Source organism: Polypterus senegalus, chromosome 2 (genome assembly GCF_016835505.1).
Source record: "Polypterus senegalus isolate Bchr_013 chromosome 2, ASM1683550v1, whole genome shotgun sequence".
Taxonomy (NCBI): Eukaryota; Metazoa; Chordata; class Cladistia; order Polypteriformes; family Polypteridae; genus Polypterus; species Polypterus senegalus.
Window position 1 is genome coordinate 250,828,681 of NC_053155.1, and position 144,179 is coordinate 250,972,859.

The window sequence follows — 144,179 nt, forward strand, 5'->3', positions numbered from 1 at the left end:
GGCCAGGGGGGACAGAAAAAACAAAAAAAACTCCAGACAGCCGGAGAAAAAAAATAAAATCTGCAGGGATTCCAGGCCATGAGACCGCCCAGTCCCCTCTAGGCAATCTACCTAACATAAATGAAACAGTCCTCTTTGTATTTATGGTTTTCACGGAAGGATTTGATGATGATGATGATGATGATGATCACGTGGACTTCTAGCTTTTAGTCCATCAATGCTGGGGCATCATGATGCTTTGAGTAGGTTGGTGGTGGAAAAGGCCGCCACCACAGAGTAACCGGAAAAAGAAACAGAAGAGAGAGTAGGGGTCAGTACAGATTTTGGAGCCACCATGAATAGTTATTATGATGAATTGAACATACAGAGTATCAGTATTAAGATAAAGTGAAGTTATAAAAAGGCCATGTTAAAGTAATGTGTTTTCAGCAGTGTTTTAAAGTGCTCTACTGTATTTGCCTGGCGAATTCCTATCGGCAGGCTATTCCAGATTTTAGGTGCATAACAGCAGAAGGCCGCCTCATCACTTCTTTTAAGTTTAGCTTTTGGAATTCTAAGGAGACACTCATTTGATGATCTAAGATTACGATTTGGAATATAGGGTGTCAGACATTCCGATATATAAGATGGAGCGAGATTATTTAAGGCTTTGTAAACTATAAGCAGAATTTTAAAGTCAATTCTGAAAGACACAGGTAACCAGTGTAGCAACATCAAAACAGGAGAAATGTGTTCGGATTTTCTTTTCCTAGTTAGGATTCTAGCAGCTGCATTCTGCACCCGTTGCAAATGATTTATGTCTTTTTTGGGTAGTCCTGAGAGCAGTGCGTTACAGTAATCTAATCGACTAAAAACAAAAGCGTGAATTAATTTCTCAGCATCTTTCAATGATATAAGAGGTCTAACTTTTGCTATATTTCTTAAGTGAAAAAATGCTGTCCTAGTGGTCTGATAAATATGTGATTTAAAATTCAGGTTACAGTCAACGGTTACCCCTAAGTTTTTTACTTCCGTCTTAACTTCTAATCCTAATGCATCAAGTTTATTTCTGATAACCTCACTGAATCCGTTTTTGCCAATCAATACAATTTCAGTTTTCTCTTTATTTAACTTGAGAAAATTACTATTCATCCATTCAGAAATGCCAGTAAGAAATTGTGTTAGTGAATCGAGAGAGTCTGTGTCATCAGGTGCTATTGATAAGTACAGCTGTGTGTCATCAGCATAGCTGTGGTAGCTCACGTTGTAACTTGAGATAATCTGACCTAACGGGAGCATATAGATTGAGAAAAGAAGCGAACCCAGGATAGAGCCTTGTGGAACACCATATAGAATATCATGCGTCTTTGAGTTGTGTTTACTCCCTGCTAGGTAAGATTCAAACCAATTTAAGACATTTCCAGAGAGGCCCACTCATTGACTAAGGCGATTTCTAAGAATATTGTGATCAATGCTATCAAACGCGGCACTCAGATCGAGGAGGAGATAAATGGCCTCTGTCTGCATTTAATCGCAAGTCATTTACTACTTTAACGAGTGCAGTTTCTGTACTGTGATTAGTTCTAAAACCTGACTAAAATTTATCTAGAATAGCATGTTTATTTAAGTGGTCGTTTAACTGCATAATTACTGCCTTCTCTAGAATTTTACTTAAGAAGGGCAGGTTAGATATGGGTCTAAAATTTTCAAAAGCAGAGGGGTCAAGATTATTTATTATATTATATTATATTATTATTATACCCCCATCCACCCACTCCCAGTCCACCAGCGCACTTGAAACTCCAAGGGGGACCGCCCCCCTCAGTCTCCAATGTTATACAGTATATGTACAATATTACATTCTAAAGGGGGGCCACCGCAATTTACTGACATATACACATAATGTTGTGCTCAAAACTCCAAGGGAAACTAATTAATTTAAAATTGTTTATTATGGGCTAACATCTAGTGTCAATAGGAGTGTCTTGAGCTTTCATTGGGCTGGGAGGTTTTGCAAGACTTAGCAACCTTGCTCAAAGCACACTTTCACTGGTTTCATTTTTGAAGTTATGAGGTACCTCTCAGTTCACAAAAGGTGTTTTACTTTACTTTTTTCTCTTCATGGAATAGTTAGTTAATCTCCAACCCACTCACACAGGGTTTCCACTGGAGCCAGTCCAAGCCCCAGGCAGGGCACACACACGGGACAATTTAGGATCACCAATGCATCTATCCTGCATGTCTTTGAATCGTGGGAGGAAACCAGAGCCCAAGGGGAGAACATGCAAACTCCACACAGGGAGGACTCGGGAAGTGAATCCAGGTTCCCTTACTGTGAGGCAGCAGCACTACCCACTGCACCACCGTGCCTCCCCTTCATGGAGCAGTATGTGTCAAATCCTAATGTGTTCCTGGACTTTGTGTTACTGAACTGAAGAAAAGCAGAAGACAAGGAATGATTGGTTTTCATTGTCTAAAACTTGGAGTCTGGTTTAAGAAAGTCTCACTCGCCCTTCGGGGTGGGGCATACATCTGGGGCCCTGCCTCGGCTGGGGCTCCTATATAGTGGAAGGACTGTGGGAGAGAGCATATTCAGGGCATTACCTCCCCCAGAACATTAGACGGCGGCTCCCCTGGCTTGCAGTGGTGTCTCAGTGTCTCACAGGGCTCCTTGAGAGTTGGAGTTTGGAGCAGCTCTGCTGGGTTCCATGGGCACCGCCAGAGGACATTGCAGGAATGGCTCAGCCCTTTGATGCAACACTTTCACCACACCCAGAAGTGCTGCCGGAAAAAGATCACTGGACACCTGGAGCACTTTTGGGTGCCATGTAAAAGGAGCAAGCTGCCACTACTACGGGAACCAGAGCCTAGAGGAAGGGAGACAAAGATTGCCAGGAGGAGGGGAGGCAAACAGAAAGGAAGAGAAAAAGAAATGAGAGAGGAGTGTTTTGTGCGGTCTACTGTGCTCTGAACTGTGCCATGTAGGTGGGAAATGGGGAAGACGTTTTAGACAAGAAAAAGAAAAAAAAACAACAAATGTGTGTGCTGAACTTGTGTACTGCAGCTGTCTGTGTTGGGTTTGGAAGGGAGGAACGCCCACTGCAGACCTCCGGGGATTTAAAACACTGATGGAAACTATCAGTCATCCTAATAAGCAGTTTGCTTAGCTGGAAACTTGCATGTCATCATTAAGCATTAAGGTCATGAAACTGAAAGACAGAAATGGCAGAGCCAATGTTTGAAACCAAAGAGTTAACACGTTAACTGCTAAATAAAAGTTAACTCCCGCTGTCGATCTATAGATGGATGCACCTACAAATTATTTCTTAAACCACCTTCAGGGCTATAGCACTAAAAATGAGCAGATTTGTGTATAACAGATATAAACAGAGAAAAGTGGTCATCTGGAATAAGAATTAAAAATCAACATGGTGTCACAGAATGGAATATTTCACTTTCAGTATCTTTTTGTTAATAAGCCTTATTTTGGTTAATTTTTTCACTAAAATAATTTACATAGTAGAACCATAAACATTTTAATATTTCTCAGCGATTAGCAATTAGGATCTCACCACTAAAAAATTAAAATGGAAACTGTGGCATTTGATTGCAACAAATTGTAAAAGATCTCACTTGGTAGACCCAACCGAGTTATGGTGTACACACAGCCAAGTTATCTCACAGTTAATGTGAACAAAGAATTTTCTGTTTCATGTACCAACTAAGAGGTAACTCTAATCGATTTTTTTAGAGAAAGTTAATTTTTATTGTGAGCTTATTTCAATAACAAAATGCATTTAATTAGTATATGAAAAATAACGGCCAATTTTTCAGTTCCTTCTCTCATGTTGTAAAAATGATGCAGTACAACAAAATCCAGCTATAGATGAGATGTATATTTTTCAAAGAACACACTATATTCACTCACAGCATGTTTATTTTTAACCTTGTTACTAAACTACTACACTCAATTGATCACAAAAGCGTATGTAAACTTCACTGTGTCCCTGGAATTATTATCCATAATTAGACGTATCGACAGGGCGGCATGGTGGCACAGAGGGTAGTGCTGCTGCCTCGCAGTTAGGTGACCCGGGTTCGCTTCCCAGGTCCTCCCTGCGTGGAGTTTCCATGTTCTTCCTGTGTCTGCGTGGGTTTCCTTCAGGTACTCCAGTTTCCTCCCTCAGTCCAAAGACATGCAGGTTAGGTGCATTGGCAATTTTAAATTGCCCCTAGTGTGTGCTTGGTGTGTGTGTTTGCCCTGTGGTGGGCTGGTCCCCTGCCTGGGGTTTGTTTCCTACCTTGTGCCCTTTGTTGGCTGGGGTTGGCTCCAGCAGACCATCATGACCCTGTAGTTAGGATATAATGGATGGATGGATATGTATCGACATTCCATTTGTTTATGATGTGCTACTGGATTATAATTAATATGATATTCATGTTCCAGCAACAAAATGTCACTTGGCAGAAAACTTTTGGACTAAGGACAAATCAAGTAACTGAAAATCAGTGCTGTTATTTTCATTGTCATGATTATTTATGCTAGTAGCTGAAGAACCTGATGTTCACTATGCATCTTGTCTAGTCACAAACCAACTGTTCATCATGCGCCTCAAGCACAAAGAAAAGATAAAGAGAGAGAGAGAGAGAGAGGCCTTTAGTTTACATATTTCACAAATTTTCAAAATGTCAGCAGGAAGCTGCTCTAATTAAATGAAGTGCTCACTCTGATGTCTCCAGTAATTGCATTCAAATTGTTTGACTTTGTGTGCCTTTTCACAGGCCCCTGAGCCAATTTCCAATTGGTTAGACAAGTCTCATGTTAGTCTCCTGTTGGTGGCTTAGTACACCTGTGGAGCTTAACAGCCAATTTATGACCTTTAGCACCTCCATGATGTTAAGCTTTTATGAGTGATCACACTTTTCTTCAAGCTCCCTCCTTGTTCCACTTTTGAAGTTCTCCTTTGTATCTGTAGTGTTTGCTTGCCTGATGAACATTTTTCAGCCATTGGAGAGCACTTCTGAAGTGGGGTGAGGAGGCTAAATGGAGCATGGTGATATCATTTTTGCAACAGAAAATAACAAGGCAGGATTTTTGTGACAATATGTTCAAGCCTTTGTTGATGCGCTGTTTGATGTTATGGTGTATTATATAAAGCTCTTATTGATTATAAAAAAAGAACATTCAGCACTTTAACAAACAAAATACATTTTCCCCTTTTTTTACATATGCTGTGAACTTTCTACTGTAAAAAAAATTGTGCTAGGCACCTTCATAGTTCAAAAGGTAAGACTTGCCCTACTTTCTCAGTACGATATACAGGGATTTACATATAATACAATTTAGGAGCATATGCTTGCTTTTTTCAGTTGTCATTATATCCCCTGAGAATACCTTTGAGGGTTCTTGCAGGTGTTTTTCTCACTTTCTTAAACCTGTTACTTGCACTTGAGACCTAAAATTGTGCTTATTTTTGGCATTTGTCAAAGATTTTGGCTTAATTAGGGACTCCTGTAAAATAGACACTGTATGATTTAGACAAAGGTTTTCTTTATTTTGCTTTATGTTGCTTTTAATATAATGCATGTTGATTTCCATATCAGATCTGCAGCTTAAGTTCAAACCAATCCAGTTTTAATGGAGCAAGTCCACACAAAGCTCTCCACATAAGTTAACACTTGCTTAGTGATATTCAACCTGTTCAGCATGTTGCAAGAGCAAAAAGAGAAAACAAAAGCATTAGGAGATCATGCAAGCACTAGACACATTGATCAAACCAATATTGGAACCCTAGTCTTTAGAGCTGTCAGAATTTGAGGTCTAACATGATAATTAATGTTAAACAATGTACAGTATACAGAAGATGTGTCGAACAAGAGCGCTTGCCCCCTGGAAATGTGTTTTCTTTTAGAAAAGCAGAACAAACTTGAATCTGTACATACACCCTTTCAGTAACCATAGTAGAAATAATCAGACAGGAGAAATATGGTACAAAAGGAGATAAAAATGTGCATCACAATCACAATCAGATATTTGGGTGGTTACCTATCAGATAATGCTTGTGGTTGGTCGGCCAGCCTGCAAAAATCCACCACATTCTCGCAGTTGCGAGAAGCAGATCATCAACATGTTATATAGTAGCTGCCAAATAATACAAAGAGTACATGACATGTGTTTCACCCTATTTGAAGCTTATCAGGTATACACATTTTTGCTTCCCCTTGTGGGGATCGAACCTCAGATGTCAGTCCCTGAGGTGAAACCTCAGACGATAAGCCACGGTGGCTTGGTTCACTAATTTGACAGGGTGTGGACTGGATTATTACATGCATAGGTCTTATCACAATCTGATATTTGGATGTGCGAAACATGTGCTGTGTACTCTATATTATTTGTCAGGTACTATATAGCATGTCTATGACCTGCTTCTCGCAGTTAAGAGGCAGTGGTGGAACCTATCACTTGGTTGAACAGTACTTGAAGCTTTATCCAATATCAGAGACTTTATTCAAACACTCAGTAAAGAAGACAACCCCCCTAGTTGTCTCCATAACTTAGCTCCACTTCTTGGGTTTAAAAGAACTTGTAGGTGTCTTCTGCGATTTGGCTATAGAGCGAGGGATACACAGCAGGGATTGGGGCAGGGTCAGATGCAGTATGCACAGGATAGAGAAAGAACAGAACAGCTGGGGCCTCATGCATAACGCTGTGCGTAGAATTCACACTATAACATGGCATACAGACAAAGGGGGAAATGTGCTTACACACAAAAAAATTTGGATGCATAAATCTGTGTGAACGCCAACTTCCACGTTCTTGGGCTACATAAATCCCGGTCAGCGTGAAAAGTAACGTACATGCACGCGCCTGCTGCCCTTCCCCAAGTCCTCCCAGAATTGCGCCTCTTTAAATATGCAAATCAATATAAATAGCCCTTAAGCTCAGCGTTCTGTAAAAAGGCAATGGCAAAAGCACTGGGGGAAAATAGAAGAATTTCAGTGAATACCAAGTGGAGGAAAGGAAAAACGTACTATTTGTTGGTTTAAACAGTGGTATAAACAACAAAAGGAAGTTGATCGTATGACATAGAGTGTGGGAGAAACTCGAAAGCTCAAGTTCACAAAGTCACACAGTGCACGAAATAAAAAAGAAGTTGTCAGATATCAAAGTCGCCATGAAAAGGCGAGTCTTAGCGCACCATCTGAGTGTCATATGAAAGCTTATTAGGATACAGAGAAAAAAATATGCACACAGTGGGGAAAAAAGCACGAAATGTCAACTTTAATTTTGAAATTTCCATTTTAATCACATAGTTTATTTTTTCATTAAAGTAGAACATCATAAACTTCATCATTAAATTGTTTAATTTACTAGTTTCTCAAATCCCATCGTAACTAAAGTAGCATGTTAAATGCTTTGTTTAGTATTTGATCTTCTATGTGCTCTATGTGTGTGAATCAGTACATGCTTCTTAAACAGGCTTTCTCTTCCTCCGACAGGACACAGAATCCATTACATTCATGATATTACAGCTCTCTGAATAACTAAAATACTGAGATGTATACGTGATATCATATTCATGATGATAGGAATTAAAGCATATTATTAAAGATGGAAACACGGTGATGCACTGATTGTGCATGTCTCACACAAGATACTTGCTGCGCCTTGCGCGACCGATGAAATAATTTACTGCAGCAATACTGTTTCTTTCAAGCGTTATAACCTCCAATTCCTGTCCTTACTTTTCTTTCTCCAAATATCCAATCACCACACAATCAGCTCTGTAATTGACGTTAAGCCACCTGCAAGCTTAGAAAGCCGATTCTTCAAAACTTTTAAGGAACATTGAAATATCTTTGCAGTACATGTTTAATTATTCCATGCATCTATCCTTCCAGTGTCGCGCCAGCCCCAGCAAGAATATAGCGCGAGGCAGGAACAATTTGTGAACGGAGCGCCAGCTCCTCGCTAGCGATACGGCACTGTGTCCTCACATGTTTAATTATTAAAAATATAGATTATTTAAATGAAGTTAAAGTTTTATCTATATAATATAATAAACATATTTTGCTGCATTTCATCTTAAAAATGATATTGTCATCATATGTAAATACAAGCTTTATAAAGTGACTCAGGTTGTGCAAAATTATAACTGTATCGCAAGTTTACAGTGAGGTAATTGTACTTAAAAGTACAAACCATTCTATTAGGAGCACTTGATTGACTGATTGAGTGTGTTTATAGTTCTTGGGATGAAACTGTTTCTGAACTGCAAGGAAATGCTCTGAAGCATTTGCCATATGAGAGCAGTTCAACAGAGAGCATGGCTGAGGCAGCGTGTGCTTGATGCTGTATACCGATAATTCTCTTTCCAGTCAGCTGCTGTAGAGCTGTGATTCCCTACTCAAATACAGTGATATAAATACTCGGAGTGGTGCAGTGAGAGTAATATGGAAAAGATGATCGGCTGTGGCAACCCTAATGGGAACAGCTGAAAGAAGAAGAAGAAGGTGCATTGAGAGTAACAACGCTAAAGCAGCTATGGTTTTGGAATAGTTTGACCATTCTGTGGACCATTATATTGTTAAAGGTTAATTACAATCAGATGCATTAAACTAATAAACAATATGCGGTTAATTTCAGTGAATTTATAAAGCCGTGTCAGGGATGTGGATCTAAAAAAGAAAGGGAAACCAGACTGGAGCAGTAGCACTGCTTTGACACTGGGTTCTGCCTGTTTTCAAAACCGAGCGGAGAACTTGCATACTCCAGGGTTGGAGCTACCGTGAAACTGTGTGTGGCTTTATGCCAAGTTTATGTTTTATACATTGCAATCTGAGCATGGAAACATTCGTACACATCGTTTTTGTGCGTATGCATCGTGCAAGGTTCAGCATATATATATATATATATATATATATATATATATATATATATATATATATATATATATATATATATATATGCAAATATATAAATATACTGCTCAAAAGAATTAAAGGAACACTTTTTAATCAGAGTATGGCATAAAGTCAATGAAACTTATGGGATATTAATCTGGTCAGTTAAGTAGCAGAGGGGGTTGTTAATCAGTTTCAGCTGCTGTGGTGTTAATGAAATTAACAACAGATGCACTAGAGGGGCAACAATGAGATGACCCCCTAAAACAGGAATGGTTTAAGAGGTGGAGGCCACTGACATTTTTCCCTCCTCATCTTTTCTGACTGTTTCTTCACTAGTTTTGCATTTGGCTACAGTCAGTGTCACTACTGGTAGCATGAGGTGATACCTGGACCCTACAGAGGTTGCACAGGTAGTCCAACTTCTCCAGGATGGCACATCAATACTTGTCATTGCCAGAAGGTTTGCTGTGTCTCCCTGCACAGTCTCAAGGGCATGGAGGAGATTCTAGGAGACAAGCAGTTACTCTAGGAGAGCTGGAGAGGGCCATAGAAGGTCCATAACTCATCAGCAGGACCAGTATCTGCTCCTTTGGGCAAGGAGGAACAGGATGAGCACTCCCAGAGCCCTACAAAATGACCTCCAGCTGGCCACTGGTGTGAATGTCTCTGACCAAACAACCAGAAAGACTTCATGAGGGTGACCCAAGGGCCCCATGTCCTCTAATGGGCCCTGAGCTCACTGCCCAGCAGCATGCAGCTCGATTGGCATTCGCCATAGAATACCAGAATTGGCAGATGCACCACTGGTGCCCTGTGCTTTTTAAAAATGAGAGCAGGTTCACCCTGAGCACGTGACAGAAGTGAAAGGGTCTGGAGAAGCCATGGAGAACATTTTGCTGCCTGTAACATCATTCAGCATGAGCAGTTTGGTGGTGGGTTAATGATTGTCTGGGGAGGCATATCCATGGAGGGTCACACAGACCGCTACAGGCTTGACAAAGGCACCTTGGCTGCCATTAGGTATCAGGATGAAATCCTTGGACCCATTGTCAGACCCTATGCTGGTACAGTGGCTCCTGGTGCACGACAATTCCTGGCCTCATGTGGTGAGAGTATGCAGGCAGTTCCTGGAGGATGAAGGAATTGATACCATTGACTGGCCACCACACTTTCCTGACCTAAATCCAATAGAACACCTCTGGGACATTATGTTTTGGTCCATCCAATGCCACCAGGTTGCACCTCAGACTGTCCAGGAGCTCAGTGATGCCCTGGTCCAGATCTGGGAGGAGATCCCCCACAACACCATCTGTCATCTCATTAGAAGCATGCACCAATGTTGTCAGGCATGTATACAAGAACACAGGGGCCATACAAAGTGCTGCGTACAATTTTGAGTTGCTGCAATTAAATGTTGGCAAAATGGACTAGCCTGCCACATAATTTTTCACTCTGATTTTTGGGGCGTCTTTGAATTCAGGGCTCTGTAGGTTGATCATTTTCATTTCCATCAAACGATGTGGCATCACATTACCCAGTCTATATCAGTATAGATATCCAGGAGGATTTCTTTTTCCCATTGAGATCTGATGTGTTTTCAAAGTGTTCCTTTAATTTTTTTGAGCAGTTTATATTATATATATATATATATATATATATATATATATATATATATATATATATATATATATATATATATATATATAATGCTTCTTAACGCAATGGATCAGGGAGTGCCGTCGCTCTCAACCCAGGGTGGTGTTACTTGCCTGAGCAGAGCCTTGAGCATGCTTCCTATTTGCATGTGCGTGCATGCGTGCCTGACATGCTAGCCATGGTGTTTGTCACAGACACGTAAAAGAATAATTTAAAAATATTTGCTATCTCTTACCCTACATGTACCATATACTTCAGCGCCTTTCTTCTTTATTTGTGTGTGTGTGAACACATCCTCACCTCACTCTCTTGAGTGTGTTCCTGTAAAGACTGCATCTCATTCTCTTTCATTATTTGTGAGGTAGCTTTCTCACCTCCTGTCTGGTTTTGCACTTACCATCTTTGAAGGCAACTCTTACTGTGTGGCACATATGCCGTTAGTCCTCCATGCGTTCTCACACTCACAGTTCCTCTTTTGTTGCATCAGAGACTGGGCAAACAGACCTTAGCATATTATTATATAGTAAATATAATGGCATTATCTGCTGAAATATTTTCCATGTAGCTGCAGGGGACAACCCCATAAAGAAAAAAGGCTATTTTAGGGAATGGAAAAAAGAACAGGCTCAATTCCATGCAGATCTTGAGTCATATGGACGATGGGAGGGTAGTGATGCCATTAAGAATGCAGATATAAAAGATAATACTACATAATTTTATGGTATGTTTTACTATGGGACTTAACTTTAGGCTAAATAAAGTTCTTGTTCATAAAAAACTGCCTAAATGATTTTTTGGTATTTTATCTTGTTTGTTGATTTGGTTTGTAAAGATTTTTTTTTGACATGGCATATAGAAAAACACCAACTGACACAAATATCTCACTAATCATGGTCACTTTCTGTATACTCATAATTTATGAACCTTGGATGGATACATTTAAGTTCTTTGCAGAAGGGACGTATTTTTAAAATAACTTAGCTGATTGGTGCATACACCTCAAAATATCCTTTTTAAAATTTCAAAATACTAGCAAAAGACATTTGATTATTTATTCTGACATGATGTGTTGAAGTCAAATTCCAAAGTGCTCTCATGGCAGCTGCCCAGATAGCAAGTATGTGTTACCTCTATGATAGCTTGAAGCAGCCTGAAGAGAACAGGAGAGGAATGTCAGGGTATGTTAAACAAATTATATGACGATTACAGTTTACCTTCATTTTCTTGTTCATTAATGTTGGCTGCTGTCTTAATGTCTTCTTGGCTAAAAAAAGCTATCACTGCTTATGTAGTCTTTGCTGATTCACATCATATTGAGTTACAGACAACTGATTAGCTCTCATCACCATTTTAATATAATTTTACTGACTATTCAAGGTTCTCAGCCCACATCCTATATGATAAGAAGATCATTCTAATAAGCAAAAGTGTTAACAGTGCTTCATCATGGGTACAAGAGCTTTCAGGTTACACTGTGCTTTTCTTTTTTCTTTTCTATATTTCATAATCTCATACCTTGAAATATTTTTGTGAAAGCTGCCTTCGATGAACTATAGTCTATCTTTCTGATACACTGCCATGCACATCCTGATTTTATCTATGTCTTAAGGGAATCTGAGTTTTATATTTGATGGAACTCTTGCATGTTCCCATGATGTTTTGATTCCTTTGAGCACTGAGCAAAAAATGATATATAGACTAAATTGAATATCTTGTCATAGTCAATAAATCTAAGGCATAGAGAAAGGTACATTCTCTTGTTTTTCACGAGTTCTGCAGAAGCTGAGTGATCCATTGTGGTTACAGTTTGCATGAGTAATGCATTTTTGTTTACAGGCAAATATATGCTATGGCCTGTAGTGTTAATATGAAAGTGAATAGACTGAACATTAATAAAAACAGGTTGATAAGCCTTTGTTTCCGAGTCATCTCGTTTAAGTTATTTCTACCCTGTTTAGCAAAACTAACTTCAAATTCTTAGTTATATTCTTCTTCTCAGTTGTTTCACAAAAAAGGTAGAAACAAATATTTCAATTTTGAAATGCTTATCAATGTTGTTCCCTAAGCTGCTACCATATATTCAAGGAGGTAGATCTGTGAAAGAATTTGACAAAATTAATGGGATTTTATTTTACAGATATTTCAGCCTGGAATAACCTATCTGTATTGTTTGGTTTATGGAAAATAGTGTTTTTAGCACTTTATCCTCATGGCTCAAGGGAAATGCTCTTACTTTCTGACTCAGTTACTGTCTGAGTGATGTTTTCATATACGCCACTGATACTCTTATTTAAAGTATGGTACTAGCAAGACAAAAGAGACGGAAACCGTACCAACCCTAAATACACTTTATCCTGTATGTCTGTATCAGTCACCTACTGTATGTTTTGTGCTATCTTCTTGTAAAAAAATTTCTCTGTGGGATAATAAATGCCTGTCTAACTTAACCTAAACCATCGATAGTCTGCTTAAATGATTCTGTAATTGCAAGTCATGTAGATACTATTCAACACAAATTAAGCATAGTCACACAGCATAACAGTATAAATTTCACAACTGCAAAGGAGAGAAAATATAAAAAAAAAAAAGGGCATGTCAATGTCTCACCCTAACGCAAGTTCTTTTTCAGCAGTTATATTCTTGGATAAAAGCGCACTTGTTTTGTTATACTTGTAGCTTTTGTGAAAGTGTTTATTTGATATTTGGACTTCAGGCTTCACACATATTACACTTCATATCTATATTTTGTCAATTATTACTAAAACATGAAAAACATTTTTGTTTTAACGATGTGTTTACATAGATTGTTGTAGACACGGAACATACATGAAATGCATGTATTCCAAATAACAATACATCATTTACCCTATACAACTCCAGGCAACTCACATGCAGGTAAATAGACTTCAGCTTGGAGAACTTTCTGCCCTTTCTGCATTGGTGGGGGGATGGGATAGCAGGCTGCTTGCTGCGTGTGTTGATCGACACATTTACAACACAAAAGACGCTGATGGAGACGTGCAAAGGGATTTAAGGTGCGCCAGGATTACACGTTTTTTCGTAGGCTTTGGTAATTCTAGTGTTAATGCCATGAACATGTGAACACCCCCTTAGAGTCTTCAGCTAACCTAACATCACATCTGTGGGCTATTGTAGAAAATGAGAGTAGACAAGACACAGGGTAATGTGTAAACAGTATAAAATGTAAAGATTTTAAGTAGATGGTTCTTATATAGTGAAAAATTCACCATGTTCACTTTCATTCATTACATTCTACATAGGGTGAAAGGAAAACCAGAGTACCCAGACAAAAAACCATGCAGACCATCAGAAACTGTGACATTAAAATTAGAACCCACACCACTATGCCAACCCCATTTTCCTAATATTAGGTAATACTGAGATTTCCTTTTAGGTATATTTTTATGGTTATGATGTATTCATGTGTATTTAAATTGAGGTGGGTGGGGGCTCCGGGTTATGACATCATTATTGTGTCATTTATTAAAACCACTGCACAGCGATCCATTCACTGCCAGTGTGTTGATTTATTTAAAAGCTGGTGAAATGATTTCTGCTGCCACCATGAATATGATTAAATTGGTTTCAGAATGTTGTATTACTGTTATGTTGTTATTTATTAAATATGGATTCTTATAGAACTCCTTATTCTTTTTGAATGCATTTTTAAAATAGATATTTTTTACATTAAAATATTATGTTACTTGTCAAGATGCAATAAATAATTTACAGCAAATTGTCAGATTGCAAATGTAAGTGTATTTACATTTTCTGAAATCTGATGATTTTACAGTTTAAACTTGAATATTCAGTAACATTTATCTGAATAGTGCATAGCTGCATAAGCATGCTAAATGCTGAATATTTTTTTTTTTTTGCTTTAGGCTCAAAATAATAATAGTCAGAGACCAACTACAATGTAAACTGTAAAAAATGATTTGGACTGTTTTCAGTAGTACTCATTACACACCTCACCTGAAACTCAGTCTGTTGTTACAGTTGAGCCAATATGGTAAATCAAATCTTTCCGCTCTGAGCACATCCTAGTTGAACACTCTCCTTTCCTTGTTTTGTAGTAGCGATCACTGGGTGATTACTGTCAAAAATTAATTTCTACAGAAAACTGTCTTCTGGTTCTGGCTGGTATTCTAAAAATGCATTCTAATGGGACACAGAACTCAGCAAAAGGTTATTCCAAGATACAAGATTATTATACAAGATTAAAGTATGAAGGACTCTTAATTAAAACTGCAATCCAATGAAACAGAAATTCATATCAATTATGATTCAGATTTCTGTATTAGCCTGGTAATATTAATCTGTGTAATAAGTGCTCTTAAAACACAATCAAAGCAGTCACAGCAGGATTATATGTGACCACAATTTTTTTGATGTAAGTTTTATTTACTCACATATACAGATAGATAACAGTGCTTACAGTCAAAAATTAATTTGTGGTAGGCTCAGGCGGGGCATGTTAATAAAAGAACACATTGGAAATAAAGGAAAAGCGAGAATTACATTTTTAAAGGTGGAAGATATGCAAAAGGTCTGTTTAAAGATATTTGCAGCATTATAATTGACCAATTTTTAGTCTGAATGATAAACTATAGACGAGGCCAGAGTTTCAGAAGTGCATGGAAAATGTTCAGACTAGACAGATAATGAAAACCCAGCGGTCTAGAGCTGTGGGAAGGCAGTAGTAACTATTGTGGCATAAATAAATCCATAAGCCACTTATGATTACGTGTTGAATTCAGCATTCAGTTCCATTCAGTATTTGGAGATGATACCCCACAATGTAAGTGCAATTAAATGTATTTGTTGTGGAGGAATGTGTTTATAGTGGGCAAAAATTTCAGGAAAGAATATATAGGTGTTGCCATTGTTACATGTGTGTGCTTGGGGAACAACTTAAGGGCTTAGATAAGAGTGATACTGCCCTGGGCCAGCTGAGGGTGTTAAGCAGTAACTTATCTCTCCTTCTTTCCCCTCTGCAGAAGAAATGAATGACATGCCGACTCCTGTGACATCACTTCTGGAACCTGTTTCACCTGTGCCTGTCTCTTCCTCCCAGAATTCAATTTAACTGGAAGTACCACCATCTTGAGGCAGACTGTCCAATTTCAGCGGAACTAGTCTCCATGAGCCTAACACGTATTTTATTTGTGCCTTGTGTGCCGATCTTTAATATACAGGGTTTTCCTACGGGTGCCCCAGACCCTTTATATGTGTTCTTGTCTCTCTTTTTTTGCACCTTGAATCACTACAGCAATGTAACATAGTCAGTTAAAAATATAAAATGAAAAATAATGACAAAAAGCCACAAACCTGCATAAAATATACACAGGGGGGCTATGAAACCAAACATAAGGTTATGTATTTTATTTGGTCATTAAATATGTAATTAGTGGATTATAGTGCTTCCTCACAAATCTAGAGTCGCAGGTTCTAACATACAACCTGGATTCTGTCTGTGGGCACATTTTATACATTCTCTCTGTATCCGCGTCAACTTCTCTAGGCAATTTGGATTATTCATGCAGTTAATGGAGGGTTCTTATATTACACTCAATGCTGACAGCATACAGTAGGCCGCAGCTCTGGATTGGAAAGTGAATGAAATGCACTGATGCTAAAATGCTGAAAGTACAAATGTTTATGACAAGTATTAATGCCTCACCACTTCAGTAGGAATTTTGTAGATGCACACCAGTACGTAATATTTTAAAATCTATGTTTAGTAAGGAGGAAATAGCAGAATTGATGTCAGAATATAAATTATTGTTTTGAAAATTAAAAATGCACAACCATAAAACAACTGTATTTAAAATGGGCAACGTCTCACCATTTTCTTTTTTAGCTTTGTACATTTATTAAGAAAACATGAAGCTAGTAACATCAATATAAAACAATTCAGAAGCTGTTTGAACTCCATATTTTAGGTGTACACTCTTCTGGTTTGAAAAAAAATAGTTCTTTTAACATGACTTTCTCAAGTTAACACTGATTTGAGTGGGTAAAGCAAAATAAAATACAAGTCTTTAAAACCTAAGAAATTAATTTTTGAAGCCCCAAAGTAGTTTTACTGGTAGAATCCTAATTGATATATTTTTTTCTCTTCTAGAAACAGATGGTGTAATATTCAAGCAGATGTTGAATAATTTCCTTAAGTATAATAAATGTGCTCTCCTATTTAATGAAATTACCCTAAGCAGTAATAAGCTCAGTGAAGTATTCCCGTATCACACAATGCTGCTCAATAAGTAGTACAGCCTTAACATTTAAATTAATCTAAACAAATCTGAACATAAGCTACATCTTGCTTACGCATAATAAAACAAAGTTAAGTGAGTTTGATATTTCATTTGTATCTATTAATTCCATTACTGTGTGACAGTAATGGATGTCTTTCATTAATGAGTCCAGAATTTAGTGCACACTTGCTTTTATATTGTAAATTGTGGATCGATGGAATAATGTTAATTTATAATTGGGAGATTTAAGAATATCTCTAATTATGTTCTGCACTGAAAATTGTATTTGAAATAAATGCATACTATCAAAAAAAGAAAGCAAAAGATAATGTTGGTCATTAGTTAGTCATTCTTGACTAGATGTTTTGCAAAATCGGAGCAGTGCTAACATAAACATATACTGTAGAAAATGTACCCCAAGAGTTCAAGAAACATTTATAAATTTATTTAAATAAAAACCTTCAGATAGCGTAATTGCAAGGTACTGTAATTAAGAGAGCTGAAGACGATAATCCTGTGCAATGCATCCACAGATGTTCACTACACCTGTCAAGATTTAATTGATTGACAATGTCATGCTAAAAGTATGAAACTCAGATGTAACACAGTGACTAGACAGAATATAATTAGAGCCAGAAACACAGAGACAAATATTTTACATTATAGACAGAGGCATAAAAAATAAAATGAATACATTTTGAAAAATTCTCTCCAGGCTGATTCAAATAGTATTGTCCATGCTAGGTTCACAAGTGTTAATCTATCTGAAAAAAACTGGTAGACAAAATCAGGCTTCACCTATTCTTAAAGATCACCTCTCCTCCATGTTAGACATGAACCACAAATAAAGCCTGTCCATTTAAAGGACTTTTATTAACAACTGCTTGTGTGAAGCAGGTCTGTCTTTACCCTAAGCTTGCTTTTTCTTTTGCAGCTTTCAATTTATGACTGGAACAGATCACGTTTACAGTATGCCAGTCAGGAATTTAAACACTATGGGGTTACTATTCAGTTTCTGAAGGTTCGTCTTATAAAAGCACACATTTTATGTATTGTTTCAAATTACTACAGTATTGAAATAGTCTTTTTTATGTATTAAGTGCAAGCATATTCATTTTATCAAGTTTGTTAAATGGATGGATAAAGTGAAAGAAGATCTGAAAGAAAAAGGCTTGGCTGAGGAGGAGGTGAAGGACTGAGCTGAATGGAGAAAGTAAGTCAGCACATTGACCCCACAAAGTAGTGGGAAATATAAAGAGGAAGAAGAAGTTTATATATTTAGTTTATTAAATTATATGTTGTGATATTAATTTTATGTGCAGTCACACAACCCAAATAAAATGGCACAAAGAGATTAAAGTATTAAAGGTAGTGTAGTTGTTAATCAAAAAATGTGTCAATAATAATAATAATAATAATAATAATAAAAAAGTCTGATGGGTCCATTTGACCTTATGTATTATTATTTATTTATTTGATCTTATTTAGGATTTACTCTTGACTGTCAAGTGCCCAAAAATAATGTCCCCTTCATCTACTGCAGCTACTTTCTCTCTCTCTCTGTTAGGCTGGCATCTAACTCTTTTGTTTCCATTGCATTTTTTTTGTTTTGTTTTCTTGTAATATTCTGCTTTAGTTTAATTTTGGTTAATTTAGCTTGTTTAGTATCTTATTTTATTTCAATATATTCTTCACCATCTGTCAATTTTTAATGAGTGCTGTAAGCTGCAGACCCTGCGTATGAAGGAATATTTAGGATACCATTAAATTAATTACCGAATATATTCGTGTATAAGTCGGGTCTTGAAACCTGAAAAACTGATCATAAAATCAGACCCCAACTTACATGCCCATTCAAAAATGCGACAATTTTTGCTTCCTCCAATCTCACACCAGTTTCTGAGACACATTGAATTTTGTTGCAGCAGCGCAGTTACCAGTTTCTTTTGTCACTTAAATGACTTTTAATTTAAAACCAGCTTCCTATTTTCTTCTGATCGATCCCTCTAACGTAGATAAGGGATGCTCTTACGATAAAGGTGTATGAGGGTGTGAGATACAAAAAGCACAAAACAGTGCAAACAGCTCTTTGGAATAGTTTGGATATTATCGTGTGGTCACATAGGCACAATACATAGAAGAAAAGACAGTGTGCTCCATGGTTACTCTCTCAGGTGGGCATTAGCATATCATAATCTCTTGGACCAATACCGTGAGTCTTCCACATTTAATTTATATAACCAATATTATAAAATACTGTAAATTATATGGTTATATGGTAAAATCAAGCCCCAACCTATCTGCAGGAGAACTTAAATGCAAGTATATAGGGTAATTAAATAAACAAATTATTGAAGAAATAAACAGCTTTAAATAAATACATAAACAATTTTAACATGACTAAGCGAGCATTGAAAATAACTATCTGAAATATATGTATTTTGTTGCTTATTTTGTTTTTATCTAAATAATTATTTCTTCATTTATTTATTTCATTGGCATAGCACAGAATATAACATATGCCTTGAAATGAAAACTGTCATTTTCACCTGTCAAAGGTGAGAGGGTGGGCTCTAACTAGTACTGTTTTTTGATTGGTGAATCATTGGTAGTGTGGATGTTCTTCAGTCATCAAGTGATACATTTAGAGTGATGCAGATGCAGACTCCTGAGAGGATGATGAATTCACAAATTCTTGATTTAAAGTAGATGGTTTGCACAGTGTTTCTGGGCAACTTTTTTCTTCTCTTTCCCAGTATCTAAACCCTTGAATACTGATGGGAGAAAGTGCCAGTTTTAATTGTGGTTAATGTTTATAACACGCCGTCTTTTAGAATGACGGAGACATCCCAACCAGACACAGACACTTATCCTTTGATTAATAAAGCTGATTTCAAAACTTAAACTTTCTTTCTGCTGAAGATATTATACAAAGTAATGATATAGGTGTTATTCTGATCTGATTTAGTTAAAGTTATGTGTGTAGTCTGTCAATTCCTTGCATAAACAGCAACTGTCCTAAATAAGATATTTAACAGTTGACTGAAGACTGATTCAGCTCCATCCAGTAAAGTAGAAATATTCATACAAAAATGTATTTTAATGCATACACATACTTAGTAGCTTCCAAATTCTTTTTTGTGACCTATGTAACATACTTATCAGGGTATTTCTGTCACATTGATCTCAGTGGGAATTGTAGTTTTTGACTTGTAGCATCATGCAAGGATACTTTCAACTTGGAAGCTCACTCATCTTGCTTGCATTTCAATGACAGCTTTATAAGTCTTGGTTATGCACAAGCACAAAGCATATTTGTTTTCATACAACTTTCTTTAACTTTCAGTCTCTAACTGTACACCTCTCTCAGACCAGGCTTTGAAATTTTGACATTATGTGAAGCAGCAGATAATCAATAAACAAGCTATTACTGGGTAGGAGTTCTGACAAAAGAATAAGGGCGAGGTGGGTCTTCAGGTCAAATGTTTGATCTTGCATGATTATGCTTTACTTTTATACATAAGAGAATTTTCTGGAGATGCATTATTTAGTAGTATTGAAAAAAACACATTTTTGGTGTTTTGACCAAATTACACTTGGATTATCTGACCTAGGTAATTTTGACATTGTTTAGTGTTGTTGTACACATTCAAGACACTACATCTGCAATTTTATTATCTTTGTGTTCCATAACAGCATGACATTATTTTTTTTTATCAGAAAACACTGTAAACAACTCAGGTTGATGAGACAGCTTACAGAGAAAAGGTCTATCTGCTGACTCACTGGTGCCAGAACAATAATCTCACTCTTTATGTCAGGAAAACCAAGGAGCTGCTCATGGAATTCAGGAAGTAGAAGGTAAACCACATTCCTTTCTCTATCATACAGCACGCTGTTGAGAAGGTGATCACTTTTAAATTCCCTGGAGTGACAATCATTGATTTAGTGAAGTGCACACAACATATTTTGGGTCTTGTCAAAAAGGTTCTCCCAGTGCCTCTATTTCCACAAATATTTGAGGACAGCTCAAATTTCTATATATGTTCTCATCAAATTCTATGGGGGCACAATGAAGTCCATTCTCACTTGGTTGTTTTTCTGCTATCTATGAACCTGTGATTTTTTTTTATTAATGCTTATCTGTGAAGCTAGAGGTAGCTTCTGTAGTTTTTTTTGGATTGTTTGACCATAAGATTTGTGGATTCTCACAGAGAGTGACCCAATCCTACCTTCCCTTTATTCTTCTACAGATTTGGAAATTCCCACTTCTTGCTATGCAATGTGATCTAATTTGCACTCAAATGTTGTTCTCACCTGCAATTGCTTATGATTTTTTTTCTTTTTTGCCTGTGTATTGATAGGGAAAAATAAAATTCTGATCCACTATTTCAGCACTCATAAAAAATTCTTCAGACTTCAACAATATACAGTATAAGAAATTTATTTAACAGAGTCTTTCCAAGCATCCCATGCATCTCACATTGAAATCAGAAATGCGCTGCCAGCCATTTGTTAGACGAAGGCTTTGTAGTGTATGAATACAAGAGAATATTAAGAATATAGCTGCTGTTAATCTATATATACAGTGGTGTGAAAAACTATTTGCCCCCTCCCTGATTTCTTATTCTTTTGCATGTTTGTCACACAAAATGTTTCTGATCATCAAACACATTTAACCATTAGTCAAATATGACACAAGTAAACACAAAATGCAGTTTTTAAATGATGGTTTTTATTATTTAGGGAGAAAAAAAATCCAAACCTACATGGCCCTGTGTGGAAAAGTAATTGCCCCCTTGTTAAAAAATAACCTAACTGTGGTGTATCACACCTGAGTTCAATTTCCGTAGCCACCCCCAGGCCTGATTACTGCCACACCTGTTTCAATCAAGAAATCACTTAAATAGGAGCTGCCTGACACAGAGAAGTAGACCAAAAGCACCTCAAAAGCTAGACATCATGCCAAGATCCAAAGAAATTCAGGAACAAATGAGAACTGAAGTAATTAAGATCTATTAGTCTGGTAAAGGTTATAAAGCCATTTCTAAAGCTTTGGGACTCCAGCGAACCACAGTGAGAGCCATTATCCACAAATGGCAAAAACATGGAACAGTGGTGAACCTTCCCAGGAGTGGCCGGCCGACCAAAATTACCCCAAGAGCGCAGAGACGACTCATCCGAGAGGTCACAAAAGACCCCAGGACAACGTCTAAAGAACTGCAGGCCTCACTTGCCTCAATTAAAGTCAGTGTTCACAACTCCACCATAAGAAAGAGACTGGGCAAAAACGGCCTGCATAGCAGATTTCCAAGGCGCAAACCACTGTTAAGCAAAAAGAACATTAGGGCTCATTTCAATTTTGCTAAGAAACATCTCAATGATGGCCAAGACTTTTGGGAAAATACCTTGTGGACTGATGAGACAAAAGTTGAACTTTTTGGAAGGCAAATGTCCCGTTACATCTGGCGTAAAAGGAACACAGCATTTCAGAAAAAGAACATCATACCAACAGTAAAATATGGTGGTGGTAGTGTGATGGTCTGGGGTTGTTTTGCTGCTTCAGGACCTGGAAGGCTTGCTGTGATAGATGGAACCATGAATTCTACTGTCTACCAAAAATCCTGAAGGAGAATGTCCGGCCATTTGTGCGTCAACTCAAGCTGAAGCGATCTTGGGTGCTGCAACAGGACAATGACCCAAAACACACCAGCAAATCCACCTCTGAATGGCTGAAGAAAAACAAAATGAAGACTTTGGAGTGGCCTAGTCAAGTCCTGACCTGAATCCAATTGAGATGCTATGGCATGACCTTAAAAAGGCGGTTCATGCTAGAAAACCCTCAAATAAAGCTGAATTACAACAATTCTGCAAAGATGAGTGGGCCAAAATTCCTCCAGAGCGCTGTAAAAGACTCATTGCAAGTTATCGCAAACGCTTGATTGCAGTTATTGCTGCTAAGGGTGGCCCAACCAGTTATTAGGTTCAGGGGGCAATTACTTTTTCACACAGGGCCATGTAGGTTTGGATTTTTTCTCCCTAAATAATAAAAACCATCATTTAAAAACTGCATTTTGTGTTTACTTGTGTTATATTTGACTAATGGTTAAATGTGTTTGATGATCAGAAACATTTTGTGTGACAAACATGCAAAAGAATAAGAAATCAGGAAGGGGGCAAATAGTTTTTCACACCACTGTAGGATATTAGATCATCCTGTATTAGGTTACATGGAGTGATACCTGATCCATCATTCCAAGTCAGAAGCGACCTTGAGTGGCTGCATAATAGAATAAACATATCCTTGCATTGGTGATCCTAAATTGTCCCAAGTGTGTGCTTGGTGAGTGTGTGTGTGTGCGCGCCCTGCAGTGGGATGGCGCCCTGCCCAGGGTTTGTTTCCTGCCTTGCGCCCTGTGTTGGCTGGGATTGACTCCAGCAGACCCCCATGACCCTGTAGTTAGGATATAGCGGGTTGGATAATGGATGGATGGATGCTTAGAGCAGTGTAAGATAAACACAAGACAAGTGAAGTGTTTTGAGGCACCTTGCAGCCAACCCTGTATAATTAAATGTCAAAAAAATGAAAATAAGCACGTGGTAAATGCAAAAACAAGTTGTTCTGACGGTTGAATCAGGTAGACTGTTTCTGTTTACAAGGAATTCTAGGAGGAAAAGGCAGGTCCTGATGGTCGGATCCCAGAAGTGACATCACAGATGGAATTGTGTCACACTTCCTTTCTGCAGAGGGAGGAGAAGAGAGATCATTATTAGACAGCGTCACCTCATGTTTCTGTGGAAGATTATACCTGTACTCATTCAAACCCTTAAGCTATTCCTAATGCACACACGTGTGACAAGCAGTCAGACAAAATTTAACATAACTGAAAGGCTTAATAGACTAATAATGTATTTCCACTACAGTATTTAGCATTATGCCTACCTTGTCTATGTACCATTTAAAATAGGTAAATTTTGTTTTTTTCAATTGAATTTTAAATTTATTAAGGTGATAAGTTTGGGAATTACTAGTTATTTATTGTTATTTGCCATTGTCTGTATGTTTTCTATTACAATGTAATTTTCCCATTTCAGTTAGTTTGTTCCATCTTTAATACATACATTTCTGTATAAACATACCTTAGTGTGATTTATTTGCTTTAAAAAACAGCAGTTGTGCTAGAGATTGTGGATCTGTGTTACAAAAGATTAACTGAAAATTGGTTTAAACACAACGCTCAAGTGGCCATAAATACTATGGCAATATTTGTAATTATCTGAAAAGCAAGATGCATGCACTCTATGTAATAAATATTGTACAGTTAGGTAGTATTTGGATTCAAAAAGATATGAATATAACATAACAAATAATACACTCAGATCTGAGAATGACAAAAAATATTTTTAAGGATATTTAAAAATGAAATATTAATTTTGAATCATTTTTCAAGTTGGTCAATTGTAATTATTTTTATGCTATAAGCATACAGAGACATTTACATAAATTGCACTACAAAAAAGAATCCCTTGAAAATCAAATGAAAAATTAAAGAAATTTACAGATTTAAACAGTAAGTCTTAAGTTGCTATTCAGTACAGTGTCACAGTGGTAGTGATGCTCCCTCACAGTAAAGAGAGCAGGGTTTGAAATCCCGGGTCCTCCCTGAATAGAGTTTACATGTTCTCCCTGTGTCTGTGTGGGTTTCCTCCAGGTGTTTCCAGTTTCCTCCCACTGCCTAAAGACATGCAGGTTTGGAGAGAGTAGCAACACTACATTAACCTTTGTGTGTGTGTGTATGTGTTTCTAGGGGGATAAGCTCCAGCACCCCCTGCGACCCTGGTCTGGATTAAGCTGGTTGGAAAATTACATGACTATTCAGATGATCCTTTTTTTTTTTTTAATGAAAACTACAACACACAGATTTGTAAAATGCCAATTTAAAAATGAGAGTTGTTCATGTCCTTTTAGCTATGAAGCAGCATTGTTTACTACTAAGCCACCACACTGCAATATTTAAAAAAATATTATAATATCATTCTCAACATAAATTAAACCAGTTCACCTTTGTAGGGGGCTAATGCCTATCTCTGTAGTATTAAACTTGAGGCAGGGCACCAGTAAACACACCCACATAGACCAGTCTGGAATACCAATTAACCTAACTTGCACGCTTCAGAGGATTAGGGAAGAAGCAAGAGTAACCCAGAGGAAAACCTACATGCATACATCAAGAATGTGCAAAATCCACATGGACAACATCCACGATCTAGGAATATAACTCTTGATTCTGGATTATTTAATTGGCAGTAGCAATAACCATACCATCCAGAAAATAATGTGTTAACTTTCTTTTGTTTGATATATGATTTCAGTTCATTGAAATTTAGAACAGCAAACTATTATTAATTGATATATGTAATTGAAATTGTTCCTAAACTCATCATTAGTCACTTGCATTCTGCTAATGAAATGTGATCTGAATGTAGAACCAGCTCACAGTGGGATGTTACGAGGGGCAAACGCTGGTAAAACAGTGGTTGTCTCTACCTTCTCCCAGCTCTAAGAGACTAGGTTAAAATTTTGGACAAAGCACTTCCTTTCTAAAGCTTTCTGGTTCTTATAGTATCAACATGTCTTCTGCTTTGGGTACTCCGGTTTTCATACCACTGTGTCGTTGGTTAGTTGGGTACTGTAAATTGACCCGATCAGGATGATTGTGGATAAGGGAGTATAAGTGTTCCCTCTAAAGAACTTGCTTTGTCCCCACAACCCATGGATGGACTACATTGGTGTTATGAAATACGTGCATTGAAAAATGATCTTCAAAATTTTTGTAGCTATGCTTTTAATGTAGGCATTATTAAGTTCATAGAACTGTACTTTTATAATACAGTTTTCAAGTTGTTGCTACGAGTTAGCAAGGTTTTATCTGAAGTTATGTGGAGTTTATTTTATAATAGCTTGACCTAAGCCATAACCTTTCTGAATATGACTATACCAAGTAGTTCATCTGGAACCCATTCATAGTCTACAAAGATCAATGCACAGAGTTGGTGTAGGCTTTCTTTATGACTGATCTTGCACATTTCAACATTGTAACAATACTGATATATCTAAAGCACTATGAAAAGTTAATTGATTGAAACACTTTACTGTTCAATAAGCCAAAGGCCATTTTGATCACATTGTTTAAGATTAGAACTTGTTTATCCACAAAACATTCATGATTAAATCATTTAAAGAATACTGTGGTTCTCCTTTGTTGTACTCACAAATCTTTGTTGAAATAATACAAGTAAGTTGATTTTACTAAATTCATAAGCTTAGTCAATAAAGCAACAAACTATAGTCTAAAAGTTGAATATTGTCTTTCTTGTTGCTGATTTTTGTTTTCAATATAGATTTTATTACAGATGTTTAATGCTGAAATTTTAAAAATTTGATTTTGTATATTTTAAAAATATTCAGTTTATATTTTATACAAAGAGTGAAGATTGGAGACGTGTCAGAGGGGGACATTTTTTGTACACTGAGTCATTCCATTTCTCTCTTAGGAAAAGAAACATGTCAATATTACATTTAAAACCCAGCAGATGAACAGGCAATAGGCACCCATTGTTGGCACTGGGGGTGAGAAGTTAAAAGGCTGTCTGCACATTGTAGGTATTTGCTGTATTGCAAAGGAGTCACCACTTTGAAGTTTTTGGATGGTTCAGATTACAAACAATACAGTTTTGTGATAAGAGAACTGCTCCTTCCATGGAGGATTTCTGTATTTACCTGACTTGGAAATTAACATGTTAGACAATATTGGCTTCTAATCAGCAGATCTGTACTCATTAATGGTTGGTAACAATACATTTTGTTAACTTGTATTTTCATTAATTGTTAAACCCAGGAAATTTAGATGTGCCATTGTTTAATCCATTTGTCCAGAACTGATAATGGCAGGGACTTGAAGGAGATTTAAGCTTCTGGGCAGGAGAAGGCAAATGAGGGACAGTCCACTGAGAACGCTACCAAGACACTCAGACAGAGCACAGGGGCAAGTGGCTGGCACGACATGAGGCACAAGGACGGCAACACTTACTTCCAGGGAGGAAGAGACAGTTCCACAAGGAGACGCCAGTTGTGGGTCCAGCGAGAGAGGGAAGCTGCATGAAAGGACCGAACAAAGCTGGCAGCCGTGAAATGAGGCGTGCCTAGATCACAGCAACACAAGGAGCTCAGAGTGGAAAAAAAGGAATGACGAAGAGACTCTGACAGGCATTCAACGATTGTACAAAACTTCTGTTGTGAAACGAGTGTCCGGTGAACAGAGAACATCCATGGACAGTTGAACGATTAAATGTTGGGGTAACACAGTGCAAAAACTGGACTCTGCACCACCAAAGGTTGTACCCTCCATTCCTTGTTTTTGACAGACTTTTAGAGTGTGGACTGTGTGTTTTCCTTTTAAAAAAAGGAAATTCGTTCTTGATATTGTTAGATTTTGCTTATGTTCATTTATCTTTTTCATGTACTTATTATTGTCTAGTGTAATAGAATTTGCTGTTGTTTTTCCTGAAATTACTGTTGTGTCTTTCATTGTGTGTTTACTTACCACCCAATTTAATGAAACCTGTGTGCTATTATTGGTAAATTTCAGGAGTTCCTAGTCTCTTAATAAAACTGGGTGGCGTAGTCAGATATTTAAATGGTGTCTATGTTAGATTACCTGTAAGTGTGACCAGACACCTGTCACACACGTATCATTTTTTGATTATTGGAAACATATTTAACATTAGACAAAACAAGAGCACATACTAAAGAGAAGCAGGCAGAATAAAGGAAACATACAACAACATTTATTTATGTAGCATATTTTCATACAAATGATGTAACTCAAAGTGCTTTACAAGATGAAGAGAGAATCATTTAAAAAAAAAAAGTAAGATTAGGCGATACTGTACTAAATATCAAAGAATAAAATAAGGTCAGAAAAAAAGAAAACTCCAGAGGACGTTAGATAAAAAAAAACAATATCTGCAGGGGTTCCAAGGCCAGCTCCCACTGAGCATTCTACCTAACATAAATGTCCTAAATGTCTAAATCAGTCCTCATGGTTTTCAGGCTTCACGTGGAAGAATTAGATGATGATGGTCAAGTGGACATTTGGCCTTTAATCCATCAATGTAGGGACTGCATGGTGCCTTTAACAAGTGGTGGTGGCGCAGATCACCACCACAGAAAAACCAGAAGAGGAAGAGCAGAGAAAGTAGGGATTAGTACAGACTACAGAGTCATGATAAAAATGATAATTCAATGCATATACAGTATATCAGGGTTACATTAAAATGAAGCTATGAGAAAGCCATGTTAAAATAATGGTTTTTTAGCAGTGTTGTAAAGTGCTCCACTTTATTAGCCTGGCAAATTTTTATTGGTAAACTAGTCCAGATTTTAGGTGCATAACAATATAAGGCCGCCTCACCACTTCTATTAAGTTTAGCTCTTGGAATTATAAGCAGACACTCATTTGAAGATCTAAGGTTACGATTTGGAGTGTAAGGCGTAAGACATTCAGAAATATAGGGTGAAGTAAGGTTATTTATTGCTTTGTAAACTATGAGCAGTATTTTAATGTTAATTCGAAATGGCATGGGTAACCAATGTAGTGACATCAGAACTGAAGAGACATGCTTGGATTTTCTTTTCCTAGTTAAGATTCTGGCAGCTACATTCTACACTAGTTGCAATCAATTGATGTCTTTTTTGGGTAGTACTGAGAGAAGTGTGTGAAACAAAAGTGTGAACTAATTTTTCAGCATCTTGCAAAGTTTTAAGGAATCTAACTTTTGCTATATATTTCAAGTGAAAAAATGCTACCCTGGTAATCTGATTTATCTGTGATTTAAAACTTAGGTCAGAGTCAAGCAGCAGTGCACTTCCTGACTGGGATGCCAACTTACATGTTTTTGAGCCCACACCTCTTTAAAAGGAACTCTACCACCCCTTTTCACTAGTAGGCAGTAGCAGCAGCAGAAATGTGCTGCTTTTATACTAGAAGATCCGACAGAGGCTACCAGGAAGTGTAGTGTTTGCCACAGTCTTCATGGAAACAGAGTTGAACCAGAATTGATTACTGCCAGATTGAAGTTGTATTTGAAGTACTCTTGGCATAAAACTTTTAAGAGGCTCCACATTATAGTCAGATGAGCTTGGTTTTAGAAGACAGTGGGATTCAGGGGCTCACCTAGCGAGGAGGAGGAGGAAATGGAAGCCAGTATACTTTGTTTTCTGTTTTATGCAGTGTATATCTTTACCCTCCCTTTTGTATATATTGTCATTATGTGGCTGTGCTAATGTTTTCCTGGGTATAAAGTTTGCTCCAGTGCACTCCTTCTAGTCAGGACTCTGTATATATAGTATACTGTATATAGTCGTCAGTCCTGAAATTAAAAATTGCAGAAAAACAGATTCGGATAGTTTCAATCTGATATACAGTAATTTATCAATTCCTGAAGGGAAATTGTCTTTTCACATGACCTTTGGAGATCAGAGTGTAGGGTCAGCCATTGTGCAGTTGGAGCAATTTTAAGGTTAAGGGCCCAATGGAGTAGGATTCCTTCTGGCAGTAACAGGATTTGAACTGACAGCCTTCCAGATACAGGTGCAGATCCTCGGCCTCAGAGCTACCACTCCAACAAAATCTATGGCAAGGTAAAAGTACATAATAGAAAGTCCATCTCAAGAGATGACGTAAAGGATGCAATAATGGATGACACTTTTCACGATCTCTTTATAACCAGTTCAGGGCTGAGTTCAATATGCTCAAGACAGAAATGACCAGGAATGCATATATTCCAAAAAATGAGTATAATTGATTAATCAGTAAACACCTTAAATCATACAAGAATAGAGAAAGCAAGAAACTCAGAGTGCAACAGCAAAACTTCTAATAATTCATCCTCTAATGATGCTATCTCTACGAGGGCAGACCATCTCAGCATTAGAAATGATTGCCAATCATATTAAAACATTCTAAAAGGATTATAACAAAGTATTAGTAAAACAAGCAAATACTCATTTAAACAAATTAAAAATATATCTTGAAAAGGCAAGTTACCTGAACTCAATTTTTGGCAGTTCTGTCAAACTCAGCTTTTGGCAGTTTGTTAGAAAGCACTAAACAAGAAGTCTCTAAATCTCTCTAGCTGCCAGAATTAATGTACTGTAATTGAAAAGAATATCCTCCAAAATTTTGCATTTCTGTTTCAGAGCAGTCTTATAAATATTAACAGATCATTTATTTTTAAAACTCTTGACTCTGTTGAAGCTTTTTACAGTATATAGTAGATAAAAAGACCATGAATCAAAAAGACTTAATTGAAAACAGAAGGTTCAATGGCACTGCCAGTCTTTTTTCTTTACTATTGGGTAATGAATGTTCATAATTTGAGACAATGGAAAGAAGAAGATAGTTCTGAAAACACTCCTGCCTGGTTGATTCTGGAAAGAAAATCTCAGAAGAACTCTTTGTATGCTCTGCACTGTATTCTGGTCGTTAATAATTCCCATCAATTTATAAGTTAGCAGATTATGCTTCACTCTATTGCAGAAATCTTTTATGGAAAGACACTAAAGTTTGTAGCTCTTTTACAAGATACCGTTTCATCTGAGCCCTCCCTCGACTACACAATATTTAGGTCTTTTAGGTATTTCAGCCTTTAGAGATCTTCATATTGATAACGTTTGCATGTTTTTATCAACTCTGTTGTAAATAGGAATTCCATATACACACGTTTCTGTTTACAAGTTACAAGCTTCTGTAAAGGTCCTTCTCACCAGAATTCACACAAATATTGTAGTAGTAATGAGGAAAATATTGGTAGTATTTCAAGACTTTATCAAACACTGTCACATTGCTCACCACTAGATGACCTTAGGCAATGCTGGGAAAGAGACTTCTTTATCAGTATTTTGGCAGGGAGTGAAATTTGACAATTCATAATATGCATTCTTCAACAATTTGTACAAAACATGCTGTAATTCAGCTGAACATTTTGTATCATACACACTGCTCAAAATTAAAATGATCTAAAATATCTCAGGGATGTAATAGAACCTAATTAAGAGGTAACATCTGGCCTTGCTAAGGCATATGTTTTGAGAATACCTAAAATTAAAATCATTTTGGGCAAATATACTCTCTTGCCTTTCAGACAGTGTAGTATTTTTAAGCTCTTATGGATTTGTTTGGAGTTTGTTGGACAGGATTTGACTATCCAATAATAAACCTACACTACATTGTTATAGTGATAATAAATCCAGCTTATTTGCAAGAATCCCCACACACCATACATAGCTCAATGGGAAAATGATGTATTATCTAAAACTAGAAAAAATCTAATTTATGATTACAAATCCTAACCTTTTCTGTAATATATGAGATTGATTGTATTTCTGATTGGGCTCACTTTTTATTTATTTATTTTGTTTATACCAGTCTGTGATAGCCAAATCAAATCAACTTTTATTTGTCACATACACATTCTACATACAGTACAATATGCAGTGAAAAGCTTAGTTGCTCAACTCCTATGACTGTGACTTGAGATGAATATAAAGGAACAACAACAATACATAACTTTATAAATTCAAAAATAATAGAATTATAAATATGTAATAATAATAATAGTAATTATAATAACTAAATAGATGTCTTAACTTAAATAGCCTCATATGAGAGAATTGGCAATAGTGCTCATTTATTTCTAGACACATTCCTTATTATCATGCAGACGGACTGTGGGATAAAGCTTATCCTCAGTGTTTCTGAACTAGATTTTAGGCAGGCAGCATTAGTGTTTACCTTACTCTAGCACACAAAAGAAGCTGTTGGGAGGGCTGATGTCATAGATAATTTTACTTGCTCTGGTCAGACATCACTACACATAGTTGTCCAGGAGGTTAGTGAGTGTACACCCTGTGCTGTGTTCAGTTGACCGCACCACTCTCTGTAGAGCCTTGAGGTCCCTCCCAAACCATGGGTTGATATATAGAAGTTCTTTAGTATCTGGGGGGCAGCCTAAAATCCAAGAGCTCCTTTGTCTTGCTGACATCCAGTAGAAGACTGATGCCCTGACACCATTGTTACAGACTCTCCACTTCATTCAGGTAAGCCTGCTCATTGTTGTTAGATATCAGACAACTGTGTCATCAGCAAACATCACAATGATGTTAGAGTCGTGTACAGCTATGCAGTCATACGTGTAGAGGGAGTATAACAGTGGTCTCAAGACACACCCCTGAGGAGTACCTGTGCTGAGAGTGAGAGATGATGAGGTGTGGCCACCCAGTCGAACCACCTGGGATCTGCCTGTCAGAACATTAAAATTAAGTGCTTAGCCACAGGTCAACGAGCTTAGTCATGAGCTTAGTGGGCTCTAGTCAAGAAATGGAATTCGCACATAATTCCCTCTCTAGTTGTCCAAGTAGGTCAGTACTGTATGAAGGATCAAGGTTATGGCATCCTCTGTGGATTTACTCGAGCGATATGTGAACTGTAATGGATCCAGTTCTTTAGGCAGAAAAGAGCAAATGTGATTTTTAATCAGCCTCTCGAAAACACTTCATTGCTATAGGCATTAGTGTGACAAGGCGATATTCATTCAGGCAGTTTGAATGTGATTTCTTAGTTACAGGGTTAATAGTGGACCTTTTTAAGAATGTTGGTATGATAGTTGGTTAAGGACAGATTAAACAGTAAACACTGGTGCATGCTGATCAGCACAGATCTTGAAAATGCATCCCAGAATCCCGTCTAGACCTCCAGCCTTGCTGGTGTTCACTTTCTTAAAAGTCCTCCTCATGTCATGTCCTAACAAAGTGCGCACTGTTTCCTCACTATGTAGTTCTCCCACCACAGATATGTCAGACTGCTGGCATCCATTGACTGCATTCGCATCAAACTACACAGAGAAATTATTAAGCTCATCTGCCAGAGAGATGTTGGCACTCACACTGCTGGGAGTAGTTGCTTTATAGTCCATTATTGTCTGCAGGCCTTGCCACATGCACCTAGGATTGGACTGTTCAAAACGCCCTTTCACTTTTTCCCCATATTGCTGCTTAGCGGCTTCCACTGCCCTCCTTAGACTGTTGATAGCAGCATTGTAATCATCCATATTCCCAGACATGAGCCCTGAATTGCTTTGCAAATGGTTTTGTCCACTCAAGGTTTCTGGTTTGGGTAAGTCTTGATAATGACTTTTGGTGTGATTTAATTTGTAATAAATCCAAGACAACTTGTTACAGCTTTCATAAATACATTGATGTCATTATCAGAGCTGCGTCTGAACATTTCCCAATTAGCAGCACTGAGCACATCCTAGAGAATTTTTTTTTTACTCTGTATGTAAATCGACCTTGGGTTTGTGAAAGGCGCTCTATAAATGCAACTTATTATTATTATTATTATTATTATTAGAGAATGACCTGTACACGCCTTATTATTTGTTTGTATCTGGGCATAAGAAAGATGGTAGCAAGGTCAGATTGCCAAACGGAGGTAACGTCTTTTAAAAAACTATAGCAATGGTCAAGTGTCCTGTTCCATCTTGTAGAACATGTGATATATTAATAAATGTTAATAAAAACCTCTGTCTGTCTTGACAGACTGTGTTACTAGACCCTCTAAAGTACTGTTTGGACAAAATTCCAGTGATAATGGCAAGAAAATGGCAATTAACAAATGAAATAAGACAGAGCATTATTACCCTTAGAAGTGTAGGCCTTTCATTTAGAGAAACTGCCAAAAAATCAAAGTGTCAGTGAATTTGGTGTCCTGCACAATCCAAAGGCAATTGAAAACTGGAAGAAACTCTAATGGGAGGAGATCTGGAAGACCCATTTGAAAACTGGAAGAAACTCTGATGGGAGATCTGGAAGACCCAAAGTCACAACCCAATCAAATCACAAGTTTCTGAAACTATTGAAAAATGAGGTGTTCTAAAACCTTTGAATGTTAGTGTAAATGCAATGTATTTAAATAAATAAACATGCTAAAAAATAACACAGTTGAAATGTGAGAAGATGATTCATTAAACAAAACAAAACAGATGGGCTTTACTTCAGATTATATAAAAGTTAGAATTACTGCCACATGGGGGATTTACAAAATTCTAAGTGGGACAAAGTGTGTTCTTTACCAAATGAAGTATCTGGATGATACATATTTAATGGAGTAGTAAAATCAAATGTTAGTTTTTTGCTCAAAGATTACATTTCTGACTAATATAAAGACGTGTGGATCACACCGCTGCCTTACAAATTCAAAGTTTGAATCCTGTGCCCATACAGTTGCTTGTGTGGAACTTACATGCTCCTTCCATGTCTGCATTAATCCTTCTCCAGGTGCTCTGGTTTCCCTCTTACATTACTAAAGGTTTGGTTAACTAGTGAGTTCAAAATGGGCCCTGCAATGGACTGGTGACTTGTATATGGAATCAGCAGGTTCACACAATTCTGGCCCTGCATCAGTGTATACTTAAAAGTTCACTTTGATTCTGATAGTGTTAAAAGGACACAGCCAAGATGAAGGAAAGTACTGACAGTAAATAAGAAAATAATGTAATTGATTATAAGGCAGAAAATGACATGCTGCAAGTAAATAAAAAGGAGTTTAATAGATTATAATGCAACAAATGACATGCTGCAAAGTACAGTAAATGCCACAGAAAGCAACTCATTCCATCATTTTAATTGGATCACACTCTCCCAGAGTTGCATTAGGTCATACTGTTTTTTCAACACAATGAACAAAATGTAAAATATTAATTTAAAAGAGCTCAAAAGCCAGATTATGCTGATATGCAATACTTCTGACAGATGTATTGTGTTTCTGACAGGAAAAGAACAGTGTGATAGAAAGATGCTTTTGATGTAGCTGTCCACATTTTAGAATTAATTGCATTTGTCCATTTGTAGTTTCATTTAAAAACTTAAATATGTTTAGTTTAATTATTTGTAATTCAGGCATGGTAGAGAACATCTGAAAAAAGGTTTCCTGCTGACAAGAGATAATGCAATTATGGAGAGCTTATACTTCATCACACCCATTTCATTATATGTCTTGACAGTAAATTTAGTTTGCATGTTACTGCTCAAGAGTGATTTTTGTTTGCACCAAAAATAACATTTTTTCAGAATAGAAGGTTATAGTCATCTGAATTATATATGGGTTGTACCTATCTACTAATTTCTACCTTAAATTGTATTCCTCAGAGCTGAATGTTATTTGACATTTCATTGCAGGATTTGAAAATGGTTTTCATTTCCTGAGCATTATAATAAAGATAGCATTTTTAAGTATTATATGTCATTTTGGGTTAACTGATTAATCTGTGCTTTCGCAAGCATGTATTATGCCTACATCAAGTAACATATACAATGTTTTTTGATTTTATATATTATATATATAAAAGTATATTGCTTATACTGTATGTTGTATATCATGTTATCCTTTACTGGACAATGCATTTTGTGTTTAATTTTTATACTTACTGTCCTTAATGTGTTGTCTAGCTAAGAAAAATTATTTGATTTGATATTTCAATGACCTGACACTATGTGGTCATTAGGAGGCCCTGCCTACTTAACTAGGATCAAACAAAACTGGTCGAAACTCATGAGAAATATGCTAGTGCTGTTGTCATTTGCCCACTAGACTTCCATTGTTTACTGAAGCTTTATTTAGCATTTTTCAATCAACTTTGGCACAACTACAATAAAGAGCTACAGTAAGAGACAGAGGTCAGTACAATACTGATTTTCAGTCCCACTTCCAATGGATTTTCATCCTGCTCCCAGCAACTCCTGACAAAATTCCATCACATTTATGCCTGCTTTCTCTCACTCCTGCAAAACATTAAATTCCACTCCCAACCACATTTCAGATTTTCTTTCTAAAAAGTACTTCAATTGGTTACAGCCTAAGTGGATTCTTAATATAGCTAAATCTATAGAGAGACGTGAATAAACCTGTTAACGAATGTTTTTCTCATTCAAAATACCATCAGAATTGATATGTACCTATCAAATGTTTAAATAAGAAAGCTACTATAATATATCACAACTGTGTGTGTCTGTGTGTGTGTGTCCAGTCCTCGCAAACAATCTGATTACTTGGTTTGGCTTTGGTCTGATTGGTGACTCAGTGGTAGGGATGATGACACGATACGCTAAGGAAGTGATATTGAATTCCTGATGGTGACAATTGTTTTTTTTTTCATTTTTACAAAAAAAGTGTTAAAATGGAGCAGCTGAACAACAACAAAATGAATAACGTACAGAGCAACATTAACATTACTGCTAAACTATAATAAGATGTAACTCAAGCTGCCTTCAAAGATGGAATATGAATGATGTTTTCACAGTGGGTAATGGGAGGGGGGTCTGCCTACCATTGATGGTAGTCATAAAGTGGACAGGACTTGAGCAAGATGCCTCAAAATTACCCAGTATAAGAAGCAGGCTTTACATCAATGCAGACTAGAAAGGAAGCGCCGGGCAAAAGAGGTTGAGACAAATGAGGAAGGTACATGAGTAACACTGACAATACACATAGGGCAAAAGCTTTTAAATATTTCTAAATTTGTTTGCAATAGATGAATAGATATTGGGTGACCAGATATATCAGTTCTGTGCTGATTATGAAAACAATTTTACGTTTGCCCATTTAAACTTTCAAGCATCATGTATAACAAGCCTTTTTCACATATAGAATCACAAATATTGCAAGATTATTCATCCTGGGATTTTTTTCAAGATTCACTTAATCATATTTATCATTGTGACTTTATTGGGTCAGTAGCATTGACACATTACAGTCTTATGTAAGGAGGTGAGATCCTGGAAGTTTACAATCATTGATTTTTTTTTCTTTCTGAAAATAAACGTTTCTGGTAGGCAAGTTGCTTTGTTTTTTTAAATTAAAACTGTTTTTCAGATAGCATCTTATTTTATACAGTAAACTGAAATCTGAAAGATTTCAAACAAAACTCTGTATGAGAAAATCAAAAATAGAAGCATTGGTGATCTGAAGACGCATAATACTGTATGTTTTATAATCTTAAAATGATACAGTTTGGATTTCACTCTGTCTGTTTCACTGGTGTTTTGTTTCATTAGTATATTCTTTTTTTTTTGTACCAGAAGCAGACAACACTGGTTGCATTGCTGATGGAAAATAATTAAATTAAATGACTTTGAATAGGCAATGAATCTGAGAAAATATGGCCATATTCAGTGGAAGACAATCTCTTAATTTAGAGCCAATTAAAATTTCAAGATCTTTCAAAAAAAGAAGCAAGTTTCTAACCTTTGTAAATCTAGACAAATGTAAATGAAAATAATAATAGTGATTTCTCTGCCATTTAAATAGAATTAATTGTTTGAGCGACAGTATTTTGTACACAAAAAAATCTTGTAGTCAGAACTGCTATATCTTGCCGAACCCTGCTTTTTTAAATTAAAAGCAAGGACTCAAAACAAAGGCAGAACCAACTTCAAAATCAGGCACTATTATGATCTGCTGGGCTCTACAAAAGTCAGAACCCAGGCTTATCTATAAAGTTAGGCTGCAAGGCTTCAGATGAAGCTTAATAACAAAAGTCACTTGTCCCCAAACTCCAGAAGCAGGATTCTGGTATGCACAGCCCTCACAAACAGGCACAAAGGCTTTTATACTCAAACCTCAGATTAGGGAAGAAGAGAACTGTAAAATCCCTGGTCCACAATAACTAAAATAAACTTCCTTTATATTTTAAAGATTTTATTAACTTTATCTAAAAACAAGATAAAAAGAAAACCAAAATAAATTAAACAATATGACTAAAAGGCAAACCTAAGTACACAATGGCAGGGCTGTAATCCAGAAATCTACGTGCTTAGAGTTGATTTCAAAATCCACCTTCTTAAATATAAAGCCTTAAATGGCCAGTGCCCTGCTTACTTATCTGGACGTATTGTTACTTACAAATCATTGCAACCATTATATTGTCAAGATGTCAACCAGCTAAAGTAAAAATAACACTTTAGAGCTTTTAGTTGCAATGTCCTGATGCTTTCGAATGATCTGCCTGCTAATATAAGAGACGTCCCTTCACACCCACTGCTTTAGTTTAGCATACCATGACTAGAGCTGTTGATTAGCTGTACATATTTGACTTTTACCATTGCAGTTGTACTCACTGCATTTAAATAATGTCTACACGCATTGGCTCGTTGAAGTTCAGGGGAGAGGACGCTGGCGTTGAATGTTCGCCGCTTCTCCCTCTGAGTCTGTAGTTTAATATTGCTAATTTACTATTTTTAGCAATAGTAAATAAGTTTCGTACTTTTCAGAAAATTTTTCCTGTTCTGTTTTATCGTATGTTGTGGATTTTACGCAATTTTATCAAGTTTTTGTTGTCTATTCACCTGTTGCCTGGACATACTGTTTTTATTGTTTGCCATAGATTCTACGGATTTTTATCAAGTTTTATCAAGATTTTGTGTCTACTCACCTGCCGTCGGGATATACTGCTTTACCATTTGTTGTGGATTTTGCGGCATTATCTGGATGGCATCTTTTTCTTCCTCTTCGGTTGGAATGGTGCTCAGCTATTCCAGTTTATAACTTCGCCGACTAAATCCTGTAACCACTTCTGGAATTAACATCCACATCATTAAAGAACTTGGACTTCTTCGCCGTCCTCGTTATATTCATAGAGGCTCTGGTCGGAAGTTCATCTATACTAATAAAAGGCAAAGCCCTCACTCACTCACTCACTCACTCACTCACTCACTGACTCACTCACTCACTGACTCATCACTAATTCTCCAACTTCCCGTGTGGGTGGAAGGCTGAAATTTGGCAGGTTCATTCCTTACAGCTTCCTTACAAAAGTTGGGCAGGTTTTATATCGAAATTCTACGAGTAATGATCATAACTGGAAGCAGTTTTTCTCCATTTACTGTAATGGAGATGAGCTTCAACGCCGTGGGGGCGGTTTTGTGTGACATCATCACGCCTCCCACGTAATCACGCAGTACATAGAAAACCAGGAAGACCTCAAAAAAGCGCTTAAGAAAACATGCATTATATAATTGAGAAGGCAGCGAAACAATAAGAAGCGAGCGAGTGACATATACAACCATATTCATGAGTTCTGCTACTTCGGAAACAAAGCACGATGTAAACCTACACTTTAAATTAAGTTCATAGACAGGCTGCCGCTGGCGTTTGTAATTTAGTGCCTGCCCATATAAGGCCGTCCGTCAGCGGCAATCCAATAGCAAACTGCCACGGGTAAATATTCACGGGTGAAGGACTGTGCTTATGGAGAGGAAGATGAGATGGTCAGGGTGGTGTTTGACACAAACTCAGCAAACTGCGAGAGAAAGTTTTAAGTGCCAGGACTAAGGTAACATTAAATACAGCCATGGACATAGCAGGAGATGGCACCAGCACAGCTGGGAACCTTCGATGCATGTACACCGAGTGGCTCACGTGAACTGACGCAGTGCACAGATAAAAGGCAACAGTTCCAAAGAGCTGAACAAAAACGAATTACACAATTGAAAAGGCAGCAAAAAATATGAAGCGTCTCATACATACAAGCATATTCATAAATCCAACTACTGCGGAAACAAAGCACACGTTGGAAAAAGTCAATGTCCCGCTAAAGGAAGACAGTGTAAAAAACCCGTGCATGCAGTGTGTCAGGTCTCAGATAAAGAAGAAGACGAGCTGTTTATTGATGCAGTAAGAAACGAATCGATGAATGAAACCTGTCATCTTTACAACGATTGACAAACACGGAATGTAACTTGAACACAACACATCCTACTAATATGAACCTGATTGAAAGAAATAATGATAATCAAATCCTTGATGACAGCAACACTCAGTAACACTCACAAAACAAATACTGTATATTGACAGTCATGTTACGTTATTTTTAAAATGTTCCCTTTTCTTTTCTAGCTTTTTAACACACTACTTCTCGCTGCGACGCGGGTATATATATATATATATATATATATATATATATATATATATATATATATATATATATATATATATATATATATATAACCCGATCTACATACTCGAATAATGGATACTTTATTCGCCATCAATGATTGTTTTGGTAAAGCCATACTCAGTGTATTCATTAGATGAACGGTAAAAAAGTAAGAGCGAGGGAGGATGACTTATTGAGGCATGCAGGCTGTAATGTGCGTCAACTCTATCTGAATTGCACGATCACATTTGAAAAAATATATCTTTTCAAGTTCTATTTAGTCCATATGTGTCAAACTCAAGGGCCGCGGGCCACATCCGCCCGGCATGTAATTATATCCGCCCCGAGATCATTTTATATACTGTATTATTGTTATTAAAGCCCGGTATATGAAGCGCTGGTAACACAATAAACTACAGATCCCATAATGCAGCGCTTCAGCTGCCTTGCCGAACACTTACCGCGTTAATCAAGTCTACCTTATGATGCTGCAAGTTATTGCTAGCTAGCTCACACGATGCTGAAGAGAAAAGTTGATTCTGAAAATAGTGCCTTTAAAAACCGATGGGAGGCTGAGTATATGTTTACTGAACCCGTGTGTCTCATTTGTGGAGCTAATGTGGCTGTAATTACAGAATTTAATCTAAGACGGCACTATAAAACAAAACATCAGGGTAACCTGAAAGACCTGAATGCAATGCAGAAGATACAGAAAGCAGAAGAATTAAATAAGAATCTGACACTTCAGCGAATGTTTTACCCGTGCACAATCACAAAGTGATTTCAATTGAGGCTGCTTTTATGGGAGACACAACCACTTGCCCCACTTTCCCTGTTACCAAGTAATGTTAAACCAAGTCGTCACTACGGTGTTCCCAAATATGCACTTTGCTGATAAACTGAGCGCACTGAGTTTGCACGGCGCTTTGGTGACTTTGAAGAACAAAAAAAGTCCGTCTACATGCGGCTCGAACCTTGTGCATGTTTGGTAGCACATATCTGTGTGAGAAGCTCTTCTCAGTGATAAAGACTAACAAAACAGCACACAGGAGTCGCCTCACTGATGAGCACCTGCAATCCATCCTGAGAATCTCCACAACACAGAACCTCACACCAAACAGAAACGAACTTGTTGCCAAAAAAAGATGCCAGGCGTCCAGCTCTAAAATGACATATGAGCAAAGACAACTGAATGATTTGATTTGTTATTGCTGAAAGGAACACATTTTATTTATATTTCCAGGTTTTGTTATGCAGCATGTTCATATTTGAATTTGTATAATTTTGACAGGATATATTTTTATGGAGAGCAAAATCTTTTGGGATATTTAAAATCTAAGTTTATTTTTATAAAATATAAAATTACATAAGAGTAAAGAAATTTGAATGTTTGTTCTTTTAATGTTTACTTTATTTCTAACTTGTATAATTTAGACAGGATATATTTTTATGGAGAGCAAAATATTATAAGTTGTTTAAGGTTTGAGTTGATTTATTCAGGAATAATATTCCTGTCTGTTTTTACCATTCCTACCAAAGATATTTCTGTCGACTAAATAAAAATTCCTTCTATTTAAAATTTAAATAGAACTTGAACAAATACTGATAGTTCATAATATCCACGCAGACTTGCACATAAGAGCGGATGTCATCCATTTTAACAAACAGCGCATTGCACTGATACGAAATAGCTGTGTGTGTATATATGTAGATATGTATGTATATGTACTGTATATATATGTTTATATATGTGTGTGTGTATGTATATATATATATATGTATTTGTGTGTATATATGTGTGTGTATGTATGTATGTGTGTATGTATATGTGTTTATGTATAGATATGTATATATATATGTTTGTGTGTGTGTAAATATATATATATATTTATATTTATATATATATATGACAGCAACACTCATCACTCACAACAGTGACAAAACAATTACATTGACAATCATGTTACGTTATTTTCAAAATGTTTCCTTTTCTTTTTCATTGCTTCTTTAACACACTACTTCTCCGCTGCGAAGCGCGGGTATTTTGCTAGTTTTCAATAAACAGCAAAAGTGCTCTGCTACTAACATTCCATCTTTTTGGTCACCTGTCGCACGTGTGATGCGTCATCAGAGCACCGTTGTTTCAAATACTATAAACATTAGAAGTATCGCAAGATCTCTGCACTCTAGCGTGTGAAACAACCGAGCCACTGTGAGAAATACCGCGAGATCCTTACATCCCCAGCTGGATTTATTTTGTGGAGCGGATTCCAAGCTGCGTGGAGTGGATTTTAATGTTTTGAGACCTGATTTACTCCACAATCGCTGGTCAAATTTGAATTGTTCAATTCTCAGTCCATCAGCAATAAATTCACACTGATTGAAGAACACATCAGGGAGAAGGGACTTGACTTCATGTGTCTGACAGAAACCTGCCACCAGTCAGAGGCTGCCTTAAATGAAGCGTGTCCATCTGGCTACAGTTATTTGGAAGCAGCTCGCAGCACTTTGTGGTGGTGGTTTAACCATCATCTATCGTCAGGTAATGGGGGTGTCCCCTATTTCGTTACCTGTAACATCTTCCTGCGAGTGTCTTGCATTTAAATGCAAGCCCCCTTTTCCCATCACTGTTCTTCTTATCTATCGACCTCCAAAACCTAACTCTGCTTTTATTCCGGAAATGACTGATCTTCTCACAACACTGTGTGCTACCTCTGCCAGCATCATAATCCTGGGAGATATAAATATCCATATTGATAATCCTAAAGGTTATCTCACTGTTGATTTTCTTGAGTTGTTAGATTCCCTCAACTTACAACAATATGCTGATGTCCCCACACACTCTAGGGGTCATACACTTGACTTGGTTATTTCAAACTCTGCTTTAATTAGTAATTTACAGGTTGTAACAAATGGAGCAGGAGACAGCAAAGGGGTTTGGGGTTCTCCGGCCCCGTATATTGTCGCAAATCCGTAGCAACAATAAAAAAACAAAACAGGTCAAAATTATAAACCATTTAAGAGATCATAAGCGTGACGCCGAACCGTGGCGTCCGCGGCCATTTTATATGGGAGGAGCCGGAAGTGCAGGGATGCTGGGAAGGACCGTGAGGGAGGACGGGAAGGATGACGTCATCGCAAGATGGCGGAGGAAGGGCGGAAGTGCCGTACTGCGGTCAGCCCTCAGCTATGGCGGAGGGAGGTCTTTTTTCCTATGAGGAAGCAGAGGGAGAAAGTTAGTACCCGCCATTCCCTGCCGGCGAACACGTTCCTAGGTGCGCTCGAATCCGTCCGCGGCCTCCTACTCGCAGCGTGCGTGACATGATCCCCCCCTTAGCCCAGACCCGTCAGGTCGGGCGGACCTAACCGAGAGGTCGTGGAACCCGAGAGATGGCGCGGCATTGGCCTGAAGGGTACCTCGCCGATAAGTGCAGCGAACTTGTACAGTTGTAGGTCCAGAAACCATCTGGTGACCAGCGGATTCACTCCTTGTGTAGGGACATCCACTGAAGAGCAGCGTGATCAGTCACCAGAGTGAATTCGCACCCAACAGGTAGTAACGGAGATGGGTCACTGCCCACTTAATGGCCAAGGCCTCCCTCTCCACTGCCGCGTACCAGGTCCCCGGTCCATCAGTTTCCGCTTAGATACATTACGGGTGTTCGACACCATCGACGCTCTGGCTTAACACGGCGCCCAGGCCAGTGTCCAAGCGCCGGTCTGGAGAATAAAGGGAGCCCAAAATCGGGCGACCTTAACACAGGTGCCGACGTTAGGGCCTTCTTTAGGTCACTGAATGCGTGTTCCACCTTGTTGGTCCACACCACGTACAGTGGAGCACCCTTATATGTCAAGTCAGTCAAGGGTGCTGCTCTTCGGAAGCGGGAACAAACCGCGGTAGTACCCGCTAACCCCAAGAAAGCCTGCACCTGCCTCTTGGTATTCGGACCGGGCCATTCCAAGATGTCTTTAATTTTTAGAGCACTGGGGTCGCACCTGTCCCGTCCCACTAGATAGCCTAAATATTTGGCCTCTTTAAGCCAAAGAAACATTTCCGTGGGTTGATGCGGAGGCCGACTCCACCTAGTGTTTTGAGGACAGCCGATACCTGCAATAGATGTTCCTCCCAGGTGCGGAATAGATGACACGCCATCCAGGTAGGCGGCACTATAGGACTGGTGGGGCTTCAGCACTCTATCTACCAGACGTTGGAAAGTCGCCGGGGCCCCGTGCAGTCCAAATGGGAGTACCTTGTATTGCCAGTGCCCGCTAGGGGTGCTAAAGGCTGTTTTTCTTTCGGATGCCGTTAAGGGAATTTGCCAATACCCTTTAGTCATATCCAGTGTAGTCAGATATCGAGCCGCACCCAACCTCTCAAGGAGGTCATCAATGCGGGGCATAGGGTAGGCATCGAATTTGGAGACCTGGTTCAGACGCCTAAAGTCATTACAGAATCTCCAGGAGCCATCGGGCTTAGACACGAGGACGATGGTATTTTGCTAGTTTTCAATAAACAGCAAAAGTGCTCTGCTACTAACATTCCATCTTTTTGGTCACCTGTCACGTGTGATGCGTCATCAGAGCACCGTTGTTTCAAATACTATAAACATTAGAAGTATCGCAAGATCTCTGCACTCTAGCGTGTGAAACAACCGAGCCACTGTGAGAAATACCGCGAGATCCTTACATCCCCAGCTGGATTTATTTTGTGGAGCGGATTCCAAGCTGCGTGGAGTGGATTTTAATGTTTTGAGACCTGATTTACTCCACAATCGCTGGTCAAATTTGAATTGTTCAATTCTCAGTCCATCAGCAATAAATTCACACTGATTGAAGAACACATCAGGGAGAAGGGACTTGACTTCATGTGTCTGACAGAAACCTGCCACCAGTCAGAGGCTGCCTTAAATGAAGCGTGTCCATCTGGCTACAGTTATTTGGAAGCAGCTCGCAGCACTTTGTGGTGGTGGTTTAACCATCATCTATCGTCAGGTAATGGGGGTGTCCCCTATTTCGTTACCTGTAACATCTTCCTGCGAGTGTCTTGCATTTAAATGCAAGCCCCCTTTTCCCATCACTGTTCTTCTTATCTATCGACCTCCAAAACCTAACTCTGCTTTTATTCCGGAAATGACTGATCTTCTCACAACACTGTGTGCTACCTCTGCCAGCATCATAATCCTGGGAGATATAAATATCCATATTGATAATCCTAAAGGTTATCTCACTGTTGATTTTCTTGAGTTGTTAGATTCCCTCAACTTACAACAATATGCTGATGTCCCCACACACTCTAGGGGTCATACACTTGACTTGGTTATTTCAAACTCTGCTTTAATTAGTAATTTACAGGTTGTAACAAATGGAGCAGGAGACAGCAAAGGGGTTTGGGGTTCTCCGGCCCCGTATATTGTCGCAAATCCGTAGCAACAATAAAAAAACAAAACAGGTCAAAATTATAAACCATTTAAGAGATCATAAGCGTGACGCCGAACCGTGGCGTCCGCGGCCATTTTATATGGGAGGAGCCGAAGTGCAGGGATGCTGGGAAGGACCGTGAGGGAGGACGGGAAGGATGGCGTCATCGCAAGATGGCGGAGGAAGGGCGGAAGTGCCGTACTGCGGTCAGCCCTCAGCTATGGCGGAGGGAGGTCTTTTTTCCTATGAGGAAGCAGAGGGAGAAAGTTAGTACCCCGCCATTCCCTGCCGGCGAACACGTTCCTAGGTGCGCTCGAATCCGTCCGCGGCCTCCTACTCGCGCGTGCGTGACATGATCCCCCCCTTAGCCCAGACCCGTCAGGTCGGGCGGACCTAACCGAGAGGTCGTGAACCCGAGAGATGGCGTCGGCATTGGCCTGAAGGGTACCTCGCCGATAAGTGCAGCGAACTTGTACAGTTGTAGGTCCAGAAACCATCTGGTGACCCGCGGATTCGACTCCTTGTGTAGGGACATCCACTGAAGAGCAGCGTGATCAGTCACCAGAGTGAATTCGCGACCCAACAGGTAGTAACGGAGATGGGTCACTGCCCACTTAATGGCCAAGGCCTCCCTCTCCACTGCCGCGTACCGGGTCTCCCGGTCCATCAGTTTCCGGCTTAGATACATTACGGGGTGTTCGACACCATCGACGCTCTGGCTTAACACGGCGCCCAGGCCAGTGTCCGAAGCGTCGGTCTGGAGAATAAAAGGGAGCCCAAAATCGGGCGACCTTAACACAGGTGCCGACGTTAGGGCCTTCTTTAGGTCACTGAATGCGTGTTCCACCTTGTTGGTCCACACCACGTACAGGGGAGCACCCTTCTTTGTCAAGTCAGTCAAGGGTGCTGCTCTTTCGAGAAGCGGGAACAAACCGCGGTAGTACCCCGCTAACCCCAAGAAAGCCTGCACCTGCCTCTTGGTATTCGGACGGGGCCATTCCAAGATGTCTTTAATTTTAGAGCACTGGGGTCGCACCTGTCCCCGTCCCACTAGATAGCCTAAATATTTGGCCTCTTTTAAGCCAAAAAAACATTTCCGTGGGTTGATGCGGAGGCCGACTCCACCTAGTGTTTTGAGGACAGCCGATACCTGCAATAGATGTTCCTCCCAGGTGCCGGAATAGATGACGACGTCATCCAGGTAGGCGGCACTATAGGACTGGTGGGGCTTCAGCACTCTATCTACCAGGCGTTGGAAAGTCGCGGGCCCCGTGCAGTCCAAATGGGAGTACCTTGTATTGCCAGTGCCCGCTAGGGGTGCTAAAGGCTGTTTTTTCTTTCGCGGATGCCGTTAAGGGAATTTGCCAATACCCTTTAGTCATATCCAGTGTAGTCAGATATCGAGCCGTACCCAACCTCTCAAGGAGGTCATCAATGCGGGGCATAGGGTAGGCATCGAATTTGGAGACCTGGTTCAGACGTCTAAAGTCATTACAGAATCTCCAGGAGCCATCGGGCTTAGACACGAGGACGATAGGACTGGACCAGGGACTATGACTTTCCTCTATTATGTCCATGTCCAACATCCGTTGTACCTCTAGTTCTACCTCCGCGCGTTTTGCTTCCGGGAGTCTATAGGGCCTCTCCCGGACTATCACCCCGGGGTCCGTGACAATGTCATGGGCAATCAGCGAGGTCCGACCAGGTGACTCGCTCACTACTTCGGGGATGGTGCGGAGGGTTTGGGTTAACTCCTGCCGCTGCCTGGGGGTTAGCTCTTCACCGAGGTTAAGGGCAGTTGCGCTCGAAAAAAGGGAGAGTGACCTGTGGGAATCAGCAAGCTCCTCCCTTTCCTTCCAGGGTTTCAACAGGTTGATATGATAGATCCTCTCACTCGGTCGACGATTGGGTTGTTTCACCAGATAATCGACGAGGCCCTTTCTCTCCTTAACCTCGTATGGCCCTTGCCAGTGAGCGAGCAACTTGGAGTGGGAGGTTGGAACGAGCACCATAACTCGGTCCCCAGGGCGGAACTCCCTGAGGACGGAGTTCGGTTGTAACACCGGGCCTGCGCTGCTTGCGCACGAGTCACGTGATCTTTGAGGATTGGCCTGATCTTTGTGAGTCGGTCGCGCAGTTGCGCTACGTACTCCAATATGTTGGAGGAAGGGAGGGGCTCCGCCTCCCAGCCCTCTTTTAGTATGTCCAGAATTCCTCGGGCTGACGTCCGTATAACAGCTCAAATGGGGAGAAGCCTGTGGAGGCCTGAGGTACCTCCCGATAAGCAAACAGCACGAGCGGCAGAAGCTGGTCCCAGTTCCTACCGTCCGCGCTGACTACCTTGCGAAGCATCTGCTTAAGCGTCTGGTTAAAGCGCTCGACCAGCCCGTCTGTTTGAGGGTGGTAGACAGACGCTTTCAGGTGCTTTATTCTCAGTAACCTGGCCACTTCCCTGAACGTATCCGAGGTGAAGGGTGTACCTTGGTCCGTAAGGACTTCTTTGGGTATACCCACTCTGGAAAATACATTAACTAACTCCCGTGCGATGGTTTTTGTATTAGCGGAGCGCAGGGGAACCGCCTCTGGATACCGGGTGGCGTAATCCACCATGACTAATATATATTTGTAGCCACGGGTAGAGGGCTCCAAGGGTCCTACTAGGTCGACCCCTATTCTGTTAAACGGGACATCAATGAAGGGAATAGGGACAAGAGGAGCGCGGTCCCTCCTAGGAATCTGGTGAATCTGGCAGTCTGGACAGGACTGGCAGAAACGCCGGACCTCCTCATTAACCCCGGGCCAGTAAAACCGGAGTTTAATCCTCTCCAGAGTTTTCGGCGCCGAGATGGGCCTAGGAGGTGGCGTGGGCTAGCTCGCATACCTCCCGCCGGAAGGTGCAGCGGCACTAGCAACAACTTCCGCACCTCCCCTCGTGGGTCGCCACCCGATACACCAGATCATTCTCGAGGACAAAGAAGGGCTTGCGTGGTGAGGACCCGTCGGCCAGTGAGGTGTTAGGCAGAACCACGGCATTCCGGGCAGCCCGCAGGGAATCATCATTCCACTGCTCTCTCTTAAACGATGTCGGCGTGGACCGAAACCGGTGATCCAGCCCATCGAGAGGGTCTTGTGTTCGGGGCACCGGGAGTGTTCCCTGGCTCGTCCCTTCCCCGGAGGAGTCGTCCGGGTCAGGGCCCGTCGCAGAGGAAACATTTCCTGAAGGGCCAACACCAGTAGGACGTGCCCCAGAGCACGGCGTGGAGACCGCGGGAGGGGCGCCCTGCCCCCTCATTACTAGATCCAGCGAGGCCCCGGGAGTGGTAAGTGTTTTACCGCATGTTCTTTTTGACCAGTCATGTCCCAATATCACTGGATAGGGGGGTTCGGGCAATACCGCGACCGTCAGTTTAACTGGGTCCCCCTTCCAGGTAATATAGCATTGTGCGGAACGATAAGACTTGGTCCCTCCATGCACGCAGGTAACCTGCAAATGCCGAGTCAGCCATTGTCGCGGCAACACATAACGGCGAGCAACAATGGTTATGTTGCTGCCGGAGTCAAACAAAGCCATCACCATATGCCCATTCAATAAAACCACTCCCGTGTTCGGAGTCGCCAAGGGGTGCGGCGGGGTACAGTACCTTTCGGTGAACGCCAGGGTGCAGTCCATAGGTTCTGCGGAGACATTCAAAGGGCAGGCTGGCAGCAGATGGCCAGGCTCACTGCACTTGTAACAGCGAGGCGGGCCCGGCTTGTCTTTAGGTCTGGGAGGCGCTTCTGCAGCGCGACGAGTAGGCTCGGGGTTGGCCGCCCGTCCCTGTCGGTTCCCGCGGCGGACCGTTCTGCCTCCCCAAGTCGGAGGACCGCGAGCTGTCGCTCAAGAACTTCCAAGAGCCCCGGCATGTCTTTATAGGGTTGGCGCCGGACCTGCTGGGCAAGGGAGTTGGGCATAGCGTTCACCAGGCCCTCACAGGCCACCTGCTCCACGACTCTCCGAGCCTGGGGTCCCTCCGGCCGTAGCCAGCGCCCCATTTTGCACCAGAACTCGAATGCCTGGGCACGGGCAGGCTTTTCCGGGGAGAACTGCCAACTCCGCCACTCTACCGCCTGCTGGCCTGGCGTTATGCCGTAGCGGGCCAAGATCTCTGGCTTCAAGAGGTCGTAGTCCGCGGCCTCTTCCTCCGGGAGGTCATAGTAGGCCCGCTGCGCGGGTCCCTTGAGGTAGGGCGCCAGAATGGACGCCCACTCGGACCGCTGCCACTCGTTCCGGGTGGCCGTCCTTTCAAAAATCCCGAGGTAGGATTCAATGTCGTCCGCCTTGGTCATAGTTACCAGTGGGGGAAGCTTTGCTTTGGCCAACTCTGGTCTGGTGCGCTAGGCCTCGGCCAGCCTGGCCTTCGTGGCCTCTAACTCCCTGGTGGTGCTGGCTTGCGCCTGCTGCAGAGCCTGGAGTTGGGTGTTCATGGTCTGCAGCACCGTGTTGAGGTCCTGTCCCTCCGTCATTTCCAGGACTTTGTAATCCTGCCGGCTACGCCAATGTAACAAATGGAGCAGGAGACAGCAAAGGGGTTTGGGGTTCTCCGGCCCCGTATATTGTCGCGAATCCGTAGCAACAATAAAAAACAAAACAGGTCAAAATTATAAACCATTTAAACCATGAACCAGTTCATAAGCGTGACGCCGAACCGTGGCGTCCGTGGCCATTTTATATGGGAGGAGCCGGAAGTGCAGGGATGCTGGGAAGGACCGTGAGGGAGGACGGGAAGGATGACGTCATCGCAAGATGGCGGAGGAAGGGCGGAAGTGCCGTACTGCGGTCAGCCATCAGCTATGGCGGAGGGAGGTCTTTTTTCCTCTGAGGAAGCAGAGGGAGAAAGTTAGTACCCGCCATTCCCTGCCGGCGAACACGTTCCTAGGTGCGCTCGAATCCGTCCGCGGCCTCCTACTCGCGCGTGCGTGACAAGGTTTATGATCTTGGTATTTCAGATCACAAAGTAGTGTCAATGAAGCTACCCTTTTTCTCCCCTCGTACCAAACCAAAACGGCAGATTAATTTTAGAAATTTGAAGAACATCAATGTGGATGCCTTGGCCCTGGGCCTTAAACTTCTTTCTACTGATCTTACCAGTTCCAGCTCTGTTGCTGACCTCGTGGATCTCTACAACCAGTCTCTGAGCAGTCTCCTTGACTTTCATGCCCCTTTAACATCTAGGTCTGTCTCATTTTCGTGCTCAGCACCGTGGTACACCTACGAGCTGCGAAAAATGAAGGCGGCAGGGCGTGTCCTTGAGCGGCGACTCAAGGCTTCTGGGTTGACTGTTCACAAACAGGCCTATAAGGAACATAGGCGGGCGTATGCAGAAGCTTTGAAGGTTGCACGGTCCAGGTTCTATTCTACCATCATTACAAATGGCTCCAGGGATCCAAAAAAACTTTTTTCTACTATAAATCATCTTCTTAAACCTCCTTCATGTGCTCATTCCGAGGCCACTGATGAGAGGTGTGATTTGCATATTAATTTTTTCAGACAAAAGGTTTATAACATCCGCTTCAACCTCTCTACCATGGATATTCTGTTATCCCCAACTGTCGACCCGCTGCCTGAGACTGTCCAGCCCCTTTACTCCTTCTCTGTTGCCACACGGGAAGAGGTGGAGGATGTCATCTGGAAAATGAAACCGTCCACCAGTTCCCTGGACCCCTTCCCCTCAGTCTTGCTGAAGGCCAACATTTCTGCTATTTCTACACTTATCGCCAGGATTATAAACCAATCCCTTTTGGCTGGCCATATTCCTTCAGCACTAAAAACTGCTGTCATCTGACCTCTACTGAAAAAGCCCACCCTGGATCCTGAAGTTCTGTCTAACTATAGACCCATCTCGAATCTTCCATTTCTTTTTAAAGTTCTGGAAAAAATAGTTGCAGTACAACTTCGTGATCATCTCAAACTGAATAACCTGTTTGAAAAGTTTCAGTCTGTTTTCGCCCTGGCCATAGCACCGAAACAGCCCTGGTCAGGGTCACAAATGACCTTCTGATGTCAGCAGATACTGGTTCTCTTTCTTTACTCATCCTCCTTGACCTGACAGCTGCTTTTGATAAATTGATCATAATATTCTTCTTCACCGTCTGCAATACACCATTGGACTTTCAGGAACTGTTCAAAATTGGTTTACATCTTATTTGACCGGTAGAACTGAGTATGTCGCACTTGGCAGCTCCAAATCTCACACCCATAATGTTACCTGTGGTGTTCCACAGGGCTCTGTGTTGGGCCCCATCCTTTTCATCATTTATATGTTCCTCCTTGGAAGTGTCATTAGCAGAAATGGTCTTTCTTTTCATTGTTATGCAGATGACACTCAGCTTTATCTTAGGACTACGCCCACCTCCTCTACTGCTCCTCTACCAACATCTACACTGACTATTTGTCTGGAGGAAATAGAGGTATGGATGAGGCTCAACTTCCTTCAGCTAAACAGATCTAAAACAGAAGTCATTTTAGTTGGCACACCACACCAGCTTCGTTCTTCTACCATCACCAGTATCACTTTTTCTGATAAAAAGATTCCTCTTTCTACATTTGTTACAAAATTGGGTGTTAAAATGGATTCTCAACTTACTTTTGACACCCACATTAAACATCTCTGTAAGTCATCTTTTCACCATCTCAGGAACATTGCTAAACTCCGTCCAACACTTACCCTGGCAGATGCAGAGAGGCTTGTCCATGCCTTTGTCTCGTCCAGGCTGGATTACTGTAATGCGCTCCTCATTGGGATTCCTGGCAAGAGTATCCAGAGACTCCAGTACATTCAGAACAGCGCTGCCAGGATCCTGATGAGGGTACGAAAGCATAGCCACATCACTCCTATGTTGAAAACCCTTCACTGGCTCCCTGTACCACTTAGAATTGAGTACAAGGTTTCCCTCCTTACTCATCAGTGCATTTATGGATCTGCTCCCCTGTATTTACAGGAACTTCCTCACGCACCCTCTGCTCTGTGCATACCAACACTCTTCAAGTTCCCAGAACTAAGCTTAGCAGTATGGGTGATAGGGCCTTTTCTTCGGTGGCGCCGAGGCTGTGGAATTCCCTCTCTGACTATTTGAGAGCCCCACAGTCGACCGATGCCTTCAAACGAAACCTAAAAACTTATCTTTTTAGAAAGGCATTTTGTTAAATTATTTCTATAGATTTCTTGTTTGTTAATTTTATTCTTATTTTGTAGCACTTTGAGATTGTAAACTATAAAGCGCGATATAAATAAAATCTATTATTATTATTATTATTATTATTATTATTATATTGCTTCTCTATTTGTTAGTCACAAAATATAAGTAATAAAATATTTATAAACCATTACTAACCCTCCTCTATTCTATTTACCTTCTTGGTTTCATGCTGTGGCACTCGGTGCTACTACTATACTTCCAAGCTGTTGTCCTGCCCATGGAAAGACACTTTAGTTACCGGTAGCCATGGAATCATCAGATGGAAAGATTTTTTTTTTGTCAGATTGAATGAAACAGCACTAACTATGGGATGCTCAGGAAGGGGTGGATGGGTGGGGTGGCCAATAGTGTCTTACTCTGTCTTTGACTTTCCCTGTTATATTTAACTGTGGACACTCCAGAGGTTTGTGTTTTCCAGAGAAGCTCCTGACTGGAGTTTTTGTTTTTCTCTTTTCCATTGTCAACTTACCATAGTTCAGCAATTAATTAATCAAAAGATTGCACTGGGTTCCATTTATTTTAGTTAGTTTCAAACTAGTGTGTGTCTTTATATACTCATTATGCAATTAGTATAGTTTGTAACTGTATTATAACTGAGAACCTGTCACAGTGCCCTACCACTACATGCAGCAAAAAGTGCTATACAAAAATAAACTGAAAACTAAATTGATCCTTAACACAAGCAAAGTTCATAAACTAGAAGAATTAGAAAAAGTACTATTCAAAACAATTCACAAACGAGAGATCCAATAACAAAGGTATAAGCCAATGTCACAGCACTAATTCTGTGTAAAACTCCAGCTAATATAAGGCTGACAAGGAATGCGGCAAATTTTACCTCAATGGAAGTATAGGATAAATATGTGAGTGTAATTATACATGTACTAAAAGAACAAAAAAGGAGGAAGCTAAAACATTTTTAGGAAGATCATCCATAAAATACACAAAGAACAATAAATAATGAAATGAAAGGAAAACAAACTTCATTCAGGGGCAAAACCCTAGCTATAATATAAGAATACATACACTACTGGTAAAATGTTTTAGAACACCTCAGTTTTTTTCCTCCTACATGTCTGACAGTAGGCATCACACACTGAGGAAGCATTCTTTCACCAATTTGATGTCGCACAAACACCCTGCGTGTGAACTGAAGTTTTAAATTTTGACTTATCGGTCTGTAAGACTTTCTTACAGTCTTGCAGCCGGTATTTCAAGGCCCTATTTTGTCCTGTAAAGAACGGCTTTCTTACTGCCACTTGACCTGTCAAACCTGCAGCATAAAGTCTCCTCACAGTAGAAACTTAGACTTGCTTTTCTCGACTACTGCTAACTTGTGCTTGAAGCTGTTGTGCTATGAGGTGCCTGTCACACAAGCTGGTGACCCTCAGAATTTTATCTTCTGATTGGGTTGTGACTTTGGTCCTGCCAGATCTCTTTCTATTAGAGTTTCTTCCAGTTTCTAAATGCCTTTGGATTGTGTAGGACACTGTGCTCACTGACACTTTGATTGTTTCTGCAATTTCTCTAAATGAAAGGTCTACACTTCTTTTTTTAACATTCGTTTTTATCAAATTTCATTTAAAGCAAATAAGAGCAAATAAGGCCTACACTTCTTAAGGTAATAATTCTCTGTGTCATTGTATTTGTTTGTTGCCATTTTCTTTGCATTATCATTGGAATGTACAACTTTCTAGGGCGTAGAGGATGTAGTAACACAGTCTGTTCCAACTCTGCTTTAAGACAGACAGAGGATTTTTAAGTAATCAACAGCAGTTGGGACACCTGTGTAAATTGTTTCCTTCAACTTGTAAGGCTTAATTTACTTTAATTGCTGCAGAACATCTCTAGGTTGTAACCTATTGGTTGTTCCCTGAAGAAGGTCCAGTTGAAATATTCTGAAATTTCCTTTATTTCAATTTTTGCTAACCTAAACTTTAAATTTAAACCTCTGGCAGGGTACCCTTTACCTTTTCACCATTTTAAATCATTCATTGCATTTGAACTGATTAAATTTTAAGAAAAACTGTGATGTTCTAAAACTTTTGACCAGTAGTGTAGGTAATAACAAAAAAAAAAGTTTTATTAGTTTTATCTTTTTAGGTTTTTGCCTTTCTGTTGTTCTTTTCTCTTACTACAGTTTCTTTTTGTTTGTTTGTTTGTTTTTTTTTCCTTATATTTTGCCTGACCTGGCTGGCTCCACTTCCTCATATCATGCATCTTTAGCATAGTATACTTTCCATCTGCTTATATGCAAAATGAGGCCTACTCATATGCACACATGGCACGAGCCTAAGCATGACTTATAACATAATGCATGACATCATTATCATGAAAATATAACCAAACCAAGAGAAACTCTTTAAACAATATTGCAAAAAACAAAAAACTTTTAGCAGATTTGTATTAATCATTACCTGAGATTCTAATATCTGGTTCACTCCCATTCATGGTGTTGCATTTTACATAAGATTGTTGTGATGTTTGGCACAAATTTCTGAAAACCATCCTGCATTTTCAGATGGGAAAGCCCCTAGTCAAGTCTGTCAGGCTTTTATGGCTTTTAATACATGTGACTTTTATTCTTACCTTGATCTTTCTTTTATACTATCAATACAGTGCCTGGGGCAGCAATAAATAAATAACCTTTTACCAATCCAACATTGGACACCTGAGTTTTTTATAGTACCCGAATACTGGTTTATTAAAGTAGAAAATCCAATACAATAAAGAAAGTAGCCTTGTTTTTTTAAGATCTATAGATGACGAAAATTTTATAGAAGGTCCCTTTGGTCTTGTAAGTTACCATTAATGTTTCTATAAATGCCATTGACCTTGCTTTACTGTTTACAGTATATTTATTGCACTGAAACTAAATAAAAGCAATGAGGACTAAATTAGAAATTTAAAAATAAGAAAACAAAAAGCTCTAACATCCTTCTTATATTACCAGGGCAAATTAAAAGTATTTAAGAGAATTCCAAACATAGAAACATTATCATAAGCCTTTCTATATATGTATATATAATGCATGTCTGTATTTGCAATGCTTGAAATTAAAAATGGCATAAAGCAAAGAAGCTGGCAGCTGTTGCATTGCAAGAAATGTTTATTTCTTAATTGCACTTTTAAATATTTAACTTAACAATCCTGAATCCCATTATGGATAATTCAACACTTATTCTGAAACACTTCAGATGTTCTGTCTCTTGCAAATGTGTTCATCATAGAAATACAAGAGGTATTTTATGATGTTTGCTTTCATGGGAGATGCATTTAGTTAATCCTGTTACAATTAGGAAATATCAAAAGTCTTTTTAAAGCACATTCAAGAGGAATATTTACTGGAATGGCAGAATGCATTTTTTTCTTATGAAATGAAAGATCTGAAAGCTACATCTGTACCCGAGTCTTTGCCAAATGACAGCTGATAATGCCGATAGCATATCCTTCTAATTATACTTCATGCAATACGGTACTATTGACCTTGACACACAGGATGTTTAGTTTAATGTTTAGACCATGATTCTCTGTTTAGTAACCTCGAAACCTGTAACTACACAACTCTGTTGCTCTTATAATTCATGCTTAAAATTTTTACTTTGTTAATCATATTGAATAAAAACTGTTAAACTCAAATATAACAGGATTTCCTGTCTTGTTGTTTTGGATAGGGTGCTAAAGCAATCAGTTCTGCTGTCTCATAGCTCTAGAGACCCGAGTCTGAATTTTGACCCAGTCAGTGTTTATGTCAGCTTGCATGTTCTTTCTGTGTTTGTGCCGATATTTTCTGGGCAGACTTTCCTCAAAGACTTGCATGCTGTCTTGACTGGGAACTATAAATTGGTGATTTATGAGGGATTGTACATGTGTGTTGCTTCCTGCATTATGCCAATAATGATACAATAGGTTCCTACTCTCTATAACTTTTTTACTGGAAAATAACTGAAGGAAGAAATCAGTGTAGTATTTTTAGAATATATGGCCAAATATATGTAAGCAAAGCTACAAGAATAAAAAGAACATTAATCTGATCAACAAGGCTGCAATGCCGGTGGTGCATTGTCACAATTCCACAATCCCAGGCTCAGATCTTAAGCCTATTAGTGTTTGTATCAATTTTTTATTTGTTTTTCATCAATAAAAATAATAGTGCCAAACTCAAACCAGTGTGGGAGTTGTCTTCCTTGGTTCTTACCTTGCACTTGAAACTGGCTGGATAGGCATTTGCCTTATGAACCTATTATATGGGTAAGTACTGTAGGGATGCAAATTTTATTAGTAAAAATTAGTAAACTGTTATAGTATGACACAATTGGTGGAGAGAAACATCTAATAAACAGTGGCATTTCTGAATTAAGCAGCAAATGTTTTGCAAAACAATAAGCTTCCCTCTGTACTTTAGCCTATTATAATGTTTACAACACCTCTCATCTCTGGCGTCATTAACATTTTTTTTCCTATTTTCTATAATATACTCAGTTTAATTACGTTTGTGAAGTTGCCTTCCAACATGGTTCTGCCTTCCTGTCTCTGGCTGATGGGCTGCACCAATTGGAACCTGCATTGTTCTTGATACCCATGGATATGCATGTGTGTAAATGCATGTCCAACCTGAATTATCCAGTTTAGTCATGGGCTTGCAGCATTGCCCAGAATAAAATGAAGACAGCCTGTTTTTTTTTTTTTTTAATTGCATGTTTCCATTTATGGATCAAACTTTTCCCAGTAGAGACCTTGCCTCACATGCCATTGCTCTATTAAAGGTAGCCAAAGTAATTTGAAAAAAACAAGGCAAATCCTTATCAAAAAGCATCATTCACAAGACCTTATGCTACATCTTGATTTTCACCCACCACTGAGAAGGATGACACTTAATTTGAAAAAGCTTCTAAGGAACAATATCTCTGATCCTTCAACCTCATGGAAAAGAAGCCAGCAATATGATTGTCATTTTTTAAAAAATACAGAATTCTGGTGAGGCAAAAGCACATGTGTATGTAAATAACTGTTTTTATCAATTGTTTACTAGTCTCAACCTGCCAAACAAACACCTGATCATGTGGTAGTAAACACTGCTACCAGATGGGCAGTGTGCAGATCGGCAGAGTAATGCAGTATGTGGAATCTGTGTCTTCTTTCCAGGTTATTATGGCTTATCCTTTTTTACTTCAAAGCCATTTGATTGTAAACCTGATGTGTTTCCATTTCAATTTAGACATTTCATAGTGAAATCCTGAGTAGCAAGTGGTTGGAAGGCTTTAACATTTTTAATAACTTTAAGGGCCCAGGAGGACAGGTGGGCTTCCCGGCCAGGATGAAGGAAGATTTCTTGCCCGACTCTGAAGCAATAATGAAAGGATTGCCAGATTGCACTTCTTAATTCCAGTCCAGGCAGGGATGCTGGAAGGATGAATGGACTGATGAGAGCTTAACACTAGGAGCAGTTCTTACTCCAAGTTAATAAGTGTCAGTGTTCTTAGCAAATAGTCCCAGTTTGGACAGAGGACGTCCCTGGTTTCCATATGACCCGGAAATGACTCCAAGAAGCCACAACATGCCACTGGAAGTACTCCCGGGTCCATCTTAAAAGGAGCCTGCTTACCTCATGAAGTTGGAGTCGGGAGGCAGTGGGTGGAACTCACTGGAGGAGAGAAGGATAGAGAGAACAGAGAAAGAAAGCATTTAAATATGGCTGTAGTTGTTGTTATTTCTGAGCTGTGTTGATTAAAAATCCTTTATTTGAACTTGGAGATCTGCCAGGTCATGTGTGTGAGGGGTATGGGGGCTCGGTGGCGCTCCCTACTGTTCACATAGCATTTTAATTTATATGGCTGTAATTAACCTGGTGATAATGACGTCAGTGTCGTGAATGTGTTACATATTTAATTTTTTCTGTTTTTATTATCAATGAATTGTGTAGTAGTAAAACTACCACTGTACCAACCTTTACAAACAGTTTGCTTGTCATTTATAAAACATTTTACAAAATGTATTTACCAAACATTACAGAACATTGCCCAGAGCATCACACTGCATCTTCCTTGGGTGCCCACGACGCTATTGGCGGTTCAATGGTTGTCCTTCCTTTGGCCACTTTTGGTAGGTACTAGCTGCTGCATATCGGGAACTCCCTACAAGATGCTCTGTCCCAGTCATCTAACCATCAAGATTTTGCCCTTGTCAGAGTTGCTCATATCATTTTGCTTGCCCATTTTTCCTGCTTCCAAGACCTTCACCTTCAAGAACTGATTGTTCACTTGCTGCCTAAAGCATCCCACTACTTGATAGGTGCCATTGTGATGAGGTAATCAATGTTATTCACGTTATGCGTCAGTGGTTTTAATGTTGTGGCTGACTGGTGTATATACAGTATGTTTGAAAATGTATATTTAAAAATTGAGCTGTAATCCCTGAGATATCGCACTATGCAGTATACGCAGCATAATATGTTTTATTTTGGTACATCTGAGAGTCCATTCTAAGGTTAAACTTTGGATTCAGAAGGTGGATACTGATGTTCTCATGGCAGCAGAACAGTGGTTCAACTCTGACAATGCTTGTATATTTACTGTATTATCAGAGTTTACAAAATCTTGTCTACAACAGTTTTCTGCATCATAAGAAGGCTAATTAACCCCTGCATATCCTCTCAGGTGCATTGTATGAGGTACTAAGACAAGAGTATGTTATTCCAGAGTCACTTTTATGTTATTTGGTCTTCTTCTCTTTATCTGCCTATTGGCGCTTTTCCACTGCATAATACAACACGGTTCAGTTCAGCTCACTTTTGGGGGTTTTCCACTGGGAACAGTACCTGGTACCTGGTCCTTTTTTTAGTACCACCTCAGCCGAGGTTCCAAGCGCGCCGAACCGTTACCAAAGCGTGGCGTGTAAACTCTGCTGGTCACTGATTGGCCGGAGAAAATCGTCATTACTGCATCACTGGCTATTCTTTTCTTTAAAGGTACACACACGCGGATGTTTGTGTCCCGTCTCTCCATCGCTGGATGCAGTTTGTTGCATAAGTGGATGAATGTTTCTTTAGACATTCGAAAGTTCTCCAGCCACTGAGTGTTTGTAAAACCGGGAACAATCACATCCCACCACTCTGAAGCATGGTTAAATGTCCAAACAGATGGTCTGTTGCGGCAACTTTTTTGTAAAATGTGGAAGATCTGTAATATACAGAATCAGCATTTTAATGTTACACTGACAGTTAAGTTCATTTTATGCTTTGCAACAGTGATAAAAGTTAGCTAATGATGTGCTTTTTTTAGATGCTTACCCTTGCGCGTCGTCGAGCTAAAGTGTTGTCGTTGTCTGCATGTTGTTGTAAAAGTTCCACGGTGTCACGGCAGTAGTGGCGGTGCAACTATAACGACACGTGAATAATCCCGCCCACTCTAAAGCGGTACTAAACTGCAGTCGAAACGCAAACCGAGCCGAACTGAGCCGAACCAAGGTGAGCTGTACTGAACCGTACTATGCAGTGGAAAAGCGCCATATGATCTCAGGTAACATTTCACACCTCTGAATTCATTCTGATTTACTAGAAAATGGTGAATTCTTTTCTAGTCATTGTGCAAAAGTTGTACCTGCTGGAATGGTTTAAATATGTCGTATTTTGTCCAGAAATGAGAGTAGAGGGCATGGTATGCTTGACTAGTGGATTATGTAGTGATGATAGTACTATGGGTAACAATGCTGGTAAATCAAGACATAGGTCTTCAAAGAAAACTCTTGATTTGCTGGTCATTTTATATCTCCCATCCTCCATTATGGTTATTAGCTTTGTACAGTGACTTAATTATTGAGAAGTTGTGTAGAAGTAGTCCCTTGGAGCTGTGAGAGTCACTCTGCATGTTAGAATAGGACGCTTGGCAACCTGAGAAAGCCATAGAGTACAGCCGCTGCACCTTAAGGCAAGTTTTATATGAAAATATAGTAAGAATGACCAACTATGTTAGGTGAGCCAAGCATGTCTTAGTAGGAGGAGACCCAATGGGTATATCCATGAAATTATATTTCTTAAGTAGAACCAGAAACTCACAGAATTTACTGATGGGAAGCTATATAAAGCTACTGTAGAAAGAGATCATTGAAGTTTTATGTATACAGTACATATTTAGTTGCATCCCAGTAATTTGCTTTTCTAACGGTGCAGTGGACAATGCAACAGTTGCAGGAAGCATTTTATTCAACAAATGCAAAAGAACAGACTACAAGACAATGATAAGAGGAACTGAACTGTGAACTATGTACATCCCTAACTATAAAACCCCTCACTGTTCTGGCCGTGTTGACTCCCCAACTACTTTCCCTCATTCATATTCCCTTATTTTTTCACTGTGCAGCAGAACTGCACATGACGAAAAAAAACATGCTAGGACAGCACAACATTTTAATTCTACTGACGTGTTTGTTAGCCACTGTGCCTGATAACTCTCTTAGGTTAATCACTTCAGCCTTTCCTTTTTATTTCATCCAATCAAGTTTTTCTCTCAGTGTGTGTTTTACATGTTGCCCTCATTCATACTGACAACCCTCATTTACATGACAGGCAGGTTTCTCTGTCTCCTTCTCTCACCTCTATTATAATTAATATTCTAGGCTATGTCATTTTGTTTCTATGAAGACTACCATTTTGTGTTGATCCTTTGCATGACTGTGCCCATATAGGCTACAGGTTGCAATGCCCTTTCTCAGTCATGAGAAACAAGTCATGCAACTTATTAGGTTGTCTTGTAAAACATGGCTACACACACGTTCAATCATCCATGTATTGAATCCTATTTTAAAATTTCTATCTGCCTCTCTTTAAAGTAGAGAAACATAAAAGGCAATTCCAGGAAGAAAACAGTGTTAGGATCATTACTTTATGTTTTCTTGCTGGTGGTTTTGGATTTGAAGATTGATTTCTCACTTGATTCTCCATGTTTAGATCATCTGCTAGTTCTTGATCGCCATACTGCTTTTATTCCCTGTACACTTTTCCCTGGTCCCAATATTTTTTCTAACCTTGACTCTTGGTATTTATTCATTCACAACACATACTGTATCCACCTAATGGATAAATCAGGAAAGATAATAAGATGAGATGGTGCACTATTGACACCTTTTGATATCTTTAAAATTGTAAACATTTGATTATTCATCTTATTTTAATATTGAAATTTTCATGACAGTTTTATATTTTTTTTATTGTTGCCGCATTTAGCCAGTGTGGGTTTGTTACCAAAAAGTTCAACAGTAAGGAAAAATGTTGCTGGTTTAGTGTACGATATTGAATCACTCTATGACATTGCGTGAGTCTCCTAATGTACCAGTACTTTATTTGTACAGATGATTAAAGAGATCTGGATTGTAAGTCACCTTAGCTTAAACCTTCACCTAAAAGGAAATGCAGAGAGAACTGAAGTGAGCATTAGGACTCACACATATTCTGTTCAGTAAGAAAAGAAATCTAAACACTCATTGGCTATTTAAAATCAATTTTTACATGATGTACATGATGGATCGCTTTGCTTCTCCTAATAATAACCTGCTATATGTAGCCGCCAGTGCATAAACAGAAACAGAAAACCAATGCACAAAGTTGACATCACAGAAAGAGAAGGTCAAATTGATTATTTATTTATTTATTTTTAAGCATTGAGACTGCAGCTTTCAGTCTCCTGTTTCTCCCTTTTAATCTGCAATGCATCTGCACACAAGGGGAAATGGCAATGTCAAAGTCTGAGATTTTGATTTCATTACAGAAAAATAAAACGTCTGCAGCATTATTATTTTCACTTTCAAGTAAAAGAAACACCTTTAAATGATTCCTACTACAGATTATTTTTTAAGATTTCACCTTAAGCACACGGTGGGAACTAAAGTTCACTAACATCACTAAACATTAAAAAAAAACCTTATAGATTAAATGGGAAACTGTTAATCAATTTGACATGTTGATCAGGTCCAAAAAGAACTTGGCATTAGTGTGGATTTCTCATGACTTTAAAAAGTAGATTTTAACCTGTTTAGTTTAGGTCAAATCTGGAATTTCTAAAAAGGTGAGTTCTGACTAGCTGATACAGAGATGAATGACAGATATTCATAATGATATCATTATTTACACATGAATCTACATGTTAGACATTTAACATTTTATATTTTATGATTCAGGCTTAGTATATGTAAATTAGACAATATCCGATAAAGATCATATTATTCATAAGAAAAAGTGTAATATTTTCATTTCATATTTTAAAAATCTAATATTTTCATTAAGGCAGCGTTTCTCAACCTTTAAGTGTTTGCGACCCGAGTTTCATAACAGTTTTAATTGTGCGTCTGTAATGTTTTTTTTTTGAAAGGAGCCCACTAATACCAATTTGTTCTTTTTTAATTAATGATATATCATAGATGCATATTTTATTATACCTACGTAATGTTTATTGACATTTATCTAACTCTATATTTATTTTTCTAGTATCAGAATGTAGTTTAAGTTAATTTGTTTTGGTTTCAATAGATGTATTTTTCATATTTTCGATTCTTGTTTTCTTTTTTTCACATCTTCGCACCCCTTTTTGTTGCTTGCCCCTAGGGCCCCCCACAGATTGAGAACCACTGCATTAAGGAGTTGTTAGAAGTGCAAAATAGAAACCAGTCTTGGATGTGGCCTTGAGTCATTAGAGGCAGTAAATGTATACTGCTACCATTCCTTTATAGCACCATTACCATTCAACTTTACATTGTAGAATTATATATAGAGAGAAAACTATAATCCAAAGACGACACTCACAGGTACACAAGGGTATGCCAAATTCACACTGAAAATATTATAGCCAGTAATTGAACCAGGATGTGATCTTAAAATTTTTAAGCAGTACAACAACTTACAGTAAAAGTGACACTTTTGTATAAAGATAACAATCAGCCTATCTGAGGGAGTCATTTAATACAAAAAATTTGACTAGCTACAGTAGAGACAGGCATTATTTAAGGATTTCTCCAAATAATACAATTGATCCTTTTGTAGCAAATTGATAGACAGATTGAAGTAATAATGTAAATATCCACCGACAAAAAACATATACCATACACTGTATTTAATATTTAATTATAATTGCCTGTGGATTGCCTAGAGAACAATGTGTGTAACTCGAAACTGCAACATTTTGACCATAAGCATAAAACCAAATTGTCAGTTGGTCAGAGCAGCTTCTAAAATGTTCTTGCAAAAACAAGCATGATGTTTACACTTTTGTATCAGTGCTACTAAATTACCCTAACATAAAAAATGTCTGCTAGGAAAGGAAATTAATGAGTAAAGTAAAGTAAAAGTAAAATCTGTCATTGAGAATTATTTGGGAATTGTGTACAATATTAGCAAGTATGTTTAATGCGTTGTTTACACACCAAAAATAGCCAAAGCATTATAAGCAAGAAGACACTCCTTGCATTCTAATTTTCCAAAAACTGTTGAAGACTCAAGTTTCAGTATTACCAGGAATGCTCAATAGTCTGCCCATTCAGGTCAAATAGAAGAAACAACTCTAACTCAGTTTGAAACTTACAATCCAAGCAGAAGATATTTTCTCCAGTAGCAGGAATCCAGCATTTTGAGTTCTTGTTAAACTCTGTGAACAGGCTCCACTACTTCTTTCTTTAGAGTAATTTTTTTTTTTTTATGCAATAAAATATTTTTTTTTTATTCTAAGTAATTTGATACTTTACACAGTGAACAAAGCAACATGATTTGCTGAACAATTCAAGAAACATTGCAGATCAATTAAAAACAAGCTCAATTAATAAAAGTCTTACTGATCACTTTGCTATATTTACCAGCCATTCATTTCTTTTTAATTTTTTGCTGTCCCAGATTACTTTTTCTTTCTTCCTCTGTCTTTTCTTCACACCTCCCCCTAATCCATTTAGCTTCTTTCTCTGGCCTAAATAAATTCTTCTTTCCATAGAACGTTTTTTGTCTTTTTCAACATGTGTTTGTGTTTAAAATCTCCTTTCTCCATGCACATAAAGTTATAATTTTTTAATCAGGTTTAATATGTATTCACTTGTGTTACCAGCAATTATACTACATCCTACCAAATAAAGATAAAGTAATATTTTATACTATCACACTACTATCAGTTTCATATATTTCTTTAGAACCACACAAAATCGAGAGCTTTTTACAATACAGCAAAATGCTTAATTTCTTTCATGGCAGTAGAATGTCATTAAGACCCTGTTTTCTACTTTATCCTAAATATTCGTTTGGCTAAAATGATACAGCCATGAAACAATTACTGGAAATTTAAATAAAGCTTATCGCCTTCCCTAGTGATCTCCATTGTTTTTGTCTAGTTAACCCCCTCCATTCTAACTCAGTGACAATAATACTGTAATCAAACTGAGAAAGATGACACCAGGCTTAGAGGTGCAGCATAGAGTTTTGAGGCAGCAGCTGCTATTCACAGAGATGAGTGTACAGTATATGCGTAGATAGACACATGACAGGCTAATTTTAATCGTTTTAAAAACTGCACAGTTATTCACATGGGGTACAGAAACACACTGAAGGGGTAATATGTATATGCTTTGACTGCATGGAATTGAATGGGGTAAGGTGAGGATATGTCCAATTATGTCTAAAAGAAATTTAGAACTAGCAAAACCATTTGTACTGTATTAAAAGTAATACAAGTCTACTTGTGTTTGAAGGATGCAAAATAATATCTATTACAAACAGATCAGATATAAAATATATGTAAATATTAATATATTTCAGAGAAGGAAACTAAATAAACAAGCTCTCTCACACACCAGATGGCAAAACTAGAAAACAGATCTGCAAATTTATGTTCTGCAACGGTCTCTCTTCAAGGATTTTTCCATAATTACAATTTTCGCCACACTTTTTTGTGATCTTTCATGATTTGAATTGTTTGTGTGCCATGACTCTATTTCTTTTACATAAACTGGGTATTTCTTTTGAATCTCACTATCACTGACAATCCTTGTTAACTTTTAAATTTCTGCTTTGACTTTCTTAATTAAAACACTTTGCTATCTTATCTGTATTAGCTGAAAAACTCTGCCATTTGATGTTTGATGTTTAACTCAGATTATAGAGATTAACAACATTGTGTTTAGGATCAGATTAAATGTTTAATGTACATTGGTGTATGTATGTTTGATTGTATAATTTATCTTTCATTTCTTTTCTCTCCCATTTTTCACTTACTAGATGCATTTCGCTCCATTTCTTTTCAGAGCTATATTATCCAATGAAAACCTCAGCATATTGAATTCTTCTGTCAGCAAATTTAAGTAGCAAAAATATAAATGGGCTTTACTAGAAATGTTTAAGATAAACAAAGGTATTGTTCATTAGACTAAAGTCAATGTTGCGGATTGTGAAAGAAAAATAACTGCCTGCAAGCTAGAAAGGGTTAAAAGCTGACATATCTGTTTTGCTATAACGACAAGTTATTCATACAGGTGTCTGTCGTAAGACAGGGTGCAGTAAGCTGGCCTAGGACAACTTCTTTATTTAGAATGTGTTCGTTAGACACAGAAAAGATGACTTTTCCTTCTTTAGGGCCCCATCTGCAATGTACACAAAATAGAAACAGTTAGCTGATTCGCGCAATGTAAGATGAAATGCTTAGATAAACATATTGTGCTTATTGATAAGTAAGGGGAAAGGGGGAGGGAGGAAAAATATTAAAAGCCGATTGCACCGTGAAATCCATGTACTCATCTGTAATTGAATAAAGACTGTTTGATTGAACTATTCCTGTCTTCCTCTGGGTTTTACTTCCACAGGATATAGAGAATGTCACTCTTATACTGTAGCTGTGCATAATTTATCACTTTCTGAATCCACATGAACAATAGAAACTGCATTGGTACTGATCAAGTAGTAGCTGAAATTTTAAGTATGCTCCAGAAATAATATTCTCAAACTCTTTTCCTGTGCACTAAACTTTGTTCTGTAAAATAATATAACATTACCATTCTTCACACTTACCTATCAGAGTAAACTCAGTTCAAGTAAACCATGTCTAGACAGCTACTAAATATGTCTGGTCACCTACTCAAGCTCCTCTCAAAAATGAATCTCCAAAGTTTAAAGCAGAAACAATTAGGACATTAATAAAAGAATGTTATGTAAGCACAGAGACTTAAAATCATTGAACAGAAAATGACTGTTGGGGCTCTCATGCACTTAACAGACACTCTACAGTAAAATAACTATCTCCTTACCTGTTTAACCCATTAAAAAAGTAACATGGCTTCATCCTATGTCCATCTGATACCTTTGACTTTGGGGGTCTTCATTGTCCTGCTAATCCTCCTAAGCATCTTTCTCACCTTCAGAGAGTCATGCATTCCAGCTAGTTGGTGGATTGAGTGCTTTATATTGTCCTGGGGAAATGTTGCCTGGTTAATTGCAAGTTTTTCTTTTCTGAATCTCCTTTGATGACTTTTATCCCAACATGCTGTAGAACATTGTGTTGCTCAGCAATATACATTCTAAAGAGACAGTGGAAGGTGACCAGTCTGAGACATACAATTGCCAACTAAGTACCCTGATGCACTGCTAGACATTCACTTATAAGTAAAACTCGAAATTAACAGTGACATTCCTTCTTACAAAGAACATAATATCATCCTTTGTACAACTGGGCTCATAGAAATGTCACACTTGGCTGCAACAATTTAATTCCTCATGCTACGTCTTGCCTCTTCGCTGCATATTCCCTTTAAGTCATTGGAGACTTATATATCAGTATTTTTTCACAGACCTTGAAGTTCTAAAAACAACTGCCAGATGACAATAATTTAAATAGGTTTACTGTCCAGATTCTTACCATTGTTATTGAAAACAACAATATTATCGTCTGTATGAAAAATACTCAAAATGGTGACACCCATGATAACGAAATGGTCAAGTGGAAACAAAAAAAGTAATAATAACATTTCACAAGAATAAAAACTTTAATACCAAACCAGTACAAAAATGACATACATAATTTCCATAACCCCTAAATAATTATACAATTTACTAGTAAGGTCTGGTTGCTGAAAGTTACTATCATTAGCCATTACATTTTCATTCAGAGTGACCCAATTTATATTTTCTTTAGCCTATTTGCTTTTGTAAAGCACCCTACAAAATAGAATAGAAGAGTAAAAGCTGACACACATTAGATGTAAGCTTCCATGCCTTATAGCAATAAACATACAACATAAATTGCGCAATATTGTTCGGTTGCCTCAGCTGTATAAGTCAGTCCCTGAGTAACCTTCATCTTTTAATCTATTTACCTATTTGCATATTTAGTTTGTGCTGAAGAAATAAGTATATACAGTAATTATTATAGTTTAACAACTAAAGGCCATTTATACAGTGATTTTTGGTATTTGTAAATCCAAAATGATGCTACGATTACATTAGCAAAAATAATAAAAATGCTTATTCTTAATTAAAAATCTAAATTCATGTGCCAGAATACTTCCTTACAACTTACAAATCATAACACAAGAGAAATGAACCCATGTAATGATGTATAATTTAAAATCCACAATATTTTCAACAGACAAAAAATAAGAAGGACACATATAACATTGCATTTTTAGGTAGTTATTATAGTAATACTGCAGTTAAATGTTTTTGTTCTTTGTTGAAGAAAATCCACTGCAAGCAGCCCTGCATAAAAAGAAGCATTTTTAGTAGTTTATCAAGTTGGGCTAACTGTGGTGGGCTGGTGCCTCACCTTGTGCTGGCTGGGTCTGGCTCCAACAGACCCTCGGGACCCTATATTAGGATATAATGGGTTGGACAATGACTGACTAACAAGTTGGGCTAAACAAGCACTTTTTCTGTCAATGTTAGTTAAGATTGTGCCGTCCGTCAAAGGGCAATGTGCTGCATGAGACACACATAAACACTTTTGAGAAACATGTATGTTGTGTGGAAACTGTAAGAAAGGACAAATGTCTGCTTTTCACAACAAACTCAGAATCATATAAAACATCTTACCTAAAAATTTGAATTTTCTAAACAACTATTACAAGAGCATAATGAAAAAAAAAATTGAAAAAACATACAACCAAGTATGATTTTGCTAAATTATATTCCATTTTTTATAGAGTTCATTCATTCCCAAACTTGTTTAATTTAATGCAGGGAATTGCCTTTGACAATGGTAATAACTAATAAAATGTTTATGTAAGGCTTACACTTCATTTTCTTATATTTCACTGTAAGTGGGGGTTTCAGTAATTAGGCTAATACTAAGCTAACTGAAACACTCTAGTTTTAAGAAGCAGAATAAAATTTATTGATAAACATCTTGATTATAGAAATATGAAAGCTAGTTATATAAAGACATAAATGACAGGACCCAAGACAGATGAGACAGGCAAATGTGCTGTTCTTTACTCATTCAGAGGTTTTTGGGGTTTCATTGGTTTAGTACGCTTTTTCATTTAGTGCTACCCTTTGGGAATTTGATTTGAAGCAGTCAGCTTGTCCTTGTTTTAATGCACAGCTGTGACTGCTAGGCTGAGTCCAGGTCTGACTAATCTATCTAGGGATTTGCATAGGGCTACGTTGAATAACACAAATATGACGCTAAAAGCAAAAACATATTTGACCTTAATGGAGATAATGTCTGAAGGAAAAATTGCTGCAGTCAAAACTTGTTTTGACTAACAAGATACTAGATTGCCAAAGTCCACAAGGAAAACTATTGTTCTGTCTTTTCTTATTGCATTTATTTAATTCATTTAGACGTAAGTAGGCTGTAAGATGATTTCTACAACACTTCAATGTATTTATTAATGGAACTCTTGTCACTTAAGTTCTAATATTTTCAAGCTGGACTTATGTGATATCATTATTAGAGAAAAAAGTGTGCTGCCTGTGCATCCAGCTCATAACTTTAAGTTAATATACAGAATATATCACTTGGTCAAATATTCTTATCTTTATAAACTCAACTCATATGTATTGTAAGAGACAGTTAACACATGTGATCTTTGGTCTGTTTGAGCAGTTTAAATAAGTTGAATGCTCGAGTTTATATTCTTTCAAAATTATTTCTTTTCCGTACTGACCCCAACTCTCTCTTCTGTTTCTTTATCCGGTTTCTTTGTGGTGGCGGCCTGCGCCACCACCACCTACTCAAAACATCATGATGCACCAACATTGATGGACTGAAAGCCAGAAGTCTACGTGACCATCATCATCAGTTCCTTCCATGAAAAACCCTAAATACAAAGAGGACTGTTTGATTTATGTTAGGTAGAATGCCCAGAGGGGACTGGGCGGTCTCGTGGTCTGGAACCCCTACAGATTTTATTTTTTTTCTCCAGCCTTTGGAGTTTTTTTTTGTTTTTTCTGTCCACCCTGGCCATCAGACCTTACTTATTCTATGTTAATTAATGTTGACGTATATTTATTTTTTATTGTGTCTTCTATTTTTCTATTCATCTTGTAAAGCACTCTGAGCTACATTTTTTTGTATGAATATGTGCTATATAAATAAATGTTGATTGAGTGATTGATTGATTTAAAAAGGACAGCATTTAGTGCGAGAGGTGGTGTGCATCTTCAGAGCCAGTCGCTGTGCTGTCCTTAAGACGCTCTGCTCTTTGGCCAAGGCAGGTAGGCATTTTAACAGCTTGACTTGCTTGTTTTCTTATTTTTATGAGGATTCCGGTTTTGTAAGTTTACTTTTTAGGTAGTTTTCTTGTGGATTGGAGATAAAAGTTGGTATTGACCTTTTCAGCAAGCATTGGAGCAGTAAATGTTAACAATAACTATTTATAAATGACTAATGGAATGATACATTCTTTTTCTATATTTCTAAGAGCGGGGGGTTGTCAGTCTCTGTTCTCTTAGTTTTAATTATTTATTGGTTCTTAAATTAGGGTGTAATGTCTCCTGCACGTCAGTTGAGACTAAAATGTTGAGATTGAATTGAATTTGAACCACTTTTAAAACTGTGTTTTATAAGTTTGGGGTAGGGGCCTGCAAGAGATTTAAGTGTGAATTCATTTTTATTAGCCGTGAAGGATTTAAAAATTTTGTGTATTTATACTGAGTTATTAGCTTGTTCATTATTCATGTCTTGTGGCTTTGCCATTACATTCGATTATATGTATGCCCTTTTCAACAACTTTGTACACCTACCTCGAAACCAGATTATGAATCTACAGGTACATCATGAAAGTGACTTTAGTGACTGTAGTTTAGTCATTCCACACATTTCAATCTTAGAGGGCATCTTTGAAATGAGTTGAAACTTGAGGCTAACAGCAGGAACAGGTGGCAAAAAAATCTGAAATAACTGTGTGATGTTTCCTTTACTTTATTCAATGCATGCCTCAAAAAGTTCAGACTTTTCTGGAGGAAAAATGGAATTGGACCTGGTATTAGATTGTTAGGTGTGTGTTATAAAAAGGCCAATGAATTTTTATATTTAACTCACAGGGTTTTTTTTTTTCTTTATCAAATATTCCAATTTCATCAGTTTTGTTATAATTTGACTTATTTGATGGTAAAAATTTGTAATGCAGAATGAGCATCATCAGCCTGCCTTCTAAGCTGTCAGCTGAAGAGCCATGCAGAATTTTTTAACATCTCATGGCATTTTATTTAGAATTGAATTATAAAGGCTTTTTTCGGATGAGTGAGTTATAAGAAAGATACATGTAATTTGTTTGTGCTCTTTGGAGTGATAAAAGAGTAATATGAATTATATGTCACATAGTTCATTATTTCTATTGCTTTGTGCTTAGCAAACCATTTCTTAGCAAAAGCATATTAACATTTTGAACAGCAATATGTCAGCTTAAAAAGAGTTCTTCTATTTTACATAATAACCTTAACATTTATTCAAATAAGTATCCAATAAAAATTCAGGGTTGAGTAAGTTAGTGGAAACAGTACAATTGAATGTGCTTAGGTCTTTTACTTTCAAGCATTAATGAGCAGTATATCAGTAGGGCTTTGTTAAAATTTTAACACGCTTTTAATTTTATTTCATCCATCCATTATAAAACCCACTTCATTAAATGACCAATTCCAATGAAATATGCAGCATTCAAGCAGAGGACATCTGAACATCTGCATCAACCACACATAGTCACACACCTATACATGACCCATGTAGTACTCATGACCATTATATTAACTGTAATCTTCAATGTGATTTAATTTATTTGTGACTTTATTTATTATGTTTCTATTAATGCTTACATGTTTCCCTTGACTTTTACTCTGTGCATATTTGGGACTGATAATAGTAACTGTACTTCTTAAAGTTTGATGTTTACTTAGTTTATTATATACTTTTATCTAAGGCATCTATAGGCTTGCTCTAAACAACTTTTCATTGCATTGAACAGTGACAATAAAGGCATCTTGCATCTCTTGTATTTTGGATGCTCAGTTTAGAACCTCCACTTAAGAAAAAAAACATTTAAAATCCTGTTTTTGAAAAATAAAACAGGATTTTTCAGTAGTTCCAATGAATGTTAGGTTATGTCTTGAAAAGGGGATTTCTAGGTTCTCTGCTTACATTCATAGATTTTAATAGTTAAAGAAAAGTGGAGGAGGCCAAACCAACAGTATCCAGAACATCAGAATTGTCCTTGTTATCCTTCTCTCTCACAGGTTTCCCAGCATGCCTTTTTTGTAGTTTGAGAGCTGGATAATCTGTGCCATATATCTTTAAATGTTATCATGAGTTTGAGGGTGCCAGTTAGGACATATTTGATACATTTAGGACCACACCCAAAAATCCACTTTCTTTCAATTTAAATGTTCTTGGTGGGAGGAAAAAGACACAAAGAGTGTATTTATATGCACACACATAAACAAATTAAAAATCTGCATTTACTGACATCATTAAACTGCACAAAAAGGTCTCAAATGTCACCATCGGTCACCATGACTTTGAAAATAAACATGAAACCTGTGGCAATTAGTTAGTTATGTTTAGTCCAGTTAATGTGTTATTTATAGGTTTTTGTTAACAGACTGCAGACTTTGCGTTTTTTTTACTTGGTTGTGCAGTTGAGCCCTCCTAGAATAATAATAATGCAGGTATTTTTACTTCAATAAGATAAGGGTTGCATTAGATTACTTTTTACTTTAAAAAGCAATCAGACTATGTAACTTGCGTTACTTTAAAACATACTCTTGAGATTTTGTCGCTTAGTTTAGTATTGTACGTTCAGCTCAACAACATACTGTACATTTAGCCATTTTTGAAATTATGACACAAATTATTTAAACCAGGAGAAGGAATAATGCGATCACAAAAATATTTGTCATGGCTGCTGTATGCGTGTGTGAAGCCAATACATATGCAGAGTGACATACTACTAATGCACATGAACAGACTACAATATACTTAACAAAAACCTGCATTTACATGGTCACATAGAGTAACTGGATTATTCTTGGAGGAATCTGCCTCTATTAACCAGATTTGTCAGAGGCCAATGACCCAGTTTCTTAACAGGAATAAGATTTACATAGCATTTTAGAAATCAGGTTTCTGTGAATAACTGGGTTATTGAAGCACATATAAACATACTGCATGAAAGGGCACACAAAGGTGTAATGATATGAATAAAAACAATAAATCAACTAGCTTACAGCCTGTTCTGTTCATGAGCAGTAGGCAAAAGACTGAAACTCAATAATTATGCTTGCTGCTCCTCACTCTGAAGTCAAAGACTAGCAATAGATAATAGGCACCTTCTGTTAGAATGCTAGAAGTGCCTGACTGAGCAGGCCTTACACTTACAATAGCAAACCAGCAGGAGACAATTTACATGTATCTGTGACTGTCTCTGTATGATCTTAATTCTGCCAGCACACAATACACCATGTATACATTATATATACACATTTTATAGTGCATGTCCAAGATCATCCTTTTAGGATGGTATTTCAAAAAGCATGCTATGGTATGTAATATAAAATTCCTTTAGAAATTGTTAGTAGCTTTAACATACTGTGTGTCTGTGGACCATTACAAGACCAATTGAAAACCCAGATGTTTTCAGTAAGGTGTTGTGAAGAAAGAAATTGAGACAACACGCTCATAAAAGTTTGGGGTTGTAGCCCCGTGTAGTGTAAGGTCCAAAGTTGCCTTTCCTGGCTAATACATTTAAAAGAATCATACAGAGGACAACATTACAGTGAGTAAGAGAATTTTTTATAGTGAAGCTGGCAGGAAATTGAATACAGAGGGAATGCTGGGAAGAAGGTTGAGTGGAAATGACGTGGAACGTTGAGGCTGCAAGTGTAGTCATCGGGGGCCTCATGCATAATGCCACGTGTAGAATTTGCATTATAACATGACGTAAGCACAAGAGCGGAAATGTGCTTATGAACAAAAAAATCCAGATGCGTAAATCTGTGCTAACGCCACCTTCCATGTTCTTCCAATACATAAATCCTGGTCAGCGTGAAAATGAACGCATGTGCACGCGCCTGCTACCCCACCCCAACTCCTCACAGAATTACGCCTCTTTGAATATGCAAAGCAATATAAATAGTTCTTAAGCTCAGTGTTCTGTGAAAATGCAATGACAAAAGCACAAGGGAAAATAGAATTTCAGCGAACACCAAGTGGAAGCAAGGAAAAAAGTAATATTTGTTGGTTTAAACAGTGGTATAAACGGAAAGGAAAAATAAAATAAAAATAAAAGGAAGTCGATCGAGTGACATAGTGTGTCGAAGAAACTCGAAAGCTCAAGTTCACAAAGTCGCACAGCGTCCAAAATAAAAAAGTTGTCAGATATCAAAGTCGCTGTGAAAAGGCAAGTCGTAGCCTAGCGTCTGAATGTCATATGAAAGCTTATTAGGGTATAGAGAAAAAAAAGGCACACAGTGGGAAAAAAGTACGAAATGTAAACTTTAATCTCGAAATTTCCACTTTAATCACGTAGTTTATTTTGTCATTAAAGTAGAACATCATAAACTTCATCTTAAAATTGTTTAATTTACTAGTTTCTCAAATCCCATCATAACTATAGTAGCACGTTAAATGCTTTGTTTTGTATTTGATCTTCTATGTGCTTTATGTGTATGAATCACTGTGTGCTTCTGGGATTTCTCTTCCTCCGACAGGACACAGAATCCATTACATTTGTGATATTACAGCTCTCTGAATAATTAAAACACTGAGATGTATACGTGACATAATTTTCATGATGATAGGAGTTAAAGCATGTTATTAAACATGGGAAAACGGTAGCGCAGTGATTGTTCATGTCTCACGCAAAATGCTTGCTGCACCAATGTGCGACCATCTATGAAATACTTTATTATAGCAGTACTGTCTCTTTCAAATGTACTAACCTCCAATTTCAGTCCTTACTTTTCTTTCTCCAAATACCCAGTTGCCATACAATCAGCTCTGTAATGGACGTTAAGTCATCTGTAAGCTTAGAACGGCAATTCTTCAAAACTTTTAAGGAACATTGAAATATCTTTGTAGTACATGTTAAATTATTCTATCCATCTGTCCTTCCAGTGTCGCGTCAGCACCAGCAAGAATACAGTGCAAGGCAGGAACAATCCATGAACAGAGTGCCAGCAACTCACTAGCGCTGCAGCACCAAGTCCTCACATTTTTAATTATTAACAATATAGATTATTTAAATGAAGTTAAAGTTTTATCTGTATAATATAATATATTTTGCTGCATTTCATCTTAAAATGATATTGTCATCATATGTAAATATCCGTTATATAAAGTGGCTCAGGTTGTGCAATATTATAACTGTATCACAAGTTTACAGTGAGGTCATTATGCTTATAAGTACAAACAGTTCTACAAGGAGCACTTGATGGACTGATTGAGTGCATTTAGTGTTCTTGGGATTAAACTGTTTCTGAATTGCGAGGAAAGGCTCTGAAATGTTTGCCGTATGAGAGCAATTCAATAGACAGCATGGCTGAGGCAGCGTATGCTTGATGCTGTATACCGATAATTCTCTTTCCAATCAGCTGCTGTTCAGCTGTGATTCACGCTCAGATACAGTGATATAAATACTCCAAGTGGTGCAGTGAGAGTAATATGGAAAAAGATAATCTACTGTGGCAACGCCTAACGGGAGTAGCTGAAAGAAGAAAAAGAAGATGCAGTGAGAGTAACAACACTAAAGCAGTTATGGTATTTGGAATAGTCTGACCATTCTGTGGACCGTTATATTGTTACAGGTTAATTACAATCAGATGCATTAAACTAATAAACAATATGTGGTTAATTTCAATGTATTTATAAAGCCGCGTCAGGGATGTGGATCTAAAAAAGAAAGGGTATGAGCTACCGTGGAAATGTGCGTGGCTTTACACCAAGTTTAGATTTTATACATTGCGATTTGAACGTGGAAACGTTCTTACACAACATTTTTGTGCGTACACACCATTTATACATGAGGCCCCTGGTGAGGTCGGAAGTAAAGGCTTTGTTATTATGTGTGTGGAATCGTCTGCCAGTCTTCAAACGCTGCGTTTTATTCCTCTGTTTTTCTGTTGAACGAAAGGGAGAGACATTATTGCCCTGTACAAAACCCACTTTCTTTGTGTTATCCTGCATCGTTGAGCCCGTTAGCTGTTGCTCCCCAAGAGTGTGTGTGACAGCGTATATTCCATTCTGGTTCACTCCTGTGAAATGATGTGTAATGTGTTTGCTTTTTTCTGATATACTTTTTTCCACATATCTATCAGATCTTAAATTTGTCAGAGTCTGTCTGAAGTGACTTTGTTAATGTATCTACGAATCAACAGCCTGTTATACCTGCTATAAGCACAAACATTCTGATCTTAACAGTTAACTTTACAAAATACAAATAATATATCAATATATGTAAATTTGTGGACAGGTTTGAACCATTCTAAACATTTGTCCTTGTACAAATCCATAACATTTACTGATAACAAAAGTCATAAAATGAAGCTGTTCAAAGAGGATGGTGCCTGTATATCAGAGTTCAGCAAAAAAAAGTCAGACCTCATGCTTAATATAATATAATCATGTTAACAGCTTGATTTATCAGAAATGCTCTAAGGTAATTGTTTGAATTATTATCTTTTGCTGTGGATATCAAATGTTTACATGCCTTTATTAATATTTATCGTTATATAACTTGATTTCAGTCTTTTCGTCAATAGAATAAGATTTTTCAATAAGAGTGTTATAGTTTTTATATCCAATATGCATGTAGCAAACTGTTAATTATAATCCAGTATTTGTACAATCTACAGTGCCCTCCATATGTTTGGGACAAAAGCATATTTTTCCTTGATTTAGCCTTCTGTTCCACAGTTTAAAATTACAAATCAGACAATACAGATGTGATTAATTTAAGGGTATTTGCATATATTTCAGCCAAACCATGTAGAAATTACAACACTTATTCCATCTGGTCCCCCCATTTCAGGGCACCATAATGTTTGGGATAATTGGCGTCAGGGGTGATTGTCATCACTCGGTGTGTTTCATTGTTTCATTAATGCAGGCATAAATACCTCGGATTTTACCCTTTGGAGTCTGTAGTGCCATTGTTTAACATGATTGCAAGAGCCATGCCAATGAAAGTCAAAGAAGTCTTTATAAGGCTAAAAAGCAAGAATAAAACCAATATAGGCATCAGGAAAACTTTAGGATTTCCTAAATCAACTTTCTGGAATATCATTAAGAAGAAAGAATGCACTAGTGAGCTCAGTAATCACTAAGGGATTGGTAGACTAAGGAAGACCTCCATTACTGATAACAGAGGTATGGTAAAGAAAAAGCCTCAAATGCTTGTCAGACAGATCAGAAACAGTCTTAATGAGACAGATATGTATATGTCAGAGACTACTATCTGCAGAAGACTCAAAGAACAGAAATACAGATCACACACTATAAGATTCAAATCCCTAGTTAACCACTAAAACTGGATTGCCAGATTACAGCATTGCTTCCAAAAATTCCACCTCAAACTAACCTTTTCCATCTCAGCCATGCCCTTGATACATTGCTACACCTTCAAAGGTAAGTCAACAGTCTGGATTCCTGCTCACTAGCCATGGCTTCAGCACTTCAGGACCACTGCTGTGCCCTTCTCAGTCAGACTACCTTCTCCTCTCATTTGGAACTGGTTGTCCACTTACTGCTCTCTCTGTTCTATCTGTTCTCCCTCTCTGCCAGCATTCAACCAGTCTTTGAAGTATTAAAGCACTTGCTTCTACGTAGGAACAAAACAGAATACATGCATGTGAATGAGAAGGAGGTCAGAGAAATGATGAGGATGCAGGGAGTAGAGTTGGCAAAGGTGGAGGAATTTAAATACTTGGGATCAACAGTACACAGTAACAGGAAGTGTGGAGGAGAGGTGAAGAAGTGCAAGTATGGTGGAATGGGTGGAGAAGAGTGTCAGGAGTGATTGGTAACATTTGGATACCAGCAAGAGTGAAAGGGAAGGTCTACAAGATGGTAGTGAGACCAGCTATAGTATGTTACCGTATATGGGTTGGAGACGGTGGCACTGGTATTGTTGACCGGAGGCAGAGCTGGAGGTGGCAGAATTAAAGATGTTAAGATTTGCATTGGGAGTGATAAGGTTGGACAAGATTAGAAATGAGTACATCAGAGGGTCAGGTCAGGTTGGATGGTTGGGAGACAAAGCCAACGAAGCAAGATTGCATTGGTTGGGACATGTGCAGAGGAGAGATGCTGGGTATATTGGGAGAAGGACGTTAAGGATGGAGCTGCCAGGCAAGAGGAAAAGAGGAAGGCCTAAGACAAGGTTTATGGATGTGGTGAGAGAGGACATGCAGGTGGTGGATGTAACAGAAGAAGATACAAAAGACAGGAAGATATGAAAAAAGGTGATCTGCCATGGCGACCCCTAATGGAAGCAGCTGAAAAAAGATTGTCCCTACGCCAATTGCAGTGACATACAGGGTTCTGCACTAATTACCCCTTGGGCATAGGTGATCAAATTCAGCAGCCTGTTCATATTTCACATGAGGCATGATGTATCACACAAACATTTTCTTGTTGTTAGTGAACTCCATGGCTGAATATGAGCTCTTTCATAGAATCACTAGTGGGCAAAGTGCTGGAATCCAAACAAGACATTTTTGTAGTACCCTCTTTCTTCTGAAAGTATCCCTTAAAGTATCTATATTACTGCTACTCCAACCAGTTTCTTAATGAGAAGCTAATTCTGGCTGTTAATTAAACCCATTATTTAATACCATGGCTTGTTGCTGTTCTCATTCTGCTACAGCAGACACTTACAAAACTGTTAAACACTATCAAAATGTTTTGGTGACCTGTTCAGATGAATCTTACTGAGACCTTCAACTTTCTTTATTTTCAGATACTGTGGTTAGCTGGTCATGTGGCAGCTTGTTTTGTGTCTCATTATGGTCTGGCTGTTAATTAAAGATAAAGAAACAACTATTAGGTTTGAGTCAAATGTATTAATACTAAGGCAAAAGAAGTTAATTACCTGAAAAACGAATTACGAAGTAATGAAGGAAAAACCTGCAACCCCTGTGGCCCTCCAGGACTGGAGTTGAACACAATCTGACTCTAAAGAATGAGTTTAACCAATCTGACTCTAAAATATGAGGACATCATTAGATCATTATAAGAAGAGTAAAAATGGCTTTTTATTTAAGTGAGATTACAGCATGCTTCCTTAATTTGAAAGGTAGAGTTCAGTGCATTTCATTATAGTGGTGATTGCAATTCTGTTTCAGTAATTGTTTCTATAAAACTTGTATTTTTTCACTGTGCTCATAGGGGTTTGTATTAGGGGTATTTTAGTGTCCTTAAGCAGAGACATTTAAGTTATATACTGTGTGTTGGAGGCTCCAGATAATCTCTGTATGGGTAATTGTGCTCTGCATTGAGGTTTGTTTCCTGCGTTATGCCTAAAGCTACTAAGACTGGCCCCTTGCAACTATGCCTTGAAAAAAAATAGGCTTTGTAAAATTAATAAATAAAATTATGTTAATTGTTTCTGAAGAACAATTGAAAAAATTAACCATAAATAAACGAATAAGCAAGCAATTTACTCTAGCTAGTTTTTTTATTGATTCTGGTTTGGAAATGCTTTTCTTTTGTGTTTGAAACATCTGTCTAAACCTCTATCAGCTTTTTCTTAAGAATATATGTCCCATTTTTGGCTTTTCAGAATAGTGATTTTGTTTTTAAAAAGGAAATAGAAATTTAACAAACTCTTTGTGTAATATGTTTTTTGTGATCACATTTTTATTAGAAGAAAAAGACAATTGAATAATCAAATCAAAAATCCTCACCAAAATACAACACGCTGCCCTGTGAAAAAAAAATATTATTTTTTCTTAATCAACGTTTCATTCAATAGCAGTCTGTGCACATAATACTAAGGTCTGTCTTGTCTGTGGACCTGTACTATTGAATTAAACGCACTTTATTTACAGTAAGTCCCAGGAACTCTTTTGGTCTGCAGCAGTAGCTGTGCTATTAATCACTGATTTCTAATTGTGGTGAGTAATCCCACTGGTGAGGGTGTTTTCCACATATATAGAACTAAACTAATTATTTAACATTTACTGATGTTTACAAACAATCCCAAACTGAAAGCACAACCTATAAATTCTTGATTAATATTTCACACGTGGGAGCTCTATAATTATATAACAGCTGAACATACAGCTTATGGAACTTTCCTGGTGCCAGAATTACCCTGTCAAGGTGTCATGAGTAAACTTGTCAAAATGTGTTGGCTCTACACACGTACAAATGTATGTATGTAAGTATGTATGTATGCATGTATTTATTACAAGTTGTTATTGCAGATAAATGAAAATTAATAATGCAACTGTAAGACTTTGCATTTCCATACAGAATATTTGAGATTGGTACTTTTTTAATATGTTATAGTTATCTTTTCATATTTAAGGAATGTATCATAATAAATGATAAGACAAACCAAGTTAAAACATAAAATAAATAATTGCTTATCCAAAAGTTGCAGGCCAGTAGACTAGTCAAACTAAATGTCAGTTTGTCAGTGTGTCAGTGATATCAGTGCCAAGTTCTGCTTTAAGCTACTATGCTCATGTAGGCAATAAAGGTGGAACTGAGAAATTATTTTCTCCCCTTGTCAGGCTGCTCACACTGCAAGTGTACACCCAGAGAATTTCAATTCTCCACAGAATACTTGATGGCATCTGCAGAGTTCAGATGGCATGTATAAAGGTTTTAAATATAGTGGGTTGGATAATGGATGGATGGATGAAAAAAAATAAAGCATGAAAAAGACATGTAGTTTACATTATAAACTAAATAATTACCTATGCTTACTTAATGAACTCATTTGGATGGATTTATTTCTTATGTTTGTTGCCACTTCTGGAATTCAAGTAGTATAGTTTGTATACTTTTTACCCCTCATCCACAGCCCTACAGACATTCAAACCTAATCATAAAATGATAGCTGCAGCTGTAATTTAATCAGTTTATAAGGCAGCTTTCTTGAGCTTCTTGAGTAATGATGTTTTGCAGCTCAAAAAGAAAAAAATCATCAAAAGTATAACAGTACCAGATGAGCAGCCTTGAGTTCAAATATGGTGTTTATTATGAACAATTCATGACTAACATAAAAATGAAATAACAATTCTCCAAGTATCAGATCACATATGCCTTTCCTCTTAATTATACTCTTTTATCAGGAAATAAATATACTTGTATTTAATCTTTTTTTTTTCAACACTTCTCTTTTTTACTTGTCACAATTTTGGTTAGAAATCATTACTTCATATTTTTTTTTCTTTATGATTTGTTCTCTTTTTTAACATTTAAATGTCTCATGATGAAGATATAATGGTTCTTCCATTTTGGATTCTGTTCACTTTGATGCTGCATATCACCAAAGGGCATGGCTTATTTAAGACTCAGTGTTGTACTCTGTTATTATCCAAACTTTGTTTGAACCAAAAAAGCCTGAATACTTCCGTAAAGACCTGGGGCCTCATTCATAAAGCTTGCATATGCACAAAAAGAGGTTTGAAATGTGCATACACATCTTTTCATGCAAAGATCTGGTTTTATAAAAGAAAACTTTCAGGGAAAATGTACATAGATTTATAGAAAATGTGAACCATGCTTATGCAGCATTTTTATAGAAACCGTACTCTTGAAAATAAGTACGGCCAGAATGGCTCTTCAAAGTGATGCTTTTAGGGAACCATTTTTGGTTCCCAAAAGACTCATCCACATGAATGTTCCAGAAAGAACCATTATTTATTTAGAATCTGTAACAGGCTCCTTATGTTAAATAACCATGAATAGATGATAACAGATTTGTGAATTAGTGGATTCATAATTTTATAAGGACTCTCACTGCATACAATAACACAGGCCAAGTTCAGGTTTTCTTAATCTGCTAGTGTCCTGCTAGGCAGCCTTAGACTTAGACTTGCATTGGGCAACAAGTGTTTTCCATAGGGTCCGGACCTGAGCCACAGCTGCAGCATCATTCCATTCTTTGTTGAGGGCTGCAAGATCTTCTTGAAAAGTCTCCAGCCAGGTCTTCAATGGGCATCCTTACTTCCATTTACCGTTCCTTGTTTTCCAATTAATTTGGGATTCAGGCAGACGTAACACATGGCCTCCTAGGCACATATGGTGAGAGGTGACGACTCAGCACTTCCTCATTCATGGTTTGATCATGGTAGGTGATAACTAGGATCCATCGTATACACCGTTTATGGAAGACATTCTGCTTCTGGGCTATGCCCCTCATCATTCCCCAAGTCTTGCTGGTGTATTGTGGGACCACATTGCTGTTGTAGAGGTGCAATTCCACGGCCTTGTTGATCAATGTAGTTGACCGAATATGCTTTCCAATTCTATACTTGATATCTCTGTCCATGCTACCATTCCTTGCAATGATGCTACCAAAATAGGTAAATTCATTCACCTCACCTGCTGTTTCTTGTGTAACACTGATGCATAGCTTTGTACTCCGACTAATCCCCATAACTTCGGTCTTATTAATGTTGATCGATAAGCCAACCTGTCCCGCTTCGTGTTCAAGCCGTATGGTCACATCTTGCAATAATGATTGGGTCTCTGCCAATAGCTCCACATGGTCTGTGAAGTCCAGGTCAGACATCCTCATCTGGTCTACGTGTACTCACTGCCACCCTTTTCATGACGAATCCATCACAAGTGTGAATAGCAAAGGTGATAGGATGCACCCTTGTCATATATCAGTCTCAATAGCGAAACTGTTCGTAAATTCTTCGTTGGTTTTAATGCAGCAGCTGGAGTTCAGATACTAGTTTCAGAAGATGGAGATGAACTGACGTGGAAGGCCATAGTGCTGTGCAATCTCCCATAATGAGTCTCAGTACATGCTATCAATGGCCTTCTTGTAATCGATGAAACTCATCAGTACTGGCTTCTGAAATTTTATACTCTGCTTGATAATGTTTTGTAGTTTGAAAATCCCCTCACTGCAGAAGATCTTTGTCCCTTTCAGAAGCCTGCCTGTTTTTCTCGCAGTGTGACATTTACCACTTCACATAGGAGTTGTAGTAATATGAGTCAAAAACCTTCCCCGGGACTGACAGCAATGTAATGCCTTGCCAACTCCTATAATCTTTGGTATCACCTTTCTTTGGTAGTTTGACTATTACACCTCGTCACCAATCAACAGGTACTGTCTCCGATTGCCATTAGTCATTGTACAGTCTTGTTAGAGCTTCCTTTAGGTGTAAACTGCCATATTTGAGCATCCCCACTGTGATCTGATCTAGTCCCGGCACCTTGTTGTTCTTCAAAACTTTCACCACCTTCCACTCTTAGGCCAGTGTAATCTCATCCGTGTCCACTTGGAGCTCTTCCATGGGAGATATGGTGTCAAAGTTGCATGTCGCCAATGGTGGTAGTTGGTTCAGTGTTTCCCTAAAGTTTTCGACCCAACGGATATCTTGGGCTGTTAAGGCTGCTTGGGAGGAGTAACTGTTCACTTGTTGTCATTTGTTTCTGTAGCTGAATCATGTTGACCAATCACGTGATCCATTCCTCCTCGATCACCACTCATCGATCATCAAATGGGGTGATGTTGTGATTTGCTATCTCTACTAGGGTATCTTGCAATTGGTTGTAAAAGGTGTCTTTGTCGACCTAATCCACTTCTTTCATTGATGCAAAAGGTTTAAATTACCTTTGCCTTTGGCTAGGTAGACTACCGTACATTTTTTTCTGCATAACAGGATATTTTCCAAAGCAAAAAAAAAGACTTGGTTTAAACTTTTTTTAATGTAGCACTTTGAGATTTACTACTAAAGTAAAGTGCCCTTATAAATAAGATGCATTATTATTATTATTATTATTATTATTATTATTATTAGCAAAAAGAATCCACTTAATATGCAAAGAACCATTCCCAGAATTAAATGGTTCTGTGTAAAGCAATAGTTCTATGAAGATTCACACAACCCAGTAGAGAATCATAAAATGCCATTAAAGAACCATTACTTTTAAGAATGTGGGAAGTGACAACGACTTCAATCAAATAGGGAAATGCAGTCAAACCAGCTAAATCACAACTAGTATGCATAATAATTTATATCACCAAACTGTTGTTATTATATGCATTGACGTGACAAACGTGATGGTGCACGGACTTGCATTTATTTCCCTTTTAAATGGGGCCAATGCTGTGTCTTTGCACTTAAGAACTTTTTTTTTATTGGCAGTTTATATCAGCAACCTATTCTCAATTCACAGTGAATTGGTTGATAGGTCATGAATTTCTCTCCAACATGCTCACTATGCAGGAAGCCATTAACTCACTGATGGGGCGCTACATCTAGTTTTCATAAGATGAAACAAAATATCTTTGCTAACATGAAAAAGGCAATTTGCAGCAGTGTCTAGTTCTAACATAATTGGAGCAACTTACTTTACTCCTATTGAAATAAGAGAACCAAGAGAGAACGAAGCTGCTTTTGTTAGCCATAAACTGTTACATTCCATTAATGCACAAGTTATCTGTCATGCCAAGATGTGGCTGAGAAACGCTGTGGCTACCCACTCAGATGCTGTCACCTTTTGCCTTTCCCTGACCCTCAGAATACAAAGGAGATGCACTATAATGCAAGATCTTGCACTCAGTTATTCTTGAATTCAGGATTCAAGTTCTTGGTGTGTCAGAAGCGAGGCTGCAGTACAAACCTATGAATTTTTGTGGCCTTGTAAATGTATGTTTGAGGTTAATTAGCATGTTTCATATATGGATGATTCAGGGTGGCATTCAACGTGTGTTCCCATATGCATCTTTACAAGTTGATTGTGATTTATAAAGGATAAAATACATAGGTTTTATAAATCAGATTTTTTTTTTTGGTGCACACATTTTCCTTTTTTTCTGATGTATGCATATTTTCAAGGTCAAATCCACACAATTTTTTTTTTTAAATGAGGCCCCTGAATCCCAGAAACCACTTAAAAGAGAAAGGAGAAGTATATATAATCTCCCTAGCTTAATATAACAAAGCTTTGATAATGTAATTTTATTTTAATTTATGCAATTAAATCCAAAATAATCCAAAATAAAAATATATGTGATAATTTCAAAAACTCAAAACAGCAAAAGCAGAACTTGGTACAGTAAGCTAAAGATATATACAGTTAAAATAATGCCTTATTAATCTCCCTGGGGCATGTTATGTCCTTAAATAGGCCTTATACAATGCAGTGTCGGGGGCCCCACCCTCTTGGGCTCACGATACAAACTAACAACAACACATACATGCTTAACAATTACAAAATTGAAAATGATAACAATCAATTAAAGCAACAGTTCCCAAACTTTTTTTCCGGGGGAGTAAATGCGAACATTAATTTTATTTTAATTCTTTTCATTTTTATTACTATTTAATTTAATATTGTTTCTTTGTATCAGTATACTGCTGCTGGATTATGTGAATTTCCCCTTGGGATTAATAAAGTATCTATCTATCTATCTATCTATCTATCTATCTATCTATCTATCTATCTATCTATCTATCTATCTATCTATCTATCTATCTATCTATCTATCTATCTATCTATCTATCTATCTATCTACTTAATGTTCCAAGATTTTTCCTGAGCGCCCCAAGTTAAACCAAAGTATAGTCCACTAAATCTATAGCGACCGGTAAAAGTAGTTGTTTTTTGATGGTATGGGGCTTTTTACAATTTGCAATTCTATGTGCAACCTTGTATGAGGCTAGTAGAGCATTGTTTGATATTGACAAATGCAGAGAAAAAGTACAGTACCTTGTTGTTCTTTTAAATCTTTTAACTTTCTGGTAAAGAAGTCGCAAGATTACCAACCATGTTGAATAATTGGTTTCTAAGTGGCCTTTTAGTTTACTTGGAAGCATGTACTCTGGAGCCAAAATCTTCAAACACACTACACATAGTGGTCTCTCTTCACCGTTAACATTTGTTGATATAAAGCCAAAATCCATATAATTGTTGTCATATTTGCGATGTCTCTGCTTCTTCACGCACACGCCACTCATTTGTGGAGCATCTTCTTCATTTTCAGTCCTAGTGTGGTTATTAAAGTTAATAAAAAACCTGTCCATTTCTAGGAGGATAAGAACAACAACTTTTAAAAGCTATTTTGATCACATCACCATATGGAGGGGGTTCGATCTTCAATAAATAAGAACACAGGTGATTAATATACGAGTACAAACACCAATCAGAAAACACAAATTTCGACCATGTGAATTCATTTACACACATTGATTGGCTCTGACTAGTTCATGCATCATGAATGGAACAAGCCTGCTGTATTCATTTGATTCATAAGCATGTACACTTGTTGCCTGACGTCTGGATGAGTTAATTCGAGTCTATTCTCAATACGATACTGTTTAGTCTCGTCAGTGGCATAATTTATTATGAATAAACCAATCACAGCACAGAAGAAACACTTAACTTAGAAAAAGGGTTGTATACTTTTATTATAATTGTGGTTTTATTATTTGTATATATTTTTAATTATTTTTAGATTTGTTATGGTTGTAAAAGATGTCTAATATTGGAATATCTTGCGGTGTCCCTGTATCACAGTTTGGGATCCTCTGATTTAAAACAAAACAAAATATTAGGTAGATAAAAAAATAGCAAAAACATTTACAAAGACGAACTTTACAAAACAATCAAGACAAAATAACAAACTGAATGAGATGACACAGAGTATTTTGTGACCAAGAAGTGAGCAGTGGTCAAACTTTTGCATGCCATTGTAGCACTTGCAAATAATAGTCAAAGTTTTCTTTTTTGAAAGTCAAAGTTTAATTGATGGCAACCATTTAATTAAATCTCCAATTGCATTACACCTAGCATTTGCCATTGAGGTGTTCTAACAGTCTTCTGGGGCATCTTCTACTGAACACGATCAAAATAGGAGAGAGTCAGCCTTCAACCATGAAGTCAATTTTTAGGGGCAATGCTATGCTATGTAATGCAGTGCATCTTTTATTTTTTGCCATTGAATTTGCACCGCCTAGCTTGTCTGGAACAGTCTCCTTTCAACTTGTCTCTCAGCTGGCCACTGTCCATGTATGGTATATATGGGTTATCAAATAAAGTGGCATTGAGTACTATACCATTAGGAATGCAAAGCATACAAAATCATTTTTCCTGTCAGTATTATGCATTTCTGTTTGCTTTCACAATGATTTTCATTTCTAAATTTTGTATTTAACTCATTCAATCTTTAATTACATAATCTATAATATACACTTTGACCAAAGCATATACTAATATACACAAGTCTCTCTGTAATTGGTGTTAGTTTAGTGTCATAGCTGGCTAGATTTAATTTCTTTTCAAAACAGTAAGTGAAAGTCTATCCTATTGTAAGGAATTAAGTGTCAGAAGTCTGATAACCTGAATATTTGAAAACCCTTATCACTCATTAGTTTATATTTGTTTCTGGTTAAGTTCTGAGCTTAAATTATGATTTGGGCTTCTGTAAACAACAAGAAATGTGCAATATATCACTTAACACTGCAGAATATCAATTAAATTAGATAAAGTTGGAGACTTGTAATTAACATAGTTGGAGAGGCAGAGAAGTATACAGCAAAGGCAAAAGGAAAGAGAATAAAGCCCAAACATTAACTGAAACTTTTTGTAATGAATAAAGTGACCTGACATCTTAGTGCAACAGATCATCTACTGTATACTGTATTATTCAGTACTTGACTGTCATCTTAAAACATTACAAGACTAACAGGAGTACCCAGCACTGCCCAGGAGAGAAAAACCAAACCAAACCTAATAAAGAGTAGAACAAACATAATGTACTAGCCGAAGCCCGCCATAGCATATGGCGGTGTAAGAACAGGAACGGAAATGTTGAGAAAGGAATTTAGAAATCAAGAAGAAATTAATACTTCTTGAAAGATGCAGTTGTGAATAGGTGTTTTGGTGGTGATGACAGATAATGAGTCGAAAGATCTAACCCTAGAAAAAGCCACGTACAACTGACCGTGGCTGAAGACTGGTTGTTAGAATTATTGTGAAGAATAAACAGCATGTGGGTATGAGGAAGGCCGCACTTCTGAAATTCGATTACGTAAATATAATCAATAACAACCTCAAAAAGATGTTGTTGTAGAATGTCTCTAAGTAATTCCTGCAGCTTAATCCAAAAGACTCGTACTACAATATCAGGTCTGTGCTCCGGTCTTTGGGTATCCGACAGTGCATGTAGAATTTCTGGCCAAGCAGGAGTACATGTGAAAGTGATAAATAAATGAGGCTGTGCGAATTTACGTACTATAGCCATGGTATCCTGCTAGTTTTGTTGCATGTATCTTGGACTTCCTGGAAATGTGGACGGTAATATGATAATTTTGCCTACATGTACGTTGTTATTTTCAGCGTTTACTTGCAGTGCGTCTGACAGTCCTTTGTATTGTTCCACGTGCAAATCTTGTTGATCGAATCTGAGATAGTTGAGACGCACGCCCTCTGTTTTAACATACGCATCTAAGACGTAATGTTGGAATACTTCGCCGCTGGAGTGCAAAATACTAAATGTATTCCTCATTGCTAATCTGTACGCGTAAAATTGGCATCGAGTAAGCCTTATTCGCTTGGCGGATCTTTTATCGGGAACATGTTGTAAATCTTTGTGCCAGCCAATGTCTCCATAAGGGAATAAAAGTGGGTAAACCATAGGATCTCAGTTTATATTGAGCGTGGAAATCTGTTTACAGGAGTTGCCTTTGGGATAGATGCAAATGTCCCTTTCGGCAGGCGGTTTGCAATCTTCTCCGACGAAAATCTCTGCAACATTGGTGTGACATGTCGGGGCATTGTATCTTCATAAATCCTGCCTAGGTTTTCCTCGAAAATCATTCGTACAGATGCTGTTGGATTGGACTGAGCGATGTCATGCATGTGTTTGTATGATTTAGCGAAGGGTTTGATGGTTCTGAGCATGGAATCTAGCTGTAGAAGTAAATTTTTGCTGCATGCAGTTTGCTTTATTTTGTAAGCGTACTTCAGAAGCTTGCCGGGACCGGTTTTAAAGAGGAGCCACTGGCAGCATTTGGAGGGGTTTGGAAGAGGACGAATAGGAATCGAGAAATGCCGTGTCGGCTGCATGTGGGCGGGACCGGTTTTCAGCTGGAAGCAGGCTGAACCAGAAAAGATATATATATAAGAGATGGTCTTCCCTCTGTACAAACACAGAGTCTGTGCAAAATTTGGCAGTGGCAGGTTCAAGTGTGGATCTGCACACAAGACAGATACTCAAAAAACATATTCAGCATTATATAATAGAAGGTGTATATGATCAGGGTATGATTAGAGCTGGTCAACCCATTAGATGACATAGGTGGCCACACAGAGTGCCATCTTCTTGGGTGGTCACTGATTTAGCAAGCAAATTTCACTTTCTCTTGGATGGCGCCGACCACATTCTCCATTTCCTCCTACTCTTTACTCTTAACAATGCATCTGTGGTTCCAGCACAGAAATGCTATGTGATGTGGGTGGAAGGTGTCAAAGACCCTGTTAAATTAGTTTGGTGTGACACTTCCAACCCCACCAAAAAATGCATTACAACTGGTGGCAGCAGGAGGACAAGGACTCATCAAGGAGTGTTTAAAAGGGCAAAGCCATCAGCCGCTCAATAACGGAATATGAAGAAGAGGAGAGATGAACTAGACATAGGGTTAATAAAATTCTATCATTGCATAAATTGCATATGTTTGATTACCAAAGTCTGATGGTGTCACAATCACTTTTAGCAGAAATGTAAGCCAAATAAGCTCTCTATGCTGAATAATGGATGTGCAAAATTAACCTCCAGGCTGTTAACTACCTGCTTGCACTTAGCCACTTGTATTTTCTTTTCTTTATATGAATAAAGTTGCGTTGTAGACATCACGAGTATCACCAAATTCTGTAGTAGTCAGAAAAGGTTTAAATAAAAGATTGCACATTTTATCTAATTAATCTTACTACCTAGGCATGTCTCCATAGCCATATTAAGTCAACAGGGAATATGCCCCAGGGTTTGATTGTGTTTATATCCTTTATCATTTAATAGGTGCAGTCAGTATCAAGGGATAGTCATGCTATAATAAAAGGTATCAAAGGCAACTTGTTAGGTGTATTTTATAGCAATGTCATTTATATAATTTCAGATGCAAATTAACTATATCTAGAGTCACCCTCAACAAACACATCTTCCTCAGGTGTCTAGGACAATGTCATCCCAGTCCTTAAATTTAGTTAAATGTCAGTTGTGAAGACTCTACAATTATCGGGCTATATTAAAGTGATATAATGTATAATGTACAACATTCCAGAGATAATTGTTCTTTAATTTACTCTTACATTCATATATTCTTAACTGTGCATTTTCCACAAAGCACCTGTTTAAGATATTGTAATATTATTATTATTGTTGTTATTTTTATTATTATTATTATTATTATTATTATTATTATTATTATTATTATTGCACAGTGACCAAAATAAAAAAGAAGTTTTCACATATCAAAGTCGCCATGAAAAGGCGAGTCGTAGCCCACCGTGTGAGCTTATTAGGGTACAGAGGAGAAAAAAAAGGCACACAGTGGGAAAAAAGTACGAAATGTAAACTTTAATCTCGAAATTTCCACTTTAATCACGTAGTTTATTTTGTCATTAAGGTAGATTATCATAAACTTTATCTTAAAATTGTTTAATTTATTAGTTTCTCAAATCCCATCGTAACTAAAGTAGCACGTTAAATGCTTTGTTATGTATTTGATCGTCTATGTGCTCTATGTGTGTGAATCATATGTGCTTCTTAAACCGGCTTTCTCTTCCTCCGACAGAACACAGAATCCATTACATTCGTGATATTACAGCTCTCTGAATAATTAAAATACTGAGATGTATGCGTGATATAATTTTCATGATGATGGAAGTTAAATCATGTTATTAAACATGGGAACACGGTGGTGCAGTGATTGTTCATGTCTCCGCAAGATGCTTGCTGCGCCATGCGCAACCTTCAATGACTGTCTCTTGCAAACGTACTAACCTCCAATTCCTGTCCTTACTTTTCTTTCTACAAATACCCAATCGCCACACAATCAGCTCTGTAATAGATGTTAAGTCATCTGTAAGCTTAGAACGCCGATTCTTCAAAACTTTTAAGGAACATTGAAATATCTTTGTAGTACGTGTTTAATTATTCTATCCATCTATCCTTCCAGTGTCATGCCAGCCCCAGCAAGAATTCTGCGCGAGGCAGAAACAATTGATGAACGCAACGACACAGTGTCCTCACATTTTTAATTATTAACAATACAGATTATTTAAATGAAGTTAAAGTTTTATCTGTATAATAAAATAAACATATTTTGCTGCATTTCATCTTAAAAATGATATTGTCATCATATGTAAATACGCGCTTTATAAAGTGGCTCAGGTTGTGCAATATTATAACTGTAGTACAAGTTTACAGTGAGGTAATTGTATTTATAAGTACAAACAGTTCAACAAGGAGCACTTGATTGAATGCATTTATAGTTCTTGGGATGAAAACGTTTCTGAACCGCAAGGTCCGTACAGGAAAGGCTTTAAAACGTTTGCAGTGTCAAAGCAGTTCAATAGACAGCATGGCTGAGGCAGGCGTGTGCTTGATGCTGTATACCGATAATTCTCTTTCTCAGTTTCTGTAGATCTTTGATTCCCCACTCAGATACAGTGATATAAATACTCCGAGTGGTGCAGTGAGAGTAATATGGAAAAAGAGGATCCGCTGTGGCAACCCCTAACGGAAGCAGCTGAAAGAAGAAAAAGAAGGTGCAGTGAGTGTAACAACGCTAAAGCAGCTATTGTATTTAGAATAGTTTGACCATTCTGTGGACCATTATATTGTTACAGGTTAATTACAATCAGATGCATTAAACTAATAAACAATGTACGGTTAATTTCAGTGTATTTATAAAGCCGCGTCAGGGATGTGGATCTGAAAAAGAAAAAATAACCACACAGGAACAGTAGCGCTGCTTTGACGCAGGGTGCCGCCAGTCTGCAAAACCAAGCACAGAACTTGCGTACGACAGGGTATGAGCTACCGTGGAAATGTGCATGGCTTTACGTCAAGTTTAGGTTTTATACATCGTGATTTGAACTTGGAAACATTCTTACACAACATTTCTGTGCGTTTGCACTGTTTATACATGAGGCCCCTGGTGATCAGTTGACAGTTCTGCACCTACCCAAGTGTCCAGAACCAATGGCTGTAAATAAATTTACTTTAAATTTATAAAATTATTAAAAAGTTAATCATATATCATTGCTCTAAGGTGCTCTGGTACCATATACAATTATGAGCCTCCTTATGTGCATAGTGTTCGTTATGGATAAGCCATGCCTTGCACAGATGTCCAAAACCAAAACACCACTCATGTTTAAATCCATCATGCCGCTCCTCCCAATCACACCTCTCCAGGTGTCCCCATGTTTACCCATGTGGGGGTTGAAATCACCCAGCAGAACTATGTAGTCCTAAGCTAGGACCCTTTTCAGGATTCCCTCAAGGCACTCCAAGAAGGCCTGGTACATTGAGTTGCAATTTGGTGCTTAAGCATACATAGCAGTCAGAGTTCTCCAGTTTAGAATCGACCAGGCATGCATTTGTTTTCATAGAAAGAAGAAAATCATTAACATCTAGAGCAAACCTCATGTATCTTAGAACTAGGCATATAGTCTGAGGCACCATCGATAACTACCAAGCCACAGTGTCAGCCAGAATAAAGCTGCATACATGCATACATTCTCAAACCAGCTTAATCCAGTTCTGGGTTGCAGGGGTACAGAGTCTATCCTAAAAGTATTGGGTGCAAGAATGCCAGTACATCACTGGGCACACACAAACACTCTCACACATTCACACTGTAACCAACTTAGAATTACCTGTTAAGATATCCTGCATGTCTTTGGAGATGTGCTAAGAAAACTGGCATCCCAGAGGAAAACCCCCATGACATGGGAGACATGCTAGCTTTGAGCCCCATAATAAATGTATTTTACAGTACATTTATGAGTCATAGCTAATTAAGCAAATGAAATAAAACTTTATTTTTGTGACAACAGAAAAGCTGCCTTGGAAATGTAATGCTTTTTACGGTGCTGGAGGTTCAAAGAAGTGGAATTTGTGTACTCCCTGTTATATTCTCTTTGTGCTTTACTTGCTTGGGGACCTGGAGATTTATTCCTAGAGTGGGGAAATGCTAGGAGGGCAATCTCCATTTAATATCTGTATAAGATGCACTCTATTATAATAAACTACTAACATGTCTATTCTTAAAATGTTATTCATGTGCAAAAGAGTTGAGTGTATTTTTATCTTATTTGGATTGTAAAACATTCTGTGATTGTACATGCTATTTATGATGCAATTTAAAATAAAGATTTACCGATAATAGAGTAAAGGAATAAAAATAATTTTAAAACAATTATTGCCAATAACATTGCATTGTAATTCACATATTGATTAATAAATACACTGAGATTTAGTCATGGCTTACCACTATAAACATTATTCATAAAAATATCACAGATGAAGATATTTTAAGTTTAGAGCTAAATAAAGGCTTTTTTCTTTTACAATATATTCCTTTTTATTTACTTTTGCAGCTACATTAATTAATGTGCCAGTTTCTATTCCCACAAGGTTTCCATGGCACCAAATCCTTTTTTATAATACCAAAGAGTCTGATTCTGACTGCTATGAAGAATGAGCAAAGTAAATGGCCTACTTAGCTCCCCTCTTATCTCCTGCTCTAAATAAAATAAAAAATGTTCTTTTTTTACAAATTACTGTAGTAGGTTTTACAGTATCATATCCAGCCAAACACTTTAATATTGCTACTGTACAGTATTATTTATTTTACAGAGAGGGGATCACCCAGGGGTATCTGGGTTTGAATCCAGGCCTGGTCAGTGTCTGTGTGAAGTTTCAGGTTTTCCCTTAATCAACATTGTTACTCCTGATTGTCCTCTTGTTTAAAGATGTCAGTACATTTTAAATTATTAATGAATGAATACTGGTGACAGCCCTATGTAACTGAGTGACAGTGTGTAAATATGTGTGCCCTGCAATGGATTAGTTAGGTTCCTGTGTATAATGTTGTCAAGAAACCCTGTGGCTCAGAGCAAACCTAAATTAGACAAAGTAAGGTAGATGATGGATGAATGGCAGTTATAGAAATGAAAATAGAAACATTAATAGCCAGAACAGGTGTTTTACAGTATTTGTTCCCTACTTATATAATTTTTTCTACATTTAACAAGGCCTGCATTTTATGATTATGCCCACACTGGACCAATGACAGTGGGCTTCATTTGTTAATTTTAGGTATATTTTCCAGTTGGTTTTAGTCAATATTCACGGCCAAGCGTTTTGAGAATGATACAGGTGTTGGTTTTTACTAAGTTTGCTGCTTCAGTGTTTTTTTTTTTGTCAGATGTTCCTAAGGTATAATGAAGTATAATCACAAGCACTTCATACAGGCTTTTATTGACAATTACATCAAGTTTATGCAAAGAGTCAATCTTTTTCAAGACCTGTGCAATTTGCCGTGGCATGCTGTCAATCAACTTCTGGGCCAAAGCCTGACTGACGGCAGCCCATTCTTGCATAATCAATGGTTGGAGTTTGTCCACTCGCCTCTTCAGGATTGATCACAACTTCTCAGTGGGATTAAGTTCTGGGGAGTTTCCTGGCCATGGACTCAAAATGTTTTGTTCCCCGTGCCACTTATTGTAGTTATCACTTTTGCCTTATGGCATGGTGCTCCATCATGCTGGAAAAGCCATTGTTCATCACCAAACTGCTCTTGGATGGTTGGGAGAAGTTGCTCTCTGACGATGTTTTGGTACCATTCTTTATTCTTTGCTGTGTTCTTAGGCAAAATTGTGAATGATGCTTTACTGTTGGCGCGACACAGGACTCTGGACAATCTTTTTTCTGGATGGCCCAAACAATCGGAAAGAGGATTCATCAGAGAAAATGACTTTACCTAGTCCTCAGCAGTCCAATTCCTGTACCTTTTGCAGAATATTAGTTTGTCCCTGATGGTTTTGTTGGAGAGAAGTGGATTCTTTGCTTCCGTTCTTGAGACCAGGCCATCCACCAAACGTTTTTGCTTCACTGTGTCTGTAGATGCACTACCACCTGCCTGCTGCCATTCCTGAGCAAGCTCTGCACTGGTGGTGCCCCGATCCCACACATGAATCAACTTAGGTGACGGTCCTGGCGCTTGCTGTACTATTTCGGGTGCCCTGAAGCCTTCTTCACATCAGCAGTGGAAATGGGTTTTTTAGAATTAAATTTATTTTCATGGCAAAGAAGAACTTTGCAATTAATTGCAATTAATCTGATCAATTTTCATAACATTCTGGTGGATATGCAAATTGCCATCATAAAAACTGAGGCAGCAAACTTTGTGAAAATTGATATTTGTGCCAACTTTTAGCCAAGCGATTATGGTTTACTTATATTATTACTATTAACAAGCTTAGTAAAGTAATAAAAACATATTATAATGTATGATATACACACATTTATTTCAACAAGGCCATTGTGCATTTATTGAATATTATTTTGCATTTTGTTTTAGTTAATATATTATATTTGTAAATAGAGTGTTTTGAATATATCAGTGAGAAGCAAGCTTCATAAAAATAATCTGATTTGAACTGAAGATCATGCTAAAATGGTTCAGGTTTATTGCAATGAATGCATTGAAATTTTTACTTCCATGTCTCCTCAGAAAACTGACAGTAATATAACACAAACACACACACACACACAAAGAGTATGCATGCAGAACTAAGCATATATACAGTTATAAAATGTATTGCATGTACAGTATATACGAGGAGAGGTCCCAAACAAAAAACATAATTATCTTCTGGAGGGCGGGCCCCTTTTAGTACATGTTTTCCTTGCTAGATGAATATTCTAGAAACCCTTCTGCATCACTGTGCCAACTGCCGTTGTTGTGAGGTGATGTGTTTGGCTTTAGTGAATTTTTTTTGAAGACTGTTTCGGATAATTTGTCTATTTTGTGATTGCTGATTTACATGAACAACGTGCTGCAGTGAAATTTTGTATCCTGTTAGAAAATAATGTGGTTGAAAAGTTTGTTATGCTACAGACAGTCAAACCATTAACCGAAGCCTTTATCTGGAAGGATTTGCGGAAGAAATGTCCCCAGCTGTAGCAAACAGGTGACTGGTTCTTCCATCATGACAATGCAGCTGCCCACACCGCACTGAGTATTCAGCAGTTTTTCACCAAATATGACATGATCCCCGTTCGTCACCCTCCCTATTCACCTGATCTCGCCCCGTGTGGGTTTTTTTTCTTTCCCCGGATGAAAAAAGTTCTCAAAGGGAAATGTTTTGCTGATGTGGAAGAGGGGAAACAAAAAACAGCAGAATCCCTAAAAAGGACCAAAATCGAGGAGTTCCAAAACTGTTTTGAGCAGTGGAAAAAATGTCTCTATAAGTGTATGGCGTCAAGTGTAGAGTACTTTGAAGGTGACTGAAGTCTGAAAGTGTAAAAATAAATACTTTTTTTATACACAAATTCTGTTTTTTTCTGTCTCCCCTTGTACATTAAACAAAAACATGTATCATGACTGGCTGTTCAGTAAACTTACAACCTGTGGGGTGAAACTGCCCCTGAAATTATCGGTGCAAGTGCCAGTGTAACATCTGCCAGAAGGAAGAAGTGAGAAATGCAGCTGTGCAGGATGGCTGAAGTCTTTAATAATCATGCTTGCCTTTCCAAGTTAGTATGTGTAATAAGGTACATAACAAATTCTGCAATAATAAGATGTTGAAGTACTAAGCTAATTTGAGTATCATTCTTAATGTGAATAGTTATCCTCACCAAAAAAATATGTATCATTTCCCAGACTAGTTGTAACAATAATCTTCTTCTTCTTTATCTTCATTTTTTCTCACCATGTGTGGGGTCGATGTTTTTGAACCAACCTTCTCTATACAGCTCAGTCCTGCACCTTCAGGTCTTCTTTACTGTATCCATCCACATCTTCTTCTTCCTCCCACACTTTCTTTTCTCCAGTACTTCTATTTCCATCACTCTTTTGCCCACATATTCATTATCTCTCCTCATTACATGTCCATGCCATTTTTGTTATACTGTACATCTGATTGCCTTTTTTCTTACTTTGTCCTCCTGTATCACTTCACATATCCATCTCAACATTCTCATTTCTGCCACATCTAAATTCTCCTGCACTCCCTTTACTGTCCTTGTCTAAGCTCCATACATCATTGCTGGTCTTACTTGTGGCTTAAAAACCTTAACTTTAACCCTTGCCATGGTTCTTCGATCATGCATTACTCCTGACACCTTCTTCCAATTGTTCCATCAAATCCATGCTACAGTAAGGTATATGTAGCATCTCCCTGCTGGCTAATTTATGAATCCTCATCACAATTGAACCTCCAGTATTCTATCTTCCTATTTATGTTCCAAGTTCAAAAAGATCCATGCAAATTATAAGCAATATGTATTTATTATAGCACTGAAAAATGCTTAAACATTTTTTGTGAAACATGAATATTTAGATTCACTGTGTTTACAGTATGTAACCGTGATATTAATCAGTTCTTAATTTACTTTGGATTTTCTGTATGTATCAGAAATGAAAAAAATATTACAATAATTGGATCCCCTTGTAAATAAAATGATATAAGATGTTGTGAAATATAAAGAATGAATTTCCATCTGATAATAAATACAGAAAACTGATATAGCAATTATCCATTTTCTTGTTTCATGTTTCTAATTTAATTTTCACATTATAGCAATTTCAAGGTGGGCAAATTTCATTTATAGCAGGGATATCCATCTTTGAGCATATTCAGAAAAAAAGCATAGCATTTAACAGCCAGACACTTATTAAGCAATTAATATATGTACTCTGTTTGTAGGCAGTTTCAGTATTTGCCAGTTTGTTTGATTTTGCCTCTGATTAAAGATCTCTGCAGGGGAATGAGAACACAGACATACAAATGCTAATATGGGATTTCAAAAAAAGCTCCTAGAAGTCCCTAATTGCTGTTTTTATTTCTAACTTTTTCTCTTTCTCTAACCCTCAGCCTCCACTGCACCTACTCATCTCTTTAAAGAAAGAGCACACTACATAAAAAAAAAACTCTAGCAGTTAGAAACCCATTTGGGTTGTGGGAGTTCACCTTTAGCACATGAGAAGTCTGTTCTGTATTTCAGCAGCCTGAGATCACATCCAACAACTATTATTTCAGGGACAATAAGCTGAGAGTTGATGAATACCTGATCAGAGATACAGAAAAAAAAGTATATGAGAGGTCAGTCTTATCAGCAGCAGCCCATATAATGTAGTTTTTATTGCTCTGCTTTCCTAACATACTCCAGAAAATTGAATCATCCTTAAAGTTTGTTTGTATTAATCTGCTAGTAGTAATAGTAATCTTTACTTTTAGCTGTGAGTTTTGTGAATATGGTGTGACAGCTCCAATAATCCACAAATGTGTAATTTGAATAAGTGACTTCACAAAAAGAATAAATGGTGTGATGGATGGCCGGCTTCATATCCCGGCCCTCACCCCCAGGCCGCCAGGAGGAGCTCTCCCGACGGCATGGACGGACCCCGAATTCCAGCAGGGCCTCATGGACTATGTAGTTTTTATGCACAGCCCTGCTGGATACCTTCGGGACCACTGGGAGTCGCTGTCGGGAGGCCAGTGGACTCATTTTTACCCTATAAACCCGGAAGTTCATCAAAAGAAGAGCGACGGGCTCCCGGGGTGAAGAAAAGTACTTTTTACCTGAACCGGAAGTGATACAGAATCACATGGACTGGGGATTGGGAACACTTCTGGGTCAGGGAATATAAAAGGACTGTGGGAGCTCCCAGACAGCGAGCTGAGCTGGGTAGTAGGAGGGCAACGCATTTTAGAGTGGAGGATTATGAATTATTGGATTTATTATTGGAGTATTGGTATTTATGAGTAGTGTGGAGTGGAGGGCGCTTAGTGCACTGCATTATAAGAAAATAAAAGAGTCTTGGACTTTTACCTGGTGTTTGGAGTGGTACCTGAGGGTTCAAGAGGTGGATCAGAACCTCGACTGCGACACTGGCGTAGTCAGCAGGATTCTCTGGCCGTCTGTTGGCAGGGGACCTGCATTTCAAACAAATATTGTGTGGGCAGACAACCCTAGGAAGGTCGCGCTTCAACGCACAGTGGTACAAGCACCACCCACTACGGAGAATGCTGTGTCGGTGAGCCTTCTGTTATTTTGGGCCATAATGGGAAAGAAGTCAGGAAAAAAGAAGGACAATACCAACTGGGTACAGAGCCTAACCGAAGCCAAGATGTCCTGGACTTACCTGACTGGGAGTGAGGAGGACCGGGCACTGATACAGGTTGAATGAGCTCGAGTGGCGCAACAGCAGGAACGCTGTCAGCCATCGGACGTGGCGGAATCCCCAAAGAGATTGGGAACACTGCTGCCAAGTCTGGAGGTATGTGCGGGGAAAACATTTTGTTCCTATTTGCAGAGGCCTACTTCCAGAAAGCAAGTGGTGAGTCGGATGCCTGCCTCACACCTCGGCAAGATGGCCGCGAAACCCAAAAGGCAGGCCAGGCTAGGAGTCGGCTAGTGACGAACTTCTTCGAGGACTACAAACACGTGACCTCACACGAGGGATGCTGGGACGGAGAAGGTCAAAGTCGGACCACAGGTGAGGTCATTATTTCCCCGATGGTTCCGAGCTCCCTGATGGGGAAGGGGGAGGTGAGCGAAGCAGCGCCGAAATAAAATAAAGACAAAGAGGGGCGGGATGTGACTGAATGGGCTGCCGTTAAAGTAAAAAGGGCAGATCACAGTCGGCTTGAAACAGCCACCCGACCCTCGGAAGACTCCAAGTCCCAGGAGGCTTTGCGCGGCCCAGCAGAACATGTGCCTGGAGTGGACGTATTCATTGGCTCCCAGCCGACTGGTAAAGAGAAGGTGGAAGCAGAATTAAGCAACTTTGTGGTCTTACGGGATCTCGAGAAATACCTCGAGCCCATATATAATTTCTTTCAGGACTTAAAGGATCTGAAGGCACATGTGGAGGAGCTGGGAGCTACAGCTGAGGCGCCGCTGAAAGGACTACAAGAGTATATGTGACGATTAGGTCGAGAAGCCCCGATCTTGATTGATTCGGTGGTACAGGTAAGCCGTATCGTATATTGTAAGGGAACGCAGTACGATCTTTGCCCGCCATTAAAAAGTAGCGGGTGCCAAGTCACTGCGAACCCGACAAGGGAATTGTGGCATGATATCCGAGTGGTCGGGGGGAGTAACGATCGAGCCGGGGCATGCGTATGACATGGCCTCCCGGAGCGGTTCAGACCTCAAGACCCCGACCGGTGATTTGAGCGGTTGTCACTGGTGACTGGAGGGGCAGGGGAAGCACGGATCGTACCGGAACAGCTGAACAGTGCTGTTTCCCGGAGCGATACGGTGCTGATGACGCTGCCTCCTAAGAAACATAGGTCAACGGGCGTGCAGACAGCAAAGGGGCTCTCTTTTTCCAGTAGAGAGTCCCCAGCTGTGTCTAAGGCCCAGAATAAGCAGGAGATCCCCAAAGTAAAACGTGTGTCTCCTGACAAGATGGAAAAATGGGTGGAGAGCAACGAGGCGGCCGGAAAACCCCCCTTGGCAGACAAAAGGGCAGAGTTAATGGAATTCCTGAGATGTTTCTGGTCTCGACGGGAAAGACAACCAGGAGGACGATGGTGTTGTTATAACTGTCATCACTCAGTTCCCCCTAGGTTCTCTGGGGGACCTAGACAACACGGCCGAGTCCTGACTGGAGGAGGACTTCCCTCGCGGGGCTGGACTCTCCACCCCAGTTGTCGTCGCTAAGTGGGGAAATTGTGATGGATGGCCGGCTTCATATCCCGGCCACCCCCAGGCCGCCAGGAGGAGCTCTCCCGCAGCATGGACGAGCCCCGAATTCCAGCAAGGCCTCATGGACTATGTATGTCGGGAGGCCAGTAGACTCATTTTTACCCTATAACCCGAATTCGCCAAAGGAATAGCGACGGGGGTGAAGAAAAGTACTTTTTACCTGACTCAGGGATTGGGAACACTTCCGGGTCAGGGAATATAAAAGGACTGTGGGAGCTCCCAGATGGTGAGCTGAGCTGGGTGGTAGGAGGGCAACGCGTCTGGGAGTGGAGGATTGTGAGTTATTGGATTTATTATTGGAGTATTGGTATTTATGAGTAGTGTGGAGTGGAGGGTGCTTAGTGCACTGCATTATAATAAAATAAAAGAGTCTTGGACTTTTACCTGGTGTTTGGAGTGGTACCTGAGGGTTCAAGAGGTGGATCAGAACCTTGACTGTGACAATGGACAGATGGATTAATTATTACATCATAAAACTCTAAACAAATGTCATTTCCTTAGGTGCCTGCATGGACCACACCCAAACACAGTAACAATTACCAGGAATATAAGTGGTAGACAAAACAGTTTCAGGTGCTGCCTCCATTTTAGATCATGTCCAAGAATTAGTTTTTGAAAGATCTGTAAAGATTTTTAAGCCATCCGAAAGGTACAATTTTGCAAACAAGCTTCAGTACAAAACCAGGCATAATATGATCATAACTCAACGGAAAGGAGAGGAAAATAATTAGAATCTGTGATCCACTGCAGATTTTCTTATGTAACACAGACATTGTGCTATACCATTTATTTTTCTGTTCATTCTACAATGGAGTTTGACTTCCCAGTGTCCCCAACACAGGCATAAGAGACATAAGACATAAGTTCAACAGCCCCATCTAGTATCATCAGAAATTTAAGTGAATATTATTTGTGCTCATAAGTTTTTGGAGGAAAATGAATACAGGTAATAGGTAATTACATAGGTAATGAACAAGTTCCATTCTTGGCTACATTCTTAACCTGATTTTGTATGTATGAGGTGTTACATTGTGGAAAGGTTTTTTGGTGACCCTATCCTAAAAACAGATACAGTATTTTTATTTCATCGGCTAGTTTCTTTTTTATATAGACTCACACATATGTCCTCTACCTCTGCTCTAGTTCACTTATACTTGTACTCTCCAGGCCTGGAAAGAGGCACAGCCTAACAGTCACAGTGCACTTGCAGCTAGAGCTGTGGATCTGTCTTCATCCTGAACTCACTGCTACTGAGCTTCACTTCACCTGTTAGTGGACGTCTTCTGTTTTCTCTATACCTCAAACAGCAAGATAGAGCAAAATACTAATAAAATAAAGGGGAACAGGTAATAATTATTTAATTTATTCACTCACTAAAAATGTAATATTATTAACATGCCAAAAAGTGAAAGCAAAATTAAAGGTAATTACATGTGGCAAAATTACACTATATAACATTGATATTTGTAGGAGTTGTAATAAATGGCACTGTCCAGTACCCAATGTGTGTCTGCATTCTTCACTTTTGTGTTCTGATTTTTGGAGCTCTCTCTTCCTGGTTTCAGTTGAAATTGATGACTTTTAAATGCTTGTCAGGGCTGAGATAAGACACCACTAGCCCCTTTCTGTCCAATGTCATTTTAACAGACTATGTCAGTACATGTGAACAGGGTGTGCATGCAGAAAGGTATCCAGTGGTTTAATGGCTTTCCTTTCACACATGTGGGAAACCTAGAAAAAATGACTAGTTCACCATTTAAGGTTTTAAACTTTTCTTGCCAGACTGCACAATTTTTTCCTATAGTTTCATTATTGCTAGTTTAGCCCTCAGTCTTTTGTCTCGGATTTTCCTCTTCTAAGCCACCGTATTAACATATTAAGTTCAAATTAAGATAATAATTGTAACAGACAGCTCTATGCTGCACTTATTGTAAAAAACAAAATCATTTTTAACAAACATCTTAGAATGAAAGAAGAAAATTAAAAACATTTTTAACATTAATAAATATATTCCTTAACAGTAACAGTCGGGTCTTGAAACCCGAAAAATTGATCAGAAAATCAGATCCCGACTTATACACCTGTTCAAAAATCCAACACATATATTTTTTTTTTACATCTTCTTGCTTCCTACAATCACACACCAGTTTCTCAGATGCATCGAATTTTGTTTCAGCAGCGCAGTTACCAATTTCTTTTGCTACTTCAATGACATTTAATTGCCAGCTTCATATTTTCTTCTGATCGAGGGATGCTCTTAAGATAAAGGTGTGAGATACAAAAAACACAAAACAGTGCAAACGTTGCTTCGGAATAGATTGGGTATTATCATGTGGTCACGTAGGCCCAATACACAGAGATAAAAAGGCGGTGTGCTACGTGGTTACTCTCCCTGATGGGCGTTAGCAGATCATAATCTCTTGGACGAATAGTGTAAGTTTTCCACATTCGACTTATACGACTGACATACCAGAAATTATACGGTAAAATGAAGTCCTGACTTATCCGCAGGAGAACTTATCTGCAAGTATATATGGTAATTATTTTACCAAACAATGTTTCAGACTTATCAGTAAAATGACAGTGAAGCAGTATATTATCATACTTTAAATCACAAAGCACAAATTGTTTGTAAAATATACTAAAATATATATACGGTATGTTGACCTTATGCTTAAACATTGTAATATTTTTCATAGTGACTTGGTACCTCATAAAGCTGGAAAAGGCATAATGATGGCACAAAAACTCACCGATAAGTGACAATTGATACCTCAACAATGATGTGCTGTCTTTACTGAGGGATTACTGAGAGTGTCACCTCTCTTCCCAGTAACTGTACTTCCTTAGATGGCATGGCTGCAAGACATACTCGGGATGCTGGGCATTACAAGCAGCAGGATCGAAATTTATTTAGATAAACAACAGTTGCTTACCATTGACCCAACGCATTGCCTGGCTGTGTGTGCTGTTGTTTATATTCAATGACACCTGCTTTTTTTGTTTAGTGATTTCTAAGAATGTCACTCCCCAGCTGCTTCACTCCCTGAGATGGCACAGCTGGAACATGGGATGCTGGGAATTAAAGCTAGTTGCCGATTAAACTGCTTTCGCGTGCCTGAGCTTTCTGTGTGGATACACATGCTGCCAGTTACATTAGTAACTATGTAGCTAAACATGTAACTAACCTGCCATACATCTCATTTGATCTTTTTTTATTTTATTTGGGAGGACGTGACCAAAATGGGCAGATTCCTCTTTGTGTTTTAACCTTTTGTAAGCTAAGCTGGTTGCGCTGTGTATCCTGTTTCCCTTCTGGGGAGTATTGCTATAATAATAATAATACATTTTATTTACAGTATACTCCAGAAAGAGTGCAGAACAGGGTTTGAATTATTTTTCAGTTATGTCACAATATTCCACACAAAAATATGGAACAAAAGGTGACATCACATACTTTTCCTAAACTCTGACACAATGGTTGGTGTCAGAGGCATTCTTAGAAAGTTAATGCTTTAAGTTAAACTCATATTAGTGTTAGCTTAATCTGAATAGAATATAATTTTCTTCCATTGCCATTGACAATGGTATAGTCTTTAACCCCCTGTAAGTTGATAATATGAGAATTTTCTTGCTCTATCTGTGATGCAGTGTGTAAACTAAGTCAGTTGTTGTTGTTGTTTAGAATAGGTCCCATTGCTAGCAGGGACTGAAAAACCCATTTACAGTATGAAAATGGGATAAGCATACAGTTTTCTGACTGTTTAGAAATGGTTCAACTGTAAGCAAACGTATAGTAATAAAACAAGATTTATAAGCTTTGAACAGAATTTTTCTTAAACAAGAACTTTTCTTTTCTTTCAATAGCAACGTTTTCTCTATTTTTGTGTGAACTGTTTTACTCTGACTTTTTACTAAAGTTTTTTAAACAAAGATACTTTGTCTGTGGAATCATTTCAACACGTCAAGCTTTTTGCCAGAATCCCATGAAGCAGCAGAATTTTGGTAATTTTGGATAAACACAACTACAGTTGGAGCAGATTGAGCTGCAGGGTCATACACACTACAATGTGTCTATATTTCTGAAATGTGACTAGGCCAATAGTACCTGCCCTGTATCATCACCAAAGTCTTGTATTCCCGTGGTAGTGTACTGGCCCCTGCAAGAGTCCACTTGTGAGTAAGGTACATTACAGGGAAGCCCAATCTGTTAAACAGTTCTTCGTTCAGACACAGATGGGTTTTTTTTTCTGGAAAACAAAATGTCATTTGAACTTAAGCTGGCCACAATTTTCTGACAGATATATCGGCCTAGGAACTCACACAAAAGTTTTGTTCTCCTTACCTTATCAGCTCAATTAAAGAAGTAGCCTTCCTTGATTAATGGGAAATAAAGTTCCAATAATACTCTATTAACTGAAAAAACATTTGCTCCTGTCTTTTGGTTTTACACCTTATGCAAGACGGGATTACTATCGTCTTGGACATTTGGGGCTCTAGCTAACCCTTGGTTTCCATAAACCATGCAGTTTACCACTTTGATGGCAAATTAGTACTTAACTAAAACAATGTGGAGTCCAGCGTTCTTTTAGGATTTCAGGGTGTTTTTCAAATGTTGAGTAAATGATCTTTCCAAGTGCAACATTATTTGTCAGTGCTACACTACATCACTTGTCAGGTCTGAACAGCATATCCACCCAACATTGAAAAACCATCAGAGGTTTTTGAAGCTCAAAATTAAACCTGCAGAAGTGTGAATGACTACAAGGGCTGCTAGACGCTGTTTTCTGTGTAGCCACTTTTGTTAAAAAGAGTGGACAATAATCACCATGTGTGTGATAGGGATGTACAGTACTTGTCTTTCTGATTAACAGTAAGGTCATTTACTCTTAGTATAGGGCAAGTACCAAATTGAAAGACTGATTAGATGTTCTAAAATTGTTAGAGAAAAGTGTTTATTTTGAAGTGTGTATCTAGTTGAATTTGAAAAAGTATACAGTACATGGCTTTGGGAAAATCTATGTTTTTGACAAAAAAATGTAGGTTCTTTTGAAAAATAATTGGGAGTAATCAAAATGGGTATCATTATTAGAGTTAATAGTGCACTCTGTGAGTAATCACTATACAGTTACTGCCTAGCACTGTAATGAACTTGTTTAACCTACAAAGGCATCTTCTTCTTTAGCTTGGGGTAGCCATTTTAGTGAAGGTTTTATGGCTTACCTGGAAACTGAGAACTGCTGACTCCAAAGGATCATTTTTTGTATTATTTGGAAGACTGCTGCAGAGTTTTGCGTCTGTATAATTAAAGTCCTTGCTTCATGCAGCAATTTTGTTTGTCCTTGGATTCATGTAGTAGCATTGGTGCTGTGGCTGAAAAGTATAAACTGATGTTTAAGTATTAATATGTTTGGCGAACATAGTCATAATCTTATGAAATATGAAGGCTTTCAAAGCAGCCTCAAACTACAATCAAAGACATTTTCTAAAAAATTGAGATGTAAGTTCATACCCGCTAGTTTTCATTATATTCTTTGTACTGAATTTTAATTTTAGACCAAGTTAACTCAGTGGACTTTACACCCAATGATTGCCAGTTCAGTGCCTGCAACTTTGATTGAAAATACATGCAACAGTTGTATTATATTGCTGTAATCTGAAAGTACCTTGGAATGGTGCTAACAATAAAAAGGCACTATATAAAATATAGGATATATTAGTTGGGTAAGAACTGGATTTTACTAACCAAAAAGAAAAAGTAGGCTAGATTGGTGGTGTAATGTTGAAGTCTTAGGCCTGGTCATTGTTTGGAGTTTGAATATTTTCCATGTGTCTGCAGGGTTTTTCTTCAAGTATTCCAGTTTTCTCTTCACATCCCAAATGTAAAGCTTAGCTTGAGTGATTGTGGTAAACTGGTCTGAAGTAAGTGAGTGTAACCATGTTTCTGGGTACACTCCGCAATAGGCTAGTCCCTTTCTCCAGGGCTGGTTCTTACGTTGCACATGATGATACCAGGATGTGCTAAGGCCCCCATGTTCAAGAACTGGATAAGATGACTAGAGGTAATGAATGAAATCAATAAAAACAGTATTGTAATAGTCAGTGTAGTTCAGAGGGAATACATTCATTTGTTGCTGAAATAAAACTGTACAGACACTTCAATGCATACTGTCATAGATGATGAATCAATATTTACTTTTGTTTACCTTTCTCTCAAGTCAAGTCAAGTTTATTGTGTACATAGCACAATGAAATTCTTACATGCATGTCTCCTCAGAACAGCTGACCAAATACAGATGTTGCACCTTTATGAGATTTTTGTTGATGTCTTTGTATATTTCTTGAAATATTATTGTATTGTATTATGATGTTCGGCAGTTATGGCCAAAATCTGCAGGTCAGTATTCTGTGAAAAAAATGCTTTGCATGTGCATTACATAGCTAATGTGAGCAAATTGTGTGAAGAGTCAATTGCTTGTACTTAAAGGCAAATGGGCAAGCAGAAAATGGGACACACACACACATAGTAGAGTCATTTGACGTCAACCAGCACTAAGATATCACAAACTGACTTCTCATACCAGCAGGAGACACATCTGTGGAGTAATCTGGTAAGAATATGAAAAGAGAATCTGCTGCTACACCACTTGAAATTAAATATTTCAATAGTCAAGCAACATGAAGACAGACAAAGAGACAGAGAGTGGCCACAACTTTGAAGAGCTGTTCCTACTTGGGCAAAGAGTATCGCACAATAAGTTAAGTATTTTTGTTAAGTGTGTAACAGCTGTAATGAGATTTAGTAAAAAAGTAATAATGACATTCTTGTTGTATCTAAGTTTGGAAATGTTTAAAAGTTGATTATACAGTATAATGAGAGTGAAGTGTTGCTAGTGTCATTATACTGTCTTTCAAATAACGGGCTGCTTGATTGGTTTTGTTTATTTTCTTTAAATTTTGATTTGAATGTAAGTTTAATGTTGTATAGCTGCCTGCTTCATTTTACTGCTTTGTAATACCTGTCTTACACATAAATAGAAATAATGCAGTTGTGTGAAAGAGCTACAGTAAATAGTTTTGATGTCTAAATAGTGTTCATAGAGGCATACACCATGAGCAAACAACTGTTCAGAGTAGAAAGTTAATCTTTGTTTTATACACATGGAGAACCATACGGACTTGTGATAGCTTCAGTAGCTAATTGCTAACTAGGAAAGTGCAGTCCCTGTGGTTTTATATAATTCCTCACTCATTAAAGTTTATGACTGGGGAAGTCTGCCCGGTGTTCAAACACAGCATGTACCACAGCTTTCCTTATCTTGCTCCATCAGCTAGCTATAAACTAAAAGTTATTTGCAATTTTTATTGACAATTGCCACATGGATGTTAATCACAGAGCTAAACTGGTCATGAACTTGATCCTGCATCAATAGTTCCCATAAATAACATGTCAATTAATATGATCTGTGCATTATTCTACTGTCCTTTTTTTGGAGAAATAGCATCTCACTCTAGTTTTCTGGACACCTCACAACTAACTTTATAAGCAACCGGTCTCCAAATGTTCCTTGCAACCTTTACTCTACTTTATATCTTGAATTCTCAATATTTGATTTATAATTATATAAAAGCCGCTTCATACAAATTGATTAAAAAAAAAATATATATATATATATATATATATATATATATATATATATATATATATATATATATATATATATTTTAACTGTACATTTTGATGGTGGATTCAGTAGTTACTGCTGCTACCAAATATAGCAGAATATTTTCATCTTTTCATTGTTGTTTGTGCGGAGTTTGCAAGGTCTGAATGAGTCAGCAACAGTTTTTTCTTTTGTAATCTGCTACATCTCCCATATTGCAAACACTTAATTTTTATATGACATTTGATGATTAGGTGCCTTGTGGGTGTCTGCATGGACCAGTGCATTGTCCTGGGCTGGTTTCTGTTCTTCACCCAGTGCTGCAAGTATAGGCAATGACAGCCTTCAGCCTTGACGTGAATTAAGGGGTTATTCAAATATCATTGTGCTTACATTTGAAACAACAACAGTACATTCAAGTTGTTTTAGCTATGCATTCCACGTGTTATGTAAATATTGTTGAAAGTAAGCTGTTCATAAAATTACTGTCAACTCAGGAGTTGTGAAGAGGTGCCATGTTGGCAAGATCCTGCCAAGAGAAGGGGGACACCATTATGGTGCATAATAGCACAATGTCTATCCATGTTAGACAGACTGTAAAATAGTGAGTGTGTGACAGGAAACAGTAAATGAATTCAAGGCAAAATATGGAATTTATAAGGTTGTGAATATCAGGCCAGTTACACTCATTCAGGCCATTACAAAGTACTGCAGCAGAAATGTTCTGAGTTTAAGGACTACCTCAGACTCTCAGACCTTTGAAGGGACAAGCAAGCTCAGGGAAGTGGAGAGCCCAGTAAACAAAACTGAGAATTTGTGAGAAATGTTAAATGATGAATAATCAGACATTAAATTGACTTTTTTATCATAGAGGTCTGTGCTACTGGCTTATAGTCATTTAGACTGTAACCACACTGTTCTCCCTCTTTGTGTTCTTTCACAGAACTTCAAAGACACAGAGGAAAGCAAAGCTTTTTTCATTTTGTCATCACATGTTTCGTAATGGCAGAATAACTATTTAATATCTCCCTTCTTCTTCTCTAATGGCAGCTTTTTCATTACCCTCTCTCCTTTTCAGCCATAGATTTGCTCCCTGTTTCACTTCCTACATACATTACCTACTCTTTCCCTTTCAGTTGACACCTGAGCTTTACAGCCAAAACACGTACTTGCTAGTTTAGACAAATCACACCTGTAGGTTCATGTGAGTGCATGTGTTTTGGCTCACTTCCACATTTCTAACCTATGCAGTTATGTGGAAAAGAAAACTTAATTTCAATATCACTAGGGGACACCATCCCCTGCTCGCTTCGATTGCCATCCCTTGGGAGCAGGTTCTGAGTGCCCGCTATCTCATGGCTGAGCTGCTCAAAGGGCATCAGAGCACTCTCCTGTTAGAAGAGCAATTGCATTTAAAGAGATGATATATAGAAGAGTATGCGGGCCATATGAGGAAGGTTGTTTGATGCTTAGTTATTATAGATAGAAAATCAGTTACTTGACTATTTCACTACTACTTTCTGTTTTAAATGCCAATGAATAGTACAAAGTAGTAAAAAGTAAAAATAAAAAAGTAAAAGTCAAAAACAATATTATTTTTTACTTTAACCTCTAACTTACATTCTATACACACTGATTTTTTGCATTTCTGTTAGAATATCGTTTGGGATATTTTTCTCTTTTTCGTTTATTGGACAATTCTCTTTGTTTCTGATTTTTATTATATGCAGCTCTTTTTTGTTGTCATTTTTTGACGTTCTTTATCAGCTCTTGCCACTCTTTTTCTATTGCGTTTTAAAATTTTAATTAAAAATTTATTGAATAGATGATTTGCTTTTCTGTCACTATAACCAACTGCGTTGAAGTGTGAGTTAACACTGAGAGTGTCACGAGGTGGTATGGAGGGAGGATGTGCCCAGTAGGAGTAATGATTGGGCGAGAGGTATGGAGGGGAGTGGTCAAGGCTGAATATCTCAGACATGACAGAAAACATTTTAAATATAACACATTAGCAGATTAATTTAACATCTAAACCAATTGCTAGTTTAAAAAAAAACAACATTTCACCTTTTAAGAAAAAAGTTTCTTCACTTTTTGCTTAATTTTTCCTAAAAACCTTTTGAAAATTCCCAAAACCTGGGATCAACAATCAACAAATCACTACTTTACAGTGTGAAGCCCAAATAACTCTACGGACAGTATTTTGCTGTTATTTTCAGTAGTAGATGAAACAACATCATGTACAAAATATCATTCATATTTCTATGCATTCTAACGCTTTATGGTAACTTGTAATTCATCAATATTCATGAGTAGGGATGAGCCTTCAAACATAAAACACAATAACAAACAAAAAGCTGTAAGGCCAGTTTTAGAACAAACTGAAACTGAATGATTTCTTGAATCAAACAATAATGATGACGATGTGAAGTGCTCATCAGACATTAATACAGACAGAGAAGCTGACAGCTGTTCGGTAGATTCTGTCCTGCTAAATTTCTGTAATGGTTATGTTTGATGTCTGATTCATATTACTGCTGGCAATCCTGCACCTTATCGTTGCCCGTTTACGGGTGACCCTGGTCTAAAGATGTCTGTTGATTATGATTATTTGGACAATTTACAATGTCAATGATAATCTGGTGTTGAAAAAACAAGTTCCAAGGAACTGTTATGCTTAGCAGTGTCAGAAAAGTCATAGTAATCCATTTGCTTGTCGCATTTTCTGGCAGCTTGTCAATGCAGATGACAAGTGGGTATTTTTTGGTCTTCTGCTAACAAAGGGCATAGTGGGTGAACCAGTCCAAAGATGGTACTGGTCAGCAATCTAATTGTTGCATACGCTCATTTTTAGCAAAGTTATGAGTGAGTGCTGTTTTTCACTAATTATGAAATATGTCCATTTCACTAACAATGATGACTATCATGAAGATAATCACCCAGCACCAAATCTGTACAAACTGTGGGATGTGTATCAGGCAATCATCAAAAATATGCAGAAGGTACCCAATCGTGACATAAGTATTAAGAAAGTTTTATGGGTTACAAGGGAAGGCTGTTGTTGATATAATCATCACATCCAAACTGACTCGATTCAGTATTAAGTTGTACATGCTGTGCAAAGCTAGCTCTGGGTACATCTTGAAACTTGATACTTTACACTAGTAGAGGGACCAACTAGGTTGGTAATTCAATATAATCATATGATTCAGGCACTGACATTCTACCCTGTCATGCATGAACAACAGAAAAAAAAAATCTTTCAACGTTGGCTCAAACTGTGCCTGTGTGCACTGGCGACTCTCTTGAAATGTATCACATGATAGACGTGTACTAAATCTGCATCAGTACAGCAGTGGACACTAGACATATCTTTCCTATTGTGATTATATTGATTTGTTTGTTATTTTCACGTTTTTGTTAATGTAATAACATGTTTTGTAGTTGAAAAGAATTCAATGCTTTCGGGTCATTTATCCAGGGGAAGGCATAATGCAAAGGACGTTAAGTAAGACATCATGACATCGTATAGGCCTTTAGGGACAAAAAATGTCTGTGAATATTTACGTGTGGCAAGCCAAATTATCAGTTACAGATGTCTCAAAATGAATTTCAGATATTTTAAGTCCCTTTACTTATTTAAGATTTCTGCAGAGCATTTGGAGATATTTCAGATACATTTTAAGGCATTTCTAGTTGGCCTTCTATGCAGTTTAAGGTATCTAAAATTAATTTTGGAATATCTCAGAATTTCTTCCTGTAATGTGTCCTATTCTTTTTGAATGTTTTAAGATATCTAAACATGCATGTGGGGTATCTATTATTCCATCTCATGTGTCTAAAAATAATATTCAGATAACATTTTGTCTTTTAGAACATTTCTTAAAGTATATTTCTGGAAATGCTTTTGAAATAACTTAAAACACACTTTAGGCATCTAAAAGTGTCTAGTTGTCAAAGCAGAACAAAAGTATCATACATATAAATCAAAAGAAAGGAACACAGTTATTTTGCAGCAGTGCTAAGCATCGTGTATCGCAAATTAAAACGTTTTTTTTATTTTTATTAGAAGCTATGAATAATAATGGTTGGAGCATTATGGTTTAGGGCTTCAATAGTGCAGTCATTGGATCAACTATGAATTTTGTAATTTAATAAAATATACTTCAGCAGAATCCATCAAAAACTGGATTGTGGAACAAAACAACAATTAAAACAAATGAATGAATGATGCAAAATGACCAAATGGAGAGTTGTGGAATGTCTTGAGTCAGTTATCAGATCTAAATACTACTCAAATAATGCTTTGGGACCTAACGTGAGTTGCAAATTCAGACAAACTCTCAAACAATGTGACGTTACAGTAACACAATGTGGTGGAGTAGGCTGGAATACACCTACCTTTGCCACTGAATTTAGAATGATTGTTATTAATTAAATAATTGTTATTTGTGAGTTTTTCATCTTGATGTATCATTGGCCTTGAATACATTTTTTCAGCACTGTTTTTTGAAACTAAAACTTCTAAACAAAAACCCAAACCAATCATGTAGCCAAAAACATACAGAATAAACAGTAATCGGTACTTGTACAAGAGATATGTTTCATGTTTTTAAGGTTTTTGTTAAAGGGTTATTTGTGAATATTTTTGTAAAGTTTACTAACTAACTCTGTCTGTCCTTCTGCAGAAGACAGTTGACCCATTCCACTCATTTGGCAACCTAAGTTCTTAGCTTGTAGATGAGTCCAGCAAATTCAGTGACTTGCATATGCTTCATCCTAATGTTATGAACTAGTAGTTGTCTTTTTGAAATGTGTTGAAGCTCACAATACACTTACATACTGAACAATTGGATATACTGAGCAATTACCTTCCCTGATATTTAACTGACCGATCTGAACCCCTCAGGCTTCCACATTATCAAAATCTGCCAATCTGTGAATGAATGTGATACTTAAAGGTTGTTTTTTTGTCATCCGTAGAGAAGAAAAAAAGCTGGAAATCTTAAAACTGCATGGTTCATGACCAGAAAGTAAGGAAGCAACATGAGAAGTGGGGGGAATGCTTAAATTAAAATGTTAGGAGCAAGAGAACATCATTACTAACTTCAAACACTGTGTAAAGCCTAAATAAATCTGAGAGAGTTTAAATGGCAAGAAAAGCATGAGAAACTTAAATAAACGTTACTGCTGTATAACATTTTAGTGCAGTCCATCTTACATAAGCAGGCACGCCTAAAGCACCACTCCCTTGTGCACAAACATCCAAGCGCAGGTTTCCTCCTAAATCCTTTCAATTGGTTCACATCATAATCAAATGCTGATATTTTGGCAATGAATACACTTTGTTAGTAAGTTGTTAGATCAGTGGCACAATCAATAAAAGTATTTTTAGATGAACAGGCAACTAAAAATCACCATTATTCACTAAACTGAAAATAAAGTGCACATGCTCCCTGACTTGAGATGAAAACAAAAAAATATACAAAACTACAAATGATTATATTAACCTTTTTGTTGGAAAGCAGTAAGTCTGAATTACAGTTGCAAGCACCACCTATAGATAATTTGTGTTACCATAATCGGGCCAAAGTTAAATAAATGATCCTGCTTTTAAGGCTCACTAATTTGCCATTATTTCTTCTTTTTTGAGGCAGCCTCTGAGTTTTTCAAATTCATTAGTCAAAGGTACAAAGTGAGTTCAAAGCCAGGCATTTCAATCAAAAAGACCCAAGGCTGAAGGGAGACGTACACGGCAAAGTCAAAACCATAAACAATAAATCTAAAACTAAAGCCTAAGTTTGTCTTCAACCAGTTCCAGAAACAGTAAGAGAAATGAAAAAATATTAAGTAAAAAGTTGTGGTTATTTTTCTTTTGCTTTTATTTTAAACATTTTTTTTTTTTATTTGATCGCTATAGTTTTATGGCAAAATGGCAGAGTCTTCAATCTGGTAGAATGCTATGGTTTTCACCTCCCTACAGATAAAATGACTTAGTAAATTAACACAAATAAATTCATAGGCAGTATTGTCTTAACATCTTGCTATAGTATACATCTATTTTATGATGTTATAAGTATGAAATATCACTAATACCACATCAGAAAAAATATATAAAAGCCTCAAACAAAAAACTTAAATCTTCAGAAAAAGGTGTGTTAGTCTGCTAAATTATTCCCTTATTGTGAAAAGATCTAGATAATTTTATCATGCATCTGTTTTTTAAATTTAGTACAACAACTTTTCCATCTAACTACTGTAGTTCCTTTTTTACTTCATATACCATCCATCCATCCATCCATATTCCAACCCACTAGATCCTAACACAGGGTCACAGGGGTCTGCTGGACCCAATCCCAGCCAGCACAGGGCGCAAAGTAGGAACAAGTCCTGGGCAGGGCACCAGCCCACCGCAGTGCACACACACACACACTAGGGACACTTTAGGATCGCCAATGCACCCAACCTACATGTCTTTGGATTGTGGGAGGAAACCAGAGCACCCTGAGGAAACCCACACAGACACTGGGAGAACATGCAAACTCCACACATGGAGGACCCAGGAAGTGAACCTGGGTCTCCTAAATGGGAGGCAGCAGTGCTACCACTGCGCCACTGTGCTGTCCTACATCATATACATATTATAGGAATATGAATATATTTGAACTCCTCTGGCTCTCTAAGTTAATATTTGCATAATCCTCATTTTTATTATCGCATGTTTTTAAGCTTATTTTACACCTGTTTTTCAATGCTTACATTTGTTTCGGCAAAAGCTGAAAACCTCTCAAACACTGTTACAAATGGTGTGCTTTCTGCCAGTGATATTTGTAACAGCTCCTAATGTATGGTGTTACTGCCACACTTATTTACTTTGCTTCCACTTTTGCCATTGTAAGTAATGTTAAAAACTATTATGACTGAATAAAGTACCTGCTTCCCTTTTTGCCTTATTCTGATAATCAGGGAGAAAAAAAAGTTGTAGTAGCTGATTCTAGGTGAAGCGGGACTGTAGTGCATTGTGGCTACAGGCTATGTCTCCATTGAAATTAATAAGTGTAGGAGGGGTAAGAAGATGACGTATAACTGTGAGTCCACAGTGCACAATAAAGATGAAGGATTTTATGTTTTTGGAGAGATCACCCCAAATCCTTCCATGATAAATCAAAATGTAATAGAACAATACCTGGAACCAGCTCATCAGCTTGGTCGTGATTGCTGGTGTTTTTTGGGGTTAATGGACAAGCATAATACTTCGTTATGAAGTCAGCACAGATACCATTCAATGATTTAAGTAACAACACCAGGTGACATACAAGGAGACTTAGTTAATCAGCCATAGTATAGGAATTCTCTCAGTAAGTCAATTAATGAATGTCACTTACTCCACATTATGAAATTGTATCTGAATGTTCAAATTCTGTTTACTTTGTGTTGGAAAAATCTATAACGTTTGATGTTATTTGCTTTTAATCTTTTCCTTTATTATCATAAGAATTGTACCTCATTTTAAATATCTACTCAGTTTTAGATGCAAAGCATTCTATGGATGTAGGTGTCTTTTGATAAAAGCCATCTTCTAAATAAATAAATGTAAATGATTGAGCTTTTTTTGTACATAATTATGGAGCCCTTTCAAATGCTGCTTGTTATGAAAGGTGCCGCATTAAAATGATTGATTGTACACATTGTGATGAATTATTTAATACATAACTACATTTTATTTTAAAGTGTTTAGATCTCCTTTTGAAATGTCAGTGAGTATGCTTCTGCCATACTGATAATGTAGTTTTGAGTTATCTAATTTTGTACCCAGACAAATATGGGGTTACATTCATCAATCTGTCCATCATGAAACACTCTTAATTCAGTTCAGGCTTGTATGGGGACCCCATTCGTACAGCGTCTGGAGACAGGCAGGAATCAGTATTGTCTGGCATTGTAGTAAATATTCAACCACGCCTTGTAATTCCACTCATTTGTGTTAAAATATGTCTTAGGTGTCAATAGTCTACTGGAAACATTTATTTGACTGAAATAAAAAGAAAATCGAAATCGAGTGTTGATATTGAAACAGTTAAAGACAGGTAACAAGCTGTTCCCTGGACATTTCACACATCTCCAAAATGGCCTTGAATCCTTAAGAGTGAATCCTTCTGTATGTTTATATGTACAGAAATTAATATATACCAATATCTTGTCCAAGGGTATTTGCTGCCTTGCTTTTAGTATTCCAGATACCTAAAACCCTGATCTGGATTTTAGTAAATGGGTTCAAAAATGAATGGAATGAAAGTTATTGACTTTATTACTTTGACCTAATTAAATATTTACAAATGTCTGGTTGTACATCCTCTACTCTGAGACTTTTCCATCAGCATCTAATTTTTTTGCTTGACTTCTGATGCACATTGAAAAAATTCTCAGAAAATGAAAAAGGCAGAGTGTTGGATAGGGCAAATTGAAATGCCACAGACCAGTTTTTAATTTTTAACATGTGTGATAAGTTGCTCTTGCTGAGGCTATGGTAACAAAAGAAACAAGGACAATTAATTCATTGACGCTCACTAGTACCAATTCATCTACATTCATGGGGAGAACTTGCAAACTTCAGGCTAAACCTGGTGCTGTGAACGGAATGACAGCTCTGTGCTACCATTCTGCCTATGCTAAAACATCTGTGCTAAACTTAAATAAACTGGACTTCCGGTGAAAATGGTTGGCTAGAAGACTTGCTTTCACTGTGCTCCCGCTCCCACCTGTATTTATTACAGTGTAATGCGCGCGACTGTCTATATTTTTATCTAAGCTATTGACTGAGAGTTTTGGGAATACGCAACAGCCCTAAATACGCTTTTTGGATGACAAGTAATGTCGAAACAGACGAAGATACAGACTCGAAAGACGACGGCCGCCATGACGAACAGTGCTAGCCAAACTGACATGCTAGTAGCAGTGGGCGACCAGCCCTCGCCCCGGTGGACACCGCAAATCTCATCCGTGAGGTGACTAATAGCATCAGTGAGGTAATTGACCAAAAACTGTCTACACTGTCTGGGACACTGGAGAAAATTTCGTCCTCGCTGGAAAACGACTCCAAACGCGTCACGGAGGTAGAGCAGAGAATCTCAGATGTGGAAGATGGGGTGACTGACCTCGCGGGAAGACTGGCTGAAGCTGAGGGAAAGATTAAGATCATGGCAAAAAGCTTGGATGATTTAGAGAACCGCAGTAGGCACGACAACATCTGCATTATTAATCTGAAAGAAGGCGCGGAGGGTGAGAGTCCTATTCAGTTTTTTGAAGCCTGGCTGCCTGCTACGCTCGGGCTGGGAAACAGCTCCATGGGTAAAGCCCGCATTAAAATTGACCGTGCACACCGGGGCCTCGGCCCGTGGGGTGCTCACCCCAGGCCGGTGATTATTAAGCTATTAAGCTCCACAATTCCAGAGACAAACAGCGGATCATGGCAGCAGTGAGAGCGGCCCCGGAACTTCACTACGACGGACAGCGGATCTTTATACACCAGGATTTTTCCTACGCGATCCATGAGAAACGACAGGGATTTAATGCTTCTTGTCGTGCCTTAATTGACAAGGGCATCCGCTTCAGAATGCGCTACCCAGCGACGCTCGTGTTGAATTATAATGGCACTGAGCACAAGTTTGATTCACCTAAAGATGCACAAAGTTTCATCAATGCGCTGGATTAAAAGACAACTGATACTTGTCCCGTACAAATTGTGGCACTGTTGGATTTAACTTAGAACATGATATGGGTTTAGCACGCCATAGGATGCGTAGGTCCACTGTGTTTAATGCAGCTTGAGGGAAAAGAGACAGTTTAAAGGGAAAATAGAGATTTGTTCATTTTTTGTACCTAAAGTGGCTTTGGGGCCAATATCTAGTATACAGTACTAATTGTTTACTCAGTCTTTAATTTTGTTTCACAACTGACAGTAACCCGATTTTATTCAGGTTTGGGAAGCGGGGATGGGGTTTTGTTTTGTTTTTTCTCTTCTTTTCTCCCGTGGAGTGAAACTTCTTTTGGCTACACTGGTCTTGTAATACCACCCAGTGAGTGGCTTTTTCGTTTTTGTTTTCCTTTTTTTTTTTTTTTTTTTTTTTTTGTTGTGTTTGTTTCTAGTTTGTGATATTTTGACATTTATCCTAATTCTTATACTTTTATGCAGTTTGTTGTGTGTGTAAGGGTTCCTTTACCATTCGTTTACGATGGTTTTGTTCATGTCAGCACGGCCAGTCCAGGCCATGGGTTAAATTTTTTACAGTGTGTTTATTATGATGGCTCTTTTTGTTTGTTTCGGGTTGACGATTTTTGTTCAATGACTGACAACTTTTACAATGAGTGACATTAAAATTATAACTCTCAATGTCAAGGGAATTAATCACGTTATTAAGAGACGCAAAATAGTTTCCTCACTCAAAAAAGATTGCAGATTGCATTACTGCAAGAGACTCACCTCACAGATTCTGAACACTTAAAACTCAAGCGTGATTGGGTGGGACAAATTTACTATTCCTCTTTTAACTCTAAAAGTAGAGGCGTTGCAATATTGATCCATAAAAATCTACCATTCACTCTAAGTACTATTGTAAGGGATACGGACGGATGATTTATTCTGATTACTGGGTTTTTATATGGGGAACAAATTCTATTGGGAAGTGTTTATGCCCCAAATACTTGTGATAGATCGTTTTATTCAAACCTTCTGGCAAAAACCTCTTCTGTGTGTCCGAATCACGTAATAATTGGTGGGGATTTTAACTGTGGTTTGAGTCCTGAAACTGATCATAATCCACCAAAATTTCAACCACCTTCAAAAATGGCAAAGGCTACAATGGACTTCTGTTTAGATCTTGGTTTATTTGATGCCTGGAGAGTTTGTAATCCACATGTGAAAGACTTTACATTTTTCTCATGCCCCCTTTTTTCTTTTTCCAGAATTGATTATATGTTTGTTTCTAGATCTGTCCTTGACAGAACTCGGGGTTGTTTGATTAACACATGCGCTCTCTCAGACCACTCATCAGTCTCAATGGAGTTATTACCACCTTATTATGACCCCTTGTCTAGACACTGGCGGCTAAACCCAGCTCTTCTTAGTGACCCTGAATTTGTAAAATATTTAGAAGATCAGTGGGAACTTTTTCTTTCTACAAATGACTTACCGGGGGTTAGTGCTTCTACTCTATGGGAGGCGGGTAAGGCATTTCTCAGGGGCTCTATTATCTCTTTCACCTCAGTGAAAAAGAAGAGCAATTTAGCCAAACAATTACTACTTGAACGCGACATTACTAACTTGGAGAGGAAGTTTAAGAAATCCTCGTCTGTTTCTGTGCTTAAGAAATTGGATGCAGCTAGATCAGCCCTGGACCAATTACTAACTCAGAAAGCGGAAACTGCAATATTCTATGCAAAGCATAGATTATTTGAATTGGGCAACAAACCTGGACGCTTACTTGCTCGACTTGCCCAGGGGAAAAAGGGCTCTTATGCAATACCCTCTCTAAAAGATAAGAAAGGTGATGTACAATTTGAGACTAAACTTATCAGCAAAATAATGAAAGAGTTCTATCAGGACTTATATTCTCCTGAGTGTCAAAATACTGTAGACGCTAGGAAATTGTTTCTTGATAATGTTAATCTCCTATATTATCAGAGGAAAGTCGATTAGATCTTTGCAGTCCTATTAGGGCAGGAGGTCTTAGATGCAATCAAATCCTTACAGAGTGGAAAAGCTCCAGGCCCTGATGGGTTTGGGCCAGAGTTTTATAAAAAAAATGGCCAAACACATGGTGGGTCCTTTATTAAAAATGTATATAGAATCTCTTGAGAGGGGCACACTTCCACCCACCTTAAACCTTGCCCATATATCCCTGATCTTAAAGAAGGATAAACCTGCAGATCTGTGTACATCTTACAGACCTATAAGTTTACTCGGTGTGGATTGCAAGATTCTGTCCAAAATTTTATCTAGACGATTCGAGGAGGTCCTGCCAGTTCTGATAAAGCCTGACCAAAAGGTTTTGTCAAGAATAGATGTTCCCGCTCCAATGTACGCCGACTCATAAATGTTGTGCAGTTCTCTCAGAACACCAATTATAGGGCGTTTGCAATTTCATTGGATGTTGAGAAAGCATTTGATCGGGTAGAGTGGGAGTATCTATTTGATGTTTTGGAAAGATTTGGTTTGGGATCTGAATTTGTCAAGTGGGTCAAACTGTTGTATGGGGCCCCAGCTGCAAGGTTATTAGTTAACAGCTCGGTCTCAGATGTTTTCCCATTGGGTAGAGGAACGCGTCAGGGATGCCCCCTTTCTCCCCTACTGTTTGCACTTGCATTGGAGCCATTGGCAGAGGCTGTAAGAACTGACCCTGAGATCTGTGGGGTAACCTTGTTGAATACTGAATACAGAATTTCCCTTTACGCGGATGACGTGTTGCTCTTTCTCACTAAGCCAGAAACATCTATTCCTGCACTGATACATATCATTAATCAATTTGGCCTTTTTTCAGGGTATAAAATAAATTATGATAAATCTGAAGCCACTGGGTGATGGGGGGAGGTGGGATATTCCTCCTAATTTTCCATTCAGGTGGTCGACCACTGGTTTTACATATTTAGGTATTAGGGTGTCCGCAGACACAACAGAGTTGTATAAGTTGAACTTTAAACCAATTGTGGCCTCAATCAGGAATGACCTCAATAGGTGGCTTGACCTCCCCCTGTCTTGGATGGGTAGAATAAGTTTAATCAAAATGAATGTTTTACCCAGAATATTATATCCCATACAAATGTTGCCTCTCAGGATCAACAGAAAAACATTTTCAGAGATTGAGGGATATCTTTCTAAATTTATATGGCATGGGAAGAAATCTAGACTAAAGATACAGATTTTACAACTACCTACAGATGAGGGGGGCAGGCACTTCCTAACCTTTTATATTATTACTGGGCTTGCCATGCACAAATTATCTCAGGGTGGTTACATTCCTTTCTATACCAAGGCGAGCCACCTGTAGATACTTGATGCTGTGCCCCTCTTTCGCTTCTTAGTCTTTTATCTATTGATCTGGCTGACCTTCCTCTTGGTGTCAGAAATAATTTCATTTTGATGCCTACACTTAAGGTTTGGCATAATATTGTTGCCCACGCTGGAAGAAGAGGTTTTCCTAGTGCACTGCAGCCTCTAATTAGGAATAAAGCTTTCCCCCCAGGTATTGGCATTAGTATATTTGATGATTGGCATTCTAAAAATATAAGATTTATTTGCGATCTGTTTGAAAGGGGTAGTTTTATGGCCTTTAATCAAGTTCAAATTAAATATAATTTACCACAGAAACACTTCTTTGGGTTCCTACAAGTAAGACATTTAGTAAATTCCCTTAAATTTCCAGCCAATCAACCAGTTTTGAACTCTATTGAAAGCTTTCTTCTTAAATTTAATGAGGAAATAATCACAAAAAGGCAATTTATCTCTCTTTGTTATGGGAAATTATTGTCTTTGAATTTTGTAACCACTGATAAGGCCAGGGTTCGGTGGGAAACAGACCTCGAAGTTCAGCTTAGTGCAGAAGTATGGCCCAAAACTTTTAGATCTGCCAAGAAATTGTTTTCCTGTAACAGACTCCAGGAAAGCCATTACAGAATTTTACATAGACTTCAGCGTACGCCAGAGTTTCTAAATAAAATTCATCCTCAGATTTCTTCTCTTTGTGTAAAGTGCAATATGGATGTGGGGACCTACTACCATTGCATATGGCAATGTCCTTTAATTACTAGATTTTGGAAAAATATTGCTATAGAGCTTCGCTCCATTTTTCACCAATCGATCCCACTGAACCCTGTGCTGTTCGTTTTGGGTCTATCTATAGAAGGGCACTCTCTGTCTTCTGTACAGATGCTTTTGTTAGGTAAACTTTTACATTTAGCGAGGCGATGTGTACTGTTTCAATGGATTCAGAGACAGCCCCCCACTGTTACACAATAGTACAGAGAAATGTTTAAGGTGTTGCCAATGGAGCGCCTTAGTGCCATTATAAAGGGCAATTGTAATGCATTCTGTAGGATATGGCAGCCTTTGCTTGATTACCTACCTCGTGATCTTGCTGTGCTATTACATAAAGGGGATCACATTTTGTTTTTAAACACAATAATTAATGTCTGTATTCCCCCCTTTTTTTTTTCTTTCTTTTTCTTATCTCCCTTGACTTCAAATGTGAAATGCTGTACATATTCTGATCCAGACATGTATATCTGTAACTCATGTACCTGTATTTGTTGTTTTTTTTTGGCTGTGCTGATTTGTTGCTGTTTGTGTTGTTCCAAAAAATCAATAAATCATTGTTTAAAAAAAAAAACCAACTTAAATAAACTTTAAACTGATTTAATTTAAGTGAAATGGCATTAGTAAACTGGCCCTAGTGTGTGCGTGTGTGTGTATTCACCATGCAATGGACTGATGCCCCTGTCTTGGGTTTGCTCCTGCCTTGAACCCAATGGCTGCTGAGATAGGTTCAAGCTGCCCCTGCCCTGAATAAGCAGGTTAGAAAGAAGGATGGATGGATGCCTATAACATATTCAGTTCTTGCCTCTTGATTTCATGCTACGGGCCTGCTCAATATTGCCTGTCACGGAAGAATGTGTACTGTACATAAAAGATCCCAGATCTCAGCATCACAGTGCAAACCACAATACTAGCTTAGCAGACCCTGTCTCACATTGCATTCAATACTTTAGAAATTTTAATCCTGTAACAGGTCAGGAAGTCTTGAGTTTATTTTCTAAAATGAAAACCACTACTTGTTCCCTAGATCCAGTGCCAACAAAACTAGTAAAATGTGCAATAGATATTCTTGCAGTGCCTATTCTTAACATTATTAATATTTCATTATTGCAAGGCATAGTACCTAATGCATTAAAAGTTTCAGTCATCAAACCATTACTTAAAAAGTCAGACCTAGACCAACACATACTTAATAGACCCATTTCAAATGTACCCTTCCTCTCTAAAATACTTGAAAAAGTAGTCACCAATCAGCTTCAGTCACACCTTACACATCACAATTTATTTGAGAAATTCCAGTCTGGCTTCCGCACTGGTCACAGTACAGAAACTGCACTAACGTGGGTTGTAAACAACGTTCTGATATCCTCTGATAAAGGAAACTCCACTGTAATTATGTTGTTAGACTCAAGCACAGCATTTGATACCATTGACCATTCTATTTTACTGCACAGGCTAGAAAATGATGTTGGGCTTACAGGCACTGTTTTTTTTTAGTTGATTTTCTGTCTCTCTCCATTAAAATGAAGCTGCCATAAAAATTAGACACTGTTCATTTCTATGTAAGTGAGCAAACTTACAAATTCAGCAGGGGATCAAATACTTATTTCTTCCACTGTATCAAATCAATTCCATTATGTACAGAAATGTGCTGACAGTACTCCATCATTATACATAGAGGTGAGATATGGTGTCCCACAAGGCTCAGTCATGGGACCTTTACTGTTTTCACTTTACATGCTTCTAGTGCGATCTATCATTAGGAAACATAATGTTAATTTTCACTCATGTGCAGATGATACTCAGTTATACCTTTCTTTTAGACCAAATGAAATTTCTCCGATGTTGCCTTTAATTAGTTGTGTTAGTGAATTAAATGAGTGGATGGATGAAAACTACTTGTTTTTAAACACCAACAAAACAGAGATGTTAATTATTGGAGGGAATGATGCTGATCGCAACAATATTTTTTCATCATTTAACTGAGTTGGAATCATCATTAATTTTACTATATCAGCCCTGCAATCTAGAAGTTATCATTGTCTCTAGCATGTCATTTAAAGCGCACATTACAAAGTTGTCCAAATCATGTTTCTTCCATCTTAAAAATGTTGGGAAATTAAGGCTTTTTCAAATAAGCGGCATTCTGAGGAATTAATTGATGCATTTATTTTTAATAGGATGGACTACTGCAATGTGATGTCCACTGGCTGTTCAAACTGTTCTTTATACAGCTTCCGATTAATCCAAAATGCTGCTGCAAGTTCTTATACTGGCTCCTGGTTAAGTTTAGGGCATATTTAAAAATCCTTCTTTTAACATATAAAGCCATAAATGGCCAAGGTCTAGCTTACTTATTTGAACTTATCATGATTTACAAACCAGAACATACTTAAGATCTCAAGGTGCCACTGCCTACTGCCAAGTTGTTTTGCCTGCCTAAGGTAAAGTCATCTCTGATGGAGGGGTCCTTTCATAGGATTGGCTGGTCCAGGGCTGACTCAGCTGTGAAGGGACCAATAGGGGGAGGCAGCCTGATTGCTGAGGTCTCCAGGACTCTGAACAAATCCAAATCATATTGTGTAATATCATCTACTATTGAATTATGATCTGTACTTGTAATATTTCTGTTGCACTATTATATTGTATTGAGGATGACTTTAGTTCTGTTCTGCGTATTTTATTGTATTTACTCTGCTTTTTTAAAACACCCACAGGATGCCCAACCTATCTGCAACCTATCTTTTCAGCTGTCTTTCCCAAGGTTTTTTCCATTTTTTCCCTACAAGGTGTTTTTTTTGGGGAGTTCCTTGTCTTCATATAGAGTCAAGGCTGGGGGGCTGTCAAAAGGCAGGGCATGTTAAAGCCTATTGTAGCACTCCTTGTATAAATTTGGGATATACAAAAATTGTATTGCCTTGTACATTTAATTCCAGCATCTACAGACAATATCTTTGAGAAATAACTAAGTAAGCTTCTGAATAGTGAAGGAATATAAATTATCCTAATTGTGTCTTTTTCAGTTATTGTTGTGTACAGAACAGGGACAGCAATTGAAATCAGGGCATCAACATTTACTGTAAGTAATGGCACTTAGCAATGCCTTTCTGAGGTGAGTCCAAACTCATGGTCCTGAAGTGAAACACAGACCTGGCCATTTTTTTTTAAATGGTTGAGTCCCACAATGGTTTGCTTTTTACCTTCTTGAAACAACATGGAATCACTAGTTTGTATGTATTTTCAAGACATAGATCAATTCTTGATGACATTTTTTTTTAAATGGATGTGTTAATGAAGTTTTAAGGCATTCCTTTTTTACAATGGGACCCCAGTACCAATAAGCTCCATTATAAAAGTCAAGAACAGCCTAGTTATATATAGTTTTTTTAATTAAAAAAATTTGCTTAAGTTTAGAACATGATTTCATATGGCAAGCTAATAGAAATATGTGAAGAAATAATTTAGAAAAACACCAAGTTTATACTTCAATTAGCACATAACAGTAAGAATTCCATTATACTCTCTACTTGAGACAATAATGACCATATACAAACTATAATGTGCTCTATTATATCTGTCCTTCAGATGAGTAAAACCGAGGCCCTGACTCTCTGTGGCCATCAAAAATGTCTAGACATCTTTCGTAATGAGTGTTTCCCAATGTCCAGGCTACATTTCTCACCTTGGCCTAGTCATTCTGCAACCCCTCAATCATACTCTGTCTCTGATTGGCTAGCTCTCCTTCTCAGTCCTTCACCACCTAATAACTAATGTGTGAGGAACTTACTGGTATAAGAAATGCTGCTGCTGCATCATCCAGGTAGATAATGGATATTGGTGGTAGTAAAAGGGGCTCTCCACTTAATATTTAAAGCATTTTGAACAGTGAGAAAAGCACTATATATGTAATGCCTTCTTGTTTTTTATATTGTAGAGCACATTATAATAAAGAGAAAGAAATGGTTGTATTTTACATGAGTGACAGTCCAAAAAAGATTTTTAATTCATTAATCATAACCATTTGAAATACATTTTGCAAAACTTGAAGTGCATAAACTATCTATACAAACTAAACATCAGTATTAGAAGAACAAAAAAAAAACTTCACTGTAGTCATGAAAATGATAAGGACATGGACTTCTAGGAAAAGAGATGGGAGTCTACAAAGACTACTATACCAAAATGATGTGCTCTGAAGATGCCCATCTTCTTCTTCTGGCTGCTCCCATTAAGGGTTACCACAGTGGATCATCTTTTTCCATATCTTTCTGTCCTCTGCATCTTGTTCTGTCACACCCATCATCTGCATGTCCTCTCTCACCACATCCATAAATCTCCTCTTAGGCCTTCCTCTTTTCCTTTTTCCTGGTAGCTCTATCTTTAACATACTTCTCCCAATATACTCAGCATCTCTCCTCTGCACATGTCCAAACCAACACAATTTTGCCTCTCTGACTTTGTCTCCCAACCGTCCAACTTGAGCCGACCCTCTAATGTACTCATTTCTAATCCTATCCATCCTTGTCACAAATCTTATTACAAATCTTAACATATTTAAGTCTGTCACCTCCAGCTCTGTCTCCTGTTTTTTGGTCAGTGCCACCGTCTCCAATCCATATAACATAGCTGGTCTCACTACCGTCCTGTAGACCTTCCCTTTCATTCTTGCTGATATCCGTCTTGTCACAAATTACTCCTGATACTCTTCTACACCAATTCCACTCTCACTGCACTCTCTTCTTCACCTCTCTTCCACACTCCCCATTTCTCTGTACTGTTGATCCCAGGTACTTAAACTTAACCAATTTTGCCAACTCTACTCCCTGCATCCTTACCATTCCTCTGACCTCCCTCTCATTTGCACACATGTATTCTGTCTTGTTCCTACTAACCTTCATTCCTCTCTTCTCCAGAGCATATCTCCACCTCTCCAGGGTTCCTCAACCTGCTTCCTACTCTCATTACAGATCATAATAGATAGATAGATAGATAGATAGATAGATAGATAGATAGATAGATAGATAGATAGATAGATAGATAGATAGATAGGTACTTTATTAATCCCAAGGGGAAATTCACATAATCCAGCAGCAGAATACTGATACAAAAAAAAATATTAAATTAAAGAGTAATAAAAATGCAGGTAAAAACAGACAATAACTTTGAATTTTTGAACAATGTCATCAGCAAACATCATAATCCACGGAGACTCCTGTCTAATTTCATCTGTCAACCTGTCCATCACCATTGCAAATAAGAAAGGGCTCAGAGCCGATCCCTGATGTAATCCCACCTCCACCTTTAATGCATCCATCACTCCTACCGCAGATCTCACCACTGTCACACTTCCCTTGTAAATATTATGTACAACTCTTACGTAATTCTCCGTCACTCCTGACTTCCTTATACAATACCACAGCTATTCTCGAGGCACCCTGTCATATGCTTTCTCCAGGTCCACAAAGATGCAAAGTAACTCCTTCTGGCCTTGTTGTCCGAATATTGATTTGGCAAAATTTTACACTGGATGCCCTTCCTGATGTAACCCTCCCCATTTATCTTGGTTTGGGAGCAACCCTGTGGCTGGGTTAAGTAGTATACCCATCTTAAACGTTATAAATCAAAAACATTTACAAGCTTTAAAGACATAAAACAAAATGGTTTTAGATATTATATCTAGCAATTATTATGATAATATTAAATATGGTCAAATTATCATAATAATTGCTATATATATTGTCTAAAACCATTTTTTTTTAATTTCTTTAAAGCTTGTAAATATTATAATAATATTAAATATGGTCAAAAACCCAGCCACAGGGGATGCAGAAACCAGTGTGTTTCTTCGTGCCAGTCCCAAACCCGGATAAATGGGGAGGGTTATGTCAGGAAGGGCATCTGGTGCAAAATTTTGCCAAATCAATATGCGGACAACAATACAAATTTCCATACCGGATTGGTCGAGCCCCAGGTTAACAACGATTGCCACCAGTACTGTTATCCAACAGGGTGTGGAAATTGGGCTACTATTGGCCGAAGAAGGAGAAGAAGAGGGGGGAGACATGTCCAGATGCAGGAGGAGAGGAGGAAAGTAAACAGAGTGGAACTGAAGGTAGGAACTTTGAATGTTGGCAGTATGACTGGTAAGGGGAGAGAGTTAGCAGATATGAAAGAGAGAAGGAAGGTTGATATATTGTGCGTGCAAGAGACTAAATGAAAGGGGATTAAGGCCAGGTGGATTGGAGGTGGATTCAAATTATTCTATGATGGTGTGGATGGGAGGAGAAATCGGGCAGGAGTAATTCTGAAGGAACAGTATGTCAAGAGTGTTTTGGAGGTGAAAAGAGTGTCACGCAGAATAATGATTATGAAGTTGGAAATTAGAGGTGTGATGATGAATGTTGTTAGTGCATATGCACCACAAGTTTGGTGTGCAATGGGTGAGAAAGAATATTTTTGGAGTGAGTTGGATGAAGTGATGAACAGTGTACCCAAGGGACAGAAAGTGGTGGTTGGAGCGGATGTCAAAGGGCATGTTGGTGAAGGGAACAGTGGGGACGAGGGGGTGATGGGTAGGTATGGTGTTAAGGAGAGGAAGGAAGAAGGTCAGAGGATAGTGGATTTTGCTAAAAGGATGAACATGGCTGTGGTGTATATATATTTTAAGAAGAGGGGGGAACATAGGGTTACGTACAAGAGTGGAGGAAGATGCACACAGGTAGATTACATCCTATGCAGAAGAGTTGATCTGAGGAAGATTGAAGACTGCAAAGTGGTGGCAGGGGAAAGTGTAGTTAAGCAGCATAGGATGGTGGTCTGTAGGATGACGTTGGAGATCAAGATGAGGAAGAGAGTGAGGACAGAGCCAAGGATCAAATGGTGGAATTTGAAAAAGGAAGACTGCAAGGTTGAGTTTAGGGAGGAGGTTATACAGGCACTGGGTGGCAGTGAAGAGTTACCAGACAGCTGGGAAACTACAGCAGATGTAGTAAGGGTGACAGCAAGAAGTGTGCTTGGCATGGCATCTGGAAAGAGGAAGGAGTTAAAGGAAATCTGGTTGTGGAATGAGGAAATATAGGAGAATATACAGAGGAAGAGGATGGCAAAGAAGAAGTGGGATAGTCAGAGAGATGCAGAAAGTAGACAAGAGTACAAGGAGATAAGGCGCAAGGTGAAGAGAGAGGTGGCGAAGGCTAAACAAAAGGCGTATGATGAATTGTATGAGAGGTTGGACACTAAGGAGGGAGAAAAGGACCTGTACCGATTGGCTAGACCGAGCTGGGAAAGATGTACAGCAGGTTAGGGTGATAAAGGATAAAAATGGAAAAATACTCACAAGCGAGGAGAGTGTGTTGAGCCGATGGAAAGAGTACTTTGAGAGGCTGATGAATGAAGAGAACGAGAGAGAGAAGAGGTTGGATGATGTGGAGATAGTGAATCAGGAAATGCAACGGATTACTGTAGCAAGGAGGAAGTAAGGACAGCTATGAAGCGGATGAAAAATGGAAAGGCCGTTGGTCCAGATGACATATCTATGGAAGCATGGAGGTGTCTAGGAGAGATGACAGTGGAGTTTCTAACCAGATTGTTTAATGGAATCTTGGAAAGTGAGAGGATGCCTGAGGAGTGGAGAAGTGTACTGGTGCCGATATTTAAGAATAAGGGGGATGTGCAGGACTGCAGTAACTACAGGAGAATAAAATTGATGAGCCACAGCATGAAGTTATGGGAAAGATTAGTAGAAGCTAGGTTAAGAAGTGAGGTGAAGATTAGTGAGCAGATGTATGGTTTCATGCCAAGAAAGAGCACCACAGATGCAATGTTTGCTCTGAGGATTTTGATGGGGAAGTTTAGAGAAAGCCAAAAGGAGTTGAATTGCATGTTTGTGGACCTGGAGAAAGCATATGACAGGGTGCCTCGAGAGGAGCTGTGGTATTGTATGAGGAAGTCAAGAGTGTCAGAGAAGTATGTAAGAGTTGTACAGGATATGTAGGAGGGAAGTGTGACTGTGGTGAGGTCTGCGGTAGGAGTGACGGATGCATTCAATTTGCAGGTGGGATTACATCAGGGATTGGCTCTGAGCCCTTTTTTATTTGCAATGGTGATGGACAGGTTGACAGACAAGATTAGACAGGAGTCTCCGTGGTCTATGATGTTTGCTGATGACATTGTAATCTGTAGCGATAGTAGGGAGCAGGTTGAGGAGACCCTGGAGAGGTGGAGATATGCTGTAGAGAAAAGAGAAATCATGGTCAGTAGGAACAAGACAGAATAATTGTGTAGGTGGATGAGTTTAAATACTTGGAATCAACAGTACAGAGTAATGGGGATTGTGGAGGAGAGGTGAAAAAGAGAGTGCAGGCAGGGTGGATTGGGTGGATAAGAGTGTCAGGAGTAATTTGTGACAGAAGGGTATCAGCAAACATGAAAGGGAAGGTCTACAGGATGGTAGTGAGACCAGTTATTTTATATGGGTTGGAGACGGTGGCACTGACCAGAAAGCAGGAGACAGAGCTAGAGGTGGCAGAGTTAAAGATGCTGAGATTTGCACTGGGTGTGACAAGAATGTACAGGATTAGAAATGAGTACATTAGAGGGTTAGCTTAAATTGGACGGTTGGGAGACAAAGTCAGAGAGGCGAGACTGCGTTGGTTTGGACGGTTGGTTTGCAGAGGAGAGATGCTGGGTATATTGGGAGAAGGATGCTAAGGATAGAGCTGCCAGGGAAGAGGAAAAGAGGAAGGCCTAAGCGAAGGTTTATGGATGTGGTGATAGAGGACATGCAGGTGATGGATGTAACAGAACAAGATGCAGAGGACAGAAAGATATGGAAAAAGATGATCTGCTGTGGCAACCCCTAACATTAGCAGCCGAAAGAAGAAGATTAAATATGGTCAAAATAATCCAGCAGGAATCAAAAATAATTATGCCCAGCTGTTGTCACTATTTATTTTATTCTGTTAACTTAAAATGCATTTTGGGACCTTTGTCAACAATTGTGAATTTGTAATAGCTTCGGGTCAAGGTGTGATGAAATGTTTATTACAGGAAATTCAACAGGGTCCTGCTCAGTATAGAATACTGAGTTGTCACAGAAGACAAGGATTGGCTGGGATCCTGACCAGAACGAATGTTTCCTTGCTCATCTAGGAAGCCTTTGTTATGGATGGAGGGAAGTAGCCTTCCTGGGCCATGTTCTCTGCCAGGGTGATATGTGGCAGCATCACTCTGCTGGATCTCTCTTGTGCAGACTTTCAGGGCAGCATGGGAGCTGCAGCCACAATGGGTGGCCCTACTAGGATTCTTTAAAGCTACCAGAGGTGGCTGCAAAATGGAGCATCCCTTGTTTTAGGAAGGTTCTGCCTGGTCCGGAAGAGCTTCCTGGGTATAGGGTGATGACACTCCCTATACTCCTAGGTCTTGTATATAGAAAGCCCACTCCACCTCAATCAGGCAATTTGGAATTGGGTGTGGAGTAAGGACAAAGTTTGCCTGTGAGGTATGGAGGTGGTGAAAAGAGAAAGGAATTATATTGTGTTGTATTTGGAAGAAAAAGATCTGTTTGAAGGTATTTTCAGAAAATAAAACATTAATTTGAACCAGGACTGTAGTGGTATAATTGTGTCTGGGGGTTTTGGGCACAGTGATGCCACCTGGAGGCCACAAATTTTAGCACTCACGCACTCTTTTTGTTTTAGTTTTAATGAGTACACTTGGGCAATTTACACAGTAGCACACAAATGTTAGTTACTGTGGAGTAAAATCAGTTTGATGTGTTGTATTTCGTGACACATTTTTCCATATGTCAGATTGCTTTGCTGAAAAGCAAATGATCTTGTATGCAAAAAAGTAGTCTACTTCTGTGAATTTAATATCTTGATGAATTATCTCATAACTCCTCTATTTAATAAAGCAGATCCTTAAACATTGGTGCTGATTTGCCATCAGCATTGAGAGGATTAAATATTATAGGCTACAACTTAAATAACAATAATGAAATTTGGCTGTTTTCAATAGCTTGTTCTTAACAACACATTGCATTTTTTCACAGACTGGTCACTGGTATCAAAAGATTCAGCAGCAGATAAAAATGCAATAATGCTTTTATTTAAACAAATCATTAAACAGTCTGATGCAGTGGTTTTGAGTACTTGTTGAAAGGTTTTGTGGACTACCTTAGAGTTTGTATTATTATTATTATTATTATTATTATTATTATTCACGGGGACCATTTATGTTATTTAGAACAACAACAAGGTTACTGTAAAACCTTTTCTTTAAACTTTTATTGTTTCAATAAACAACAATAACAACCTCAATAACAGTAATTCTCCTAATAATATTAACAATAATGATAATCTTCTAAACAGAGTATCACAGAGCACAGGCAGGCAAAGTAAAATTAAACAATCAACACAACCAAATGGGGCTGCTTTGGTAAGATTGTGATTTTATTCTAAGTGTAGGCTACTAGTTAGGCACATAGATGAAGTTTTAAAAGTATGCAGCAATAAAGTACAGACTTGAACAAACTTAATATCAAGTTGTGATTTTTCTCTACCTTCACTCCATTCCCCCCAACTTTACCAGTAGAGGAAGGGCAATTGACCCAATGCTCTCCCAAGATGGCATCTATATGCTTAACATTTGACATATTGACACATACAGTAGAGTCCGGGATGAATAAAACACCTAATTATTTTATAAATATTTAAAAAGGTTGGGTGATGTAACTTTGATTATAAATTTCATTTGATGCAGTGTTTTGGAAATTTGTAGAAAATGTTTTCCATAAATAATATTTTATAACACACTGATGTCTTCATAAGAATTAGATCTTTTTTTTTTTGATTGCTGTTTCCAGCTACTCTAAAAGTCAAAATATTGCAGAACAGCATTTTACAAATAGATGAGGGAATAGAAAATAATAACGAGCAATTACTCTGTACAGGCTAATTAGAAGATTCAAGCATTTTGGATTAATCTGGGCAATTTTGGGAGGTTTGGTATTTCATGTAGGAATGCATGCAATAGAAACAGACACATAGACGTTCATTGTATTCTTCATATTAGATACAGTATATTAACAAAATGTATTCCTGTTTGCTGAGAATACTCAATCTAATGTCTGCCTGGCCCAAGATGGAGACTTGTTGCAAATAGTTGCTTTTCTGTGGTTAATTTTTTTTTTCTCTTTGAGCACAATTCACCTCTCCCTTGAGATTCAACAAGTCAAGGCTGGTATACATCTTCAGTTTGATGTCTAATGTCACACAACACACAGACAATCCACGCTTTCTTCTTTTTTCTGGCAGTCAGACTTTTTTTCCTCCTCTCTGAGGTGTGAAATGACCCATGAAACCTCAGTTTGAACTTTAAAACTATAATATCTTTACATTCCAGTTCAGTGTTTATTTCATGCGAATACAATAACGCCGCAAAAACCAATGTAAAGTAACAGAAATTACTGACATTATTGTGATTTTATTCTGTTTTTTAGTCCAGCTAAACTGTATATAGTGTCATGAAAAAATATTTTTTGCCTATCTGATTTCCTCTATTAATGCATAATGCACTTTATGTTTTCTGGTCTTCAGATAAAATCTAATATTGTTATGATTCATCCAAACGTATTGCCCTTGCTTAAGTTTAGTTTTGAGATATTTCATGTTTTTCTTGTTGATTAACTTTACATATTTCATTATTTCATTGTTTTATTTTCTTTTACGGTAATATTTTTCTTTCTTCTCTTTAATTACCTTATTCATAACTATAATGTTTCTATGTGTAAATGTAAGTTCTCCTGTGTCCCTTGAATTTTGTGGGTAGTAGCCCAAAAAGTGGGGCAACTGTGATGTCACCATTCGAGCCCTCTCTCTAGCTGCTTAGGTCAGATTGAATGAAACTCAGGTCAGTGGGACATTGTGGAGTTCAGTTAGTATTTTTTTTCATCCTGGAATTGCTGCATTTTCAATTAGGTTTTCTTGGTGTCTTGGATTACTCTTTCAGATTGTGTATTGAGACTTGTATACTTGTAGCTCCTCCTACCTGCTTTTTGCTCATTCAGTGTTTCTTTTTTGGTTTTGGAGTAAACATTTTGATTTATAAAGATTATTGGATGGATTAATCTTTGCAATTTAAAGGTCTGTACGGTTTCCATATCCTCGCAAGGCACTTTGATTTTTTGGGACATTTCTAGTATATTTTTAATGTTCTTGTGTTTGTGTAGGCCAAATCAAGCCATTATATTTGGGGCTAGGCCCTTTGGGTGAGGCCTATTCTAGGGAGGCAAAGAAGGTCGAACCACACTTGTAAACCTTAAGAAGGCTCACACACTTACATAAGAACAGAAGATAAACTAGATGATAAACTAGCTCATTTGTTTAACTAATAGGTTAGCTGTCTCAATATCTAAGCTAGATACTTCTTAAAGGTTGTTAACATTATAGTTTCAACTTCATGTCTCGGTTGTTTGTTCCAGGTTCCCACAACACTTTGCGTAAACAAGGGCTTTCTGACTTCAGTCCTAGATGCCCCTTCCCTTAATTTCCACTGGTGTCCTTGAGTATGTGGTTCACTGTTAAGATGGCTGAATTTTGCTAGATCTACTTTATCAATGGCTTTGAGAATAATAAAAACCCAAATGCGATCCTCACACAGTCTCCTCCGTGCGAGACTAAATAGGTTTAATTCTTTCGAGGCTATGACATGTCCTTAAGTCCCAGGGATGCACTTGGTTGCTCTCCTCTGCATAGCTTCAAGTACTGCTACTGTATGTCTTTCTTGTACCGTGGTGACCACAACTGCACACAATACTCAAGAAATGTTCATTATATACTGTAGTCTGAGCATAACATTCCTCGATCTTTACTCAACAGTTTTAACAATATTCATTTTTATTAGATTTTTTTTTCCCCTTATGGTCCTAACTATATGTCATGACAAATGTTGGATAAAGGGCACCCCAGTTAACAAATGACACTTTTTATTAAGTAATGATATTTACTGATTGAACAAAATTATCCAACACCACATCACTATGTTAACAATATAACAAATTATCAGGCGGCAGGAGGTAACACAGGAAATCATGGAGGAACAAACAAGCAAGTACAAATATAAAGCAAAACGTTCAAAATACAAAATAGTGGCAAATACAGACAGAAAATCCAAAAAAGGTCAAAATCATAAACACAGTTGAACAAAAGGCATTAAAAAGATCAAAAATGATGGCTGCAACAGCAGAGTGGCTGTTAGTTTTATGTTTTTTGGACTTCAGTTTCTCCGTTGTGTGACACTGTCCTGAGGATTTATAAATAAATAAACACACTTTTATTTAATATATCTAGTGGCTTGTCTTAGAGGGAGCCCTTCATCAACAACACATACTGTTAGTAAAGAGGGCTCTTAAAACACTTCAGACTAAACTTTGTTGATTAGTTGTACTCTGCAAAGATTGGTGCTATCATCTAAAATATTTTTTTATCAGCCTTGATTGTTTGCTCAAGTATTAACACAGCTGACCGTGAGTATCTTTTTAGACTGAAAGAATTTGGGGACAGAGGGAGCATTCAATTTTTATTTTTACATTTTGCAATTAGAATCACATTTGGATTGCTTTGCACTGCAAATAAAAAAGAACAAAGTTGTTTTTACTTAAACCTACTATTTATACTGTTGTGGAATATAAAATCACTCTAGATCCATCCCTAACCCTAAATAACACCATGGCCCAAAATCAAACAATAAAAACAAAATTACCATAAATGTAAAGTAAACAAAAGGGGGTGTGACAAGCCACCAGGGGTCCTACTGCCACCCTAACCCAGACACAGACAGGCAGGGCACAGGTTCAACACACATCACCTGGTTTATTTATAATAAACCACCAAAACCGCAATACACAGTCCATTCCCTTCCTTGCCACCAGTCCATCCGCCTCTGCTCTTCCTCAGGCTTTGTCCACTCTTTCCTCCCGACTCTGGCCTCTGAATGGTGGGACTGGTCCCTTTTTATAGGGCACTTAGAAGGACTCCAGGTGCCTAACGAGCTTCTTCCAGCCATACTTCCGGGTGTGGCAGAAACGTGACCAAATAAGGCCCTGGAAAGGTCCATGCGCCCCACAAGAAAACAAGGGGGCTGCCCTCTAACAGCCCAGGGTAGAAACTGTCCTGATAATACTCTCTGCCCCAGTCCTTCCACACACTGGCCGTCCTGACCGGGTAAGGATTCCGGCCACCTGCCACAGAGGATAAACAAGTAATAAAATCCATCCATCCATTATCCAACCTGCTATATCCTAACTACAGGGTTATGGTTGTCTGCTAGAGCCAATCTCAGCCAACACAGGGCGTCAGGCAGGAAACAAACTCCGGGCAGGGCGCCAGCCCACCCACAAGGGACAATTTAGAATCGCCAATACACCTAACCGGCATGTCTCTGGACTGTGGGAAGAAACCGGAGCACCTGGAGGAAACCCATGAAGACACTGGGAGAAAATGCAAACATGCAGGGGGGACCTGGGAAGTGAACTTGGGTCTCCTAACTGCGAGGCAGCAGCGCTACCCACTGCAACAACCATGCCGCCCAAGTAATAAAATAAATTCTGAAAAAGAGGAAGCAATTTGCTGTCCCCTAAGCCTATGTAAAAAGGATTTAAACCCCTGTTTAATAAGTAAGGTTTGCTATGCATTTTCCTAGCATTTGAACATTTGCTACCAACAGCCCTTAACTACTGACTGGCCTGGACATGGAAGCACTTTGTATGTGTCATGAATATAAATTGTGGTATCAGGACTAACTTTGGGATTGAATGTCCAGGAATAACTTCTCTAATAATAGTCCAAGGAAGGAATAATTGCAAGTCTGAGCCTGTCTATTCCAATGAGTACCTCCCATGTAGGATTTAAGGGACAAGTGACACCTCTATCATTAACCACTATCTTTACATTTTATTACCACTTTGTCAATACCTACTTTCAGTCCAATTCTTGGGATTACATAATTATATGCATTGGCAGTAGATACGGTAAAGACAAATGGGCACTAACACTGACACTATGCCATGCAGGAATGTGAGGTACGCTGGTCTGCTGCAGGCTGAGTACTATTAAGCTAAGTATAGATGTGCAAACTAACTTGAAATGTGTTATATTTCCTCAAGATGTGAGATGGCAAACAAATTTAAGGCTGATCAGTAAGATCATTGGAGACCAGGATTAACTAGAAGAACTCTAAGTTGGTATCCAGGGCTGTAGAATCAGTGTTGTGAAGTCAGTTATTGTTTAGTGAAATCAGAGTCACAAAATTCTCTTACTGCAGTTCTTGAGTCTCATGTGCTTTATCTCAAGGCAGGTGTTAACAAAAGTACAGTGATCCCTCTTTATATCGCACTTCGACTTTCGCGGCTTCACTCCATAGCGGATTTTAAATGTAAGCATATCTAAATATATATCACGGATTTTTCGCTGGTTCGCGGATTTCTGCGGACAATGGGTCTTTTCATTCATGGTACATGCTTCCTCAGTTTGTTTGCCCTGTTGATTTCATACAAGGGACGCTATTGGCAGATGGCTTAGAAGCTACCCAATCGGAGCATGTATTACATATTAACTAAAACTCCTCAATGATATATGATATGCTTCCCGCGTGGTGCTTGATTGTTTGCTTTTCTATGTCTCTCTCACTCTCTCTGCCAGACGGAGGGGGTGTGAACAGAGGGGCTGTTTGCACAGAGGCTGTTTGCCTAGAGGATATCCAGACGCTCCTCTAAAAAATGCCTCTTTATCACGGTGCTTTGGCATACTTAAAAGCACAAAAGCACATATTGATTTTTTGATTGTTTGCTTTTCTTAGCGCGCGCTCTATCTCTCTCTCTCTGAAATTCTCTGCTCCTGACGCGCGCACTCCTTTGAAGAGAAGATATATTTGCATTGTTTTAATTGTGAGAAAGAACTGTCATCTCTGTCTTGTCATGGAGCACAGTTTAAACTTTTGACTAAATGGTATTATTTCATGTCTAGAGGGCTCTAATAATGTTAACAGTGTGGAAGAGTTTATAAGAGCTTAAAATATATAAAAATGACCATACAAACATATGGTTTGTACTTCGCGGATTTTCATCTATCGCGGGGGGTTCTGGAACGCAACCCCCACGATCGAGGAGGGATTACAGTACAATATCAAGAGCTGTGGTGGGCTGGCGCCCTGCCTGGGGTTTTTTGCTGCCTTGCACCCTGTGTTGGCTGGGATTAGCTCTAAGCAAACCCCCGTGACCCTGTAATTAGGATATAGTGGGTTAGCTAATGGATGGATGGATGGACAATATCAAGGGGTAGATGAATAAACGCTGACAAAAATGGCCTAAGATGCATTTTTTTACTCTTATCCACTAGATGGCAGCAAAGATGACAAGGTGAATTGACTCATGCAAATATTAGCATTAGTTGTTTGTTTTTTTTTGCAGCATGGCATTAGCAGTCACTCTTTCTTCTGCACGAAATGTTTTAAGTATTGTTGATAAGGATTTTGAGCTATCAGAATAAGATGAAACTGAAATTTTGGATGAAAAACAGCATCATTAGTCCAACACATATTGCAAACAGTGTGACTTAGCAACTTAGTAGTTGGTTGCTTTGAATGATATCATACACTTCAAAATGATCAAGTATAGAGGTGTTCATATATTTTTAGTTATATGTTTTCCACAGAGTAAGAAAAAATTGATATAAAAAAAGACAAGATTTTGTTCTCAAAAAAAAATAGGCCTACTGCTATGCTGAAAAATTATCCCCAAAGGATTTAATGAGCAGGAGTACAACTCCAGCTGTGCCATATAACAGTTTTTTAGACATTAACATGCTAATAAAAGCACATCAATACACCAACTACAAATGTAATTTGATTTAAACTTGATTCAAGAATGTTGACACATGCACCAAGCTAGGCTGCAATGGTTTTGTGCAGTAGATGCCATAACATTACATTTTTTGGCTTGAAAAATTCAATTTTTATTAAATCTCATCTTTCAACTGTAAAATGTGCAAAACATTAATAGTACAAAGTCAGAAGTGTAAAAAGTATAATAATGATGCAAATAATAATGATTAGTAATAATATGAAAAGAATCTTTATACTGTATATAATACCCTACCGTGGCTGTTCATTTGTCTCTCCAGAATTTTAAATCACCTGGGGCCTCATGTATAACGGCGTGCGTAGAACTCGCACTATAACATGGCGTAAGCACATGCAGGAATCTGTGCGTACTCCAACTTCCACGTTCTTCCGCTACATAAATCCCGATCAGCGTGAAAACTAACGCTCGTGCACGCGCTTTATGTAACGCCCCAACTCCTCCCAGAATTACGCCTCTTTGAATATGCAAATGGATATATATCGCCCTTAAACTCAGCCTTCTGTGAAAAGACAATGGGAAAAGCTCGGAGGAAAATATAAGAATTTCAGCGAATACCAAGTGGAGGCAAAGGAAAAACATACTATTTGTTCAAATAAACTGTGGTATAATCAACAAAAGGAAGTTGATCGAGTGACATAGCGTGCTGGAGAAACTTGAAAGCTCACGTTCACAAAATCGCACAGTGCCGGAAATAAAAAAGAAGTCACATATCAAAGTCGCCGTGAAAAGCCGAGTTGTAGCCCACTGTCAGAGTGTCATATGAAAGCTTATTAGGGTACAGAGAAAAAAAGGCACACAGTGGGGAAAAAGCACGAAATGTCAACTTCAATCTCAACATTTCCACTTTAATCACATATTTTATTTTGTCATTAAAGTACAGTAGAACATCATAAACTTCATCTTAAAATCATTTAATTAACCAGTTTCTCAAATCACATCGTAATTAAAGTAGCACGTTAAATGCTTTGATCTTCTATGTGCCTATGTGTGTGAATCACTACTTGCTTCTTAAACCGGCTCTCTTCCTCCAACTGGACACAGAATCCATTACATTCGTGATATTACAGCTCTCTGAATAACTAAAATACTGAGATGTATATGTGATATCATTTTCATGATGATAGGAGTTAAAGCACGTTATTAAACATGTGTTTCACTTCGATTAAATAATTTATTGCAGCAGTACTCAGGGGCGGCTCTAGGCTTGTGGTGGCACTGGGCAGAGGAAGAATCGGTGGCTCCTTAGCCCGCCGTCAGTAAGGTAGCTTATGCACAACGTCCGTTGCAGACACTGCATAGCCGCCTCGTGCTCATGACACAAGCATTTCACTTTTGCCGAAATTTGTCGCTGCATTTTTAGCTGTGTCGTTATTTTCTCTTTCTGTTTTATATTCAATATGTATTGGCGTGGCCGCCCATGCAGTTCTTGCTTTTCTTTCTCCAAGTAACCGATCGCCACACAATCAGCTCTGTAATAGAGGTTAAGCCATCTGTAAACTTAGAGCACTGATTCTTTAAAAAGTTTAAGGAACATTGAAATATCTTCGTAGTACATGTTTAATTATTCTATCCTTCACGCCAGTCCCAGTGAAGAATATAGATTATTTAAATGAAGTTAAAGTTTTACCTGTATAATATAATAAACATATTTTGCTGCATTTCATCTTAAAAATGATATTGTCATCATATGTAAATACGCACTTTATAAAGTGGCTCAGGTTGTGCAATATTATAACTGAAGTACAAGTTTACAGTGAGGTAATTGTACTAATAAGTACAAACAGTTCTACAAGGAGCAGTGATTGAGTGCGTTTATAGTTCTTGGGATGAAACTGTTTCTGAACCGCGAGGTCTGTACAGGAAAGGCTTTAAAACGTTTTGCCGTGGCTGAGGTAGCGTGTGCCTGATGCTGTATACCAATAATTCTCTTTCCGAACAGCTGCTACTGTGATTCACACTCAGATACAGTGATATAAATACTCCGAGTGCTGCAGTAAGAGTAATATGGAAAAAGATGATCTGCTGTGGCAACTCCTACGGGAGCAGCTGAAAGAAGAAGAAGGTGCAGTGAGAGTAACAGCGCTAAAGCAGTTATGGTATTTGGAATACTATGGCTATTCCCTGGACCATTATATTGTTACAAGTTAATTACAATCAGATGTGTTACAATAATAAACAATATGTGGTTAGTTTCAGTGTATTTATAAAGCCGCATCAGGAAAATAATGAGTAACCACACGGGAACAGTAGCACTGCTTTGACGCTGGGTGCCGCCAGTCTGCAAAACCGAGCGGAGAACTTGCGTACGACAAGGTATGAGGTACTGTGGAAAAGTGCGTGGTTTTACGCCAAGTGTAGGTTTTATACATCGCGATTTGAACGTGGAAAAGTTCTTACGCAACATTTCTGTGCGTACGCACCTTTTATACATGAGGCCCCTGTAGCTCGAAAACTGTTAGACCTATTGATCTGAAATTTGGTACACATACACTACGTGACCTCTACTGTCTGTGTTCGGGGTGATGATTGACCTCCAAGGTTATTCCTCTTTTTATTTTATTTTATTGTAGAATCAACTCTCGGCAGCGGCCAGCAGGTCTGCCATGCGGCGCATGCGTACGGGTGCCGTTCTCATCCTACCACCTTTGCGTCACTTCCTCTACCTCTTCATATCTTAAATCATTCTTGAGGCAGATTGAAGACTTAAGTGCCAGCTTAAGTGTAAAATTAAAGAAAGCATAATAATTAATTGCAACACAAACACTGACTTTACTCAGTTTTAACGCGAAAAGATGTTGACAAAAGAAGAGAAGAATGTGCATCAACCTCTGAGCAAACGAATGCTAAACATACAGAGAATGAGTATGAAAACTATGAGTGCTCAAGTCAAATGTATTCACTGCACGTTATCGTACAGGGCGCCGTTACTGGTAATAATAATAATAATAATAATAATAATAATAATAATGATTCTAATACTGTATGTACTGACAAAATATGTCTTTTGTGAGGTATATTTTTAAATGTGAAAACTGCTTTGGTGTATGGTCGTTTACCTAACACTGTTCAGCCTAACAGTCTCAAGAACAATTCTTTTGATTAAGTCATTATCAAGAAATAACTTTAAGTAAGTAAGTGAATCTTGGCTGTCAATGTTCACATTTGTTCTTGGCTGCTCCACAAAATCAAAATGAAGTTGTGTTGGTTTATTTGAAGTAGGGTCAACAGAAACCCGAACGTGAGTATTGCTTTCGGATTCATCAGAATCACTTTCAGTTTCACTGTCCATTTCAGTTTCACTGACTGAAGACAGATTTACTTAATCATCAGTGCTGATGAGATGCTCCTCAGCATCACTGCTCATATCACTGTCAAGAGTGTGCTGAAAAACGTTTCTTATGAGACACCATTATGAGGCTAACAGAAGATCCCTCCACACCACTGCCTGGGTAATGCTCGGGCCTGATGCTTACATAAGGCACGCCTATACAGTTTCCCAAGTTACACACAGGACAAACACGTTTAACACTGTTTTCACAGCCCGAGTGATGTTCGAGTCTAACTCTAATGAGGTTAATGAACAGGACATGCAAATAAAGTTATGGAGCAAAAGTGAGTGCCATTGCAGGAACAGGGTACGTGTATGCAGAGCCGATCAAAGCCCATTTGGAGTCCAAGGTGTAGGGTGGAGGATGGCACTCATCAGTGTCCGTAGCGGGTAGTCAGTGTTAGTCTTCAACAGTTGGGGGTGGGTTGGTCTCCGTCAGTGTCCAGAGTGTACATCCCTTCAATTACCATCATTCTGTGTATATTTTGTGTCATGTATATAGTGTGCACCCCTTAGCTATCTTAAATGGTGTTCCTTATGGATTGACCAGTTCAGGCTGTAGCCACTATTCTGTATTTTTGGGTGCAGATGCCCTGTGCCACCCCCAGCAAAATGTTGCCCTGGGTGGTTGCCCATTTTACCCACACCTAAATCTGCCACTGTGTGTATGCTATTCACACATTAGTGCAGTGTGTGGGACTGTTTTTTAATGCTGTTTCCCACAAATATCCTGGCTTTGCCTCTCCACTGAACTGCTTTCTATTGGACTAGCACCAATGTGCCCAAATAAACAAATACTAAAATTAATTTGACATTTAATAACATATACATTTTATTTTAACAAAAACAAATCTGTTGTATTTCACAGCTGTATCAATAAAGCATCAAGCAAGTTGTACAGATCCTTTACCAACTATGAGATCATAGATACAAGTGTTTTCACACACAAGTTTAACACAATTTACTTTTTTTGTTGGTTTAATGCTAACAGGGATCATATCTTGCTTCTCTGTATAACACAATTTGGTCTGGCAGGGGAGCATTAAACACGGCTCAGATAGTTCAGCTCCTTTTCATCTGAATCTAAGACCAGTAAAAAACCTGCTTTGAATGCCTCACTTCCCTGTGTTTTTACTGGGCTATACTTGTTGGTTTTGATTTGCCTTTGCATGTCTGTCTGCAGCCTGCTCTACTTAATCAGTATATCTGGTGCTCAGAAATAACATAATAAAAATAAAGGTATTATGATTGGATTTTTGTAACGTAATGTTGTTTGTTCATATATGAAACAATAGCACTTTTGCTAGAGTTTTATTAAACAATATCAGCAACTTCTCATCCCACA